The sequence below is a fragment of the Narcine bancroftii genome, chromosome 3 (assembly GCF_036971445.1).
Source record: "Narcine bancroftii isolate sNarBan1 chromosome 3, sNarBan1.hap1, whole genome shotgun sequence".
Classification (NCBI taxonomy): domain Eukaryota; kingdom Metazoa; phylum Chordata; class Chondrichthyes; order Torpediniformes; family Narcinidae; genus Narcine; species Narcine bancroftii.
In genome coordinates, this window is record NC_091471.1 from 71,817,788 (window position 1) to 71,930,134 (window position 112,347).

Here is a 112,347-nt window from a genome sequence, read left to right on the forward strand (position 1 = left end):
ATGTATGACTTGGTACTTCTGTCCAGGGCTAGGAGACCCTTATCTGATCCAGACTACCTCAACTTCCTACATTCTATTGTACCTTACCATTCCTTATCTTAGTCCTATGGTCTTGTCACAAAGACTAGAAGATTCTTATGTTAATCGTGCTGACTCTGCTTTCCTGCATCCTAAGCCCCAAGCTTATCCTGTTTGAACTGGTTACAGCCATTTTACTGATGAACTTTAGTTTCTTCCCTGTTCATAATTTTAGATCAATTTTCCCATCTCTCACACTGTGCATGGATGGCCTCACCCTATTATAATTGTCTACAATGTATCCCATCGGCTACGTATTGGCCCATTCACAAAGCGTGTCTCCATTTGAGAAGGAGATCCTTATCCGTCATCGCCTAGTTTCCTGGAAGAGATCACCCCAACGTTCACGATGGATCCCCATTCAGTACGAGACTGAGCACAAACGACCTCAACCCGAGTCGGCCACCGCCACGCCATTATAACCGGAAGTAGGGTCTGCTTCCGCTGACGAAATCTTTCTCGAAGCTTCTCTGCTGGCGCCCCGTCTCCCATTCCAGCTCATGAGTCACCCGTCACAGCTGCCAGATCGCCCCCTCATTTTCTGTCGGCAGCATTTTTTTTCCTCATCCCCCCCCCCCTCGTGGATGATCGACATCAGCCCTCACCCATCCCCTCCCCGGGTGCGGAGGGCGGCGACACCAGGAAGCGGCCAATCAGCGCGCGGGTGGGCGGGACTGTGCCCTGCTCCGGCCGACAGCGGCAGACTCGAGCGAGAGGGAGGGTGAGGGTGGTTCGTTCCCGCGGAGCGTAGGCAGAGGCACATTCCACGGTAATACTTTGCATCCGAGCACATTTTAAGAACGGTCTCTTCACTTAAAATGGGTTGTTTCCTCTTGCGGACGTTGCTGTCTCGTTTGAGGTCATTGTCAATTTGTGCAAATTGACGTGGGGTTTTTATTTTAATCGTTTCAGCAAAATCGCTCGTGTCCGGTGGCGTCTTTCGAAAATAAAGCCATGGGTAAAGATTATTACACCGTTCTCGGCATCAACCCTGAAGCCACCGACGATGAGATTAAAAAAGCCTACAGGAAAATGGCCTTGAAGTTTCACCCGGATAAAAACAAGGAGCCGAACGCCGAGGAGAAATTCAAAGAGGTGGCCGAGGCGTACGAGGTGCTGAGCGACCCCAAGAAGAGATCCATTTACGATCAATACGGGGAAGAAGGTGAGTGGGGCTGGCCGGGCCGCTTCTCGGGGGAGGGGGCGGGGCTTGTCTGTCACGTGCAACGGCGAGACGAGCTCTCCGTTCCCATCGCACCAGGCGCCACCCTTCCTCGTCTCTTCCTCACTGATGCTGGAGTGTGAGAATTCTTGGAGAGAGGAGGACCGACCTTTCTCGCACGTTGATCCACTGTGAGTGCAGTTGCCTGACTCTTGCTGTCTTCTTCAACGGCCCTCCAGTGGAACCGATATGTGGGAATTGCTCCAAATAACGGGGGGGTGAACGCATCCGGAGTTGCTGCCCATGAATGTGAAAAGAGCAGAGTCTGAGAAGGGCTTTTAGGGTCGACTTCTGGGTAGTCCAAAGAAATGAACTCCAGAAAAGGCATGAATATGCCTCTGAGTGGTGGAACTCGAAGTTGGCAAAATCAGAGATGATTATGGACCTCAGGAGGAAGTCAGGGGAACATGACCCAACGGCTCAGTAGTGGAGAGCTTCAAGGAATTGCAAACCAATTGTGAGATTCAGAGGTCTTATTGGCAGTGGTGTGAGGTGATTGTTAACAGAACACTATCAATGATATTGAGCAAATGAGGTACATGAGGAGTATTTTAAAAAATCAAGAACTATAGAAAACGACAGCACAGAAACAGGTCCCTTGGGTCCTTCTAGTCTCCTTTATATCAATGATAAATAATCGTCAGCTTGAAAACATCTTCAGCAGACGGTTGTTACTGCTACTGTAGCCACCTAATGAAATGGCTACAGAGGAAATATACGATGAGGGTTAACATTTGGGAGAAAATAATGGGTTCAACATTTTGGGCTGTAAATAGTTATTTGGAGTTAAATTAATCATTGCCACACTCTTAATTTATTGATTCTGGATATTCACACCATATAACCACTTACAGCACAGAACAGGCCAGTTCGGCCCTACTAGTCCATGCCATAGCAAATCCCCACCCTCCTAGTCCCACTGACCAGCACCCGGTCCATACCCCTCGAGTCCCCTCCTATCCATGTAACGATCCAGTCTTTTCTTAAATGTAACCAATGTAACACGCACAGATGTGGTGCATTTGGCGATTACAAGTAATTAATTGAAGATTTTAGACCCAGGTAAACTTACTGTCACTGATTTGACAAAACCCAATATACCATTTCATTAGGTGGCTACAGTAGCAGTAACAACCGTCTGCTGAAGATGTTTTCAAGCTGACGATTGCTTTCATTCTTGTAAAATGCAGTTGGACTTAACAGAAATCATATTTGACCAATTTGCCGGTGTTCTTTGAATAAGCAAACGTTTGTTTTGGATAAAGGGTGGATGTATTACACTTAGATTTGTAGAAGGCACTTATACACCCATGATTGTGGGGCCAGGCACAATTCCAATGCTATCTACAAGTTTGCTGATGACACCACAGTTGCCGGCAGAATCCTAAACGACAATAACAAAGCGTGCAGGAGGGAGAACGATCCACTCTTTGAGTGGTGTAACTCTAACAACCTTGCGCTCAATGTTGGGGAAAATCAGAGATGATTATGGACCTCAGGAGGAAGTCAGGGGAACATGACCCAACGGCTCAGTAGTGGAGAGATTCAAGAACTTCAAATTCCTGGGTGTCAACATCTCCGAGGATCTATCCTGGAGCCTCCTTGTTGACGCAATCACAAAGGCTCGCCAGCCGCTCTACTTGGAGATGTTTGAGGATATTTGGTATGTCACCAAAGACTCTCAAACTTCTACAAGTGTACTGTGAAGAGCATTCTGGTTGGTTGCATCACAGTTTGGTATGGAGGCACCAAATCTCAGGACAGGGGGGGGGGGGGGGGAATTCCAGAAGCTTGTTAACTCGGCTTATGGCAGCACGGGCACCAGATTTCACTCTGTCGAGGACATCGAAGTGGGGCAGTGTCTTTTTTTTAAAAAATCAAAAAATAAAATCAGCCTCAAAGACCCCCACCACCCAGGCCATGCCCTCCTCACTCTGCTACCATTGGGAGAAAGCTACAGGAGCCTAAAGATGAGCACTCAGCAGCACAAGGACAGCTTCTTCCCCACTACCATCAGCTCCTGATGAAACAATGAACCAAAGACGCTACCTTACTTTTTGTACAATATAATTTTAATTTTTTTTTCTATTTTAAGATGGTTTATAATATGAATATTTGCTCTATGATCCTGCTGCAAAACACCAAATTTCGTGACTTGTTCATGACAATAAATTCTGGTACTGCATCAAGGACAATTGTAAAAGAATAAAAACATTGTGGCCACTGGAATCACAGTGGACACAACAAAATAACCTCACGGCATTTTATTTAGAGTAAATCAAACAGATTTACTCTGCATCACTCGCACAATGTTTTAAAAGCCAGAATCATGCTCCACATGTGCTGATGTCATAACACACTGTTGTCACATGGCTGATTCAATGCCTCCTGGGAGTTGTAGTGCCACCATAGTGCTGCTAAACACCCCTCCCATCTCCCCCCCCCCCCCCCACCCAAACCACAGAACTGGCAGAAAGGTTTGTCTATCTTTTAGGTTGCTGATTTCTGCAAGTGGGGAAGATGTCCACGTGAGCTGGTTTAAGCCTGTCAATAGTTGAAAAGCTGTGGCTTCTCTCCTCTGTCCAAAATACACGTCAACCCAGTTTATCTGAGTACCCTATAAAGTCCTTCATAGGGTGTCTGTAAAGGTTGACCAACTGTTCCCCTTCGGATGAAGGCACATTCACAATTTTTGAGGTCTTCAGGCACAAAAGAAATATTCTCCATGTGACGATGGGGGTCAATTTTCCTACAGGCTCCCTTAACCTGCTTAACAGTTCCTTAGGATCATTGCTAGAGTTGGAGTGGTAGGGGACAAACTCGCCTGGAACCAGACTGACGAGATGGTAATAACAAGAGGTGTCCAATTTGACTTTGCAAAGGTGAAATTGTGCTTCAGACTGTTGGAACCACACTTCAGGCTCAGCTGTCCAGAAAGGTGGTAGCTTCAAACCAATAGCTGCAGAGTCCATGTTTGTCCAAAAATATATTTTTGGGCTCATCAGGGTCACCAAATATGGCCACTGGAATCACAGTGGATACAACGAAATAACCACACAAGGTGTTTTAGAATGAATTATTCTGCATCACCCGCATAAATTTTAAAAAGTCAGAATCACGTGCTAACGTCATCATGCACTGACATCACATTGGCCAGTTCAATGCCTCCTGGAAGTTGTAGTGCTGCCATAGTGTCACTGCAACACAATGGATCTTTCTTAGTTTGACAAGATATAATGAGTGATTTGTTATAGGGATCAAAGCTGTGGCCTCAGCTTTTAACAGTTTATCTAAATAACTTGTATTCAGAAAAGCAAGAAAACTAAGTTATGAAGAAGGCACTAGGATGCTGCAGAGACAGAAATGGTTTAAGGATGCAAATAATGATATGACAAATGGAGGAAAATGTAGAATTGTCTGTTTTGGTGGGAAATCTTTTTTAAAACTGCAATGTTGAAATGGTGAGAGCTAATGGAATTCTGATACACAGAGGGAACAGCAAGTACTTGGGAATACTAATAGAATCATTTAGCTCAAAAGGAATTGCCTTTAAAATTGGGGAAATTCTGCTTCAGTTACCACATCTAGATACTGTATAAAGTTTTGGTTTCCTTTCTTGAGGAAAGACGTAAAAAGCCTTGAAAGAAATTGAGAAGAGGTTTACTCGACTTGTACCTGCTGGAGTTTAGAATGAGAGGGAATCTGATTGAAACTTTGAGGATTCTGAGGGATCTTGTTCAAGTAGATGTGGAAAAAATTTGTTTCCTATTGGAGAATATAAAAATAGAAATTGTTCTTATTGAAGATATTGGGTGTAATTTTTTTTTTGAAGGTTGTATGCTTTTGGAATCTTTTCTCAAAAAAGCAATGCAGTTAGAGTAGTTTGAAGATATAGGTTGATATATTCTTAATAAATGAGGGGATGAGAAGACATGCTGGATAGCCTGGAGATGAAGTTAAAATCAGTTATGAGCTTTCTAAATGATAGAGCCAATTTGAAGGGAAACGTGACCTCCTATTTTGTATATTTGTGATTTCACAAGTACAGGGACTAGCAGACTCAACCACTTGGTCTGTCTAGTTTTCCTTTTGATGAAGACGGTTTGTGTTTGTTTTAGATGCAGTACATGTGTGGGCTTCACCTAATGTTCTAATCCATATTACACAACATAGTAATCTAAATCCTGGCCATCTTTTCTTCCACCATGATTATATTTATTATTGCATTGGACTTCCCCCTCTGCTTATTTTGAATTAATTGAGCAAACATAAATAAAGAAGAAAACGCGTATCCTTTCTATCCAATCTAATATAGTGAATGTGGCTATGCAATCAGCACACCACAATGAATATTAAACAATTTGAAGTTGGTGTTACAGGTAAGGCAACACCGGGAAAAGTTAAAATTGGATATTATGTTGTAAGCTGTCATTTTGTGGACATAATGGTTTGAACAGATGGGTACAACACCAAAAGCACCAAGGCCTAGTGTCCACATATCTCTTTTCCATCATGTTTAGGAGCAAGCAACAGGGCCAGTAGGTAAAAGGGTGCCCTATTGGTCTCAAGCCTAATTCAGGCGAGAGGCAAAGGAGCAGCGAGGGATGAGCAACAAGGCTGGAAGGTAAAAGGGCTAATTCGGGCAGGAGGTGAAGGAGGAGAAAGCAACAGAGTTAATTGGTAGGGACCAATAAAAGGAGGGGAAGCTCAAGGAGCGGCCAAGCAAGTGAGTGGCACAGAGAAGGAGTAGAGCACTGAGGCTTTGGCGTGGAAAGACTGAGGCACAGGTAAAAGGGTGAGTCTTTTTTTCATTTAATATAATCACGGGTTCATTTCATGGCATGTGAGTTCCAACCTGTATCATACTCCTCCTGTGTCATGTGGGAACTTGGAGACTGACAGTGTTCCTAAGGACTACGTGTGCAAGTGGGTCCAGCTACAGCTCCTAATAGACTGCAGACGGCACTGGGGCTGTGCGTGGACTTACTTTGGAGCATCCAGGATGCTGAGGATGTGGTGGATAGCACATTTAGTGAGTTGGTCACACCGCAGCTTGAGGGAGTAGAGAAAGATAGGGACAGGAAGGTAGTGCAAGAGTCTCCTGCAGTCATCTCCCTCCAAAACTGATATACCACTGTGGATATTTTTGGGGATGATGGCCCATCAGGAGAAGGCAGTAGTGGCCAAGATCATGGCACAGTGAGTAGCTCTGCCATGCAAGAGGGTGGGGGAGAAAGTGGTAGAGCAATAGTTATAGGGATTCCATTGTAAGGGAAACAAACAGGAGCTTCTGTGGCTGCAAACGGGACTCCTGGATGGTGTGTTACCTCCCGGTTGCAAGGGTCAGGGATGTCTTGGAACGGCTGCAGGACATTCTGAGAGGGTGAACAGCCAGCTGTCATGGTCCATATTGACAATAACGATATAGGAAAAAAAAGCAGGATGAGGTCCTACAAGCTGAATTTTGGAAGCAGGACCTCAAAAGTAATAATCTCAGGGTTATTACTGGTGTCACAAGTTTCTCAGAGTAGAACTAGTAGGATAGTTAGAATGAATATGTGGCTGGAACGGAGATGCAGGAGGGAAGGTTTCAGATTCTTGGGGCATTGGAACCAGTTCTGGGGCAGATGGGTCCAGTACAAACCAGAAGTTCTACACCTGGACAGGGTGGGATCAATGTCCTAGGGAGATTGTTTGACAGTGCTGTTGGGGAAGGTTTAAACTAATGGGGCAGGCAGATGGGAACCTACAAAGAAAGAACGAGGAAGGTGGTATAGAGACCAAATCTTATGTTAGGAAAGAGAAAAGGAAAAATAGAGGGCAGGAAAGTCAAAAGCAAAGAATGCTGAGGTCACTAGATTCTAAAAGAACAATGGGCATAACAACACTTTATCTGAACACACGTAGTATTAGAAACAAGGTAATTGAATTTGAGGTGCAAATCAGTACCCAGGCATATGATTTAGTGGCCAGAACAGAAACATGGTTGCAAGTTGGGCTTGATTGGAAATTAAATATTCAAGGGTGTCAGTTAATACAAGAAGATAGACAGGTAAGCAAAAGTGGTGGGGTGGTACTCTTAATTAAGGATGAGATGAGGGCAATAGTGAGAGATGATATAAGATCTAAGGAGCAGAATGTTTAACCCATCAGGGTAGGGATTAAGAATAGTAAAGGGGGGAAAAAATCACTGGTTGGAGCTGTCCATCGCCCACCAAATAACAATATCAGTGGTGCAAGCAATTAACTGAGAATTAGCTGAGGCATGTAAGAACAGGACAGCAGTTGCCATGGGGAACTTTGGCTTCCACTTAGATTGGGAAAATCAATTTGGTTGAGGTAGTCAGGAGGATGACTTCATAGAATGCATCCATGATAACTTTCTTGAGCAGCATGTTAAGGAACCAACAAGGGAGAATGCCTTTTTAGATCTAGTATTGTGCAACAATAGGCAAAATTAACGATCTAGTAGTTAAGAACCCTCTTGAAAGAGTGATCATAGATTGAATTTCTCATACAGATGGAGGGTGCAATAGTTAGATCTAAAAGTAGTGTATTATGCTTGATTGGGGAGACTACAACAGGATGAGGGAGGAATTGGTCAGTGTGGTCTGGGAGCACAGGCTAGTTGGCAGAACAGTGGAATATTTTGAAAGACTTTTAACAGTGCTCAACAAAAATATATTTGTTTTAAAAATGAGGGCAATAAGAGAGGAAAGGCCAGCCATGGTTAACTAAGGAAATAAAGGAAAGTTCCCCACAGGGGGTTAGGAAAAAAGGTGGAGGCATTAGGTATAAATAAGGAGGTAGTGAAATGGATTCAGCAATGGTTGGATGGGAGATGTCAGAGAGTAGTGGTAGAAAATTGTTTGTCGAATTGGAGGCCGGTGACTAGTTGAGCTCCTCAGGGATCGGTCCTGGGTCCACTATTTTGTTATATATATTAACGACCTGGAAGTAGGGGTGGAGAATTGGATAAGCAAGTTTGCGGATGATACAAAGATTGGTGGTGTTGTGGACAGTGAGGAAGATTACCGTAGATTAAAAGGTGATTTAGGAAGGCTGGAGGTGTGGGCTGAGAAATGGCTGATGGAATTTAATACAGATAAGTGTGAGGTGTTAATTTTGGAAAGGCAAATCTAAATAGGTCATATGCATTAAATGGTAGGCTATTGAGATGTGCAGAGCAACAAAGGGATTTAGGAGTGATGGTGTAGTGAAGAAGGCATTTGGAATGTTGGCCTTCATAAATCGGAGTATTGAATTCAAGAGTAGGGAGGTTATGATGAAATTGTACAAGGCATTGGTGAGGCCAAATTTGGAGTACTGTGTACAGTTTTGGTCACCAAATTATAGGAAAGATATAAGCAAAATAGAGAGAGTGGAGAGAAGGTTCACGAGAATGTTGACAGGATTTCAAGGTTTGAGTTACAGGGAAAGGTTGTGCAGACTAGGGCTTTTTTCTCTGGAGCGTAGAAGATTGAGGGTGGACTTGATAGAGGTGTTTAAGATTTTAAAAAGGACAGACAGAGTAAATGTGGATAGACTTTTTCAATTAAGAGTGGGGGAGATTCAAACTAGAGGGCATGGTTTAAGATTGAAGGGGGAAAATTATAAGGGGAACATGAGGGGAAATTTCTTTACGCAAAGAGTGGTAGGGATGTGGAATGAGCTTCCGGCAGACGTAGTTGAGGCAGGATCATTGGTTACATTTAAGGATAGACTGGATAGTTACATGGAGAGGAGAGGACTGAAGGGGTATGGACTGGGTGCTGGTCAGTGGGACTAGGAGGGTGGGAATTTGTTACGGCATGAACTAGTAGGGCAGAACTGGCCTGTTCTGTGCTGTAAGTGGTTATATAAAATTAAAAGCTCATGTGCAAAGTCGCCAAGAGAGGGAGACTGAAGGATTAGAAAAACTTTAAAAGGCATCAAAGGTTCAACTAAACGTTAAATAAGAAAAGGGATGAAGGATTATGAAGGTAAATTAGCACAAAGTATAAACAGATAGCAAAAATTTGTATAAATATATAAAATGGAAGAGGGTGGCGAGAGTCAATATAGGTCCGTTGGAAGATGAGAAAGGGAAATTGATATTGAGTGATGAATAAATGGCCGAGGCATTGAACAAATATTTTATGTCATTCTTCACAGTGGAAGACACGTCCAGAATGCCAAAGAGTGGTGTTAGGGGTGAGAAAGGAGGTGAGGGCCTCGATTTTAAAATAATTGTTACCAAAGAAATGGGACTGAAGACAGACAAATCCCCTGGTCTTGATAGGATGCATCCCAGGGTACTGAAGGAAATGCCAGGAGTTATAGCTGATGTGTCATTTACCAAAATTCTTTGGATTCTGGGCAGGTCCCAGCAGATTGGAAGATAGCAAATGTTATGCCACTTTTTAAAAAGGGATATAGGCAGAAACCAGGTAACTATCAGCCAGTTATCTTAATGTCTGTAGTCGGGAAAATGCTTGAAGTTTTCATTAAGAATGAAATAGCAAGGCAATTAGAACAAAGGGGTTGCATCAGAAAGACACAGCATGGATTCAGAAAGGGCAGGTCTTGTTTGACAAACTTGCTGGAGTTCTTTGAGGATGTAATGGGTGCAGTAGATAGAGGGGAACAGGTTGATGGATTTCCAGAAGGTGTTTGATAAGGTGCTGCACCAGACTTATCAATAAGATAGAGATGAATGGAGTCGTGGAAAGTACATTGGCATAGATTGAGGATTGGTTAACTGACAGAAGGCAGAGAGTCAGAATAAATGGGTGCTTTTCTGATTGGCAGACAATGGTAAGTGGGGGGCCGCAGGGGTCAGTGCTGGGCCCACAGCTCTTCACCCTTTGCATTGATGATTTGGAAGAGGGGACAGAGTGTATTGTAGCCAAGTTTGCGGCTGATACTAAATTGAGCGGAAAAGAAAATTGTACCTAGGATGTGAAGAGACAGCAGAAGGATATAGTTAAGTTAGGTGAGTGGGCAAAGATCTGACAGATGGAGTACCACGTTAGTAAATGCGAGGTCATCCACTTTGGTGGGGAAAAATAGAAGAGCAGATTATATAAATGTTGAAAGACTGCAGCATGCTGTAGTGCAGAAGGACTTGGAAGTGCTTGTGCATGAATTGCAAAAAGTTATTAAGGCAAATGGAATGTTGGCCTTCACTAGAGGGATTGAATTCAAGGGCAGGGAGGTCATGCTACAACTAGTGAGGCTGCACCTGGAGTACTGTGTGCAGTTTTGATCTCCATACTTGAAGAATATACTGGCCTTGGAGGCAGTCCAGAAGAGGTTGATCCCAGAGATGAGTGGGTTTGACCTACGAGGAGAGACTAAATTGGCTGGGATTATACTCAATCAAATTCAGAAGAATGAGAGGCGATGGAGAGAAGAAGACTGGATGGGTATGGACTGGGTGCTGGTCAGTGGGACTAGGAGGGTGGGGATTTGTTACGGCATGGAGTAGTAGGGCTGAACTGGCCTGTTCTGTGCTGTAAGTGGTTATATGGTTATGTGATCTTATTAAAAAACGTGAAATTATGAAAAGGATAGATAAGATAGAGACTGGAAAATTGTTTTCACTGGCAGGTGAGACCAGAACCAAGGGGCACAGCCTCAAGATTCAGAGGAGTAGATTTAAAACAGATGAGGATAAACTGTTTTCCAGAGAGTAGTGAATCTATGGCATTCTCTGATCAGGGGAATTGAGGGATATGAGGAAAAGGCAGGTAGGTGGAGTTGAGTCAATGATCAGATCGGCCATGATCTTATTGAATGGCGGAGCAGGCTCGACAGGTCGGATGGCCGACTCCTGCTCCTATTTCTTAAATTTGACAAATTTTCTTGCCCATGTAGCGCAGAATTCTATCTCAATATGATTTCTGATGCTCTAAATCAAGGTAGCAAATATTACAATATCAGAAATATTGTAAATGAATAGTTGATTCTTCAGTTTGAATAGAAAACATTTTGGCATTGAATAACCATTAATACGAAGTATATGACAGAATTAGGTTCTCTAGTATTCACTTCACCATACAATTGTGGCTTTCAAATAGATGCAACTAAAATTTAACAATAAAATCATCAAGAGAATCTTTTAAATTTTCTTGTTAAAATTCATTAATCACTTTTTTTAATGTTTTGACTGCAGTAGATGTCCTCAAATTGTATCCACATGGATTTATTGTTGAGATTGAATGAGTGTGTATTTACAGTAATAAAATTGTCATGACATGAGTAAAACTGAAAAAGCAACATTTCTGTTTCCATGTCATAAAGTTTCATGTGGAATATGATCCTGTTCTCTGTTTGATTTTCTAGGTCTGAAGGCTGGAGGTGTCTCTGCTGGTGGCCCTGGAAACACATTTCATTACACTTTCCATGGTGATCCACATGCTACCTTTGCTTCCTTTTTTGGTGGGTCAAGTCCTTTCGATATTTTCTTTGGTACTCAAGGCCGCTCCTGTAGAATGGCCAATGGCTTTGGTCATGAAGACATGGATATTGACGATGACGATGATGATGATCATGATCCTTTCAATGAATTTAATCATTTTGGATTTAATGGAATTAATGGATTTAATCGTCGGCATCCAGAATCTCTCCATACTCAAAGGAAGGTGCAGGATCCTCCAGTAATTCATGAACTTAGAGTATCTCTTGAAGAAATCTATCACGGTTGTACCAAAAGAATGAAGATCACGCGTAGACGATTGAACCCAGATGGCCGAACCACAAGGACTGAGGACAAGATTCTGAACGTTGTTATTAAAAGAGGTTGGAAAGAGGGCACAAAAATCACATTTCCTAGGGAGGGTGATGAAACGGCAACCAACATCCCAGCTGATATAGTGTTTATTCTGAAAGATAAACCTCATCTTCATTTCAAGAGAGATGGATCCAACATAGTTTATATAGCCAAGATCACTCTTAGAGAGGTAGGTTAAAAAACAATTTCTTTTTAAACCTCAAAGTTTTGAGGCTATTCTCAACTGCAATTTTTTTTTTAAACATTGCAAACTTCAGGTTAATATAATGCTCCATTTTTTTGTGTGCTATGTTATCCAGTTAGCATTGTTAAAAGACAAATGTGAAATACAAATGGATAAGCTCCCACGTCTATAATACCTACTTCTGTGCATAAGGGGGCTTCTGTGGGAATGAGAATTGGTTGAATCTCCTTAAATAATTTACAAGTCTGCTTTACTAAAGCTGCTTAAATGCTGATGCAATTCTAGGTCCACTCAAAATTATATGTAGTTATTTCTACATGTAATAACTTGCTTCCGGTTGGTATGGTGAAATGCTTAAAGGGAGAACTTGTTCACCCATCGAATGGTGAGACTGAGGACCTAGCTGCCAGCTTAAATAGTGAATGCAGGCTCAATTTCTACATTTAAAATATATGGATAGCTGCATAGATGGGAGGGGTTTGGTCACTGGGGTAATAGATCTGCTCAAATTAGATCTGCCAAAAAGGCTGTTCCTGTTCTGAAATGTTCTATGGTTAAATGGTAATTTTATTTTTCTCAGCTAATGTTTAGTTTTATGGTCAGTGCATTTAGCACTGAAACGTAAATACAATTACACTAGAGCATCTTGGCGCCTCACAGTTTGGCGGGCAGCAACCTCCTTTGAAGAAGACCGCAGAGCCCACCTCACTGACAAAAGGCAAAGGAGGAAAAACCCAACACCCAACCCCAACCAACCAATTTTCCCCTGCAACCGCTGCAACCGTGTCTGCCTGTCCCGCATCGGACTTGTCAGCCACAAACGAGCCTGCAGCTGATGTGGACTTTTTACCCCCTCCATAAATCTTCGTCCGCGAAGCCAAGCCAAAGAAGAAAGATGAGATAAATATAAAATTTATAAAAGTAAACACTGGGAATATTTAAATGAGGGCAGTATATCTGGGAATAAAGAGTTAATGTTTTAAATCAATTGCTTTATCTGCATGCAGTATGAAAGAGTATATTTTCCAAAAGATTAGACAAAAATTATACTGAAGTATAAATCTACCAACACATTGACTTTTGGAAATTGAATTATAAGCCGCTTTCAGGTATATTCTCTGCCAAGAATGCGCCTGCAGAAGCAGATGCAGATCTGTGGAATGGTCACTCAGGTGGCAGCCTGAGGTGCCTTGGAGCGCACTCAGGCTCCTGTCCCTTCGAGGGGCAGGGGCAGTTGGCGTGGGACTTCGGGGCAGGAGCGGCCTGCCCCTGCGCCGTGGGGCACCGGGGAGGGGGGCTGTCAGGCGCTGGGAGTTGGGTCGCCAGCTGATTGTCATCAGCCCACCCCTTAGCAGCCGCTTACAGGCAGCTGCATTCAGGTGCCTACGGGGTCTTCAGTGCTCTGGCGATTTCCCTCTTGAAGGAGGATTGGAAAGCGCCTCAGATGTGCCTCCTGCTCTTTCAGGTGGCCTGACAGCCGCATAGGGATAGAATATGCGGCTTTATATCATGGTATTCTGGCCACCTGAAAGAGCCTATAGTTAGTATTGAATGGCTTAGCTTCCTAGTGAGACAAAAACAACCACCCTATGTTTTTAAATTGAAGATGAGTTGGTGGGGGAACTGGAACACCTAAAAACACAAACATGCACTCTTTCTCCCTCGGTGGGAAGGGGTAAAGTTAGAATGGGTGCGCCATTATAAAAATAGAATTTGGAGTGGAAAATAGTTTGATGTACATCAGTAAAATCATTGAATCAGACACATTGAAAGAACTTTGATACAAATAATTGTAAATTGTCCAGGAGATTTAGAGTTTATTTTAAATTTGGTTAATAGGCTAAATGAAGCTAGATTTTCCTCACCCAATTTTCCTACCCACTCGTATATCCAGAGATGAATACGAGCCGAATGAGCCAACTTCCTCGATAGCAATATCTGTGAGTTAACCCTCAGGCAGCGAACATCTAATACAGGCTTTAATGGGAATTAACCCAAAAATCTTAGGCCAGGTATGGCCAATGTGAGGATCTTTTTAAAAAAAAAAATCTAATAATTTTCAATTGTCTGAGGTTCCATAGATGCAATTTAAATTCCCTTGTGTATATATATATATATATATATATATTTATATATATTTATATATATTTATATTTATATATATATATATATTTATATATATATATATACACACACACACACACACACACACACACACACACACACACACACACACACACACACAACCTCTGCAGCTGCTTAATGCTTTTTTTGAGATTCCTGCTGTATTTCTGTGCAACCTTAATATCATTGACCATGACCAAGTTGACCACCCAGCCTTGACCCAAATTCTCTATTCTGTAACTGAGATCATCTACTTAAAGTTACTTTATACATTTCTGTACAAAAGATCTCTCGTAACAGATCTGCCTGCACAATAATCTTAGACTTTATTCCTATCGTTAGTTTCTCTCTTTAATTGCCTCTATGCACTCCTTCAGAACATCATCTAAATTCTTTTCACTTTTCTCTAAATGTAGGAAATAAGAGCAGGAGAAGGTCATCTGGCATCTGCCTTCCCTGCCAGCTGATAAGATCAGGATGGATTTGGCTGTGTACTCCACTTCATCTCCCTGCCTTTTCCCCATAATCTTTAATTCATCTTCTGTGGAAAAATCTACCAAACTGTCTTAATGAGGCAGCTTCCTTGGGAGAGAGATCAACAAATTCACTCTAGAAAAAGAAGCTACATCTTAAATCTGTTTCCCTGAAACTTGAGGCTATGTCACCTAGTTCTAGCCTCATCTACCAGTGAAAACAATTTCCTGTGTCCATCTTGTCTATCCCTTTCATAATTATACATTTCTATGACATTCCCTCTCATTTGTCTGAATTTCAGAGATCATAGTCCCAAGTGACTTGATCTGTCCTTGTTAGCTTACCCCTTCAAATCCAGAATCTACCTGATAACCTCCTCTGCGCTGTCTCCAAAGCTGAGAAATCCTTTCTCAAGTTGCACACTGTACTCCCAAGTGTGGCCTCACCAGTACCCTGTACAGTTGTAGCAGAACCTCCTTGCTGTTAAATTCAATCCATTTAGCAATGGCCATCATTCCATTACTAGTTTTATTTGCTTCTCTACCACCGATATTAGTCTTCTATTTCTTTTTTAAAATGGCATGTCTGCTATTGAGTTCTTTAAATCATGGATCATCTATTTAAACATTGGATTTGGAGGAAAAAAAGCCATAGTCCTTGCTTCAATCTCTATAGTTTTGTCATAACTTCCATTTTATATTCTCATTCCAACCAGGTCTCAATTTGAGATCAGAATGTTTCCAGATATGGTGCTCTGTTGATACAAGGCTAAGATCGTGATGTCCTATCTTACATATTATTTAAAATAAAATATTCACAGCAACTTTATACCATCATCCTGGCTCAGCCCATCTGCTTACTAAGTCATTTTTATTCACCACATCCAAATATATTCTGATGCTAACAGCTCATATTTCAAGCAATATAATCTCAAGTCCTGCTGGGCACATTCTAACCACTTCCAAATCCAAATTTGTTTCCAAATCCTCTGACGTATTTAATTTGAATTGCAGAGATTGCATTCAGTAGCCTAGACCTTTATGACATGTTCTTATCTCACTAAATAAATTTTGAAATTTAAATTAAAGTAAGTGAATCTGAAATAAAAATGTAATCTCCATGGAATAGACCATCAAGGTGAAAAAACACATCACTGTGGTCCAACAGTTGAATCTATTGTCTCTCATCTTCAGTTGTGACAATGAATGCTGTCTGATTGGAGTTCACATGTTCTTTCTGTGTCTGTGTGGTTTTCTTCCCCTTGGTGATAGAATCATAAAGGCTTGTGTATGTGATGGAGGGAAAATTATACAACAGCATAGCTTCACTTGGAGCCTATATAGACGGTCAATCAGAAACCCATCAGGTTCACCAAAGTTTTATAGGTTGAAATTTTGTGCATTTAGCAATAGTTATTGCTAAAATCTTGTACTCTGTGCATATTTGGCAGCAATTTATTTCTTTAGAGATAAGTTTATAAAAAGCATATCTTGTTTAACTTATAACTGGAATTGTGGATATTACAGCTTTGATGGGCAGAATTGATTCCATACAGTATCACTCTCTAGTGTTAATCCTGTAGCACCTTGATTTTTGTCATCTCACCAATTGTTTATTTTGTACCAAGTCAGATGGGTGTCAGGTGTGGGGGTGGGAATGGAAATATTTTCAGTCTTCAAACGATTGAATGGTGCATTACTTTTTTTAAACTTTATTTAGTATTTTTTCAATAAAAATAAACAGACTTTTACAGAATAAGTAGTCAAATAATAAAACAATAAAACAAACCTATCCCTTCCCCCCTCCCACAACAGATCCCTAAAGGAAAGCACTAAAAATAAAAAAAAAACTTTCAGTAATTTACAATATTACTAAATTCATATTCTTCATATAAGGTGTCCACATCTTAACAAAAAAAATCATAATTGTTATGTAAATTGATATTTTCTCCATATAGATACACGACTTCAACTCATGATGCCATCGAACTACGTTTAACTCCGCTTCATCTTTCCAAGACATAGCAATATATTTTCGAGCAACTGTCAATGTTAGATTAATAAACGCTGTCTGAAACTTATCCAACCCCAAGTCCACAAATGGAGTAAAATAACCTAACAAAAAAATTTTTAGATCTAAAGGAAATTGAATTTTAAACAAACTTTGAAGAAATTCCCTAATTTTAAACCAGAAAAGGATGAACTTTATCACAAAACCAAACAGAATGTAGAAATGTTCCAACACATAATCCACACCTAAAACACAGATCTGAATGACTAAATTCATATTTTTTCAATTTTTCAGGGGTTAAATATAATTGATACAAAAATTATAATTAACCATACTATATCTTACATTAATTAATTCTCTCCATTTTCTACTATCCCCTTATGTCTCTGTCCAGTGCAGTTTTAGTATGCATTCAAATGAGATGTTTTGTACACCAATTTTCATATGGCTTGACTTTGGAGTAAAATTAAATGATTTTTTTTGTGTTCTGGAAGACAATTTGCATGTAATTTCAGTGAAACAGCAATTGGGAAGAGGTGATGTCAGGTTAGCTATTTCTTGTTGAGACCTTGGAAGCAAAATGATATTGACCTGAGTCAGTGAGATTCTGGGAATAGTGGTCTGGTACATTTAAAAAAAACTTGGAAAAACAAAGGTTTTTGTGTTTGATGAACTTGGCCAACTTGTGGGTCGTGAAACTATTGTTCCAAAATTCAACCAAATATCACTGGTTATACATCAAGCATTTAAATAGAAATCACTGCAGTGATTTGACTTTGTAAGTCAAGAGTTTCCCTGAGGCAGTTGAGAAACAGTTTAAAAAGTTGGTACGGAGAGGATGTGCCCCTGTGTAAGGTAAAACATCATGAGATGGGAATGTGTAAGGAGTTACCCTGCCCTGTACAGGGCTGTAACAAGATGTAAATGCATCCTTGTACTTACAAGATAAGAGAGACATTGATGGATTGAGAGGCAGGAAGCTAGCAGGGAAAGGATAGCAACAGTTTTAGTCATTGGACAAGTAATGATATGATGATGTTCTAAGCATGTATCCAAGGGTATAAAAAATCACCATTTTGCTGATAACGGCAGAATGCATTCTCCGACTAACATGTTTAGTCGCAAGTGTTACAATCCGGTAATAAAGAACAAAGAACCCTGATTTCGACTCAGCCTGGTGTTTGTCTCACTCATTCATGAACAAAGCAGACCTAACACCTGTCATGCAATTCCTGATCTAAATACAGCAAGGCTGTCCTTTTTAGAAAAGGGCACCTCAAATTGATCGCCAATACAAGATTTTCTAGAAATGGCTTTGAAGTTCTTTCTAATTACAGATATAACGGATCCCAAAACTCAAACTTCATGAAGGTTAATAACTTAATATTTTGTTGGCAAGTACAAACCCCTAAAAGCCCTCCTTCTCTGGATTTATGGTGTCTCGTGGCGTGAGCGAGCTGCACGGCTCCTCCATATCAATAGCCTGAGGGACCGCGCCCCTTCTGAGTTGATGAACAACATGTTGGCACTGGCAAATGGCCATGGATCTTACTTGCTCTTCGAGCAGCTATTTTTAGAGCATATGCCAGAAGACATCCGCCTCATGTTTGCTGATGAGGATTTTGATAACCCTCAAACAGAGGCCACCCATGCATACTGTTACGAGCCCAGAGGGCACCAAAACCCAGCAGCAATAGAAATTTGCCAAAACAAATGGTTGCTTTTAATTTTCTTTAAACATAGAAACAGGATCAAACTTTAACTTATTAATATTAACTTAACTCCCCTCTAATTGTAAGCGCATGTGCATGTAATGTGTATATGTTCAGCGAAGTTCTTTGATTCACAGTCCAATCTCACTTCTCACTCCTCCAAGTTCACCAGTATCAGGTAATTCTTATACTGTGCACAGAATGTAACATTTATGAATTTTCACCAGGCTTTGGTGCTTAGAGGTAAATGGTACTGATCAGGAAGGTTCTCATTGGTTTCGGAGAGATATTTGTTGCTCGTTGAACACACAAACAAACTAATTTCCTCCAATCATCCATTTCGGTGTCTTGTCGAACAAACTTGCCCCATCATGGGTTTTCCAAATGATAACCTCTTCTTCCATGTCATCACAGAGTTCCTCTTGTTTCTCTTATTTCAGGAGAAACACTCTAGCCAGCCATTTCCTCTTGTAAGGACTACAAGGGTTTTCAACAGGCTGAACTCTGAACTCGCAACCCGTCTTCAAAATGGGGTTTTCATCAAGCCTGCCAGCTTGCCATTTTGCAACCTCCAAAAGCTACTGTCTTTTTTCTCTCTCCAAAGAATCACATTTTTTTTCTCTCTCTGATTGCAAAACCACATGACCCCTCTTAGAACAGCAAACTGCAATCAGACAGACTTCTGGCACCAGAATCAGTTTCTGACTCTGGCCATTTGTTGCTTTAAAGACAATAGTCCATTTATTCCCCATCATCAGTCCAATTAACTCCTACTTCTAAAGTCTCTATATGCATTCTTCAAAGTTTCTCTAAAGTCACTGTGGATATGGTTTAATGCCCATTCATAGCTCTTGCATTTCAAATGAGATGTCTCTTGTGAAATGTTAATGTCTGTTTGTGAAGTGATCTACACTAAACCCCCTCTTTCCCCCCCCCCCGCCCCCACAATCTATCTCTTTTATAACCCGAAACAATACATTCTGTGGCACGTGAACCAGCAAGGTGCAAGACCCACAGAAATTAGTGCTGTGTCATACCCAGGCTCCATGTGTACTGGCAAAAAGGGTGCATGTTTGTCCCCTGGACAAACATGACTCTGTGACAACCACCTGGTGTTTTTACCATCAACGCTGGGATTCTGGAGCTTGCCACTGCCAACTCTTTGTACTTTTCCAGGAAACATCATGGCCCAGTTGTTGCTAATGGCTACAGTGGCTGGCCAACGTAACAGCCTACTCTATGTCTGGAATGAACTCTCCGAGCACAAATTTCTAGTCGACGTGGGTGTGAAGGTTAGTGCCCTTTCTCCTTCGTGCTTTGACCCCTGTACTAGAAGTGCAGGTCCGGCACTCACTGCAATGAATTCAGTTCATGCATATGGCACACAGACTATACCCCTGAAATTCGGTGACAATAAGTTCACATGCAGTTCATTCTTGCTGAGTGCCAATTTTCTCCCAACCCACTCACTGATGGTGGACTTAAAATGACACCAGTTGGTGAACACCACAACATTCCAGACTTACCGCCTTGGAAAAGCCAAACTACCCGCCCCACACCTAAATGCCGTGGAATATTCAAACAACGAATTGGCCAAACTTCTTTCGTAATTTCCAGATATTGTCACTCCCAATTCTCCATTACCACACCCAAACATGGCGTTGCACACCACATCCTCACCCAAGGACCTCCTCGACATACCCGAGCCCAATGCTTGCTGCCCTACAAGCTGCAGCTTGCACGAGTTCCACTAAATGGAAGAACTTGGAATCATACAAAGGTCTAATAGCCCGTGGGCTTGCCCACTACATATGGTGTCCAAAGCCACAGGAGGCTGGAGACCTTGCGGGGATTACAAGAGTCTCAATGACACTACCACTGCAGACCGCTACCCTATGCCCCACGTACATGACTTTACAACTGATCTTCACGAGGCCAGGATATTTTCTAAAATTGACTTGGTGCATGGGTACGACCATATTCCTGTAAACCCAGAGGATATGCCCAAGGCTACCATTATAACACTGTTTGGCCTCTTAGAATTTTTGAGAATGCCTTTTGAGCTCCAAAATGCTGCACCAACATTCCAGTGACTAATGGACGCAGTGGGGCATGGCATAGATGTCCTTTTGGTATACTTGAAAAACATACTTGTCAGCAGCCACTCCCACAAAGAGCACCTGCAGCATCTGCATTTACTCTCACCACCTACAGGAATTTGGGCTAATTGTGAACCCTGCCAAGTGCAAATTCAGACCGGCCTCTATTGAGTTCTTGGGACATCAGATCAGTAGCCAGGGTGTCGTCCATTGTCTAGCAAGATGCAAGCCATCCTGAAATTCCCAAGGCCTGATACCATCAAAGGACTCCAGGAAATTGTGGAATGGTTCATTTCTATCATCGCTTTCTACCCTCTGCAGCTCATAATGACCTCATGCACAGCAATGCCAAAGAACTCAAATGGACAAAGGAGACAATGATAGCATTCCCAGCAGACCAAAGATGCCCTAGTGAAGACAATGGATCCACCAACCTTCTTGACGTGGACATCTTCAACACCTCACTTCAGTGGTCCATCATTCCTGCAGGGTTCAAGACTGCCACCATTATCCTGATACCCAAAAGAGTGACAATAGCAGGTCTCGATAACTATCGTCCTGTGATCATTATGAAATATTTTGAGCGTCTAGTGATGGAATGCATCAAAGCACACCTCCCAGAGATGCTGGATCCATTTTAATTTGCCTATAGATGAAATTATTCCACACATGATGCTATAGCCTTGTCACTTCACTCCATCCTATCCCACCTGGAAAATTACACCTCATAAGCCAGACTGCTATTCATTGATTTCAGCTCAGCATTTAATATGGCTGGTGGAGAAGATGTCCTCACTAGGACTCAACACCCCTCTCTGTTATTAGATCCTGGACTTCTTAATGGAAAGACCACAGTGTATCTGGGTCAGTAGCAGAATATCAAGGACAGTCACACTGAGCCTTGATAGATCTCAAGGCCGTGTGCTCAGCCTGCTCCTGTTCACACTACTGACCCACGACTGCATTGTCAGATACAGCTCCAACAGTTCTGTCAAGTTTGCTGATAACACAACAGTAGTTGGCCTCAATATAAGAAGTAAAGAACTTGGACTCGATTTGGATGGAGCACAAAAAAGATTTATTATGATAGCCTTAGCTGTAGCAAAAAAATGTATTATGTCAACCTGGAAATCAGAAGAGAGCCTGAGAGTACAGCAATGGTACATAGAAATGAATAAATGTATTCCATTGAAAAAAAATAACATATAATTTAAGTAATAACATCACAGTATTCGAACAAATTTGGGAACCGTACATGGAACACAACAGAGAAGTCCTACCGCGGACCTCCACCACCTAAAATGACAATGGGAAGAAGACGAAATGAACTGACCCAGTATGTAAAAAGTAGATGACACAAATTTCTTGTTTATTTTCATACCCATGTTTAATGGGTTTAATGTATTGTATATGTTGAACATTGAGTGGGTGGGGAGGGGGGTAAAGGAGGGAGGGAAGGGAGGGGGAAAAGGGGAGAAAATGACACTGAGTATATTCAAGAGGGAAATGTTTGTGTGTATTTTGGTCATTATGGTTCATAGTGTGAAAAACAAAAAAATTTTAAAAAAACAATGAGTTGCACGATAAAGGGGTGAAAAATCTCATGAAATGGTGTGAGAGGAACAACCTGAGTCTCAATGTGGACAAGATGAAGGAGATGATCATGCACTTCAGGAGGACCAGGAGCAACCACCTCCACTACACATCAACAACTCTAGTAGAGAGAATGGAGAGCACCAGCTTCCTTGGAGTTCACATAACTAGTAACCTAATGTGGACACTCAACATTTCCTCACTTGTCAGGAAGGCGAAACTTCCAAAGTTGCACTTCCAAAGAAGACTGAAGCGAGCAAGGCTATCGTCCACCATTATGTCAATGTTCTATGGGAATTCTTTCAAGAGCGTTCTGGCCAGCTGATCACAATGTGGTATGGTTACTGCGGAGAAATTGATCAGAGATCAAGCCACAGGACCATGGGTGGCTGAGAGGATTACTGGAGCCGTTGTCATGAACAAGTCATGAAATATGTTTAGAGGCAGCATCTTAGTGCAAACATTTGTATAAACTAATTTATAAAATAAATAGTAGTAAAACACAAAGTAGAGGCTATGGGTCTAGTCTGTGCTGAACTTTTTTTTTGCCTAGTCCCACTGACCTGCAGCAAGTGCATACCTCTACCCTCCATGTACCTGTCTAAATTCTGCTTAAATGTTAAAATTGAGCCCTCATTCATCGCCTCAGCTGGCAGCTCATTCTACACTCCAACCACTCTCTGTAAGGAATTTCCCCTCATGATCCCCCTAAACATTTCTCTTTCACTCTTTACCCATGCCCTCTGGTTGTATCTCACCTACCCTCAGTGGAAAAAGCCTATCTACGTTTACTCTGTCTATCCCTTTCATAATTTTAAATACCTCTATCAAATCTCTCCTCATTGTTCTAACCTCCAGGGAATAAAATTCTAACCTGTTTAACCTTTCTCGGTAACTCAGTTCCTGAAGTCCAGGCAACATCCTAGTAAATCTTCTCTGCACTCTTTCAATCTATTGTAACCTTTGATGTAATTAGGAGACCAAAACTGCATACGATACTCCAAATATGGCCTCACCAGTGTCTTGTACAACTTTACCATAACATCCCAACTCCTCTAATCAATACTTTGATTTATGAAGGCCAGTATTCCAAAACCTCTCTATACAACCCTATCCATCTGTAAAGCCACTTTCAGAGAATTGTGTATCTGTACCTGTATTTCCAGATCCCTCTTCTACCACACACTTCAGTGCCCTACAATTTACTGTTTTTGTCCTTTTTTGGTTTTTCCTTCCAAAATGTCACATCTCACACTTGACTGCATTAAATTCCATCTGCCATTTTTCCAGTTTGTCCAGATCCCTCTGCAAGCTTTGAAAACCTTCACTGCCCACAACACCTCCAATCTTAGTGTCATTTGCAAACTCGCTGATCTAATTTACCACATTATCATCCAGTTAATTGATGTCAACTTATCCCAATGCATGCATTCTAGATCTTTTCTCATTTCCTCAAAATTGACCTTTCTCCAATTTAGAATCTCAACCCGAAGCCCAGACCTATCCTTCTCCATGATTAACATGAAACTAATGGCATTATGATTACTGGACCCAAAATGTTTCCCTACACATACTCTAATTTCTGTCACCTGTCCTTTCTCATTCCTTAAAAGGAGTTCCAGTATTGCATTCTCTCTAGTTGATCCCTCTATATGTTAGAAAAGTTCCTGAACACATTTGACAAGCTCTCAGCCACCCAGCCCTTTTACGATATGGGATTTGCAGTCAATATGTGGAAATTCCTTACAAAGTATAACCATTTGTGAGCCTTCTTTGTGATTGCATCAACATGGAGGCACTAGGGCAGATCCTCAGATGTTGACTTCCAGCAATTTGAAGTTGTTGACCCTCTCCACTGCAGACCCTTTGGTGAGAATTGGTTCATGTTCTGATCATCTTCTTGGTTTTGCTAATGTTGAGTGCAAGCTTGTTTTGTGACATCATTCAATGATCTGATCTATCTCCCTCCAGTATGCTTCTTCATTGCTGTCTGTGATTCTGCTGACAGCTGGTGCCATCGGAAATTTTATAGCTAGCATTTGAATTGTGCCTAGCCACACAATCATGGGTGTTGTGTGAGTAAAGCAGTGGTCTAAGCAGGTATCCTTGAGGTGCGCCTGTGTCATTGAGGAGACAACATTTTTTTCCATTTATACTGAATGATCTTTCAATGATGAAGTTAATGACCCAGTTGCAGAAGGGGGTACAGAGGCCCAGGTTTGGACCTTGTGGACCAGTACTGAGGGAATATAGGTATGTGCTGCATAACATCCATTTGGGCAACATCTTACCACATATATGTCTGTCGTCCAATAATTATTCAGTTACCATGAGCAAGTCCTCAACAATTTATGAAAAGCAATTGGTAGCTATAGGATATTGTATTCTGTATACCCAAAATGATCCAACAGTCCTGTGCTCTCCCCACTGCCCTGCTTTCTCCCCACAGCCCTGTGTTGGTCCTCACACTGATCCTTACTTACAAATAAAAAAGTTACAGGTACACTATACAGTATCCCATGTAGCTTTGCTGAGAACAGGTACTCCCTGACTTATGACTGTAATTTGGTGCAAAATATCAGATGCATGTCGGAATTGTGTAAATTTTTAAAAAAATTTTATATATATATATATATGTGTGTGTGTGTGTGTATATATGTGTGTGTGTGTGTGTGTGTGTATATATGTGTGTGTGTGTGTGTGTGTATATATGTGTGTGTGTGTGTGTATATATGTGTGTGTGTGTGTGTATATATGTGTGTGTGTGTATATATGTGTGTGTGTGTATATATGTGTGTGTGTGTGTATATATATGTGTGTGTGTGTGTGTGTATATATGTGTGTGTGTGTATATATATGTGTGTGTATATATATGTGTGTGTGTATATATGTGTGTGTGTATATATATGTGTGTGTGTATATATGTGTGTATATATGTATGTATATATATGTGTGTGTGTGTATATATATATATATACATATATATATATATATATATATATAATATATATGTATATATAATTTACGCAGTTTCTGTTGTATTTTACAAACTATAACAGGGATAAGGGCATGTAAGAGCCAAAATGTGCTTACTTACCTTGTTTGTCAGTATCCATAGGTTGGGTGTGGCTATCTTGATTCCTTGGCACATGCGCGGTGGGTTTCCATATTGGAGTTCGGTTGGTGCATGCGCGAGCATATAAGTGCCCTAACAATATTGAATTCATGCCCTACCTCTCGCACATGCACCAACCAAATACCATTACGCCAAACCGCGCATGTGCCAACCGAAGGCAGGCACACAGGAATCAATACGGGCCCCAGGACACCAACTAACAAGGCAAGTATGCACATTTTGGCTTTTACATGCCTTGTATCCCTGTTATAGTTTGTCAAGCAACGTAAGGCATGTAGATTTTATACTTTAACAAATTTTCAGTCGTATTTGCAGTCGCAAGTTGGGGTGTACCTGTGTATGTTATGGTGTTTTGCACAACGTCCACATTGCATAATGCCCAATTTCACAACGTATCGTGGATAGTAAGTGGCAAATACTGGCAAATACCTGTAATGGTGTTGATGGCTGAGCTATAGTCTAAGTGCAGCCGGATATATATTGATGTGCTTTTTCAGTTAGCAAGATTAGGCAGGATCAGGGAGAGCTGTGAATTCAGTATATAAGAGAATACACAAGATGCCTGGCCAAAAATATTTTTTCCTAATTGGCTGATGTGATGAGCTGGGTCTCTGTTTTAGTTCAGAAGGAAGGAGAGTCGTAATCTGGACATCTTCTGAAAGTAGGTAATGGTTGGTCATTTGATATTTTCAAGATCAAATGCATCTTTTTAGATAAGATTGTTAAATGCATTTTTGTGTGACTGTGGTTCGCAGCTGAACATGTTGGGCAAATTTTACCCAGTAGAAAAGTTTTGAACATTTTTAATCATTACATCATCTTGCAGTTCTTGATTTTTCATCTTCCCTTTATTTGTGTAATTTTTTTCAATTTGAAGCAATACCGGTGTGTATATATACAATATGTATGTGTATTCATTCCAATATTTTGAGTAACAATTTCTGAAACAGTTGTAACAAGTTCCATCCAGAAGTATTTGAAACAAATTTGTCAACTTCACATTAAGAGGTATTGAATTTTGACTTTTTTTGCATCAAAAATGCTACCTAGCTTTTGTAAAACTAGGCCAAGAGCTTCATGGTGGATGAAAACATTGTTGGGTGGGTATTGTTTCTTCAGTCATTTTAGAACAAGCTCTTTGTCATGGCCACAGGAAATGTACATGCACAGGCACAATTCAAGGGCTCTGGCAGAGAGAATTACATTGGCATTTCTAATTTGATTATTAAAATTGTGTTTTTGAATGGCATCTGAATGTGGGCAGATGACTAGGGAAGAACAGAAGTGGCATCTTGTTCATTTTAGCATATTAAGTTTGAAGTTTAATATTCATTCTTTCTGGAATGAATATTAAATGTAGACCACATCTGGTTCAACACATTTGTGTAACTTAACGATTTTTCGTTCAGGTATTTCAGAATCAAAATTTCCAGTGAAAAGTGACGACAACCTATATTCATAATCAGATAATCTATTTTTCCTTAGTGAGAAGCTGAAGGATCTCAATGGTTTGACGTGGTTATCGACATCGGTAGTTAGAAATTACTATTTTTATCCATGGGTAGTTCTTGACCTGTAGAATTACTCTAGCTTCTCATTTTTGTTGCTCAAGATCCCAGCATCTGCAGTTTCATTTTCTTTATCCTTCATTACTGGAAATATTTTAGCATGATTAATTTACTTATTATATTTCATATTATGTTGTTACTTATTACATGTTTATTTTAGTTTTTGCTTAAATTTGTTAAGTGATAGAGTGGATATTGGTTTTCAAACCTATTTCAAATATCAGAAACTATTTTCAAAAACTAATCAGTCAGTTTTAGAAGTAGCACTAGTAATGAACTGAACTAGTGTTTGATAAATATTACTCAAGACATTAGGAGAAAATGGCCCAGCTCTTCAAAATTGCCTTCTAAATTTCACATCTACTTGTTATTATATAATTTAAGATAATACTAACGAGCTCAGACTCCCCTGATAATCATAAGTTTAAGCACTATTGGGTTGGGGATGGGTGGGAAAAGATAGTTAAAATGTTTTTTTTAAGGAAGGAAATCAAAGTATTTTTCAAAGTTATAAAAGTAGAGAGAGGTGCACTGATGAACTTCAGCTCAATTTCTATTCTCTTTCTTTAGTATATTAAATAGATTGATTATAGTTCCTACTTCTAAAAATTCTGCAGGGCTTTAAGAATATGATAAAACTACAAATATGTATTTCATTTATTTGAATGCCAGAAAATTGCCTTTTCACGTTGATATTTGACAGTGACTGGAAATGGCAAATTAACCTCAAATTTGCTTGTACAAATTTAATATGCCCTTTTAAAGATGAAATGCATAGGGAATTACATAGTCCATTTTAAACATCTCACTCCATTTGCCCTTTTACTGTGCCTCCAATCTCTGACATCACATCTGCAAAGATGTCTGGTTCATATACATTGCAGAGGAAATAGTAAATGAAAATTATCACTAAGCACATGATAGCCCAATTGCCAGGAACCATCTTCAATGTTGCAGAAGAACTTCTGCACGATACCAATTACTTATCACTTCAGGTTGAATTAAGTCACCTTTCCCCCACCCCCTGCCTCTTCACAACTGATACAATGCATACAAAGTTGTTACTAATAATGGATGCAGTGGTTTAATAATGAGTGAGAAAATGTCATTCTGGTGAACAGGCAATTCTTTTTATTGAATGTATTTGTCCTATCATAGACTCCATATCATCTATTTAGTCAGAATTTGGATAATGTATAAATTCTCCTTGATCAAAGCTATTAAATCATTATTTTTCCAATATTGTGCTGCAAACTTCCCTTCAAAATGACAAACCTGATGAAATAAATGAATTTCTCTTATTCCTATTTGTATATAATTTATGTTGAGTTTTTCAGATGAAAGTGCTTCTGAATATCTTAGTACAATAAAATATTTGTTTACTTCCATAGGCTTTGTGTGGGTGTACAGTTAATATCCCTACAATTGATGGCAGAGTGATTCCCCTACCTTGCAATGATGTTATCAAGCCTGGGACAGTGAAGAGGCTGAGAGGAGAGGGTTTACCATTTCCTAAGACTCCAAATCAACATGGTGACTATATAGTTGAATTTCATATAAAATTTCCTGACAAAATACCTCCAACAACAAAAGAAATCCTGAAGCAACATCTTCCTATTTCTTAGAACTCAAATAAGAGCAAGATTTGATATTGTGCCAGAAGTTTGAAGAAACAAACGTGGATCATACCTTTTCTAATATCATGCAACATCTTTTGAAAGTTGTAAATTATTTTAAAAAAAGCTTTCTGATCTCTAACATACTAAGCTTCTAAGCATAACAATGGTAAGTGCAAAAAAACACTTGAAGAGTTTATCTCAACATACTGAAATAATTTTTCAATCAGTATTTTGAGGGTGTGAAACAAAACTAAATTTAAATATGTATTTGAAAAGTTGTGTGAAGCTCTATCTCCAAATTTGGTTTGACCAGTGCAGAGCAATTATTGTAGCAATTAAAAGATCTGCACGGTAAACCAGAAATTAATTTGGCAAAATGTTTCCAAAAAAGTGTTTAATAATTATAAATTAATATAGCTGCAGTATTAATGCACAGGCCAACATAGTGCCATAGAATGGTGAGATTTTGTTCAAGCAGTGAAGTATTAAAAATTCACTACCAGGAAAGTTTCAAGTTTTGAAAAGCTATATAAAAATGTAGCAATATTGGTTGTATTTTGTTTACAAAATGATGCACAATTTGAAGGGATAAATTACCAATCATATTTGCATTTAGTCAAATAGGAGTAATCAGTCTTTAATAGCTTTCATGTGAAGCATTTGTTGTTAAGAAACCTTATGCACCTTGAGTACTGTTAATAATACAAAAGTTATTTTTTTATTTAGTTACTATTGCTGGTAATATACAAACTAAATTCAATATCTTAAACTTTGTATATAAAATCCAAGCACCACCTTGTAAAGTTATTTCTGAGCAACAGAGCAAGTCATTTTGGAAGCTGAGGTACCCCAATGTTCAACATTGAAGCTGGGGGAACATGCACGTTTGGGGAAATATAAAATTCTGAAAATACTTTTCTTTGTTCATCACTTGTCAAATATCTCAATTGGTTTTGTGCGAAATCTGAAATGAGATTATGCTTTTTCAATTTTATGCTAAGTTGCTGCTTTTTTTAAACTTGTTAAGCCTTTTGTTTAACAAACTTGTTTTTGGTTTATCTGTCTTGGTGTAATATTCTGACTACATTCACCTTTACCACACAAATTCTGAAATTAGGCTTTATATTTTCCCCTTTATGGTTACTGACAGTAATTACTATTTGATAATATCATTATTCCCTCCACCTTTAACAAGTCACTGGCGGTATTGCAGTGTACTACTTCATTGTGTTTAGAAATTTAGTTGTGTGTTTTAGTCATTTATGCCATGGCTTAAGTTGATACATTCAAGACATGAGAAGTAGTTTGAAAACCTTGCAGAGCTGAGAGATGATGCAAGCAAGGGAAAAGTTTATTCTGGGAATTTTTTTCTTTGGATGTCAACAACTATTATAGGAAAAAGTTTCCTTTTAGCATTGTAACTTGGGGAAGTTCTGTTTTGTACTAGCATCAATGAGGATTTCTATTCAAAAATAATGTAATAAATTTGTCCTTTATGGGGATTGAGCATTGTTCTACCAAAACAGTTATTACATAATGCTTTTGTTAATGGATTTCTTTCCCTCAAATTAGGAAAAGTGCTTTTTTTAAACTTGTCCCTGCATAATATTTGGGACATAGACACTTTTTTCCCCCCCTTTATTTGTCCCTGTGCTCTGCAGTTTTAAATATGTGATCAAACAATTCACATGTAATTAAAGTGCACATTCCAAATTTTATTCAAGGTTATTTGTATACATTTTGGTTTTTTCTTCTTTTTCTTTCTTTGGCTTGGCTTCGCGGACGAAGATTTATGGAGGGGGTAAAAGTCCACGTCAGCTGCAGGCTCGATTGTGGCTGACAAGTCCGATGCGGGACAGGCAGACACGGTTGCAGCGGTTGCAGGCGAAAATTGGTGGGTTGGGGTTGGGTGTTGGGTTTTTCCTCCTTTGTCTTTTGTCAGTGAGGTGGGCTCTGTGGTCTTCAAAGGAGGTTGCTGCCCGCCGAACTGTGAGGCGCCAAGATAAAGCACTTTTTGTACATCGTCCCCTCATTTCAGAGTGCCGTACATCTGGGACATTTGGCTTCACAGGTGTTCATAAATACTCAGTTATGTTTAATTGCTTTGTTGGTGCAGGTATAAGAGAGCTAGGCTTGCTTCTATGCTTTTAATCACCTTTGGAGTCTGTAGTTGCCTTTTTTCAACCCGAGGACCAGAGTTGTGCCAATGAAAGTCAAAGAAGCCATTATGAAACTGAAAATCAAGAATGAAACAGTAAGAAATATCGCCTAGGATTCGCAAAATGAACATCATTAAGAAGAAAGAATAAACTGGTGAACTCTGTAATCACAAAGGAACAGGTCTTCCAAGGAAGACCTCCTCTGCTGATAACAGAAGAATTCTCATCATAATGAAGAAAAGTCTTCAAATGTATGTCTAACAGATCAAAAATACTCTTCAGGAGGCAGGTATAGATGTGTCAATGAGTACTGTCTGCAGCAGACTTCATGAAAATAAATACGGAGACTACACTGTAAGATGCAAACCATGGCAAAGGTAGTATGCTTTATATTTTGGGCAGTTCCTTTATGCCTCCACACTTTGCTCTTGCCTTTACTCTGATACAGGTTAATCTTGGTCTCATCTAACCACAAGTCCTTTTTCCAAAGTTCTGCAAGCTTTTTTTAAATACTTGTTGACAAACTGTATTTCTGTGGCTACCTAGTGGTTTGCATCTTGCGGTGTAGCCTCTGTATTTCTGTTCATGAAGTCTTCTGTGGATTGTCTTCATTGGTACACCTACACGTCTCCTGAAGTGTGTTTCTGATCTGTCGGATAGGCGTTTGGTGATATTTCTTCATTATGTTTGGACATCTCATCTTCCTCCACACCTTGATAAAGGGCTCAAGCCCGAAATGTTGGTGATGTATCTTTACCTTTGGGACATAAAGGCACTGTTTGACCTGCTGTGTTTCTCCAGCATTTGTGTGTTTTTTCTTCATTATGATGGGAATTCTTCTCTCATCAGCAGTGGAGTCTTCCTTGGCCTACCAGTCCCTTTTCAATTACTGAGATCACCAGTACCCTCTTTATTCTTGATGATATTCCCAACAGTTGATTTTGGTAATCCTACTGTTTGGATGATGTCTCTTACTGTTTTATTCTTTTTTTTTCAGCCTCATAATGGCTTCTTTGACTTGCATTGGCTCAACTCTGGTCCTTGTGTTTAAAAAGAAAAAAATGGCAACTATAGACTCCAAAGGTGATCAAAAATTCAGAAGCAAGCCTAGCTCTCTTATACCCACACCAATGAAGCAATTAAGTTCTCACAAACACTTGTGAAGCCAAATGTCCTGAACATTGTTTCCCTGCAATGAGGGGAATATGTTTTTTTTTAAATTTCTACATTTCCTACATGGTCAACCAAAATGTATACAGATAAGAATGAATCAAATCTGCAATCTACACTTTAATTACATGCAAATTGTTTAATTACATGATTGGTGTAGCAGTAAGTGCAATGCCTTTACAGCACCAGCGATTGGGACAGGACCGGTGTTTGAATCCTGCGCTGTCTGTAAGGAGTTTTTACTTTCTCTCCATGTACTTTAATTCTTAAAAATAAACTGAATTTTGACTGAAATTTTCTCTCTGCTTTTTTGGTGATTATTTTTTGCACAACAGTTTAAATTATTTTAATTTTTTTAAAAGAATATGTTCATCTATTGCACATTGGTCAACTTTATCATTTTAACAGTTGATCATTAGAAAAATAGCCTTGTACTTTGAACCACAGCAACATTTGCTCAAAAGGCCCCAGTTGTCCACATTCCTGAATTATTACTGATTCTTGCAAAAAAGTTTACGAAGTAAAGGGCAAAGCTCACTTCTCTGGTTTTCAGCTAAATCTTGTAATTTTGTGTAATGTACTCTCACTAAATATAGAAAGTTAAATAACTTAAATTTGTAAAATACTAATGAATTAGATTTGCTTTTGCAGTACAGTATTCAACTTTTTTCACCCTCGTGTTCTTCAGTTTCTTCCCTCTACATACTCAGGCCTTATGAGGATCTCAACCTGAAATGGTGACTGTCACTTCCTTTTTAAAAAGAAACCCTTGGAAAGAATGAATTTATATCAAATCAAGGAAATCTAGATTGAATTAATTTTCATTAGGTATATTTTGGCTGAAGGAGCAATAATTGGTATACCACAAGTAAAACAATTCTTTTAAATCATAATCTGATTTTAATGTACCTTTAAAGTCCAAAATAGATTTTTTTGATTTACGAACTTTGTTAGTGAGGAACCAAATTCATTTGCTCCTTAATGACAACAAAGAATAAATCGATGACAGCTTGATTTTACTGAGAATGTGTTTGCACATTCTGAATTATCTTGTACAGTATTTCAATATATAACGCCTCAAACCGTGCATCTTGGCGCCTCACAGTTTGGCGGGCAGCAACCTCCTTTGAAGAAGACCGCAGAGCCCACCTCACTGACAAAAGGCAAAGGAGGAAAAACCCAACACCCAACCCCAACCCACCAATTTTCCCCTGCAACCGCTGCAATCGTGTCTGCCTGTCCCGCGTCGGACTTGTCAGCCACAAACGAGCCTGCAGCTGACGTGGACTTTTTACCCCCTCCATAAATCTTTGTCCGCGAAGCCAAGCCAAAGAAGAATTCAACATATTGGTACTAAAAATTGATTCCATAGAATGAATGTTTCTTTGCTACATCTCACAGCAATTTCTCAAGTGGATCCACTACCATTGGCAATAGTCTTATTCAAAAAAAGCACTAATTCTCCATCATACTTGGAATCTTTTGAATCCTCTAAATGATATTTTTAAACTGCTGCAACTGTACAAAAATAACTGGAAAGTTATTAATGTAATCCTTGGTATGTCAAAAGTAATCTGCCCTTGATCTGTCTGTTTTTGCCTGGTTCCATTCTTGCCATGAATGCAGCATACAGGTATGGATTGCTGTTAAATAGCCTGTTGGCATTATTAAAAAACAATATGCCAAAACTAGAGAATCACCAACAATGCTTTCTTTTCTTCCACCTGCATGATTACTGTTAGTGACCCCCACCCCAAGGCCCTTCCTATTTTATGAACAGTTTCTCATCAGCATCGTACACTGAATTTCACATTAGTATTAACAGTATGTGGCTTTATCTTGCACTCTCTCTCTCCTCTCTCTCTGTGATTGTCCATTTTCCCCTACTTATCAACTCCTTCTTCTGAGACTGATCTAGGGCTGTCCTAGTTTTTGCTTCTGACCACTTAAGACTGCATATTTCCACCTCTATTACATTACTAAATTCTGCCCCACATTAAATTATTTACTGCTGAATCATTCCAAGGAAGGCTGGAATTTGTTCAACTTGACAGACTTGAAATCATAATCTTTCTGCAGTCTGTAGCATAACTCGCACCAAGTGCAGTTTATCATCTTTGAATCTCTTGTCAAAGATTTGGATATTTTCTTAGATGGCTCAATGTCAATTTGTGGGATATTTTGCTAATTTAAAAATATTGTACATGGGCCCATTAATCTTGTAACATGCTATCAATTAACTCTTAAAGATCTCTTCTTGTAGCATTTGAACAATAATTGAGTTTCCTTTTGACAATGAAAATGTATGTTGACATTTGAAAAATTTATAAAATAGAGAAAGCATTGTTAGTTTTAGCTTTAATTTTGGTACTGTTAATTTAAAGTTGTTTTTTAATATTTACAACCAACAAGGTTATGAATTGTGTATTTTCATTGTAGTTCTGATACTTAAAAGGCTGCAGAACCTGAAAATCTGAAATAAAAAAAACAGAAATACTCAGATAATGTGTATTTATGAATGGAAGAACAGTTAACATTTCAGAGTGATGGCCAAAATCGCATTTGTTTGTTCTATATTTTGGAAAACTGCACTGTATAGAATTGTGACTTCTTTACATATTGAACAAAAATGAAATACAGTATGTAGAACTTCTATTGTTTTATTTCTGGTTGTTAAATGTAAAATTATGCAATCATCAATTTGGACTCCAATCTGTTCAATGTAATATTATTATGGTACTTTTGAAAACCAACTGAGTCAACAGCACAGATTGGCTCAGTTTGTCAATACCAACCAAGTCATGTTTGCCGACCCTGAGCCATAGCCTCTCGCTCTCTAAATGTCTTTTCAGTGTCATAACTCTTATCTGCCTCAACCATTTCCTCTGTCTTACGCACTACCAACTGTGTGGAAAAAGTTGCTCCCTGGGTACTCTTTAAGTCTTTCTCCCCTCAGCTTAAACTTGTATTCTTTCCTGAGGGTACAATAATCTATCTATTCATCTTCTTTATTATTCCTTAAGATTTTGTATACTTCTGTAAGATCACCCTTCACCCTCTATGCTCAAAGAAAAAAGTCCAAGCCTATTCAATCTATCCTAGTAACTCAGTCTTTCCGTTATGTTCAAAGTGTGTGCTTTGATATTGTAGTGAATTGTTTTTTAATGATGCCAACAGGCTATTTAACAGCAATCCATACCTGTATGCTGCATTTATGGAAAAATAAGTTAATACTGCTTTAATCCAACTGTCAGCATTGATACTTAACATGAAATTTAGGAGACTTTCTGAGCAAGGTTTTTTTTATTGCCAGGATTTCATGGTTTTTCATTTTTAGCCAATTATATACATTATCAGGTCTAACAAAAGTATCAATGAGCTAATGTGTTTTTGATCATTATTTGCCACAATGAAAAGAGTCTTAACAAATTAGTTAACATAACTTTTCAAATGTGGATAAAATTGAAACATTGTTGGGAGGGAGAGGACAGAGGGAGAGGACAGGGGGAGGGGGAGGGGAGCGGGGGAGGGGAGCGGGGGAGGGGAGCGGGGGAGGGGAGCGGGGGAGGGGAGCGTGGAGGGGAGCGGGGGTGGGGGAGGGGAGGGGGGCGGGGGGGAGGGAGGGAGGGAGAGAGGGGAGGGAGAGAGGGGAGGGGGGGAGGGAGGGAGGGGAGCGAGGGAGTATCCTGATAAATCTCAGCAGGTCAGGTATCATCTGTAGAAAGAGAAACACTTAACATCTCAGGTCTGAGGTCCTTACTCAGAAAAGAGCAAGAGAAGAAAAATGTTAATTATGGAAGAGGGCAATGGATGGAACAATGATTTTTCTTTGATACTGCTAAATAAGATAGCTGTTAAAAGGGCAGTTATGCTCTTTTGTTTACGTCTATCCATTTCCACTGATTGCCCTTCCCTTCTGCCTGGACTAGGTTCTGATTATTTGAATTTCATATTGTCACGAGTACCCAGATACTGTGGCAAATCAGATACTGCAATAATAAGAATATATTAGCACAATGCTATTCCAGTACCAGTGACCCGGGTTCAAATCCACCACTCTCTGTAATTAGTTTGTATGTTCTCCCCATGTCTGTGTGGATTTTCAGTTTCCTCCCACCCTCCAAATTAATTGGGGTATTTGGGTAGCACAGTTTGGTGTGCCAAAAAGGCCTTTATGTCTAATTTTAAAAAAAATAATTTTGCAATAAAACAAAAGTGAAAAAGTGCTGAGTATAATATTGCACAAGACAAATGTGCAGGGTGTAGTGTGAAAGAAAAATAGTTTCAAAAATGTAAGAGATACATTTTTTGAAAACAAACTGCCTGACTAGAGATCAAAAAGGTAGTTAACAGTAGAAAAGCATACTATCTTTTCCCTTCATTTGGCAGAAATTAAAATTTATTTTTTCTACACTTGCATATCACTCCCTACTTCAAACAAAACCATATTTGAATGTGTATTCAATTCTCCATAATTATTTTGTGTGGCATTTAATCAGGAATCAATGAAGACAGTAAATTCCTTCTTCCAACCCCCCAAACCACCCCCAATCCCTTGTTGGCATTGAAAGTCAAAGGAAAGAAAAAAGAAAATTAAAGGCATTTGTAGAAGGAAAACCAGAAATAGGCAGGGTCTGAAGTTGTAGTGCAATAACAAAAGTCCTGGAGAAGCAGTTATCATAGCAGTTAGTGCAGCACAGTATTAGCGCTAGTGACCTGTATTCTAATCTAGCACTGCCTGTAAAGAGTTTGTATGTTATCCCTGTGTCTGTGTGGGTTACTTCTGGGTGCTCCGGTTTCCTCTAAATTAAATTTTTTTTAAAATTAGAGACTCGTAAGGTCCCATATCAAAATATATATAAGAAATTGAATATGATGTGCACATAATCAGAATTTGTTGTCAAGAACATGTCACAAAATTCATAAACCACATTACAAATAAATAAAAATAGTGCAAGAAAGACAAAGTAAGGTAGTGCCTGTTGTTCATTCGGAAATCTGATGGCAGTGTGCCATTGAGTGCTCCTCTTCAGACGTACCTTTTTTACCAATGGTAGTAGAGTGAAGAGGGCATGGCCTAGGTGGTGGGGGTCCTTGACGATAGAGGCTGCTTTCTTAAGACACACTGCCTCTTGTAGATCTCCTCAATGGAGGGAAGACCAGTATCCTTTATGTCACAGGCTGAGTTAACAACCCTCTGGAGTTTTTCCTTATCCTGAGCATTGGCACCTCCATACCAGACAGACAATCACCCAAAATGCTCTAAAAACCTGTAGCTTTTTGAAAGTCTTCAGTGACATACAGAATCTCCTCAAACTCCTCACAGGAGGAGTCACGTGATGGAGTAGTGGCCGGTCAGGGAATTCCAGCCCTCTCCATAAAAGTTGAAAAAAAACGCACAAAACGCAAAGGTACAAGAATAAAAATTAAAACAAAGTAAAGGTGAGAAGAAAATGGCAGCGAAGAGAGAAAAGTCGAAAACAACGGGAAGAAGAGAAGATGAAAGAACGTCGGAAGAAGAAGGTGAAGGCCTTACCTGTCCGAGGAGGCCCGCCGCGGAGAGAGAAGCCTGCTCCCTAAGGTCTGTGGAAGTCCCGGGCTCGGGACTACAAAAATGGCTCGCGGAGCCGAGTAAAAGTGCGCAACCGCGCATGAAAAAAAACACACTGACGGGAGGGGGGAACAGCTGCGGAGTCGATCTCCACAGCTGAGAGTGACAGCTGCAACACAGCAACAGGAGCAGAACATAGAAAATAACGACAACAAGAAAGAAGAGAGCAAAAAGAAAACAAGGAAACAACAGATGGCCAACCCAGAGGAAGAAGAAGAACATAGAGAAATGGAAGAAGAAGAGAAAGGCAGGACAATGGATATATCTTTTTTTAAAGAATATATGGAATTAGTGAAAGAATGGCAATTACAAGAATTTAATGAGATAAAAAGAAGAATTAAGAGTGCAGAAGAAAAAATGAATAAAATAGAAATGGTCATATCAGAGATAGGAAAAAGAGTGGATAATGTGGAACGAGAAATAATTGTAGAAATGGAAGTAGAGGACTTAAAAGAGAAATTAGAAGAATCTAATAAAAAAGTTAGAGGCACATGAGCTGTTAGCTCAGAAGATAGATATAATGGAAAATTATAATAGAAGAAATAATATAAAGATAATGGGCCTTAAGGAAGATGAAGAAGGCAAGAATATGAGAGAATTTATCAAAGATTGGATCCCCAGGGTCCTAGGAAGACCAGAATTACAGGAAGAAATGGAAATAGAGAGGGCACATAGAACATTAGCCCCAAAACCACAACCGCAGCAAAAACCAAGATCCATTTTAGTAAAATTCTTAAGATATAAAACAAGAGAAAATATATTGGAGAAAGCAATGAAGAAAATAAGAAAAGCCACTGGAATACAAAGGTCAAAAAAAATTTTTCTATCCAGAAATAAGTTTTGAACTCCTGAAGAAGAGGAAGGAGTTCAATACAGCAAAAACTATCCTATGGAAAAAAGGATATAAATTTATGTTAAAGTACCCAGCGGTACTTAAAATAGTTATTCCAGGCCAACAAAACAGACTATTCTCGGATCCGGAGGAAGCACGAAAATTTGCAGAACTACAAAACAAGCAGAGAGATGAAGACATGTAATGAGAGTAAAAATGACCACGAACTATATGTATGTGTGTATATGGGTGTATATATATATAGATGTGTATGTATATATGTGTATACATGAGTGTATCTGTATTTAGAGGAAAATATATAGAGTATAGATAAGAATTAATAAGGGAATGAAAGGGAATAGAGGGAATAAGGAGGGAATTAAAAGAGTGACCTTTGTTATATATGAAAATTGAAATCTTTTCCGGGGGGTGGGGGGGCTGGGTGGGGAGGAGTTACGGTCAAAATCAGTTGATGCTTGCGAGTGAATTCGCAAATCCAAATGGAGAGGGGAGATGTGGTTGCCCGACAAGGGATAAAGGGCAACTCAGGAGGGGGAGGGGAGAATGGGGTTAAAGAAGTTTTAAATAGGAGAATAAGGAAAATGTTTGATGTTTTAGAAATGTTGTCTTATAAAGTGTTCAAAACAAGAAAGCAGAAATGGATAAGAAGGAAAGGTGATGATGAGGAAACGGAAAGGGAAGATAAACAAAGTATGAAATGGCTACGTTGAACTATATGACTTTAAATATTAACAGAATACATAACCAAATCAAAAGGAAGAAACTGCTAAATTTACTGAAAAAAGAAAAAATTGATATATGTAATGATAAAATGTCAGATATATTCGGAGTTTTGGAATCTACTCAATGTATATTCTCACCTAACGAAGAAGATCAAAAGTTTATGCAAGATATTTTTTTGAAGATAGTAGATACGCAAGGGAACATATTAATAGGAGGGGATTTCAACCTTAATTTGGATTCAAATATGGATAAAACTGGGAAAAAAATTAACAGAAAGAACAAAGTAACCAAATTTATAATTAAATCGATGCAAGAAATGCAACTTTTGGATATACGGAGGAAACAACACTCAAAGGAAAAGGAATATTCATATTATTCGGGTAGACATAAAACATACTCAAGAATAGACCTATTCCTGTTATCAGCTCGTATGCAAGATAGAGTAAGAAAAACAGAATATAAAGCTAGAATATTATCGGACCATTCACCCTTGATATTGACAATAGAGTTAGAGGACATCCCTCCAAGAATGTATAGATGGAGATTAAACTCCATGCTACTTAAAAGGCAGGATTTTAGAGAATTAATTGAAAGACAAATTAAAATGTACTTTGAAATAAATACGTAATCAGTGAAAGATAAGTTTATACTATGGGATGCAATGAAAGTGTTCATCAGAGGGCAAATAATAAGTTATGTAACCAAGATGAAGAAGGACTACAATCAGGAAACAGAGCAGTTGGAAAGGGAAATAGTAAATATAGAAAAAGGATTAGCAATGAAGGAAGACACAACTAAAAGAAGAGAATTGGCAGATAAAAAAAAATATGAAACACTACAAACATATAAGGTGGAGAAGAACATAATGAAGACAAAACAGAAATATTATGAACTAGGTGAAAAAACGCATAAAATTCTAGCATGGCAGCTTAAGACAGAACAAACTAAGAAAATGGTATTGGCATCAAGGAATAAAGATAAACAAATCACATATAATTCAACGGAGATTAATGAAAACTTTAGAGAATTCTATGAACAATTATACCAAACTGAAAACGAAGGGAAAGAAGGCAAAATAGATGAATTTTTAACTAAAATTGAACTACCAAAATTACAAATAGAGGAACAAAATAAATTAACAGAACCATTTGAAATAGTAGAAATACAAGAGATAATAAAAAAAACTACCAAATAATAAAACACCAGGAGAGGATGGATTCCGAATAGAATTCTATAAAACATTTAAAGATTTATTAATTCCTCCCCTCCTGGAAGTAATCAACCAGATTGACAAAACACAAAGCTTCCCAGATTCATGTAAAACAGCAATAATTACAGTAATACCAAAGCAAGGGAAAGATCCACTCGCACCAGCGTCATATAGACCAATATCATTACTTAACACAGATTATAAGATAATAGCTAAACTATTAGCAAACAGATTAGCAGATTATGTACCTAAAATGGTAAATCTAGACCAAACTGGATTTATTAAAAAAAGACGCACAACAGACAATATTTGTAAATTTATTAACTTAATTCATGCAGTAGAAGGGAGTAAAGCGCCAGCAGTAGCAGTTTCTTTAGACGCAGAGAGGCCTTTGACAGAGTAGAATGGAATTATTTATTCAAAGTATTGCAAAAATTCAGTTTACCAGAGAAGTATATTAATTGGATTAAAGCATTATATAAGGGGCCATTGGCGAAAGTGACAGTAAATGGATATATATCAAAGCAATTTATATTAAGCAGATCAACAAGGCAGGGATGCCCACTATCACCCTTATTGTTCGCGTTAGCTATAGAACCACTAGCAGAATTGATAAGAACAGAAAATAATATAAAAGGGATAAAAATAAAAGACAAAGAATATAAAATCAGTTTATTTGCGGATGATATTACAGTATACTTAACAGAACCAGAACTATCAATAAAAGAATTATATAAGAAATTGAAGGAATATGGAGAAGTGTCGGGTTACAAGATTAACATAAATAAAAGTGAAGCAATGCCAATGAATAATGCGGAGTTCTCAAAATTTAAGAAGGAATCACCATTCAGATGGCAAATGCAAGCAATAAGATACCTAGGTATACAAATAAATAAAAATCTCGGCCATCTATATAAACTCAATTATTATCCACTAATGAAAAAATTACAGGGTGATTTAGAGCATTGGAAAGATTTACCACTAACACTAATAGGATGGATAAACTGTATTAAAATGAACATTTTCCCAAGAATATTATACTTATTTCAGGCATTGCCAATACACTTGACAGAGAAATTCTTCAAGGAGTTAAAGAAAATAAGAAGGAAATTTTTATGGAAAGGGGGGAAACCGAGGATAGCACTAGATAAATTAACAGAATGGTATAAACAAGGAGGCTTACAACTGCCAAACTTTAAAAATTATTATAGAGCCGCACAATTAAGATACCTATCAGGTTTTTATCAAACAAGGGAAAAGCCAGATTGGACTAGATTAGAACTAGATAAAATAGGGGAAAAGATACCTGAACACATATTATATAAATGGGATGAAATATTGGTACAACGTAGGAGTTCTCCAGTATTACATCATCTGCTCAATATTTCGAAGAAGATTCATGTAGAAAGGAATAAAACAAATTACCAATTACCAAAACTAATAATGACGCAAAATCAGTTACTCCCTTTTACAATAGATAACCTTTCCTTTAGAGAATGGGATAAAAAAGGTATCAAAAGAATAGAAAATTGTTTTTCAGGAAATAGATTATTATCCTTTGAACAAATGAAGGATAAATATAATATAACTCAAGATACAGTGTTGGTATATTACCAACTGAGATCCTACTTGAAGGACAAATTAGGAAGCAGTCTGAAGTTACCAGAGGGAAGTAACTTTGAATATGTGATTACAGATACAATGATAATCAAAAAATTTATAACAAATATGTATATTAAACTACAAGAAAAGGAGAATGAGGAAACAAATGGTAAAACTAAACAAAAATGGGAACAAGATTTAAATATAAAGATAAAGAAGGAAACATGGGAGAAGTTATGCTCTGGAACTATGAGAAATACAATAAATACGAGGTTACGTATGATACAATATAACTGGATACACTGGCTATACATTACACCTCAAAAGTTAAATAAACGGGACCCAACAGTATCTGACAGATGTTTTTGTTGTAAAAACGAAATGGGAACAACAATTCATGCAATCTGGACATGTGAGAAAGTAGAAAAATTTTGGGAAGATCTAAACCAGATATTAAATAAAATTATAGAAAACAAATCCCCAAAAACCCAGAGATCTTCCTCCTAAGTAACATAAAAAACAAAGAATTTGGACTTGATTTGGATGGTGCACAAAAAAGATTTGTTAAGATAGCTCTAGCCGTAGCAAAAAAATGTATTATGTCAACCTGGAAATTAGAAGATAATTTGAGAATACAACAATGGTATATAGAAATGAATAAATGTATTCCATTAGAAAAAATAACATATAATTTAAGAAATAATATTGAAATATTTGAACAAATATGGGAGCCATACATGAAACACAATAGAGAAAACCTACAGGGGACATCTACCACCTAAAATAACGAAAGGAGAAGGAAATGAAAAGAATTGACTCAATGGAATTTCTTGTTTATTTTTGTTGAATGACAGCATTGTTTGACTGGTTTAATGTGTCTTAGATTTTGTGCTTTGGGTGAATGGGGGGGAGGTGGGGAGGGTGGGATGGGAGGAGGGGGGGGAGAAAATGACACTGTGTATATTTGAAAGGGAAGATGTGTGTATCTTGGTCAGTGTGGTTTATGGTGTGAAGAATAAAAAATTTTAAAAAAACAAAATAGAGAGAGTACAGAGAAGATTTACAAGAATGTTGCCTGGGTTTCAGGGTTTGAGTTACAGGTTAAGGTTAAACAGGCTACGACTTTACTCCCTGGAGTGAATAAGATTGAAGGGAATTTGATAGAAGAATTTAAAGTTATGAGGGGACAGATAGAGTAAATGTGGATAGGCTTTTTTTCCATTGAGAGTGGAAGAGATTCAAACAAGAGGATATGGACTGAGACTAAAGGGGGAAAAGTATAGGGGAAACATGAGGGGGAATTTCTTCACTCAGAATGTGGAATGAGCTTCTGGCCAAAGTGGTAGCTGCGGGCTTGAGGCTGTGTGCAGGTCAATGGGATTATGTGGGAGAAGGTGTTTGGCATAGACTAGAAGGATCGAACTGGCCTGTTTCTGTGCTGTAATTGTTATATGATTATATAAATTGTCTGAGCCTCACAACTCTTCTGTCAACTAAACTGCTCTCACTATTGGTTGATCAGTATGTCAAACATCATGATATCAAGCCTTCCCTTAACCAATCAGAAAGCCAATCAGGTCTGTTAATTGAATAGTCAGGTCTGACTACCCCTTATTCACAGATACCCAGGTACTTTTGCAGTGAGTTACAAAAGCATTTAATAAACAATTAAATGAAAAAAAAACTCACAAGGTATAGCTGCTGGTGATCTGCCTTCATGTTGGTATCTATGTGGAGGCTCCAGGGCAAATCCTCCGATGTTGACACCCAGCAATTTGAAGTTCTTGACCTTCTCCACTGTTGACCCTTCAATGAGGACTGGGTCATGTTCTCCTGATTTCCTCCTGAAGTCCATAATTATCTTCTTGGTTTTGCTCACGTTGAGTGTAAGGTGGTTGTGACACCAATCATCTATCTGATCTATCTCCCTCCTGTACTCTTCATTGCCATTTATGATTCTACTGACAATTGTGGTGCTATCAGCAAATTTGTAGATAGCATTTGAATTGTCTAGCCACACAATCATGGGTGTGGAGGGAAGTGCACCTTGTTGATGGTCAGTGAGGAGGAGTGTTTCCAATTCATACTGACTGTGGTCTTCTGATGTGGAAGTCAAGAATCCAGTTGCAAAGGGGGGTGCATAGACCCAGGGTTTGGAGCTTGTTGACCAGCACTGAGGGAATAATAATGTTGAAGGCTAAGATGTAGTCGATGAAGAGCAGCTGTATGTATATGTTGCTATTATCCAGGTGATCCAGAGCTGAGTGAAGACCCAGTGATATTGCATCTGCTGTGGATGGATTGTGACAGTAGGTGAATTGCAGTGGATCCTGTCCTACACATGGGTATGTGCTAATTCTGGCCATAACCAATCTCTCAAAGCATATAATCACAGTAGATGTGAGAGCTACTGGGTGATAGTCGTTGAGGCAGCTCCCTGCTCTTCTTGGGCAATGGGATGATTGATGCCCTTTTGAACCAGGGTGAACCTTCGACTACAGCAATGCAAGGGTTCACCCTCTTGATTGATGTTTTGACATAGGCCTCAGAGACAGATATCACAGGATCCTCAACCTTTGTAGGGATTCTTGTAAGCACTGTTGAGTTCTCCTTCTCAAAGAGGACATACAAGGTATTCAGCTCATTGGGTAGTGAAGCATTGCAGCCATTTATGGTGATCTACCTTGCTTTATAGGATGTAATGGCTTGCAATCTCTGCCATAGCTGGCGAGTCTCTGTCTCTAGCTTCCTCCAGAATTGCTTCTTTGTTGCTGAGATGGCCTTCCTTAGACTCCTTGTAGAGATCTGTATCACAGGTTTTGATGATGTCAGTGACACATATATTCATTCAGGTCAAAGGATGAGTACTTGAATATGGTCCAGTCCACGGATTCAAATCAATCCTAAAGGCACTTCTCTGCCTCACTCAACTATATTTTCACCATCTTCTCCACTAGTGCTGTTGTCCTCAGTCTCTGCTTGTACGCCAGGTGAAGAAGGTATCCTGCCTTCCTTCAAAAACCAGAATTTTCTAAGTTTATTAGAGATTAGATGGTTATCCTGTGAGATAAACTGTCCCTTTGCTTCATTTAGTTTTATTTTATGGGAAATGTTAAAAAATATTAAGAAAAACTATACATGAAAGGCATAGAAGGACTGGAATCAGAAATTTCTGAAATTGGAAAAGGAGTTCCAACAGTCTGGCTCCAAGGAAGTATATAAAGTGCTTGTCAAAACACTCAAGTATAATACACTATGCACATATAAAATTGAAAAAAAAACATTTTAAGAACTAAACAAAGATACAAATTGGAGTGAAAGCATATAAAATCTTGTCCTGGCAAATTAAAGCAGAGGAAAGTTCAAGAACAATTAATTCCATTCAGACTGAAATGAACTCAGTCTCATATAATCCAGCAGAAATCAATGACTCGTTTAAAAAGTTCTATGCAAACTTATATAAATCAGAATTGCCAGAAGACCTGACTAAGATTGACTTGTTGCTGTTTGCCTGCCCAAATTTGATCAAGAAGATCAAGCAAATTTGGACCTCCCCTTTACCCCAAAAGAAATTGAAAAAGTCCAATAAATCACCAGGGTAGGATGGTTTCCTGCCAGAATTTGAGAGAGAATTTAAGGATTTAGTTATACCCCTCATTGTGGATGTAATTGATTTAGCATCTAAAACCCAAACTCTCCCTGAATCATTTTCTATTGCCATAATTACAATGATTCATTTTCTTTTAAAAACCATTAAAATGCTCTTCATTTTGGCCCATTTCATTACTAAACTCCGATTATAAATTGATTTCTAAGGACCTAGCTAACAGGCTTGGCCAATACTTGCCAAAATTAATAAATCCAGATCAGAGTAACTTTATTTTGAAACACTGGTCAGCCAACAACCTGTTTAAGATCTTTAATTTTATCCACTATGTAAAGTCTAAGGCCTTACAAAGTCTGTGGCTCCAGATGCTGAGAAAGCATTTGACAGGCTGGAATGGCCATGATTATTTGGAGTCTTGGCCAAATTTGGATTTGGGCAACTGTCTATTAACTGAGTTAAAACTCAAGCCCCAAATCCAGAGTCACCACTAAAGGACAGATCTTGGCAATGTTCCCTCTGACCATGTCTAGTCGACAGGACTTTTTGTCTTGGCTACTGAGCCCTTAACAGCCACTTTGCTGCTAACTTTCATCCTGACCTTAAATTCACTTGGTTCATTTCTGGCAATACTTTCCTCTTTCTCGATCTCTATGTCTCCATCTTGGGAGACAAACTCCCTACGTGCATTTTCTACAAACCCACCAACTCCCACATTTTCCTTGACGACTCCCCCTCACACCCTGTTCCCTGTGAGGATTTTGTTCTTTACTCTCAGTTCCTTTATCGCTGTTGCATTTGCTCCCAAGATGAGGTCTTTCATTCGCTATCATCCAAAATGTCCTCCTTGGGAAAAAATAACATGGTTTCCTCTCTACTGCCATTAGTGGTTGATTGACTGAGTAAGCTTAAGTCTAGAGGTTCGGAAGGGAGGGGGTCCCGCAAGCAAAAAAAAAAGGTTTAATTGAGTGTACACATGAGTATTTTGGATGATATTTCAATACTTTTACATTTTTTTTCATATCTAGAATATTACAAATGCTATTTTGTTTTCCAAATTAGGCTCCAAAACACACAAACATTTAGAAGTAATGTTTTTAGGACTTCGTACTTGCAGCCGCAAGATTGTGTTTACCATGACGACATTATTACAGCACAAGTTGACGTTAACGTGCATGTATACTGGTTAAAGGCAGGGAGCGAAGCCTGTTGGAACATGAATGCCAGTATTGTGAAATGTATAAAATATGACAGTAAACAGAAACGTTACTTCAGTAAGTCCATGTTTTACCACTTCCTTACAAATGGCGAGGAAATCAGGAGAAGTTGGTTGTGCTATTACAGGTAAGGCCTTCTGTTTTTAACTGCAGACTGTTTTCAAGTGAAGACCAGGCTTGATTACTCAACAATACCAGTCAGAACGGGATTATATGAAAGCACTTCTGGAAAGGGTTGTTGCTACAATGAAATTTCTTGCTTGTACACGTAGTACATTGTACATAGTACAAAGATACAAGTTATTTAACGTAACAATGTAACTTTTTTCAATGAAGGGTGGGGTAGGTGGCAAGGTCAGGGGGAGCCTTACTAAAGCTCAGCCCCGAAACACAAGGATAGGATTCCCATTGTCCTCACCTGCCAACCTTCCATCCTCCGCATGCAACATATCCTCCATATTTTCTGCCACCTACAACCAGTGCTCCTGTTGTGGCCTCCTCTACATCAAAGAGACTGGACGCAGACTGGGAAATAATTTTGTTGAGCACCTTTGCTCTGTTCACTAACAACCGGGAACTCTGGCCAATCATTTCAATTCCACACCCCATTCCCTCACCAATGTATCTGTTCATGGCCTCATTCACTGCAAAACTTGAGGCCACGCTCAAATTGGAGGAACAGCTAATATTCTGTTTGGGCACTCTCCAACCAGATGGCATTCACATCATCATCTCCACTTTCCACTAGATCTCTCTCCCTCTCCTTCTCGCCTCATCCAGAGAGCTTCCCCATCATCTCAGCTTTTTCTTTAATCTCTGCTGTGCTCCCACCCATATCCACCTATTGGCCTGTGCTCCTCCCCCTACACATTCTCCCCCCCCATCTTTTTATTAAGGCACCTGTCTTTTCATACTATGACAAAGGGCTCAGACCCAAAATGTTAGTTATATAGTGCTTCCTGTGGATGCTGCATGCCCTGCTGAGTTTCTCCAGCACTTTTGTGTATTGAAAGACACCATGTTGTTATGGTTAAAAGATGAAGTGACCAGTTAGAAGGGAATATTTTTTTAATTCAGCATTATGACTGTTTGCCATTCAATACTTCTGTAGACTAAGAATATGCAGTGCACTGGATATTCGCGTTGATATTTTGTTGGGGCACAGAGTTATATTTAATGCTGGAAAGCAAAGTTGAAGTGGTTACGTTATGATTCTGGTAAACACCAGGGCCACACAACCTATCAAATCAGCAATATCATCTGTTGGATTTTAATTTATTGATTGATTTTATATAAATAGTTTCTCAATTTTTTCTGTTATTAAAATAATGAAACGGTTAATGTCCATTTTCAGGGTTCTTCAGTGTTTGTTGTTTCAGGGTGAAATTTAATTGACTGTTTTTGCTGAAGTTGTAGAATTTGTGATTTATACCCATTTCCTTACTTTTGTGATCATATATCATGAAACAAAATATCTAGGCAGGTAAATAGGCAGAAAAAGATTGACCTTGTGCTGATTACTTGCATAGTCTGATGGGGTCCCATAAGGATGCTGTTGAAAGTCATAATTTGGCAAGTACTGTCAGGCATTATCAAGCCTTTGGATCCAGAAACATAAACATTTTCAATGATATAATAGCAAGAGGGCGGGGGGGGGGGGGCAGGGGAAGGGACTTTGTCAATGTCTGGAAACCTTCCTCAGGATTGATTCATCAGCATGGTTTGTAGAAGACTTGTTGATTCACACTCAATTCTGTTCAGTATCAAGTACTTAAAAAGAAATCTAAGACTAAAGTTTGAAGGTGGCTTTTTAATGAAAGGTGTAAAATAACTCATACCCAAAGACATAATGCTAATACATTTCTTCATTCAGTGTCCATAGGTCACCCTCAAATTGGAGGTCTTCAAAACTGGTGGCAACTATCACAATTGGTAAACTATGGCCACAACTGGATGTAAAAGCAAAGCACCAAGTTAGAGGCCATATTATTCCAGAGCCCACCCAGTGTTTTCTCACAACTAAACACCTTCATCTTTGGCAAATCCCAATTATCATTTATTATCAGGGATACATGGACATGCTTGTATTCTCTGGAATTTAGAAGACTGAGTGGGGATCTTATAGAAACATATAAAATTCATAAGGAATTAGACAGACTAAGATGCAGGAAGGTTGTTTCCAATGCTGGGAAAAGCTAAAACTAGAACAGTTTAAGGGGAAAGTTTTTAGGACTGAGATTAAAAATTTCTTTTCTCAGAGAGTGGTAGATTTGTGGAATTATTTGCCACAGGAAATAGTTGAGGCCGGTTCCTTGTCAATATTCAAGAGTAGGTTAGATTTGGTTCTTGTGGCTAAAGGGATCAGGGGTATGGGGAGAAGGCAGGAACTGGGTGCTGATCAGCAATGATCATGTTGAATGGCGGTGTAGGCTTGAAGGGCCAATTGGCCTACTCCTGCATCTATTTTTCTGTTTATAAAAGCCTGTTATTGTGCTGCGTCTAATTTAATTTCAATTCCATCTGCCACTGCTCGTTTTAATTTTCCAGCTTATCAGTGTCCCCTTGTAACCTTAGGTAACATTCTATCCAGAACATTATCTAAGACTCCATCAGCAAATTCAATATTCAGCCCACCAACATCCTGCTCCATATTCTTTAGTTGTATGTTAAACGAACACTTCGGAAAGTGAAGAGAATAAACATTGTTTACGTTTTTAAGTTGTAATTTTATTTATTTTTGTGATCATAAAACACTTGGCTTATGAGAAGATTCTGTGGAATTCTCTTGAATCAGATGGCAAGATAGAGAAATCGGAATGAAATTATGTAGCCAACTTACCTAAGCTAACCTTAACTGGATCAAAGGCATGGAAAAGGGCAGGGAAACTTTAGTGTCTCTCACTTTAGTGAAAAACCTACAAACATTTTAAACACTCAGGTGAGTAGAGAAAATGCAATGCAATGAGTCATCATACAGGAGGGAGATTGAAAATTTATCTGAATGGTGTACCAACAACAACCTCGCACTCAATGTCACGAAAGCCAAGGAGTTTATTGTGATCTTCCGGAAAGGAAGACCAGAGATGTACGATCCACTGATCATTGGGGGATTAGAGGTGGAGAGGGTGATCAAATTTACATTCCTGGGAATATCAGTGTGAAGAAAGCTTGTCAGCACCTCTGCTTCCTCAGGAGTTTGTGGAGGTTTGCTTTGATGTTGAAAACCTTGGCAAACTTCTACAGATGTGCAGTGGAAAGTGTGCTGACTGGCTGCATCGCAGCTGGTATGGGAGCACTAATGGCTCTGAGCAGAAAGCCCTGCAAAAAGTAGTGGACACAGCCAAGTACATCACAGGCAAAACTCTCCTCACCATCGAGAAAATCTATATTGAACACTGCCGTGAGAGGCCAGCAGCAATCACCATAGATCCACGCCACCCAGGACATGCTCTGTTCTCACTGATGCCATGAGGAAATAGGTGCCACAAGATTTGTACCATCAGGTTTAGGAACAGTTGCTACCCCTCCACCATCAGACCACTAAACAAACTCAATCTGAGATTCATTTAAGACTCTTATCTTACTATGCACATTAGTTATTACTGTATATTTATTTTTCTTCTGTATTGCACAGTTTGTTTACAGTTACCACAGAATGCTACAGCACAGAAAACAGCCCATTTGGCCCTTCTTGTCTATGCTGACCACTTTTCTGCTAATCCTACTGACCCGCTCCCACTCCATAATCCTCCAGACCTCACCCATCCATGTATCTATCCAATCTATGAAAATATTCTCTGCTGTCCACAACGCCTCCTATCTTTGTGTCATCAGCAAACTTGTTGATCAAATTTTCCACATTATCATCCAGATCATTGATATAAACAACAAACAACAATGGTTCAAACATAGATCCCTGAGGCACATCACTAATCACAGGCTTCCAGACTGAAAAGCAACCATTCATTACCACTCTGTTTTCTTCCGCAGCCAATTTTGAATCCAGTTTACAACCTCTACATGGACACCTAGTGTCTTAACTTTTTGAACAAACCTATCAAAGGCTTTTCTAAAGTTCATGTAGACTACATCCACATCCTTTCCTTCATCTACCTTCTGGTCTTTCTTTGGCTTGGCTTCGCGGACGAAGATTTATGGAGGGGTATGTCCACGTCTGCTGCAGGCTCGTTGGTGACTGACAAGTCCAATGCGGGACAGGCAGGCACGGTTGCAGCGGTTGCAAGGGAAAATTGGTTGGTTGGGGTTGGGTGTTGGGTTTTTCCTCCTTTGTCTTTTGTCAGTGAGGTGGGCTCTGTGGTCTTCTTCAAAGGAGGTTGCTGCCCGCCGAACTGTGAGGCGCCAAGATGCACGGTTGGAGATGATATCTGCCCACTGGCGGTGGTCAATGTGGCAGGCACCAAGAGATTTCTTTAAGCAGTCCTTGTACCTCTTCTTTGGTGCATCTCTGTCTCGGTGGCCAGTGGAGAGCTTGCCATATAACACGATCTTGGGAAGGTGATGGTCCTCCATTCTGGAGACGTGACCCACTCAGCGCAGTTGGGTCTTCAGCAGCGTGGATTCGATGCTTGTGAATTCTGTCAGCTCGAGTACTTCGACGTTGGTGATGAAGTCATTCCAATGAATGTTGAGGATGGAGCGGAGACAGAGCTGATGGAAGCGTTCTAGGAGCCGTAGGTGATGCCGGTAGAGGACCCATGATTCAGAGCTGAACAGGAGCGTGGGTATGACAACGGCTCTGTACGCGCTGATCTTTGTGTGTTTCTTCAGATGGTTGTTTTTCCAGATTCTTTTGTGTAGTCTTCCAAAGGCACTATTTGCCTTGGCGAGTCTGTTGTCTATCTCTTTGTCGATCCTTGCATCAGATGAAATGGTAATCTCCTTGAAAGACTCTATAAGATTTGTTAACATGACCTAACATGCACAAAGCCATGCTGATTGTCCTTAATCAACCCATGGCTGTCCAAATACCTATATATCCTATTTTTCAGAACTCTTTCCAATAATTTTACTTACTACCGATGGCAGGCTCATTGGCCTATAATCACCTGGTTTATTTTTGGAGCCTTTTTTAAACAACAGGACAGCATGAGCTTCCCTCCCATTCTCCAGCACCTCACCTCTGCCAGGGCCCTACACTAATTTCCCTCAAGGCCTGAGGGAATATCATATCCAGCCCAGGGGAATTTAATCTACCTTTATTCACTGAAAGGCAGAAGTACTCCCACCTCCTTAATCTCCATATGTTCCATGACACTTCTATTTGTTTCCCTTCCTTATGCACTAATGACAATTTCCTGCGTAAATACTGATGTAAAAAATCTGTTTTAAGATCTCCCCCATTACTTGAGGCTCCACACATAGATGACCACTCTGATTCTTTTTTTGTTTACGTATCTCTTGTTGAGTACAGTTTTTTATACTAGTGATAAGTAGAAATTCTACCTGACCTACGGGAAAAAGAATTTCAGGGTTGTATGTGGAGTCATGGATATATTCCGACAATAAATTTGAGCTTTGTGCTAAAAGACTCTTTTTAACACATAGAGTGATCTGGACTTGCTGAGGCTACAACCTTATCTGTGGTGAAATGCATTACTCATCATGACAAGCTTCTTCCAGTAAATAAATGATTGGCGTGTCTAAAATGAATTGAGTTCCAGTCCTCCACAGGCAGCAATGCTTTAATTCCATCATTCACTCTAAGCCCATTGTTTCCTTTGTTCTGTATTCAATAGAGGAATTGTAAGAGCAGAAAGTATAGCCATGCAAAGTAATATGCACCAGATCTCTGATGTTGAGTTTTATTCTCACAAAACATATCAAGATGATACAAGATGAAGGAAGCAGTGTGTTAATTTTTTTTTAGTCTACAGTAGTTAAAACAAAGAATGCTGACTGTAATGATGAAAGTTCTTTAAAGGTCTATCTCTGTACTATTCTGCCCATCCTGAGTATTTCTAGCACTTTCTGTTTTGATTAGATTTTGAGCTCGTGCAGTTTTTTTTTTCCTTTTCAATGGCAATGCTGTTCCTTTTATCTAGCATTTTTAAGTTTAATGTTGAGAGTATTTTTACAGCTTCAAAACATTTTCTGGTATTCTCAAGTTGTCTTCTAATTTCCAGGTTGACATAATACATTTTTTTGCTACAGCTAGGGCTATCATAATAAGTCTTTTTTGTGCTCCATCTAAATCGAGTCCAAATTCTTTATTTCTTATATTACTTAGAAGGAAGATCTCTGGGTCTTTTGGTATATTGCTTTTTGTGATTTTATTTAATATCTGAGAATACAACAATGGTACAAGGAAATGAATAAATGTATTCCATTAGAAAAAAATAACATATAATTTAAGAAATAACATGACAATATTCGAACAAATATGGGAATCATACATGAAATACAAGAGAGAAATCCTACCACGGACCTCCACCACCTAAAATGACAGAAGGAGAAGACACCGAAATGAACTGACTCAGTATATAAAAGATAAAGACAAAAATTTCTTGTTTATTTTTATTAAGTGACGACATTGTTTAACGGGTTTAATGTATCTTATAGATTGAACTTTGAATAAAGGGGAAGGGGGGAGAGGGAGGGAGGGAAGGGAGGGGGAAAAAAGGGGAGAAAATGACACTATATATTCAAGAGAAAAATATCTATGTATTTTGGTCAGTATGGTTTATAGTGTGAGAAATAAAAAATTATATTAAAAAAAACATTTTCTGGGACTGCAACACGTGGTAAACAGTATGTTTCTCAGTTTGAATAGTTGAATGATGTTCATAAATGTTATTGTCTAATCAGTCTGCAGAGTGCCTCAGTAAATACTACAAAAATAGCCTCATCATAGGATAGGAGGCAAAAATAATACGCGTCATACTCCCATTAATATTACTATGGGAATTTAAAAAGTGCTGTGGCTTTTTTTTTTAAGTTCTTACAAATATCTTCCTGACTCCATTATGCAATTCCTGGGAGATGTACCATGATTTAAAACCTCTTCTTCGCACTCATCTCTCAATATTCTTTGATAATTCTTACCTGTTGTACATAAGAATTAGAAGCAAATGAAGGTCCTACAGCTCCTTGTATCTGTCACCACTCATAAAGCTCAAGGGTGATTTAGTGTCCCCGCTCTATTTTGCCCAGATACTCTGTTAATTCCTTGTGTCCAAAATCCATCAACAGCACCACTTCGAGAATATACAACTCGATTTCCACTATATCCACATTTCTCCTCACCTCAATCTAGATGGCTATTTTAGTCTGAGACTCCACCCCTAATTTTAAAATCTTAACCAGAGAAAACACTCTCTCTGTATTTGCACAGATTCCTTCTGAAATAGTGGATGTCTCAATGAAATCAATCCAATAGAGGCTTGTCCATTGAATTTATCCTTTATAAATTATAAAGTACAGCAGAAGACAATTTGACCTTCTGATTAGAGATGTGTCCGTTCCATTCCCCTGGTTTTCACATTGCCTTGCAAATTATTTTCTCTCAAGTGCCTATTCAGTTTCCTTCTGTGGGCACTTATTGATTCTGTTTCTACTCTTGGCATTCAAGATTTCAATGACTATTTAAGTAAAAATTTTACTCAACTTTTCTGGTATTGCTTTTAGTCTCAATAAAGCATCCAGGACATACAACCCTGAGATTTGTTTTGTGGGCCAGGCAGAATTTCTACTTATCGGTAGTGCAAAAAATTGTACTCAACAAAAGATACATAAACAAAAGAAAAACATAAGCAAAAAGGAATGTAAAAAGAACTGTAAACAAACTGAATACAGATGAAAAAATAAATATTCATTAATAAATAATGTTCAAAGTAAGAATCCTTAAATGAGTCTCAAATTGAGTTTGTGGTTGAGGCAGAATTAGCACTTATTGGTAGTGCTTAAAAAAACCTGACTCAACGAACCCATGTAAACAAATAAATATAAACAATGTGCATTACAGAGAGAAAAAAATTCAAATGCATAAGTAAGAGTCCTTAAATAAGTCCCCAATTGAGTTTGTTCTTGACAAGTCTCATGGTGGAGGGGTAGTAACTGTTCCAGAACCAGGTGGTACAAGTCTTGTGGCACCTATTCCTCTTTCCTGATGCAGCAGAAAGAAGAGAGCATGTCCTGGGTGGTGTGGATCCTGCTGACGGCAGTATTCCATGTATTGCCTGTGATGTCCTGGGCTATGTCCACTGCATTTTGTGAGGCTTTCCTCTGAGAGGTATGGGTGCCCACATACCAGGCCGTGATGCAGCCAGTGAACACATTTTCCACGACACACTTGTAGAAGTTTGCCAAGGTTTCTGGTGAGTTTTTCCTTCTTGACGTCAACAATCAGCTCCTTAGTTTTGGAGACATTGAATGTGTAGTTGCTGTGGGTGCACCATTCAGCCAGGTTTTGAATCTCACTCCTGTATGCTGATTCATTGCCCTTTTTTTATACAACCCACTACCATGCTGTCGTACCAAGCCACACAGTTGTAGGTGTAAAATGAATAGAGCAGGGGGCTAAGGACACAGCTCTGTGGTGCTCTGGTACTGATGGAGATTGTGGAGATGTTCTTACCAATCCTCATTGATTGAGGTCTGGAGGTGAGGCAATCCATAATCCAGTTACACAGTGGGGTATTGAGTCCCAGATCTTGGGATTTGCTGATCAATTTTAAATGCCAAACTGTAGTCAATAAAAAGCATCCTGATGTATGCACCTTTACTGTCCAGGTGCTCCAGGGCTTAGTGTAGGGCCAGTGAGATGGCATCTGCTGTAGACCTGTTATTATGATAGACAAATTGGAATGTATCCATGTCACTGCACAGACAGGAGCTGATCTGCTTCCACACCAGCCTTTCAAAACAATTCACCACTGTTGATTTGAGTGTCACTGGTCGATAGTCATTTAAGCAGGTTACCACACTTTTCTTGGGCGCTGGTTCAATAGACATCTGTTTGAAACAGGTGGGCACAGAGTGAGACATTGAAGATATTCATGAATACATCAGCAAGTTGGTCAGCACAGATTTTTAATACTCAGCTAAGTACTCCATCCAAACCAGATGCTTTCTTCGGATTCACTCTCCTGAAGGCCGCCTGCACGTCTTCCTGGGTTACGGAGAGGAGAAGATCATCAGTGGATGTGGGAGTGCGCAGTAGTGGTTCTTCCTTGTTCTTATGGTTCTTATGCAGGTATGGACGAAATTGATAGGTTTAAAGTTTAACCTTTTAACTAACTGTTACTTTCCAAATTAACAGGTCAAATTAATGGTTAACAATTATGTACCAAAGGATAAAACCTTTGAGCTGAGTCTGGTAATCAGCACAGAGCCACTGACAATTGCAGATACCAGAAAGTCCATATAACCGACACCCTCAACGTCTTCTCAACAAGTAGGTACTTATCTGTAAAATGCTTAAAGCAGATTGATTATAAAAATTATTGTTAGATTAGAAATGCGTTATTTCTGGTATAAAAGTATAAAGGACTGGTTGTTAAAAGGTGCTTTCTACCTAGTAAAATTATTAAATTATTTGGTCAGGAATTTGTCATAAGCAAAGGTAAGGTTTGAAACAATAAATCCATTCTTGACCGATCCTTTAAAGTTATCATGTTATGAATTGTCTACCATATTGTGAACATCTTGCATGTTAAGGGCTTTGTTAAAGATTGTTGATGTCATGAGTATTGCACGAATTTAATGGACCAAGGCTCTTTTCACTGAGAGTGAAGAGGCATTGGTTTGTCTGACTTTATCATGTGCTGATCAAAGAGCAGTGTTTTATTTTTGTTCTGCATTCTTAAAGTCTCCAGAATATGATTTATCGTTCATCACCGTTGTTCAAATGCAACCAGGAAAATATGGCTAAGTGTGAATATTTCCATGGATTTTGCAATATTTAAGAATCTCTCTCAATAATACAAATTAATGGAAATGGTTATTATTTCAATACTTTATTTCAACGATAACTTACACAGTTTAAAACATAGTTCTAATCTATTTCTGATTGTATGCTGCTTGAACAAAATGCATTGGGATATTTTCTGCACACAGCAATTCTTTATTCACTGTCTCTATCCAGATGGAAAACATAGAATGCTACAGCACAGTACAGGCCCTTCAGCCCTCAATGTTTTCCTGACATATAAACGACATCAATCTAACCCTTCCCTCCATCACACTCCATATCCGCACTCCATCCATAACGGCAATGCTGCCACTGATGTGGACCCGTGGAGAGGGGAGACACAGCGCTCCTGCAGTGTTCAACCACCCAGTCCAATTGCCGTTAGTGATTTTATTTAAAATACCTCAACCGTGGGGTCTGCGCTTAGACGCTGCCGTCTTATGATCGGCCTTTAGCTGTTGCAGACTCCAGGGAAGCAGAGGACTAGCACAGTTCACCAGAAAATGGGGAGACCACCCCACCTGAGAAAGAGAAGCAGAAGAGATGGTAACCATGGCAAAAGACTAGTGGGAGCTCGGCAGCTGAAGGAGCCCATGCAGGCCGTAGAGTGCTGGAGACTGGCTCAAAACTGGCTGAAGGGGTACCAGGTATTGGAACCAGGATGCGAGCGGGTACCAAGGATGCTGAAGGGTTCCTAATTGTATCGGAGATTCAGATCTGGAGCTTGGATTGCTGATGGTTTGAACTGGACTCTGTGGGGCTGCAGGAGCACTGGAGGTGAACCCATGGACACTTGGTGATGCTGGGGGCGATCTCTCTTTTGCTTCTCTTTTTCTGACTGTAAGAGGCACTTCAGGCAATTTCTGCCAATGGCAAATCTGTCTACAGCATGCAAAAGGCAACTTTGTGCAATATGACATTTTTTATTCCTGTCAATAAATTGGATCTTGAATATCCCTCCATTTTTGTACATCCATGTGCCTATCTAAGAGTCTTTTAAATGTCTCTGTCATCCTCAACTACCTCCACAGCAATGCATTCTAGGCACCACAATTCTCAGTGAGAAAAAAATCTACCTCTAATGTCCCCCTAAATTTTCATCCTTTCACCTTACCAGATGCCTTCTGGTATTGGCAATGCTATCTATGCCTCTCATAATCCTATACACCACTATTAAGTTACCTCTCATCCTCTGTCACTCCAAAGAGAAATGCCTGAGCTTGCTCAACCTTTCTTCAAAAGACATGTTCTATAATCTAGACAGTAACCAGATAAATCTCCTGTGCACCCTTTCTAGAGTTCCCACATTCTTCCTATAATGAGCCGACCAGAACTGAACACAGTTCTCTAATTATAGAACAATGAGAGTTTTATAGAGTTGCAACCTAATTTTATGGCTCTTGAACTCAGACCCTCAACTAATGAAGGCCAATGCACCATATGCCTTCTTAACCATCCTATCAACTTTTTTTGAATATTTTATTTAAATTTTCCATACATGTATTCATATCAAAATACAAAATATAATGTAATCATATCAAATGATGGTTTCATAAACCCCCAAAAAGAAAATAATAAAAAAATAAAAATAAATCCCTCTCACCCCTTCCCTCCAAATAATAATTCCGATAGGGAGAGAAAAGAGAGAAGGAAAAAGAATACAATTAGTAAAGAAAGAAAATAGTTGTAGACCTGGTTGTCTTTCATTCGATTCTAACCTTTTTTTCAATTTTATTTGTTTATTTATTTCAAGGAGTTAACGAGGTTTAGGGAAAGCCTACAATTTGTAAATATAGGCACCAAATTTTCAAAAGAGTATCATGTTTATTTCTCAAGTCATATGTAATCTTTTCAAGAGGTACACAACTATGAATTTCCACATGCCATCTTTCCAAACCTAAATGAAATTCCGACTTCCATGTCCACTGCTAAACATTTTCTTGCAATTGCTAATGCAATTTTTACAAATTCAGTTTCAATTTCGGCCTTATCCCTGAAATATTACCCAGTAAAAATTTCCTGTGGAAATTTAACTCCTTGTTGCCTGCTCCAAAAAAGTTCCTAATTCTATCAAGAATGGTCTCCATTTTGGACATGACCATGTAGATTGTAAAAAAGTACCAATCTCATGGCTACATCTAAATCATTGATCTGAAAGATTTGACTTCAATCTGTTTAATTTTTGTGAGGTAAGATATAGTTGATGTAAAAAAATATATTGAACCAATCTATTTCTAACAGTATTTGTCATGGTATCTAACCATCCTATCAACTTGAGAAATCTATGGACTTGGACCATAAGATTCCTCTGTTCTGTTAAGAATCCTGCCATCAACTTTGATTTACAAAGTGTATCACTTCACTCTTTTCAGGATTGAACTCCATCTGCCACTTTGCCAAAGTCTGCATCCTGTCTATACTCTGTGGCCATCTAAGACAACTTTCTACATTATTCACAACACCTCAAACTGAAAATTTCAGGCCCACACTTCTGCTTCTTCATCGAAGTTATTTATAAAAATCACAAAGACAAGGCGTCCAAGAATAGATCTCTGCAGAATGCCACTTGTCACCCACCTCCAGATAGAATACATTCCATTGACTACCACCCTCTGACTTCTCCGGGCAATCCATTTCCAAATCCACGCAGCCAAGCTTCCTTGTGTCACGTGCCTCATGACTTTTTCGATGTGCCCACCATAGTAAACCTTGACAAAATCCATATATGTCATATCCATAGCCCTACCTTCGTCAATATTTTGTTACCTCCTCATTAAGGCTCTTGAAGCATGACTTGCTTCTTACAACCATGCTGACTATCCCTAATAAAATGGTAAATCTCCAAATGCTTGAAAATCCTATCCCAAAGAATCTTTTTCCAATAGTTTTCCATCACTCAGGACTGTAATTCTCATGATTCTCCCTATTACCTTTCTACAATCCTCCGGTTCCAGTCCTGTGGCCAAGGAAGACGCAAAGGTCATTGTCAACGCCCCAGCAATTTCTTCCTTTGCTTTTCATAATAATGTGGGGTATATAATAATAGAGTGCTACCACCAAAAGGAGTTGGAGATGGAGAGTGTGGCATCTGGGAAATGTTGCATCTTGGGAATGCTGTTGCACCTTGAGTAGATTCAAGATGGATGCCTCCACATGAGGACCTGACTGTGTATGTTCTGTTCTTAGTGTTATTTCCTTAGTTAATAAATTAGTTGAATAAAAAGAACCCAAGTTTCTTTATTGCAAAAAAAGAAACATCATGTGATACCAGGAGTGGAAGAAACACTAGAAGTGTGCTGCTGTGTACAGGAGTGAAAGAAACACTACAGTATGCATATTGAGTAACAGTCGATATTAGCAGAGAAAATATGGAGTGTTTAAAAACTCCTGACACTGTAAAATGGACTGGAAATGTCAACCATGAGTGGAAGCTGTTTAAACAAAGATTTATGCTGTACCTGCAAGCAACTGGAATTGATAGCAAACTGGATACACGGAATATTGTAATTCTACTTACCATGGTGGGACCTAAAGCTCTGGAGGTTTTCAACACATTTATTTTTGCTGAAGCAGAAGACCAGAGCAAGTTCGACAAGATCATCAAGATATTTGATGAACACCAAAGAAAAATGAAACCTTCAAGAGGTATGTGTTTTGCTTGTGCACACAGCTGCAGGGAGAGAGCTTTGATACTTTTTTAACAGACTTAAAATTAAAAGCAAGAACATGCAATTTTGGATCGCTGCAAGATTCAATGATCAGTGATCAAATTGTGTTTGAAATTAATGATAACCAAATGAGAGAGAGGTTGGTGCGAGAGACAGAGCTTACCTTAGCTGGAGCTGTGAAGAAATGCCATGCCAGTGAAGTAGCTCTACAGCAAATGGAAAAGTTCTGTGGGAGTATAAAAGCCAGTGAAAATGAAGGCATAGTCATAGCTACAGTGTCTGGGTGCACACACAAACAAAATATGAGATACAGGAAACAACAAAAAGATGGAGAGACATTCAATTGTAAATGATATGGCACTAAACATGCACCAAATCAATGCCCAGCTTATGGGAAAGTCTGTAATAAGTGCAAAGGGCAGAATCACTGTGCAATGTTTTTCCAAAGGAAAACAAGACAGAAGCAAAAGTATTCACACTATAGAAGAAACTGCTCTCAATGATACACTTTTCATAGGCATGGTAGTACCCAAAGTGAACAGAGTCAAGCAGGATAAATGGACTGTGTCATTGCATACAAATGGAACAAATATTCCTTTCAAGGTGGGTCAATTTGATCTATGAGCATGATATCAGGGCAATGAAGATAAAGCCATACCTCCATGCAAATCTTGAACTGCTCAAAGCCTACAATGGACAGAGCATTGACACAAAAGGTAAATGTAAACTTAATGTGAAAGTTAAAGATAAAGAGCACCAGCTCAGGTTCCAACAGTCGTCACTGCTTGGTGAAAACTTTAGCCTATCAAAAAAGGGTGTACCACATTAACAATGATAATCCACAGAGCAGCATAGAGAAAATACTGAATCAATTTCCAGACATCTTCAAGGGGTTTGGAGTTTTACCATTCACCTATAAGATACGATTAAAGGAGAATGCACAACCAGTGGTGCATGCCCTGAGGTGGGTCCCAGCACCTCTAAAAGAAAGCTCAAGCAAGAACTTGCTTGAGGGTCATAAAGAAAGTGTGAGGACAATAAGGGTCATAAAGAAAGTATGAGTCAAAAATGAACAGTGACCACTGCTTGTGCATGGACTCAAAAGACTTGAATGCTAATACAGTACAACTCCAATTATCTGAAATCAGATTCTCTGAAATTTTCAGTTATTCAAAATATTTAAAAAATTTCAGATGAACGAGAATATCTGAAATCTTCATTTATCTGAAATTTGTTCAGAGCCAAACTGACCGGGGCAGTGGATCTCGGGCTCCCGGCAACAGCAGACCTTGGGCTTCCGGCAGCAGCGGAGACCTCAAGCTCCCAGATAGGAGTGGGACCCTAGGGCTCCCGGCACGAGCGGGACTCGGTGAGAAGGTGTCCGTAATTGGTGGTGACCAGCATATTTTTTAGTGAGAATTAAACATTATTTTAATGCTTAAAAAGTCCCTTGTTGTTCGTTGTTATTTAAACATAATTAAAAGTAAAACACAGGAATCTGTTGACCCTTGGTTGTGAAAAAACACAAATGCTGGAGAAGCTCAGCAGTCAAACAGTCTCCTTTATTTAGCAAAGGTAAAGATACATCACCAAAGTTTCGGTGATGAAGGCACTGTTTAACCTGCTGCGTTTCTCCAGCATTTGTGTGTTTAAACACTGTTACAAGTGATTTGCTGTTGCTACTGGGCTGCTTTTAAAAAATTACTGGTTCTCCAAAAAAATGTCTATCCAAAATGGGCCCAGTCCCAACCATTTTAGATAATCGGAGTTGAACGGTATAAATTATCAGATTCTAACCAAGGATGAAATTACAAGTGAGATGTCTGGTGCAGCGTTTTTCACTAAACTGAATGCATCTCAGGGTTATTGGCAACTAAAACTGTATGATGATAAGTCAAAACACTGTACATTTGGCTGATACTCATGTCTGAGGATGCCTTTTGGAATTTCCTCAGATCGGAAGTGTTCCATATGTCAGAATAGTATTCGGAAATTAATTAATGCTAGACTAGCGATGATTAATTATAATTTTATTCATCAGCTATATTTAACGCCGGAGAAATTTAAAAAATTTGTTCTTAGTAAGTTGGATTCTTGTTTTCGATGTGATCAGACGGCCAATACTTTTTTGCATACTGTTTGGCTTTGTGATCGATTGCAACAGTTTTGGAAAGGTATTCAATCTATTCTTAACAGTTTATATAATATCCATCTTGTATTAGATCCCGATATATTTTTATTAGGGAACATGCAATCATTAATTGATTTAAGTTTAGAGGATTATCAGATTTCATTTATCTATTTAGCTTTAGTCGTGGCTAAGAAATGTATAGCACTTACTTGGAAAGATAGAAATATACTAACTTTAGATAAGTGTTTGGCCTGGAAGTCAGCCTGAAGAAAACTGAGGTCCTCCATCAGCCAGCTCCCCACCAAGACTACCAGCCCCCCCACATCTCCATCGGGCACACAAAACTCAAAACGGTCAACCAGTTTACTTATCTCGGCTGCACCATTTCATCAGATGCAAGGATCGATAATGAGATAGACAACAGACTCGCCAAGGCAAATAGCGCCTTTGGAAGACTACACAAAAGAGTCTGGAAAAACAACCAACTGAAAAACCTCACAAAGATAAGCGTATACAGAGCCGTTGTCATACCCACACTCCTGTTCGGCTCCGAATCATGGGTCCTCTACCGGCACCACCTACGGCTCCTAGAACGCTTCCACCAGCGTTGTCTCCGCTCCATCCTCAACATCCATTGGAGCACTTTCATCCCTAACGTCGAAGTACTCGAGATGGCAGAGGTCGACAGCATCGAGTCCACGCTGCTGAAGATCCAGCTGCGCTGGATGGGTCACGTCTCCAGAATGGAGGACCATCGCCTTCCCAAGATCGTGTTATATGGCGAGCTCTCCACTGGCCACCGTGACAGAGGTGCACCAAAGAAAAGGTACAAGGACTGCCTAAAGAAATCTCTTGGTGCCTGCCACATTGACCACCGCCAGTGGGCTGATAACGCCTCAAACCGTGCATCTTGGCGCCTCACAGTTTGGCGGGCAGCAACCTCCTTTGAAGAAGACCGCAGAGCCCACCTCACTGACAAAAGGCAAAGGAGGAAAAACCCAACACCCAACCCCAACCAACCAATTTTCCCCTGCAACCGCTGCAACCGTGTCTGCCTGTCCCGCATCGGACTTGTCAGCCACAAACGAGCCTGCAGCTGACGTGGACTTTTTACCCCCTCCATAAATCTTCGTCCGCGAAGCCAAGCCAAAGAAAAAGAGATAAGTGGTATTTGGAAATGAAATTTTGTTTGACTATGGAAAGGATATCTTTTTCAATTCAGGATAAGATGTCTTTTTATAAGTTAAAGTGGACTCAGTTTGCTAATTATATGCATTTAAGTTTGATTTAAATTTATGTTGAAGCGTGATATTTTAGTATTGTTAATTTTATTAACTCTTCACTCTTTATTTTGGGTGGGGGAGGGTTGGACTAATTTTAAGTTAGACTATTAATATTGTGTTACAATTAATGGGGGGGGTATTTTGTGTAGTTTTCTGATGTAATATTGTAATCATACTATTTTAATTTTTTAAAATTTTTCTTTAAATGTAATTCTTTATTGTATTCATGTTATAAAATTTTAAATAAAGTCTTCAAAAAAAAAGGAAGTGTTCCATATGACAATGGAGCACATCATAGATGGGTTGCATGTGTACATGGATGACATGATCCTATGGCAATCCACACAAGAACACATGAGAGGCTCATCAAAGTGCTACAACACTTCCAGAAGTTAAAGTTAAATGGAGAAAAATGTCAGTTTGGTGTGAAGGAAATTTGGGAGATAAGCTGTCAGAAGCAAGTGTGGAGTCAGACAAGAGCAAGGTAAAAGCAATTTTAGAGCTGTCCAGACCCACTGACAAAAAAGGGTGTATTGATAATGCTGGGAATGATCTATTTAATTGGTAAATTCATACGAAACCTGTCTTCCAAAACAATGTGCCTAAAGAAGTTGTTACAGAACAAATGTGAATTCAAGAGGACAGACAACCATGAGGAAGAATGGGGATGACTGAAGACCATTCTAACTACAGAACCATTGCTTTTGACATTCTTTGACACATCCAGAAGGATGAAAAAATCTACAGATACTTCAAAAGATGGAATAAGTGCCGTGTGGGAGAAGATTGGAGGCCAGTAGCATACACATCAAGCATGATAACAACATCTCAATGTTGATATGCAGTGATCAAGAAAGAGTGTCTAGGTCTGGTTATGGAGGTGAATTTTCATTCTTGTCATTTCATTTTATTTAGGCACAAGAGTTTGATTCAGGCTTGGCAGGTGAGCTCAGACCTGTGTCCTGCTCCTCCTGTGCTAAGTGGGAACTCAGGGATACTGAGAGTGTCCCCAAGGACTACATGTGCATGAAGTGTGTCCAGCTGCAGCTCCTGATTGACCGCATGATGGCACTGGAGCTGCGCGTGGACTCACTTTGGAGTATCTGGGATGCTGAGATGGTGGTGGATACCACCTTTAGTAAGTTGGTCACACTGCAGTTTCAGAGGGTAGAGAAAGATAGGGACTGGGTGACCAACAGTAAGAGAAGTGGTAGTGCAGGAGTCTCCTGCAGTCATCACCCTCCAAAACAGATATGCCGCTTTGGATATTGTTGGGGGAGATGGCCCATCAGGAGAAGGCAGTAGTAGCCAGGATCATGGCACCAAGAGTGGCTCTGTTGTGCAAGAGGGAGGGAAAAAAAGTGGTGGGGCAATAGTAATAGGGGATTCTATAGTAAGGGGAACAGACAGGAGCCTCTGTGGCTGCAAACAGGACTCCCAGATGGTGTGTTGCCTCCCTGGTGCAAGGGTCAGGGATGTTTGAGCGGTTGCAGGACATTCTGGAAGTGGAGGGTGAACAGCCAGCACTCATTGGTCCATATTGGTACCAACAATATAGGAACAAAATGGAATGAGGTCCTACAAGATGGATTTAGGTAGCTAGCAAAAAATTAAGGAGTAGGATCTTGAGGGTAATAATCTCTGGACTATTACCAGTGCCACGAGCTAGCCAGAGTACAAATAGTAGGATAGTTAGAATGAATCTGTGGCCTGGTGAAAGAGCAAAGGTTTCAGATTCTTGGGACATTTGAATCGGTTCTGGGACAGATGGGACCACTACAAACAGGGCAGGACTGGGCAGGACTGGGACTGGGAGTTTGTTTACTAGCGCTGTTGGGGAAGGTTTAAACTAATGTGCCATGGGGATGGGAGCAAGTGCAGAGAGACAGAAGGGTGTAATATGAGGGTAGATGCAAAAGGTAGCAAGGTGCAAAGCAAAAGTGGCAGGCAGGTAAACCTGGAGCAAAAACCAAAAAGGGTCACTTTCAACATAATGGTAAAAGGGATAAGAATATGGCAAAAGAAAGCCTGAAGACTTCTTGTCTCAATGCAAGGTGCTTTTGTAGTAAGGTGGATGAATTGAGGAGCTCAACATCGAGGGATATTTGATATTCAAGAGGGATAGACAGAAAGGAAAAAGAGGTGGGGAAGAGGAGGTAAACACAATAAAAAAGAAGGACCTTAGCTTGGAGGATGTGGAATCGATATGGGTAGAGCTGTGAAACACCAAAGTGTAGAAGGCCATCTAACAGTAGCAGTGAGGTTAGGGATGGCATTAAACAGGAAATTGGAAATGCGTGCATCAAAGGTAGAGTAGTTATAATGGGTGACTTTAATCTACATGTAGATTGGATGAACTAAATTGGTAAGGGTAATGAGGAAGAGAATTTCTTAGAATGTATGCAGTATTGTTTTCTAAACCAGCATGTTGAAGAACCAACAAGGGAACAGGCCATTCTAGACTGGGTAAGGAGTAATGGAGAAGGGTTAGTTAGCGATCTTGTTGTGCAAAGCCCTTTGGGCAAGAGTGACCACAATATGGTGAAATTCTTCATTAAGGTGGAGAGTGACAGAGTTAATTCAAATACAAAGGTTCTGAACTTTAAGAAGGGTAATGTTGATGGTATAAGACGTGAATTGGCTAAGATAGATTGGCAAATTGTACTTAAAGGGCTAATGGTGCAAATGCAATGGCAATCATTTAAAGATAGCTTGGATGAAATACAATTGTACATCCCAGTTTGGAAAAAGAATAAATCAAGGAAGGAAATGCATCCGGGGCTACAAGGGAAATCAGCAAGAGTATCAAATCCAAAGAAGCAGCATATAAACTAGCCAGAAAAAAACATTATTCTTGAGAAATTCTGAGTTCAGTTGAGGAGGACAAATGGATTAATTAGGAAAGGTAAAAGTGATTATGAGAGAAAGCTGACACGGAACATAAAAAATTACTGTAAAAGTTTTTATAGATATGTAAAGAGAAAGAGATTAGTTAAGACAAATGTGGGTCCATTACAGTCAGAAACAGGTGAATTGATCATGGGGAACAAGGACATGGCAAACCAATTGAATAACTACTTTAGTTCTGTCTTCACTAAGGAAAACATAAATAATCTTCAGGAAATAGTATGGGACCGAGGATCTAATGTGAGGGAAAGACTGAACGAAATAAATGCAAGTCAAGAGGTTGTATTAGGTAAATTGAAGGGATTAAAGGAAGATAAATCCCCAGGGCAGGATAGTCTGCATCCCAGAGTATTTAAGAAAGTAGCCCAAGAAATAGTGGATGCATTAGTGATAATTTTTCAAAACTCTTTAGATTCTGGATTAGTTCCTGAGGATTTGAGGGTGGCAAACGTAACCACACTTTTTAAGAAGGGAGGGAGAGAGAAAATGGGAAATTATAGACCAGTTAGCCTAACATCAGTAGTGGGGAAAATGCTAGAGTCAGTTATTAAAGATGTGATTGCAGCACTTTTGAAAAGTATTAATATCATCGGAAAGAGGATATTTGAGTTTGTAACTAGTAGAGTGGATAGGGGAGAACCAGTGGATGTGGTATATCTGGACTTTCAGAAGGCCTTTGATAGGATCCCGCACAGGAGATTAGTGTACAAACGAAGCATGCGGTTTAGGAAGTATGGTATTGAAATGGATAGAGAATTGGTTGACAGACAGGAAGCAAAGAATAGGAATAAATGGATTATTTTCAGAATGGCAGGAAGTGACTAGTGGGGTACTGCAAGGCTCAGTGCTGAGACCAAAGTTATTTACAATATATATCAATGACTTAGATGAAGGAATAGAAAGCAGCAAATCTCCAAGTTTGCAGACAACATGAAGCTGGGTGGCAGGGTTAGCTGTGTAGAGGATGCTAAGAGGATGCAGGATGACTTGGACAAGTTAGGTGAGTGGGCCAAGGCATGGCAGATGCAATGTAATGAGGATAAATGTGAAGTTATCCACTTTGGAGGAAAGAATTGGAGAGAAGATTATTACCTAAATGGTGATCCAATTAGGAAAAGGATGTCCCAGGGTGTCCCTGTGCACCAATCATTGAAAGTGGGCATGCAGGTACAGCAGGCAGTGAGGAAAATGAATGGTATGTTGGCATTCGTAGCAAGAGGATTCGAGTACAGGAGCAGAAAGGTTCTACTGCAGCTGTACAGGGCCTTGGTGAGACCACATCTGGAATATTGTGTACAGTTTTGGTCTCCTTATTTGAGGAAAGATATCCTTGCCATAGAGGGAGTGCAAAGAAAGTTCACTAGATTGATACCAGGGATGGCAGGACTTGCATATGAAGAAAAGTTGGATGGACTAGGCTTATACTTACTGGAATTTAGAAGATTGAAGGGGGAATCTTATAGAAATGTATAAAATTCTTAAGGGATTGGACAGATTTGATGCAGGAAGGTTGTTCCCGATGTTGGATAAAACCAAAAATGGGAGGTGGGGGAAGGGTCACAGTTTAAGGATAAGGGGAAGTATTTTAGGACTGCCATGAGGAAAAAGAATTCTCAGAGAGTGGTGAATATGTGGAATTCTTTCCCACAGGAAGTAGTTGAAGCCGGTTCCTTATCTGTATTTAAAAGGGAGTTAGATTTGGCCCTTATGGCTAAGGGAATCAGGGGGAATGGGGAGAAGGCAGGTACTGGGTACTGAGTAGACGATCAGCCATGATCAAAATGAATGGTGGCGTAGGCTTGAAGGGCCAAATGACCTACTCCTGCACCTATTTTCTATGTTTCTTGGGACTCGAGAAATTTCACAGTTATGTATTTGATCTACCAACATTCGTGACAGAGACAGACCACAAGTCATTAATAGCGATAATCACAGTGAAATGTAGTCGCAAATCCAAAAACTGATGATGAAGCTACAACGTTATGACTTTGAATTGGTGTACACACCAGGGAAACCTATTGTGTTAGCTGATGCGTTATAAAGAACTACACACTTAAAAGCTTGTGTTGCGGTTGTTCGTGTTACATTTGATTTAAACTTTGAAAGACTACTGTATTAATGCATCATGTTAGATTAAACACCTCAAGGAAAGGGGATGTAGTGATAGAATGCTACCACCAGGAAGAGTCAGAGACAGAGTGTGTGGTATCTGGGGAATGTTACATCTTGGGTTGATTCAAGATGGATGCTTCCACGTGAGGACCTGTTTTTGTGTGTTCTGTGTTTAGTACCGTTTGCTTAGTTAATAAATCTAGTTGTTTAAAAAGAACCCAAGAACATCACAAGGTATATCCCATCCAACTGCTGGGACTTATTAACATTTAACTTATCATCTTCACTGACTGGAGGTAACAACATAAAAATGAACATCCATACTAATACGGACAACCATCACAGTCGCAATTGCTGGAGAAATTAAAAAGTCAACAATAAATTAAAGGATAACAAAAACCTAAATGCTGGAAATTTGAAACAAATGCAGAGGACACTTGAAAAACTCAGCAAGTCAGTGTGTATCTGTGGAAAGAAACACTTAGTATTTTGGGTCTTCAAATTCTGGATAAGTTCTGTTGAAGTATTGTTGGCCCGAATGTTGACTATTTCTCTTTCCATAAGCACTGCCTGGTACCTTTTCCCAGCATTTCCTGGTTATGTTGCAAAGTCAGCGTTTAGCATGTACCAGCTCTAATTTATTGTTTTTTATTGGAGAGCCACTAACTTTTGTAGCTCCATCTTTGCTATAGAAATCTGGATTTATACATCTTTACTCTGGAGTAATGTTGTACTCTGAATCTTTGATCAATGTATCTCTCATTTCATGAACAACCTGATTATTACACAAGGTATGGCTCAGTGGTTGAACAGGCGTCATGAATGCTTGAATCAAGCTGTACATATCCCAAACTTGTGGGGAAACAAATCTACACTTCTTTAATTGGACCCATGAACTAGCTCATGACCTTAACTGGCATTTAGCCAACAGCATCATAAAAAGATTTCCAGCAGCTGTGATATATATAGGAAACTTTAAACCTTGGAGCCTTTTCAACATTGAACAACTGTTTCATCACATATGCCATTACATTTTCCAAGTACCTTTACGTCATCAGAAACATTTCCAACAATAGAATCCCTCACTTTCCAACCTTCTATTTGTAAAGTTTGTGAAAGTCATTGAAAAAACAGATCAAAGACAAACCAAGGAAACTAAATTACATCAAAAGGGAAAAAGTGAAATGATTAACTTTTGTTTGATGTATGAATTTAATGATACAGCATGCTGACATGACCTTCCAGCATGTTGACATGACTTTCCAGCCCACGCTGCCCAAATACACCCCTGTGACCAATTAACCTACTTAACCCTGTATAAGATTGGAATATGGGAGGAAACTGGACCACCCAGAGGAAACCCATGCAGTCTGAGTCTGAAGTCCGCAATCATCTCCTTGGTTTTGCTCAACATTAGTAAAACCAAGGAGATGATTGTGGACTTCAGAATGAAGTTAGGGGAACATGACCCAGTCCTCATTGAGGGCTCAGTAGTGGAGAGGGTCAAGAACGTCAAATTCCTGGATGTCAACATCTCCAAGGATCTGTCCTGGAGCCTCCATGTTGATGCAATCACAAAGATCCAATGCCAGCACTATACTTTGTGAGGCGCCAAAAACTCTTGAAACTCTGGCTGGTTACATCACTACCTGATATGGAGGCGCCCACTCTCAGGACAAGAATAAACTCCAGAGCATTGTTAATTCGGCCTGTGACACAAGGGTACCAGTCTTCCCTCCATCGAGGACATCTACAAGAGGCAGTGTCTTAAGGAAGCAGCCTCAATCCTCAAAAACCCCCACCACCCAGGCCACACCCTCCTTACTCTGCTGTCATTGGGACAAAGGACAGCTTCTTCCCCGCTGCCATCAGATTCCTGAATAATTAATGAACCAAAGACATTGCCTTACTTTTCGTGCACTATTTTTAAAAATTTATAGCAATGGTGTAATATGGTTCATAATATGAATGTTTACACTAGGACGCTGCCACAAAACACTGAATTTCATGACTTGTTCATGACAATAAATTCTGATCCTGATTCAGTCACAGGGATAACGTACAAACTCCTTACAGACAGTGGTGGATGGCTCTCTAATATTGTTACAGTAACCACTGCACTAACTGTACATTTTGTATTTTCTCTCTATTACTTCTGCCAGTATCATATCTCTGTTGTCCCCACTACCCACTTCTCAGTCAGTCCAGTCTCCTGGCAGCAGTAGAAAATAAGCTTTTTATGCTTTGTTATCTGTATGAGAAACAATCAAAACTGGCATCATAATTAAGCAAACTGTGTCCGCATGCACGCACGCACACACGCAATAGATAGATATAAATATTAGTGTTTCTAACTTGAGGGTTTACTAAATAAAGGCTGACTCTTGAATGCAGTATGCAAAATGTGTCATTAAAGGTATTGTGCATCCTAAAGGATATCATTGTTAAGCTACCAGCTCCTGCAAACACCCAGTAATGCAGTTGTGGCACGATTTGATAAAGAGCAGAATGTCCTGGATGTTAGCCAACTTTCTTTACTCTGCCATAACTATCTAAAATAGTTTAGCTGGTTAGTCATGTCCCTGTGTTTTAGAGAATCTTGTGGAAAATGATTCAGTTTAACCTACTTAAAATTCTCAAGCTGGTTTTCAAATCCATTCAAAGCCTTGTCCCTAACATCTCTATAGCAACTATATAGCAATTTCAACTATGGTCTTTTGTGCCATCGTATTTTCCATGCCTTCATCTGCTTAGTCCTTCTGGGATTCCATCCAAAAACTTTTATCACTTCCTCATCCTTCAAAATTCTTCTCTTTTAGACATACAGTACTTTTGGTGATTACTTGGTGTGATATGCTGTCAAATTACATTGCACAATCAATTCTGTGAAATGTCTTGGGCTTGTTATGTTATGGGATTAATTAAAATAATTCCAGGGATGAGCAATTTTAACCTCATGGCTACTGGAAAATGTGGGGTTGTTTTCCTGGAACATCAAAGGTTGTGATTAGTTTTGATAAGAAGAGAACAAAACTGATTTAGTTAAAAGTAATAGAGAAAACCTGTTCCCATTAAACATTTGGGGCAGAAGGATCTGAGGGGAAAATATTTTTAAAATTGTGTGTAGTAATAATCTGGGATTCACAGGGCTAATGGAAGCAGAATTGATTCAAAGAGAGGTAATTTCAAAAATGTGAGGATAAAGCAAAAGAGGATGGCTTTACTTGGAATCAGGGCAGACCCGATGGGCTGAGTGTTTTTATGTTTCTTTGTGAATGCTGTTTGTTGTTGGAGTAATTTTTTTTTTCTTTTTCAATCTTTTTATTGATTTTATTATAATAATAAAACATGTAAACACAGTACAGAAATTAACACTTTATAATCAGTACCCATATCACTAATCACTTTTAAACACTGAATTAAAGAATGATATGAAATATTTTATTATAATATATAATAGTCATCCCCACTACCTAGACTGGAGTTGTATGGCGAAAAGATTAGTACTCTACTTCAGAAAAAGAGAGTGCGATTTTAAAAAAAATCATAAAATTATCTTCAAAATGGTTATTGTTACTAGAAATTCTGAAAATAGTTCACTAATTGTCCCCACATATTTTGAATATTCATAACAGTGTTACAGAGCATCTGATTTTCTCCAAATTAAGACAAAACATAATTTCACATGAGCATTGAGCATGAGTTGGCGAAGCAGCATCCTTCCACCTAAGTAGTATTACACGTTTAGTTGGCATTAAAGTCATGCCATTCTCTCATTTTGTACCAAAAAGAGCAACTGAAGTATTAGGCTCTAAGTTTAAGTCAAGAATTGTTGATAAAGTCTGAAAAATCTCCATCCAGTATTTTCTAAGTCTCGAACAAATCAAAAACATATGGATTAATGCAGCATCCTGTGATGTAATATTTGGGAATGTTTTTAGGAGATAAACTGGTAAAATTACATATCTACACATACTTTAAAACAGATCTTATTTGAAATACTGAAGAATTCATATTCAGTGACTACAGAAACTATGGAGAATGCTATGCACATTTCACAAGTATGTGCTAATTGAAATGATGTCATGAAATGAATGGACTGGAGACAGGTCATCTGTGTTGAACATTTCTGACCTCTCTGCAAAGTGTTCCTCAAAGAACAATGAGAGGTTTGTTTACCTAAAACAACAGATGGGAGCAGAAGACTAACTCCTTTTGTTTGCTGGAGAAGGAGAGGGTTTTGCAAGTGTAATGGATAAATATTGGGAGGAATTTTGTAAAATTAGAGTAAGTTACATACATACACACATTTTAAAACAGATCTTATTTGAAAGACTGAAGAATTCATATTCAGTAACATTGCAGGATCTTTGGAGACTTTTATGCACATTTCACAAGTAGGTGCTAATTGAAATTATATCATGAAATGAATCAATTGCATACACATTGTTTGGAATTGGAGACAGGCTGGATGGTTGGATAACTACAAGGCTTCTGACCTTTCTGCAAAGTGCTTACAGAAGGGTCACTCCTGGGTTTTGTTTACCTAAGACAACAACTTGACCAAGAGAAGGATAACTCCTGTTTTTTGCTGAAGAAGGTGGGGGAGGGGGGTGGGGTTTAACAAGTGAGAGAGTCATATGGGCTTTCTGGCAGTCTCAGTTGGAGAGAGAGAGAGAGAGAAGTTCAATAAGCTCTCTCAAGCAGTGTGTGACACTGAAAGCAGCTGAACAGTGCAAGCCAGGAAGCTGGTTTGAAACAGAAAGCTCCAGAGCAGTGGATGACTGGAAGTGCTATCTGTCTATTGTATCTCTTGTAATAAGTAGAACAGAAAGGAACTCTGTGTTAGCCTGAAAGAAAGAGGTTACCATCTGGAGAACCCTGATGGGCAAGTTTCATCAGTGAGACACTGAGGTGACTAATGGTGGTACCTCAGTTGTGGAAATCCTGGAACAACAAATCTCTCTCTGCAAACCCTACAAGAACCTTCCTGAGTGGTAAACATTTACCTTTCGAGCACCAAACCCTGGTGAACTTTATACATGTTAAATTCTGTGCACAGTATAAGAATTACTTGCATCCAGAGAACTTGGAAGAAGGAGAAGTGAGATTGAACTGTGAACTAAAGAACTTTTCTTAAATTTACACACACATTGCATACACATGTGCTTGGAATTAGAAGGGGGTTAATTTGGGTTAGTTAAGTATAGAGATGGGTTGAAGTTTTATTCTGTTTTCATGTTTAAAGATAATTATAAATAACTTCTGTTTAAGTAGCTACTTGTCATGGTGAATATCTATTGCTGCTGGGTTTTGGGGTCCTTTGGGCTTGAAACATTCCCCATTGTTACGTCTGTCATAACAAGGACTCGTATTTGGGTAGTGTAAGGTAAAACATCATGAGATGGGAATGTGTAGGGAGTTACCCTGTACAGGGCAGTAACAAGAAGGGGAGGTGTCCTTGTACTCCTGTTAGGTAAAACATCATGAGATGGGAATGTACAGGGCTGTAACAAGATGTGAATGCATCCTTGTACTTACAAGATAAGAGAGACATTGATGGATTGAGAGGCAGGAAGCTAGCAGGGAAAGGATAGCAACAGTTTTAGTCATTGGACAAGTAATGATATGATGATGTTCTAAGCACATATCCAAGGGTATAAAAAATCACCATTTTGCTGATAACGGCAGAATGCATTCTCCGACTAACATCGTTAGTCGCAAGTGTTACAATCCGGTAATAAAGAACAAAGAACCCTGATTTCGACTCAGTCTGGTGTTTGTCTCACTCATTCATGAACAAAGCAGACCTAACAGTAGACACAAGAAAGTTTAACTTTCTATGAACTACTTTAGTTCTCTAAGAGAGGATGATGAGGTATTAACCAATTTAAAGATCAAATCCCAACTCTCATCAGATATTGAAAAATGGAAGTCCTGTTCCCATGCATTTTTAATTTTATCTAAAGGACTTGATGCAATTTCATCAAAATATCATCAATAGTTGATATTAAACCTTTCTGTGAAGGTTGTAAATTTAAAATTACATCTGTTGTTGGAATAATTATTAATAATTTCTTCATCTTGAACAATGAATGAGTGTGGTTTGCTTACCATGGGTTTTAGTCCTCTGATCAACCATTACAAATAATGTCACTCTACACTGCATCTTTGAGGGAAAGATACCTGCTATCCTCATTCTGCCTTGACCTCTCAAACAAGCCATTCATCTGAAATTTTTTTGCCATCCGCTTGTGCATTTATATTTGCATTTTTCCCCACTTTCTTCCCTGTTCTTTTTTTTATTTTTTATTTCTCTCTACCCCTGCCATTGGTCAGGTTGATGATGATCTTACACTATGTTCATAAATAGCATTGTATACACAGCAGTTAACACACAAATTCTTTTGGTTAAGTGGCTTATGCTCTAGCTAACAGGAAACAGGCAGTAGGCATGAATGGGCCTTAATCTGGTTGGCAAGATGTAAAGAGGAGCATGTCACAGGAAGTAATGTGGGGACTTCAACATTTTATAATTTACATAAATTACTTGCATTGTGGCACAGAATACATGATTGCTAAATTTGCTGAAGACGTAGATGGGAAAGAGGATAGAAGAGCCAAAGAGATATAGTCAGGATAACCGAGTGAGCAAAATCAGGCATAATGGGGAGTTGCCTTTTTTGGTGGCATAATAATTAAAATAAATATATTATCTCAATATGGAAAAATTGCAAGGCTATGGGTTGCAGAGGGATCTGGGTGTCCAAGTGCATGATTTACAAAAGGCTCATGTACAAGAACAGCAAGCCAAAATTGAGAAGTTATGCTTCAGTAATGTGGAGCATTGGTGAGACCACATCAGTTGTACTGTTCAGGAGCTGGGTTTTGAACACACACGTGACATGGACGGCCCAACCAAAATGACTGAGTATGATTTGTGCCTCAGTGCTGGGATGTTGACATTGGATAAGACACTGCTGCTGGATGCAAAACAGTCAAATAAAGAAAGTAGTTGAGAAGTAGACTGCAGATCGTAACTCTGTCTCCAATCTACTGAATTTATCCTTCATTATCAAGAACATCTGAAAAATACAATTTAATTAGAATACTAATATATACAAAAGGGCAAAACTGTAGATAATAGAAATCAAAAGTGAAACATAATGTCCTGGAAGTGTTCAGCAAGTCAGAGAAAATGTTCCAGGTCAGTGGGACTGATTTGCACCAATGTTAACAAAAATACCCATTTTGATATCGTCATTAGAAAGAATGGCTCAATGGCAAAATACTTGGCCTTTGATGGAAGACTGGGGCTTGTTGTGATAAAACTCTGCTTTCATATGATTTAAAATTATAGCTGATCAATATTTAGATGCTGTTCAGCATTTAGAAGTATGTGTGTATTTTGTATATTTGTAACTCTATACAGGTTGTAATTCTTTATTAATTTCATTATTCGACAAGGTGCATCAAACATGAAACTCAGCTTTGTAACACTTGCAACAGGCCAGAAAATGCCATTGGTTGGATTGGGAACATGGAAGAGTCCACCTGGGCAGGTAAAAATCCAAATGTTTTAGTACTCTTAATGGTGTGTTCTTTTAATAATTTGAATGATTACATTCCATGATTAGTTGTTTAGATTTATTTATATTTATTAAGTTGAAAGATACCAATTGAGACCAACATAGCAGTGAACTCCCCAAAAAAAATAATTTCAGATTCTGAATAAAGTTCATCTTGCTTTGAATTAATTTGTGTTCCAATCCTAATCATCAGTACAGGAATGATTACACTTTCATTTGACTACAACTTCAGTTCTTATGCGAAATTAATGCTGATTTCTGGATTTTGAAGATTTCTGCTTGCGTTAATACTGGTAAGGATTCCCAAGCTAATGTAATTTGGAACCCCATGGTCAACATAGAAGAACTTCTTCCTCATGATTTGTCTGCAGAAAAATCCTAATTCTTTCGGAAGTAAACACAAAAATATGTAGTCACCGTGGTTGAAGTAAAAACACAAAGCTGGAGAAACTTAGCAGGTCAAACAATGTCCTTTATATAGCAAAGGTGAAAATACATAACTGACATTTTGGGCTTGAGTCCTTCATCAAAGTAGAGTAGGGGGGAAGGTGTGGTCACAAAGGAAAGAGGTAATAAGTGCAGAGGGAGGGAGGGGACAGCAGCGAGGAAGGGGAGGAGGGATGGCTAGGTGAATAGAGAGGGAAGGGGGAGGGGGAGGTCAGCATATATTGAAAAACACGATGTTAATGCCTTCTGGCTGGAGAGTGCCCGGATGGAAAATCAGATGTTGTTCCTCCAATTTGCAGGTGATAATTGTGGGATAGTATATAAGGCCATGGACAGACATTTGAGTATGGGTATGTGGCACAGAATTGAAATGGTTGGCTACTGGGAGGTCTATGTCACTGTTGTGGATAGAGTGAAGGTGCTCACCGAAGTGATCTCCCAATCTGCGATCAGTCTCTCCAATGTAGAGAAGCCCACAAAGGGAGCACTGGATGCAGTGAATCAATCCTATGAATAAACACGTCAAGTGCTGCTTCACATGAAAGGCCTATTTGGAGCCCAAGAATGTGGTGAGGGAGGAGGTTTGGATGCAAGTGTGGCACCTTCTGTGGCCACAGGGAAAGATGTCAGGGGGCGCAATTGGTGGGAGTGCATGAGGGACTCACAGAGGGAGGAGTGTCTACATACGGCTGAGAGGAGAGAGGAGGATGTGTCTGGTAGTGGTATCCTGTTGCAAGTACTGGAAATTTTAGAGAATAATGTGTTGGGTGCAGAGACTGGTGGGGTGGTAAGTGAGGATAAGGGGGATTCTACGTTTGTTGTGTCTGGGGGCAGAGGGGGCCAGGGCAGGTGAGCGGGAAATGGAGGAGATGCAGGTGACGGCTGAGTTGATGGTGGTGGAGGGGAAGCCACATTTATGGAAGAAGGCAGACATTTAAGAAGATCTAGACTGGAAGACCTCATCTTGGGAACAGATGCGGTGGAGACGGAGAAATTGAGAGAAGGGAATAGAATCCTTGCAGGGGACAGGGTGAGGGCAAGTATAGTTCAGGTAGTTGTGAGAGTTAGTGGGTTTGTAATATATGTCAGTGGAAACTTGTTCTCTGAGATGGTGATTGAGAGATCCAGGAAGGGGAGAGTGTTGTCGGAGATTGACCACTTGAGTTTGAGATCAGGGTGAAAGTTGGCCACTAAGTGAATGAAGTTGACAAACTCATCATGGGTGCATGAGGCAGCCCCAATGTAGTCATCAATATAGTGAAGGAACAGTTGATGGGTCTTGCTTGTGTAAGCTTGCAGCATGGATTTCTCCACAAAGCCCACAAGCAGGCAGGTGCAGTTGGGACCCATGAGGGTACCCATGGCTACTCCTTTGATTTGGAGGAAGTGAGATGAGTTAAAGGAGAAGTTGTTTAGAGTGAGGACAAGTTCTGCCAGATGGAGGAGGTTGTGGTTGAGGGTGTCTGGTCAGGACTCTGGTCCAGAAAGAAGCGAAGTGCTTTAAGACCTTCTGTATGGGGGATGGAGGTATAAAGGGATTGGACATCCATCGTGAAGATGAGGCGGTCCGGTTCAGGGAATCTGAAATCATTGAAGAGATGGAGGGCAGATGAGGTATTGTGGTTCATGGGGAGAGATTGGACCAGGGGAGAAAATATAGAGTCAAGGTAAGATGAAAGTAGTTCGGTGGGACAAGAAGAACCAGAATCAATGAGTCTACACAGATCGATGGATTTGTGTATCTTGGGTAGAAACGAGCAGTATGGGAATGGGAGTCAATGAGGTTGGCAGCCATGGTAGGGAGGTGACCAGAGGTGATGAGGTGGAGATGGTGTTGGAGACAGTGGCTTGATGAGGTCTGGGGTGAGGGGTTGGGGAGGAGGGGAGGAGGAGATGGGGTGGTGTAGGGAGAGGTGTAGGGGTATAAGGAGGGTAAGTAGTAGTAAGAGGGATGAGTAAACTGATATATGGTAAACTGTTATATGGTTATAGGGTTAAATGGGATCTAGCAGCAAGATTGGAATGACAGTAGGAGTCTATATTGGGAGCCACATGGTGAGAGTCAGAGGCATCAGCGTCGGGATCTACTGCAGGTAGGCAGATTGGGTCAATGGTGGAGTCGATGGTCAAAGCATCAGGAGCTCCATTGAGTAGGTGGCTGGGGCCAGGTGTTTTCACAGAGGTTGGGTGAGACAAGAACTAGACTTCATGGGTTAAGGATGAAAGATGAAATGTTTAAGGGAAACATTAGGGGTAACCTCTTCACCGAGACGGTGCTGAAAATGTAGAATGAGCTGCCAATCGAAGTTGTGAATGTGGGCTCAATTTTAACATTTAAGAGAAATTTGGATTGGTGCATGGATGGGAGGGGTATGGATGCCTATGGTTCAGGTACAGGTCAATGGGACTAGGTGGAAAAATAGTTTGGCATAGACTGGATGGACTGAAAGGCCTGATTCTGTGTTGTAGTATTCTATGGTTCATCATGAGATGGAATAGTTTACAGTGAAATGAGTGGATGAATGAGACTGTAGGGATGGATATGAGTTCCAGCAGATTCAGTGGTCAAATGTCCTCTTTAACAACTGCAAGGAAATAAGAAAATGTGAACAATCCAAAACTTACATTTTCAATGGTGTTTCTTTGCTTTCTGCAGGTCAAAACAGCAGTTAGCTCTGCCCTTGAACTGGGATATCAGTACATAGACTGTGCATCTGCTTATGGCAATGAGCGTGAAATTGGAGAAGTTCTCTATGAAAAATTACAAACTAATAAAGTATGTTGCAATTTTTGTAGTTTTAGTGGAAGTACTGTCAAAGTGTGAGTAATTTGGACCTTTGGGTCATTAGTTAAAAATGAAATATGTTTTAAATTGTGAATGTGGCCTTTAACCATGACATTTATTCAGCTGCAATCAGCAGTGGCTTTTATACATCTGATCAAATCACTAAGAATGTCATCTGACTAGAAAAAGAACTTTTGATTTAGTGGAGAAGTATTCAAAAAGTGTTATTTAGACTTGGTAGATTTAGGAATGGAAAAATCAGCCTAGATTTTCTCTCCAAAATATCTGCTCTGGTGGAGTGTCAGCTGAGGACAGAATTGGCCTCTGTGATAAAAGAGTAAGTCTCAACATTTTATATTTGGCTCTTAGGTTACAGCTATTTTCAGGCAGCCAGAAGAGGAAATTGTTAAAGGGAAAACAAACACTTAATCTTTAACCATGTTATATCACATTTAATTTGGATTGTAATTAATAGCCACCATCTATAAATTTGATTTAAATTGTTGTGGTTAATCCCCATATGAACATTCATAACAGGCCCAGGTTTGCACCATGATTATCACATTTGGAAAGGATTGAATTTCAAGATTAAAGCTTTCACAGTGCCTGCTGATTTTTAAAATATGATTTTGAACCCCACTGTCAAGTTTGATGATACTTTGTATTTAAAGGTTTTTCATTCAATACAACGTAGAGACAAATATTTCAGTTCCACCGTCACATGGTGACACTACAGTGAAATTATAACTAATTGGTGCTTCAATATGATTAGTACATTGTTATTGTATCCTTTGGATTGTATGTTTCAAGAACTAATGGTATGGGGCATGCCACGTGATGACGTGGGGTGAGGCTTGAATTCTCTACTCTCTCTGAATAAGTTTTTAAAAAGAGTCAAAAAGCCTGAACTGATTGAAAGAAAATAGAAGACAAAGGCCTACAGAATAATATACAATGCCACCTTAGAAAGATAAAATGACTATTACTTTTCAAGAACTCGAATAAGAAAAATAAGCCGTTAAAGAAGAGAGGCCTACCTTGAAGAAGGATCCTGGAGCTCTCTGAAGGGTGGGTGCCCGTAGGGATAAGCCTGGAGCTGGGGAGACCTTGGATATTGCTGTCCAAGGTCTCACCATGCCATGGGTGACGAAGTGACTCTGCTCATGCACGACTCCTTGTACCTGCAGAGAGCACAGATAAAAAGGAGGCAAATTTTAAAAAGGCTCAAGAAGCCTTCAGCTCCAGCGATCAAGGAGAGGAGCAGGAAGAAGGAGGAATGTATGTTGAACAGAGAGTTTTGGTCAAAAGACAGGAGAAAATAAAAGAGTCTTATATATGCACAACAGAAATGAAGAAATATATGGATACTTCCCAGCAATATTTGCTGCAGTTAACCATGGAAGTTAAAAAATGTAATGAGAGTATAATTGAAAGTAAGAGTTTTACAAAGAAGGTGGAGAGAATGCTGTTGCAAATGGAACAAAAATTTGAAGTGATGGATTCAAAAATTAAAGGTAATGAATTTGAAATTCAAAATGTTAAAAGAACAAATTAAGAAAGTTCAAGCTGAAGCGGCCGCAACTAAAGATCAATTAACTCAAGAAATTGATAGGCTAGAAAATTTCAGTAGAAGAAATAATATAAAAATTGTTGGACTTAAAGAAGGTGATGAAGGGCAAGATATGAAGAGACTTTAACAACGTTGGATTCCGCAAACTTTAGGGGTAACTGAATTTCAAGGAGATATTGAGATTGAAAGAGCTCATCGAGCATTATGACCTAAACCGCAGCCAGATCAAATGCCACGTTCGATACTGGTTGCTTCGTTATGAAGTGAGGGAGAAGATCTTGGAGCTGGCTGTGAAGCAAGCGAAAGAGAGACAATCACCATTGAGTTATAATGATAATAAGATTTTCTTTTACCCTGATAAATGTTTTGAATTGTTGGAAAAAAAGAAAATAATTCACTGCTGTTAAAAATGTGCGATGGAAAAAAAGTTACACTTTTGTTTTAAGGTATCCAGCAGTGTTAAAGGTTTTCATTCCTGAGGTCAAAAACAGATTTTTACGGAATGCAATGAAGCGAAAGTGTTTGCAGATTCGCTGCCTGAGAAAATGAGATGAGAACTGGGAGATGTCTGAAGAGAGAAAGGAAGCAGAAAGACTGCAGTTGGGGATATATAATGAAATTATACAAGTTTTGAAGGAGAGAGAATATTAGGGAGGAAAGTTTTTACCTGATAGATCTGTGTAAAAAACTGTGAGGTAATTGTGAGATTGAATAGATTTGAGGCATAAGAGACAGTATAATATTTTGGAAGAGTTAAGAGGGAGTATGAGCCTGGTCTCTACCGAATCTAGTGAGCAGGTGTGATCTTACAGATCAGGGGTGTGAAGATGTATTGTTAACAATGTATCCCTTGGTGGGGGGGTAGGGTTTCTGCCTTTTCTCTTGTTTTTTTTCTTCTTTCTCTTTACTACACCAGAATTTAGCAATTATGTTATGAAATATTTAGTTTGTATTTTGAATATAAGAGGAATGGGGGTGGAAAGTTGGATGGTTGGTGGATTTTATGGCTGATAAATTGAATTTTATTAATATTAATGGGATTCAGAGTCAAATAAAGCAGAAAAAATTATTAGTTTATATGAAAAAAAATTAAAACAGACATAGCTTTTTTACAGGAAACACATTTGACAGAAAAGGAACATCAAAAATTAAAAAGAGACTGGGTAGGGACAGAAATAGCATCATCTTTTAATTCTAAGACTCGAGGTACAGTAATAGTCTAAATGTTGTATTATTTGACAATAATGGAACCTTTACCTTTTACCATTGATGATTGTATTTTTGGATTTGAAGCAGATATTTATTCTAAAGTACCTTTTAAGCCACGACATAATTAATTTTCATTAAAGTACTATTTACATTAAAGATGTAATTTTTGTCCAAACTTTTTAAGTGGGTGATATTTTTCACCTCTTTTTTCCCCTCAGGTACCACCCTCTCCCCTCTTGACCACTTAACAGAACTTGAAAGAAGTTCGAAAAAGATTTTCCATGTTGTGGTATTTTCCTTCTTCTTGAAAGGTGCATTCTGAACTTCCTGTCTTGCACAGAGAACTGTAGAATCACAGAATGGTGACAACACATGATGAAGCCATTCAGCCCTTGTCCTACTATGCAAGAGCAATCCAGCTTGTCCTACTACCCCTCTCTCTCTCCCCAAGAGCCCTGAAAGTTCTAATTACGATTAAGATCCACTCTCAAAATGTTGGCAGTGCACTCCAGATCTATTATTCTTTTGTCAGTGCAGCCCAGACATTAACTACTCACTGTTTCAAAAGTAAAATACCCCCATCAGCTTTTTTTTAATACCCTTCATTGGCTACCAATTCTCTTTAGTTGCACTGTCTAAATCCTTGATGATCCCTTTTCCTAGCTCCTGTTTCTACATATTAATACTGATACAATCCACAACTCCTGACTGACTGTTCAGCTTCTCTCTTCATAATGCCCTTGACCATGTGTCTTGGGTAAACTTATACCTCTCATTTTGTTCGTTTTAGATTGGACACAGTGTTTGAGCTACTGAAAGAAAATAGACAAACACACACAGTTCAGTTTATACAAATGTTTATTACAAATTCAAAAGCTGATTTCACACTACAATATGCAAGCCCTTCCCAACTATACTTATCAACGCTTGGACTGGTCCCAACTGCCGAAGTGAGGCAACGACTGCACACTTGTAGTAAGTTGTCAGCTGCCGGTAGCAGCTTCTCCACCTCCCCTGACCGGGACGTTGGCTGGACTCTAGAAGTTCTTCTTCTTCTTGCTGAGAGATGTTGCTACCTCTCAGAGAGTCTCAAACTTCAGCAGCGGGACCATGGCTTTTATTACCCAAAAACTGCTTACCCAAGCACCTATTCCCAGCACAGCAAGAAAGATAAGCGAGCAAGCTAGCATGCTAGGCTTCTATCGAATAACATAATTTTCAGCTTATCACTTTGAATACAATGGTTTATTTTGCATCAAGGCTAGGCCTCTGACAGTCTGTGACCAAAACAAGCAGGAAGATTAAATGTTCTTGGTACACAGATGTCCTTTCTTCAGATAACAGCATCTCTGGCCCCTCAGTGGAATTTAGCTTATGTCTGCTGATTCTAAAAACAAGCAGGTTCTCAGCCTTGCAGAAGCAAAAGCTGCAAAGTAAAAAAAACCCACAGAATCTTCCATTACACCATGGGACCAGGGAAAAGATGTATCCTCCTGGAATCATCTGCTCTTCCAACTATAAAATCTTCTGCTTCATTCACCTCGCCTCTCTCACCCTTGCCAATGTATGCCTTGGGGGGAGGGGGGTGTGGCTTGGACTTGGTTCTGGCTGTTGTCCCTAAGGAAATTTCTTACCTCATTAGTATTCAGACCTGAAGTGAAGTAACCCTTAGATGTTTCCTGATCCTTTTAGCCTACTTACTTGACATCTGGGTGACCATTTTCTGAAAACTGCTAAGGACTGATGGTCTGAGGGACGGACCAAAGTTAAGTCATTTGTTGCTCAAACTCCAAACCCCAGAATGGAAGCTCACCCAATTCATAGTTCCTGCCCAGGACATCCTAGCTTGATTTATATTCAATGTCTAAAATACCCTGGCTTCCCTTATTTAATTAACTCAGATAAAACCAAAAAGCTACTTAAAATACTGCCATTTTTTAAAATCTTTCCCCTTTTCCTCTCTAGGTCTATGTCCATGTTCCTTTCTGTGGTGAATCTCTGCTAAGCTGCCTGTCTCCCCTCTGTCGACCCTTGCTGTCCTAACATTGGCTGTGCATTATCTCCATCGTTAAAGACACTCCCCTTGGGTATAACTGTATATGTACCCATTGTCTTTCATAAGTTTCTGCTAATAAAAGCCATGAATATTGTTTGACCACTTTGTCTTGTCTACTTCATCAACTGGGACCTCACTTTCACTGCACATGTTGGATTAAATTGAACTCGTGTCGCATGGCACTTGCTGAATATATCCAGTGTTATTTTGATAATGTATAATTTTGTTCAGAATCACAATGGGATAACAAATGAGAGAATAAAAAACCTTACAAGGTAAAATTTCCAGAAGAGAAAAGAAGCCTTTTCCACTTAATCATCATTTTAAAAATCTTGTCTACTTCCATAGTCTATCAAACGGGAAGATGTTTTCATTGCATCCAAACTTTGGAACACAAAGCATCACCCAGATGATGTGGAACCAGCATGTCGTAAAACACTGGCAGACTTGCAGCTTGATTACCTCGATTTGTATTTGATGCACTGGCCAATGGGATTTGAGTAAGTATTGGTGCTTATATAATTTTATTCCTGTTTTATTTCCAAATCTCAAGGATAATTCAGATAACAATTTTTTCCATCCAAAGATAGCAGAGCATGAATAAAACAAGCTAAATGGTAAATATTTTGGATTTACACATGATGCAGTAACATTGAATTCACATCCAGGACTGTAATCAGAGAGGAATGGATTACCGATCTCAATACTACATCGACAGCTAGGGAATTAAATGAAAATTCAATAAGATAAAATCATTAATTATGATCGTGGAACAACACTAAAATCCTTCATGGAAGGAAATCTGACATCCTCACTTTGTCTGTTCCATGCGTGATGTCAGATCCAAAGCAATGTGGTTATCTCTTAAACTGAGCTCTGAAATGGCAGTCAGAGGAAGCGATAAACAGTGATCTTACAATACCATGTGCATTCCACAAGAGAAAAACTAAAATAAAGATGTCATCAATAATTCAAGATATTGACAGCTTCCTGGAAGCAGTAGCAATAGGATGGCAAACATTTAATCCCTGCTTTTTGACTCACTTCCATTTGAAAACTTTTTTATATTTTAAAATATGATTTCAATTTATCAGCCCCTAGCATGTCCTAATGATCATATTTATGTTGGTTGTACTTTAAAGTGAGCTCGAAGATCATGGGACTTTCAGCACAGAGAGAGAGTATCAACAAAAAAATTCTCCTTCTAAATGAGTATTCCACTTCCTATTTCCTTTTCAAAAGGGCCTTCTGCTCTCCTCCCTCTCCTCTCCAATCTCCATGCTTTGCATCCACCAAGTCCTTTCCACAGTTTTTCTTGCCCCCCTATAGCCTCTTTCACACTTGCGTCCCACTAAATCGGCCGTTCAGTGTCCCGGATGGAATGATGCTTTGGCTTTTCACACTTGACCACTCCTAACTGGGACACTGAATGCTTTCACATTTGCAAGGAGCCATCCCTGGGGTTAGGACTGTTCTACCTTCTACCGGTGATGTCATGATGCATCGATAGATGGTGGACCTGCCCTAAATCCTGATCAATGCATTATGATCTTATATTTCTAACATAATTAAGCTTTATGTGCAGCACAGAAGGATCCCTTCAGCCCTTGTTGTGCCAATCTAAATAAACCTTTATAAGGGACCGTGCAAAAGTGCTAGCAATAAATAGCAACAGTGGACTATTTTTAAACCGTGTGGGAAAGTTGGTAGTGTTATAGCAACAATTTATACAGCATGGGAAAGTTGGTAGCACTATCACGTACAATTTATAAATACCATGGGAAAAAGCAATGGTGGACCTGCCCTCCCAGAATTTCGTATGGCAGAGAAAGGGCTGTGTGTATGGCTACATGCACGGAGCACTCATGGAGGGGTTTCTCTGCACAGCATTCTGGGAAGTCAGGTCTACCATCGCTTTTTCCTACGATTTTGCACTATAGCACTACCAACTTTCCCATGCTGTTTAAAAAATGTCTGCTATTGCTATTTATTTCCTCTCTCTCTTTCTCTCTCTCTCTCCCCCCACCCCCGGCTGTGATTTTCCACGGTAAAATTTATACTTTCATTTTAACCTTTTCTTCCTTCACATTCCTGCACATGCAAACACTTGGGTTATTTCAATCCCACAATGCAGTTGCCCATTCTACACTTGCCTGATTGCAACACTGGCATCTTTAGACACCGGGGTAGAGGCCGTCAATCTCCGGCATGAGAAGACATAATCTGACACCGACGTCGAGAAGATTTTCCTTTCACACTGGGCCCTTAAAAAACCAATTGGCCATTAATTCCTAGGATCACTTGCAAGTGTGAAGGCTAATGTGTCAACCCACTTTTAGGATTTGGTCAGCACAGTCAGTCTGAAGCAAAGCTTGGAGACTGGACTCACAGCTAATTTTAATGTTAAAAACGTTGACTCTTCGATTGGCAATAAATGAAACGAGATATCCTATAATGTGCAATCAATATTATTTTGAGCTGTTGTAAAAGCTAGTAAGTGGAGTAAGTTATTTATGTGTAAGAGTTATGGAAAGATCTGACATTCTCAAGTTTCTGGATCAATGGGACACAAAACAGTAGAATGTTATATGAACTCACTAATTTCCTACATAAAGCATGGTGGACCCTTTGGAAACACTTCATTTATACAACTGCATCATTTAATCCATGCCTTTTGACCAAAATGCTAACAGTTATTCTTGAACAATTATTAACTCTGCATTCACAAATCCCAGTTATTTCTTCCTCTTCAAACCTAACTCCCCACACCCCCTCCCCCATCTTCCTTACCCCTGTTCACTTTCTGATTGCCTTTGTCCTTCTATTTCCCATTGTTTTGTTCCAGGCCCAATTTTTCCTCTTTCTCCTACCTCTGTTCACCAGGATTCCCATCCAAATGCTAAGGGTATAAAATGGTTGGTCTGAAAGAGGAGGAACAATTGAACTAAAAAAGAAAAAGCAAATTACAAACAAATTGGGAGGCTTCCTCCTTTGTGGTCTGATCTAATTAATTCATAGATAAACTGAAATGTAAGTTTGAATTGAGAATCAGAGCTCTTGAGTTTCTGTGTGGAGATGAAATTAATCCAGCAGGCAATAATATAATCCTCTGTCTCTACAGACGTGGTGACGTTATGATTCCAAAGAATGAGGATGGAACAGTACGTTATGCTGATACAGATTACAAAGATACCTGGAAGGCCATGGAAAAGCTACTGGAAATGGGTTTGGTCAAGGCACTTGGCTTATCCAACTTCAATGCAAGACAAATTGATGATATATTATCAATTGCAATTTACCGACCAGTTATTAATCAGGTTAATGTCAACATCAATATGTTTGAGGTTTTTTTCCTTTTTTTTATTGTGAAACTGACTTGCACAGAAGATCATAAATTGCCATACAACATCTGCATTACAGTAACAAGGAAATAAAGTAAACCATTGGACTATCAAAAATATATAACTTTCAGCAGATATCTATTTCTGAGTTCCCTAATATACCAGAAATCTGCATCTGATAATTGGATACTACAATAGTCTGGAGTTCACAATCATTATCTGTCACATTTAATTAAGCAAAGCAAACTTGATTCAACCTCACTATGTAAGAAATAGATGTACAAGTAGGCCATTTGGCCCCCTGTCAACAACTACAAATATTCTTTATTTTCTGGGTGAAGAAATTTATATTCATTTCTAATCTGAATATCTTATTTTGAGGGTGGCTCCCGACATAAGAACACAAGAAAAAGGAGTATGAGTAGATCATCTGGCCCATCGAGCCTGGTCCACCATTCAATAAGATCTCCACCTCCCTGACTTTTCCCCATATCTCTCAATTCACCTACTATGTAAAAATCTCCAACCTTGTTTTAAATATATTTACTGAGGTAGCCTCCAATGCTCCAATGGGAATTTCATAGATTCACCACTCTCTTGGAAAAGCAGTTCCTCCTCATCTCTGTCCTAAATCTACTAGCCTGAATCTTTAGGCTAGGTCCCCTTATTCTAGTCTCACCTACCAGTGGAAACAACTTATCTACCTCTATCTTATCTATTCCTTTCATAATGCTATATGTTTCTACAAGATTCCCCTCTCATTCTTCTAAATTTCAGCAAGTACAGTCCCAGATGACTCAAGCTCTCCTCATATGCTAACCCCTTCATCTCTGGAATCAACCTGATATCAACCCTGTGTCCATAACTCCCTCACTGGAAATGTCATTTGCTAAACAGAATTCAAATTTTGATTCAGGAAGCAGGCTCCTTACACTTTGAATTAAGCTTCTGGATGACATGGCAGCCTTGAATAGGGTTTAAAAATGCAATGCTGAGATTCACTCATTGTGAACCAAATATGTTTACATTTTATTGCAGATAGAAAGACACCCATATTTGATCCAAACTCAGCTTGTGGACCACTGCAGATGTCGAAAGATTGTGGTTACAGCATACAGTCCTCTTGGATCACCTGACCGTCCCTGGGCCAGACCTGATGACCCAAAACTGTTGGAAGACCCAAGAATACAGGAAATAGCAAAAAAATATGGAAAGTCTCCAGCCCAAATCATCATACGGTGAAGTAGCATTGAAAGCAATTACATTTCACAGACAAATTGCCTTTTTTCCTTTGTCGCTTCTATATAGATACAGGGATATTATTTCAATAACTAATTTAGTTATTCCATATGTTAACTAGGTGGACAGACAGCCTTCAGCTTTCGACAGGGTTCTATTCCCTGGAACTGTTTGTAACCCAATCCACTTCTAAGTCAGGAAAAAACTGTCAGAGTGGATCACAGAAACAGCTGTTACAGGAGAGCAAATGAAGATCACCTACCAGCCCAGCCTCACTGACTCAGTGAGAGAGCAAGTCTGCTCAGTGCTTCAAGCTCAGCTTGATGTGACTCACCCTAATTGTTGCGATTCAGGTTGGGGCTCAGAGGGATAGAGAGATGCAAGTCGGAATGTCCTCTTTCTTCTCCCCTCCCCAGTAGAAGATACCTGCAACCCAGCAGCAGCAGACGTATCCTTCCCTATCCATCCTGCCCATTTGGTTAATGCTTGTTTGTATGTAGAAACAGAGTGAGAGGAAAGGAGACGTAGGGAAATATGGGGGTGAGGGTGCAGCTGAGATGCAGTCTGCGTCCAGTCCCTCCGATGTAGAGGTGACCACAATTGGAATACCAGATACAAAAAATAACCCCTGCAGATTCACAAGTGAAATGTTGCTTCACTTGGAAGGATTGTTTGGGGCCCTGAATGGTGCTGAGGGAGGAAGTGTGGGTGCAGGTAGAACATCTCCTGCAGTCACAGGGGTAGACGACAAATGCTGATTGGTGGGAAGGGAGGAGTGGACAAGGGAGCCACAGAGGGAGAAGTTCCTGAGGAAGGCGAAGAGGGAAAGATGTGTCTGGTGGTGGGATCACATAATAGCTGGTGAAAATGGCAGAGGATGATATGTTAAATGCGAAAGCTAGTTGGGTGATAGGTGAGGACAAATGGAATCTTGTCCTTGTTGTGCATGGGGGCGGAGGGGGCCAGAACAAATGTGCAGGTAATGGAAGATGTGCAGTTGAGTGCTGAGTTGATGTCAGTAGAAGGGAAGCCACACTGTTTGAAGGAAGAGGACATCTCTGATGATCTGGCATGGAAGACCTCATCCTGGGAGCAGATGCAACAGACACAGTGGTATTGAGAGAACAGAATAGAATCCATATAGGGGATGGGGTGTGAAGGTGTATTCGAGGTAGCTGTGGGAGTTCGTGGGATGAGGACTTCTTCTACATCAAACAGACTGGATGTGGACTAGATGATTGGTTTGTTGAGCATTTTGATTCTATCTGCTGAATTAGTGTGGATCCCCCAATGGCCACCCATTTCAAACCCCTGCCCCATTCCTTTGACAACATGTCTGTCCATGATCTCGTGCACTGTGGAAATGAAACCACTTGCAAATTGGAGGAACAGCACCTCATATTCTGTCTGGGTGCCCTCCAACTAGATGGAATTAACATTGACTTCTAATTAACAATGCCTCCCAACCCCACCTTTCCCTGTGGTTCCTTTCCTCTCGATCTTTCTCTCTTTCCTTTTCTGTCTGTCTCCTTTTTCTGAATCAAAAATATACCTCCCTCCACCAATCAATTCTATTTCCTCTCTCCTTATCATATCCAATTAACATCTTTTGTCTGTTGGTCTCCATGCCTCCCTTTCCCATTCTTTCCTTTTCACCAAACTTTTAATGAACATCTGCCTCCTTTTTGCTCACACCTTGAGGAAGTGCTAAGGCCCAAAGCTTCAGTAAATTTTAAAAAATCTCCTATGAATGTTGCAAGAGCGGCTGATTTCCTCCAATCACAGCGTCTGCAGACTTTCGTGTTTCCCTGTATGTACAATATGTCCATTAGTCCGGTGTCCATAACCTGGAGAGGACCTGTTTTATTCAAAAACTACCTTTACTATCCTCCAATAGGACAATCCCTAAAAACGAGGACTGGTAAATTAACAGAGACCTGGACCAAAATGTGTTTTCATTCCCTGAACTTCCTTTATTCAAGTAACTTGACATAATAATTAAACCATGTTGATATCGCCTGCAAGGGAAATCTGTTGAAGGTAGGATGAGAATATTCTTATCCTCAGAGTTGTGATTTGGAATAAACTGCTGTAAATGTGGTAGAAGTTGATCAATTATAAATTCTACAAAGGATATGAGATATACACACATCTCTGGTAAGTGCTGGAGGTTGGAACTATTTATATACTTATTCCAAAAGCCAGGGTTCTTGCACCACTTGCTGCATGACATTTGATCCTAAATACTTTTAAAGCACGAGTCAGATGATGAAAATTCAAAACTCACATTTATCACTGCTACTGGTGCGGATCCCCAGGGTGCGAGGTGCGGAGGGGTGCAACTACCCCAGTCAACTGCCATCAGCTCCGCACAGGCTTTGAATGACCCGTGAAAGTTTTATTTAAAATCCTGCAACTGCGGGGTCTGCTTCGAAGATGGCAGCGCCTATGACTGGGAGCAGCCATGAGGGGTTGCAGACTCCAGGGGAGTGGAGGACTGGTGCAGGGCACCAGAAAGTGGGGAGACCACCCCCATTCTGAGAAGAAGCAGAAGCAGAAGGGACAACCCATAGGACATTGACCATGGCAGTGAGGGGGTTCTGCGGCTGAAAGACCCACACACGCAGCGGGCTGCTGGCGACTTGGAGAAACCCACAGAGGCTGAGGGTGCTGGAGACTGCTACTGGGAGATTTGTGCCAGGCTGCAGACTGCTGGAGACTGGCTCAAAACTGGCTAAAGGGGTACCAGGTATCGGAACCTGGATGCAAGGGGGTGCTGAAGATGCTGAGAGGTTCCTGACCATGTCAGAGGTTTGGATCTGGAGCTCGGGTTGCCAATGGTTTGGACTGGATTCTGTGTGACTGCAGAGGCTGTGGAAACACTGGAGGCAAATCTTGGGGACTCTGAGGGGAACTCTCTTTTGCTTCTCTTTCTCTGACTGTAAGAGGCACTTCAGGCAATTTATGCCGATGGCAAATCTGTCTGCCATATAGCAGGCAAGGTCAATTTCATTATTACAATTGTAGCTACTGCAGAGTGTTGAAAGATGGCACACACATGAGGAGTCGAAGTCAAAGACTGATTTATTACACTGGCAGCTTGCTTATATTTTCAAAATCCTCATTGTTCCAAAGGACTCCACATCCCTCCCATGATTATTTTGCAAGTTTGTTTTGATATGTGTAACTATTTGGATGGATCAAATGTTGATTGTGGTAATTAAGACTAGCATAACTTGACATTACTTTTAGTTATCAGATAACCAATATTGTTAGATTTTTCTGTTTCCACTATTCATTCAGTTGGAGAATGTAAAAAAAGTCCTGCAGAGCAAGCATTATTTATTTTTTTTTTAAATTTTTTATTTTTCACATTAACCATGATACACACTTTTTCCTTTTCACACATATACAGTCAGAGCAAGCATTATTTGAAGTTGTTGCATGCATTAGTTGAATTTTCAAACTTTCTACACCGTATTACACTTTAAAGCAAAGAATTCTTGATCATAACCTTGAAATAATTATATCCTATCGAATAGGCCCAGATTCAAAATTATATTGTACTGAATGGGCCTAATTTTTATTTGCTGTCTTTGACGCAATCCCATTTTAAGGGGTCCTTGCTAGGCTGTTAATTCTGACAGTACAAATAGTGTCATTTGAAAGATTTTATTTGTTAATCCTTAGGTGGCAGTTGCAAAGAGAAATAGTGTGCATTCCCAAGAGCAGCACACCTTCCCGGATTAAAGAAAATATTGAGGTAACATTTAGTTTTGTTCCGAGAGATAACACAAAAATCAAATTGTTGACTTTATTATGCCAAATTAAAGATGGTTGTAAGGATCTGAGTATTACTAAAGTCAAGAATACAACAGGATAAATAGGCAAAGAACATGCCTGATGTAACATCAAGGCACAATATAATGTAGATATATAGAATTACTTCCCAAGAGAGATAATCAAAAATGAAACAACATTTGAAAGATGATAACTGAAACTTGGTCAGAGCGAGAGTAGTGAAGTGGAGAGATGAAATGAAGTTCAAAGAAAAGATTCCAGAGCATGATGCCAATATGGGTGATGGGGTGAGGCTGAGCAGATTTTTGGTTTGAGAGAGAAAATTTCCAAGTTCAAAAGAGAGAGGTCACAATTGAAATGACTTAAATTCCAGCAAACTGTTTATGAAAACCAAATGTATTCTATAATTGTCAATAGAAAAATGTCTATAAATAGAGTGATAATTTTAATTTATCAAGTTATACAAGATGTTCGAGTTGTGGTTTAAGGTTGAAGTTGAGAATAAGTACCCCTAAAACTTGGAGCTGGAATTATAAAGTGAAAATAATAATGTCGGAATTGGAAGCTAGAGATATGAAGATTTTCTGGTGTTACATCAAGGCTTTTTTTTTTAAATTTAGGCATACGGAACAGTAACAGGCCCTTCCAGGTTGTGATGCCCAAATGCCCCAATTGACCGACAACGTGCAGATGTGGGGAGAACATACAAATTCCTTACAGACAGCCTTGGATTCAAACCCAGTTGCTGTCGCTGTAATAGTGTTGCACTGACCGCTAAGCTATCCAGACAACCCAACCTTTTGATGCAACAATAAAACAAACTTTTTGGTGCACCAAATTTAACCTGGGATCTCCCATGTCTTTGCCAGCTGATGTAGATTTATTTTTCAAAATGGCCACTGATTATCAATAGTTTATATTTTGGTACCTGCTCTTTTGTTTGACAGTAACAAGTGTACTACAGAACAAAAGCCTATGAAACATTATCTATCTTGTGTGCATGACAGTAGAATATATTAACAGAAATACTGCTGAACATGAGATTTATATAATGGGAACATGATAAGGTGTATCTTTTAAAACAGGTGTTTGATTTTGTCTTGTGTCAAGAAGATATGGAACAAATTGATTCATTTGACTGCAATGGAAGATTGATCGTCCCAGCAATTGAAGTAAGTCTAAAAACAATCCAGGATTTGAATTGTGGGCCTGCATGCAGGAAGTGAAACATAATCAAGCAGTTTTAATCTTGATGCTTTCTGGATGAGGATCATGTAAAGCATACTGATGTGCTGGGAGAGATCAAGAAAGAGATGGTGTTGGAAATAAGACCCCAGGACCTGATGGAGTTGAGCCCAGGTTATTGAAAGTGGCAAGTGAAGAGATTACTGGGGCATTGACCATCATCTTTGCATTGTCATTAGTCAAGTGAGGCAAAGATATACAACCAACGTTTCAGACCTAAGCCCTTCACCAAGGTAGACAAAGGCCTCAGGTCCAAAATGTTAGTTATACAGTAAAACCCCCAGTAGCCACACCTACAGGGATTCTGTATATACAAATTTTCTGGTTGCCTAAGACTCATTCTTACACCTACATTAAGAATAAAGTTTCTAACAAAAAAACAAAATTAAATTTATATATTTTATAAATTTTTATAAATATTTTATAAAATTACACATACAGGCCCTTTTGGCCAGGAGCTATGCTGCCCAATTATACCCAATTGACCTACAACCCCTGTACATTTTGAACAGTGGGAGGAAACCAGAGCCCCTGGAGAAACTCACGGAGACGTGTGGAGAACGTACAAACTCCTTATAGACAGCACAAGATTTGAACCCCAGTCCAGATCATTGGTGCTGTAACAGCATTGTGCTAATTGTAAAGTCATTTGAAAAAGATCAGTATTGTAGTCCTTAATCATGTGAACATAGAACACTTCAGCAGAGTCCAGGCCCTTTGGCCCTCGATGTTGTGGTGACCCATATAATCCTTAAAAAAGTACTAAACCCACCCTACCACATAACCCTCTATTTTTCTTTCATACATGTGCCTGTCTAAGAGTCTCTTAAATGCCCATAATGTTTCAGCCTCCACCACCATCCCTGGCAAGGCATTCCAGGCACCCACAACTCTCTGCATAAAAAACTTACCCCTGATGTCTCCCCTAAACTTCCCTCCCTTTACTTTGTACTTGTGTCCTCTGGCATTTGCTGATCCTGCCCTGGGATCTATTTGGATGGATCAAATGTTGATTGTGGTAATTAATTTGGATGGATCAAATGTTGATTGTGGTAATTAAGACACCAGGTGTCCACCCTATTTCTGCCTCTCATAATCTTGTAGACCTCTATCAAGTCTCCTCTCATCCTTCTACACTCCAAAGTGAAAAGTCCCGGTTCTACTAACCTTGCTTCATATGTTTTCCAATCCAGGCAACATCCTGGTAAATTTCCTCTACATCCTCTCCATAGCTCCACATCCTTCCCATAATGAGGTGACCAGATCTGAACATAATGTTCTCAGTGTGGTCTTTCCAGAGATTTATAGAGTTACCACATGTCCTCTCTACTCATGAACTCAATCCCCCTGTTAATGAAGCCCAGCATCTGATAGGCCTTCTTAACTATCCTATCAACCTATGCGGTGATTTTGCAGGATGTATGGATTTGAACCCCAAGGTTGGCGCACAGGTTCACTTTAATCAGGTAATTCCCATAACTTACAAAATTTAAATTCAAACCCCGGTAGCTGGTACTGTAACATAGTTTTGTTAACTGTGCCATCATCAAAATTAATCCCCCTCCACCAAGTTTACAGATAAAGTCTTACTAATCAAGGTAAAGACTCTGACTAGGCTGGGATAGGAAGACACTTTTGGAGAGTTGCCCAGCATGAGCAGCTTCATCCTGGGCAATGCCATTTTATTCAAATACAACTTTATTCAAACATTTTTCAAACAGCTGATGTGGGCAGGCACAGTCGGGGAGGCTCCGCTGGCTGAATGGTTGTGTGTTGCTTCGTAGAATATTTACTTCTAGTTTTTTTTTTAAATTTATTTTTATTCTTATTTATTTCCTCAATTTCTTTTCCCCCCGGTTGCTTGAATTTCGGATACCAGGGATTTTACTGTACATTTTTGCCTCCTATTGGGGACTGTGGGATCTGCTGAGTTTATCCACCACTTTTGTGTATTTACTGCAAATCACAGTGTCTGCAGACATTCTTGTTTGACTCCACAAGGCGAGGTTCCGGATACATTTCAATGAGGGAGAGTGAGATTTTAGGAGGAAGAAGGGCATGATCAGAAACCTATGAGACACCCCTACCCATTCACATCTTTCTTGCTACCCCAAAGGTTCTTTAAATAACAGAGTTTTGATCAGAAATAAAATGATTGCTTATCATCGTGGTAAGTAATTCTCCATGTGAACTGTGTGTACCATAATACTGCAAACAGTTCAAAACATTCCATGCGTTACATAATGCTCAAGTCCTGTTCAATGCTGTTACATACAATACTGACTACTACTATACACCAAGTGACAGTGTACTTTGGAATACATTACAACTCGCACTGGAGAGGTTAAAACTAGAGCATATTCTCTGGATAAGAGAAAAGCAGTCCAGTCAAGGAAAAATCTGAATTGATTATTTTCCTACCCTAGAAAATTGCCAAATTTTCTCAGATTTTTACCTTTTGAGTACAAGGATCATTAAGTGGAAGTGATGCTAAGATCAAACGTGACCTGCTCTGACCTATGTTTTAGAGCTGTGTTTCATTTTATTCTTCAACATCCTATTTACCATAATGTTAGTGTCTGTGCAATTCCTGTACATAATCAGCTTTCAGAGTCCATGAACTACTGACCTACATTTAAAAATGTTTATCTGGAGGAGTTCTATTTTGGTCGGGTGTTTACGTCAAACACTTCACTTTCCAACCCTCTCCTCCAACAACTAAACTACTGGTTGCCGATAGAAATTCCTCCTGGTTGATGTCAGAACTGCCACCAAGGTTCCCTCCAATTCACAATACCACTGTGACATGGAAATGCATTTCTCTTCCCTCATTGACCCTGGGTTTAAATTTTAAATCAGCTCATTCTGTGGAAGTACCTTCACCATCACTGCTCAAGGACAAATATTGATGGGTAATAAATACTGGCCTTGCTCATGCACACGGTAAACTTTTTTTTCTACTTAGAACCTCCTGCGGTATCTTTGTTGGAAAATAAAGCAAAAACGTTGGAAAACTAGAACTCTATGAAAGCCAATACATTGATTGTTGTTTGTAGGGAGAACAATAAATTATTAAATTGGATGCTAATTGTTTAATTTATACTCCTGTTTTGGTTTTTTTTGCAAACCTCCTGTACGACTCTAAGTATGATACAAACATGTCTAAGTATCATCAAATAAGGACAAGATTGATTTTTACTTTCTTTTCTTCCTCCCCAGAGAGATGGAGTCAGAGTTTGGAGAGATTCAAATCATCCATATTTCCCTTTTAATGATCCTTATTGAAAGTCAATCTGCAATTTCAAAATCATTCTTGGCATGTTGTGAAGATATCAGTTCTTTCAAAAATCACTTTTCATTTTCTCCCCTCAAATTAATGGTAAAAATGAACAATTACTCTAATTCAAATGTTGAGGATAAAAGCATTTTCAATACATGCACAGTCTGTGATAATAAAATAGAAATGGACAAATTATTTTAAAGATGACAATATCATTTAATGTGATTGAATAATAACGTTAATCTATTGTATACTAAACAATCTGAAATTACGGAACCTGCATACAAAATGGATCAAGCAACATCTGAGGGGAGAGAAAAATCAAGATGACATTACAGCTCAATGGCCTTTCTTCAGAAATATACAAACATGAATAAATGTTCAATGTGTTTGTGGTCATATACACAAGCAAAATGCACAGATGCACTGAAATTTATTGATTCTTGCTTCTCCAATACACCAGCTTTATAGCACAGAAAACAAGCTATTTGACCCTTCTAGTCTATGCCAAAACATCATTCCGCTAGCCCCACTGACCTGCACCCATTCCATAACCCGCCAGACCGCTCCCATCCAAATGGTAAAAATTTAAAGTGCCACAAACACAAGACAGAAAAAGAGAAATATCAAAGGATAGATAAATATTCACAGTTGCAGGGAAAAAAATGTCATTTTAGTAGAGCAGATAGATCTTTTGGTGGTACTGGGGTAGTTAATGGTTAGGGTTAGAGTAGTACAGGAGGTTCAAGAGCCTGATAGCTGTTGAATAAAAACAGTCCTTGAACCTGCAGGTGCTGAACTTCAGGCTTTTGTCCCTTCTGCCTGGAGCAGCAAGAGGTAGCGATCAGGTTGATGAAAATCCTCCATTATGTTGGCTGGCTTCTTGAGGCAGCACATCAGAGAGGATCAGGATGGACTTGACTAGGTTTGTCACTTTTTGTCACTTTCTACAGCCTTCTACACTCCTGGGCACTCACATTTCCAAACCAGACCAATGTGCAACTGATAGAGAATTTAAAGACATACCAAAACTCCCACACTTCTTAGAAAGTGGAGGCATCAGTGTGCCCTCTTAATGGTTGCCTTGATGTACTGGATCGAGCAGAGGTTCTCCAATAATACCGATGATGCCCAGAAACTTAAAGGTACTAATCCTCTTCACCTCCATCTTATCAATGTGAACAGGTGTATTGTCCCTCAGCCTCCCCTTTGTAAAGTCCACAATAAACTCCTTGGTCTTGCTGATGTTGAGAACATGATTGTTGTCTCACCATCCAACCAGATTTTCCATCTCCTATATTCCAGTCATCACTTCCCATTATCTGATCAATAATGATGGTGTCATCAGAGAATGTATAGATTGCAATAGAACTGAATTTAGCTATGCAATTGTGAATGTAGAGGGAAGAGCATGGGACTAAGCACACAGCCTTGAGGTGCCCCTTGTTGATGGTCAGTGAGGAGGAGGAGGAGGTGATGTTGCCAATCAGCACTGATTAAGGTCTGCCAATGAGAAAATTTCAGATCCAGTTACAGGGAAGTGAACAGAGTGCCTAGATCCCTTAATTTGATTATAAATGCGATGACATTAAATGCTGGCCTGTAGTCAATAGTAAGGTTTTTGTAGTCCAGGTGATCTAATGCAGAGTGGAAGGCCAGCAAGATGGCACCTGTGGTGACAATAGACTAATTGAAGTGGGTTCTTGCCGAGACAGGGGTTAATTTGCACCTTAGCCAACTTCTCAAAGCAGTTCATCACAGTAGAGGTAAGTGGCATCAGATAATATTCATTGAGGCAGATCACCTGGCTCTCCTTGTGCACCAGTATAATGGGTGTCTTTTTGAAGCAGATGGGGACATCACACGAAGTGAAGTTGAAAATGTCCACAAAGACCAGCCAGTTGGCTCAAATGAGTTTTAAAGTTACAGCAGGTGCAGTCTGGTTCAGACCATTTCTGAGGATGCACCCGCCTGAAGGTTATTTTCACGTTAGTCACAGAAACTAGGAGTACAGAGTTTTAAAGTTCAGATTTATTGCCAGAGTACATACATGGCATCTCATACAACCTTGAGATTCTTTCTTCTTGCAGGCCAGACAGAATTTCTACTCATCAGTAGTGCAAAACAACTGTACTCAAGAAAGGGTACATATCCAAAAAAATGTAAACAAAGAAATGTAAACGGACTGTGCAATAAAGAGAAAAAAAAACAGCAATATATAATGTGGAAAATAAGAGACCTTAAATGAGTCTCTCTCCAAAATTGTTGTTGAGTCTGATGGCGAAGGGTTAGCAATGGTTGCTGGTGGTGTGAGTCTTGAGGCTCCTATACCTCTTTTCTGATGGCAGCAGTGAAGATACAGTGTGTGCTGGATGGTGTGGATCCTTGATAATTGCTTCAATTCCATGCAGATTTTCTTGATGGTGGAGAGAGTTTTGGTTGTCACGTATTGGTCGAGTCCATTACTTTTTGCAGGGCTTTCCGCTCAGAGGTATTGGTGCCCCATACCAGACCGTGACACAGCTGGTTGGCATACTTTCCACAACACACCTGCAAAGGTTTGCTAACGTTTTCAAAATCATACCAAAGCTCCACAATCTCCTGAGGAAATAAAGGCGCCGATAGGTTTTCTTCACGATGACATTCATGTGTTGGGTCCAGGAAAGGTCCTCCTAGATAATGACTCCCAGGAATTTAAATTTGCTCACCGTCTCATCCCCAATGATTCCTGGATTGTACACCTCTGGTTTTCCCTTCCCAAAGTTTACAATCAGTTCCTTTTAGTGACATTCAGTGCAAAGTTGTTTTTAGTACACTGTTCATTCTCCCTCCTGCATGCTTATTCATCGCCCTTTTATACAACCCACTGATCGTCACCAGTGGTCAACTCTCCCCTCTGATCACGTGGCCTGGCAACGCACCATTCACCAGTCTGTCTCCTCCTTTGAGAACGCAGGCAGGACTGGCCTTAAGGACAAAAGGAGATGGAGGAAGAACCATGACTCTGCAGCACCAAACCCAGAACAGAGTTTCCCTTGAAGTTGCTGCGGCCGGACATGTCTGTCCTGCATTAGCCTTGTCAGCCATCAGCGAGCCTGCAGCAGACGTGGACAGACACTTTTCAAAATTTTCATTCGGAAGCCATGAATGAAACTACCATGGTATCGTCAGCAAATTTGTAGATGGTAGTGTTGTCATACTGAGCCACACTGTCATAACTGTAAAATGAGTAGAGCAATGTGGGTCATCAAGCGCGGGCTTCTAATCCCGGTGCCGAGGTCGGGAGGAAACCCCCGATGGCGCCATTTTGGCCATCTGCCCCGCTGCTTGCGTGACAAGCGGGGCCGGTTCGCCTGCCTAATGGTGTACTACCACACAGGCCACCACCCCCCCGCCCTCCAGAACTGGCACCAATGTCCTTTTTTGCCTGGTGGCCCTCACTTCTTGGTTTGGGCCACAACGACTGGCTCGGTGGGGTCGAGGTGGGCTAGCTTTAACCTGTCCACTGTAAACAATTCCCTTTTACCACCGATGTCCAGTGTGAAAGTGGATCCTGAATGCTGGTTGACTTTGTACGGCCCTTCGTATGGTCTTTGCAGAGGTGCTGTGGATGGGCCCTGCCTGATAAAAACGTACTCTGCGGAATTCAGCTCGCTGGGGATGTAAGAGGCCTGTGTGCCGTGTCTGGGCGGTGGTAGGGTGTGAAGGAGTCAAACTGGGCCTGGAGGCGGGGAAGTAGACCATGCGGTGACTGCTGGGGATTGTGAGGTGCGTTGACGAACTCACCGGGTAGGGCCAGCGGTGCACCGTAGACCAACTCGGCTGATGATGCCTGTAGGTCCACCCAGGAGCACCCAAGGCAGCTCGTCCACCCAGTCGGGGCTGGTGAGGCGGGCCATCAGTGTCGACTTAAGGTGGCAGTGCAATTGCTCGACTAGCCCATTGGCCTATAGGTGATAGGCCACGGTGTGATGTAGCTCGATCCCCAGCCCATTGGCGAGCTGTGCCCAGAATGCAGGGTGAACTGGGCATCCCGATCACTGGTGAGGTGGTTCAGGATGCCGAAACGGGCAACCCAATAGTTCAAAAGAGCTCAGGAGCAGGAGTCCATGGAGGCATCTGGCATCGGGATTGCCTTGGGCCACCGAGTAGTGCAGTCTACCACTTTGAAAAAGTAACGGTTACCTCGGGAAACGGGCAAAGGTCCGAATATGTGGCTGAACCATTCCCGGATGTGTTTGAAATCTTGCACGGGTGCTCTGGTGTGCCTGTGTACCTTGGAAAGCTGGCAATGGATGCAGATTCTGGCCCAGTCCACAATTTGCTTCCAAAGCGCATGCCAGATGAAACATTCTGCCACCATAAGGAATGTGGACCTGATGGGAAGCGTGGGAAAGGTCATGGATATGGTGGAAGACTTGCCTGCACCACTGCTCGGGAACCACTGGATGCGGGATGCCCATAGTGACATCACACAGGATGGTGCCTTCACCGTGAGGAGTCAGGAAGTACTGGAACCACAGGCCCGTGATGGCAGTTCCGAAGGCCCGTGTCTCCTCATTGGACTTCTGGTCCTGGGCGAGCAGGTCGAAGTTGAGGCCGGGTGTCAGCGTGCAAATGGCCGGTCATGAGAGTGCATCAGCGACCACATCATCTTTCCCCACCTTGTGCCGAATGTCGGTGGTGAACTTTGACACAAAGGAGTGGTGACGCTGTTGGCAGGCCGACAAGGGATCTCTTGCCATAGCAAGCAACTGAGTAAGGGGTTTGTGGTCGGTAAAAATGGTGAAAGGCCTCCCCTCCAAGAAATAGCGGAAGTGATGCACTGCCAGGTACATGCCCAGCAACTCATGATCGAAAGAGCTATACTTGCGCTTTGGCGGGCAAAGGAGTCGGCTAAAGAATGCCAGTGGTTTCCACTGTCCGTTCACCTGCTGCTCCAGATGGCGCCAATGGCCGTGGCAGAGGCATTGACGTTGAGCACCATATGCAGGTTGGTGTGTGGGTGGACGAGCAGGGTAGCCTTTCATGGCTTTGAATGCCCTGCTGGTCTCTGGAGTCCAGGTGAGTGTCGTCTTTGGCTGCGATGAGGGTGAAGAGCAGTTGCATGATGCGTGCAGCACCTGGAATGAAGCGGTTATAGAAATTGACCATACCCGTGTACTCCTGTAGCCCCTTGAGGTTGTCCGGGCGTGAGAACTACCTGACTGTAGCAACATTTGTAACAGAAGGTGTAGCTCCTTCGGCCGTGATGGTATGACCCAGGAATTGCATGGACTCTTTCCCAAACTGGCATTTGGCTGGATTGATCGTTAGGCCAAAGTCGGCCAGTCAGGAGAAGAGGGTGCACAGATGAGACTTCTGTTGTGCCCGGTCTCTGCTGATGACAAGGATGTCATCCAGGTAAATGAATACGAAATTCAAATCCCTGCCCACTGTGTCCATGAGGTGCTGGAAGGTCTGGGCAGCATTCTTGAGCCCAAACAGCATGCGTAGGTACTCGAACAAGCCAAAGGGGGTGATGATGGCCGTTTTGGGTACGTCCTCGGGGTGCACCAGGATTTGGCGATACCCGCGGACCAGGTCGACCTTGGAGAATACCCTTGCACCATGCAGGTTGGCCATAAAGTCCTGGATGTGAGGGATCGGGTAATGGTCAGGTACTGTCGTGTCGTTAAGCCATCGATAATATCCACAGGGGCGGCTTTCGGGACCAGGTGGAGTGGTGAGGCTGAAAGACTATCGGAACGTTGAATGATCCCCAGCTCCTGCAGATGCAAGAACTCTTCCTTTGCTATCTGGAGCTTATCCGACAGGAGCCACTGTGCCTTGGCATGGACCACCGGGCCTTGGGTGGGGATGTAATGAAACACCAGTGGTGTGGTGTGGCGGCGGAGAAATGCGGCTTGATATGCTGAATATGCTGGAACTCGTCCTTGGGCGTGCTGACTGTGGCCATCTGCGGCTGCTCTGTGCGGGAGGCGTTGAGGTGAACAGATTAGAAGGTGTGGGCATCTAACAGTCGCCTACCTTGAATGTGGACCAGGAGTCTGTGGGCGAGGAGGAAGTCCAAACCCAGGTTGGCAGTTGGGAGGAACGAAACGGTGAATCTCCATGAGAACTTCCGCTGGCCGATCTGGAAGTGGACGGTCTTGTCTCCATACGTTTGGATCTCTGTTGAATTGGCTGCATGGAGGGGAGGTCCTTGAGGCTGGTTCCAGGACTCAATGGCTGTGGCCGGGATGACGCTGATCTGGGCCCCAGTGTCATCGGCCACTGACTGAATCCTGCAGGTAGAGAAGGCTGTGTTCTTGGCCAGCCACCGCAGCCATCAACAGCAGCTGGCCTGCTTGTTTCCCTGGAACGAGCAGGGCTGATGACACTTCCGAGCCTTGGCTCCCCAGCGCTGGTGGAAGAAGCAGAGGCCTGAAGTGGATGGCTTGCTTCTGCCTATGCTCTTTGAGGTCCTTGCAGGGGCCGGGTGTTCCACCGCAGCGCTAGTGGAAGGCTTGGTGTGGTCATCCCCGTGACCCGTAACCTGCTGGATTGCTAAGCCCTCCGGGAATTGTTTGAGCCATAGCTCCTGAGCCTTTTGAGTGACCTTCCTAGGGTCGATGAAGCTCTCCTGGGACAGTAACGGCCGAATGTCTTCAGGCAGATGGTCGAGGAAGATGCGCTCAAAGAGTGGGCATTTGGTGTGATCGGCCATAAGGGCGAGCATCTTGTCCATCAACTCGATTGGGGTTCTATCCCCCAAGGCGTCAAGGCACAGCATCCAAGCGGCACGCTGGCGCCTGGAGAGGCCAAGGGAGCCAGTGAGCACCCGTTTGATGGTCCCATACTTTTCTTCCGCAGGTGGGTGCTGAATGGGGTGCAGTACTCGTTTGGCAGAGGCCTGGTCCAGGGTGGCAACCACATGGTAAAACTTGGTTGAATCTGATGAAATCTGGCGGAGGTGAAACTGAGCCTCTACGTGGCTGAACCAGGTCTCCAACTCCTGGACCCAGAAGTCAGGAAGCTTGATGACAATAGCATTCATGCTATTCATGTTCAAAGACGTTTGAACCTGTTGGTGTCACCAATTGTAGCGGCAGCTACGCTGCTAACTGAAGGATCACACAACCAGATGGGTTGAGTTCAGTGAGCAAAACTGATTTATTGCAGGCTGCCTGGCTGGTCTTATACTCCCAGCCCGGACCTGGCTGAGAACTGCGCTGGGGATCCCCGACATCACTGGGGCATCACGTGAGTCACTAAGCGCGGGCTTCTGAGCCCGGTGTTGAGGTTGGGAGGAAACCCCCGATGATACCATTTTGGCCGGCTGTCCCTCCACGTGCGTGACAAGCGGGGCTGGTTCGCCTGCCTAATGGCGTACCGCCACAATGTGACTGAAACAAGGAGTGTGCCCAGTACAAAATAATATCTTCCTTTCACTTTCATTGTCCTTAACAAGGCACAAACAAAATTTACTGTCATTTTTTAATCCCATAGCTGGTACTTTAGAGAAGGTGAGCATGTGCAAATGAAAACACCACTTCAAGAGCCCTAAAGGAAGATGTAAAGCCAACCAGAATCAGAATTCATTTTCATGAACAGGTGACCAACTTCGCAGTTTTGCAGCATAATTGTCCATTTATATAAACCGGAGTACAAAACAAATAAATAAATATAGTGCAAGATAGTTCATTGTTCATTCAGAAATTGATATTAGAGGGGAAGAAGCTGTCCTTGTGCTGCTGAGCACTTGTCTTCAAGCTCCTGTACCTTTCTCCCCAACGGTAGCCAAGTAAAGAAGGCATGGACTGGATGGTGGGGGTCCTTGAGGTCAGAGGGTGCTTTAAGACACTGCCTCTTTTAGATGTCATCGATGGAGTGAAGACTGGTACCTGTGATGTTTCAGGCCAAATTAACAAACCTCTGGAGTTTTTTCTTGTCACCTCCATACCAGACAGTGGTGCAACCAGCCAGAATACCTGTAAATGTTTGAGAGTCTTTGCTAATATACAGAATCTCCTCAAACTTTTAGATTGCATGCCTTTTTAGTGCAATGAATTGATGCTACGTTTTGTTCCAGGACCATTGGCCTAGTTTTCACTTAAGTATCAAATTTTGCCAACACAGCCTAAATTTGGGTACCTAAAAACTGGGTTACATTTGTAGCTGTTTTCGTAAGTTCATGCATGTCCACAAGGCGTTACAATTTGAATGATAATGGTTAATTTGCAGATGAAAACACAATTAGTGAAGTTGGGACATGCACAAGAGGAACAGTTTGTTTGCATTGTAATCAAGAACAGTAGCAAACTTGAGATTTTCAATTAAATATTTTTGATGCACCAAGTTCAACATCAAAATGACTTTCTTTGTAATTTTTTTTTAAATTGCAAAATGGGATAAAACATGCAACAGTGTCTCAAACACTGGCATCACTTCAAAAGATGCAGGGGTGAGTTTCCCTAACTGTACTTCAGTGCTTTCTTTCCAGTCACCTTACACTTATTACCTGTAAAAATCATCAGGTTCAACCCATTTTAACATTAAATGTTACTTTTTTTTATTGAAAAAAAGCACTTATTATAAGCCACATCACTTTGGATGGATGATTAGTTCAGTGAAAATTGGAGCTACTTTGTGAAGTGTCCAATGACAAAAGATAAAATTATCAAATAAAAACAGAATCAGAGCAGAGTTTGGTCATTTATCAGAGACTGTTCTGGAAAAAGTCACTATTTAAGCCAAACTCCAATTTACATTACCGCGGGCTGAATTTTGCTCAGAATAAACAGATCTCCGTCACTACCTACATACTTAATGCATGGGAAACATTCGACAAATTAATATAGAGCAGCCTCTTGCCTGTGAGGCCTGTACTCCTCCCTCCTCCATCTTTTTATTCAGGCAGCAGCCTGCTTTCTTCTCATTCTTTGATGAAGGGCTCAGGCCCAAAACATTGGTTATACTTCTTTGCCTCCAATGGAGGCACCAGATTCTGCTGTTTAATATAGAATATCACACCACAGGACTTTTTGCCCACGATGTTGTGCCAACCTATATATGCCAACCGAAAAATGAAACCCTCCCTACCTCATAATCCTCTATTTTTCTTTCATCCATGAGCCTGTCTCTTCAATGGCCCTATTGTTCCAGCCTCCACCACCACCCCTGGCAAGACATTCCAGGCATCCACAACTCTGTGTGCAAAAAAAACCCAGAAGGTTGAGAGGGGATTTGATAGAAGTATTTAAGATTATAAAAGGGATAGACAGAATGGATGTGGATAGACTATTTCCGTTAAGAGGAGGAAAGATTAAAACAAGAGGACATGAGTTAAGAATTAAGGGGCAGAGGTTTAGAGGTAACATGAGGGGGAACTTCTTTACTCAGAGAGTGGTAGCCGTGTGGAATGATCTTCCGGGAGAAATAGTGGCAGCGGAGTCAATTGTATTATTTAAGAAAGGGTTGGACAGGTATATGGATGAGAAGAAGATGGAAGGTTATGGGCATTGTGCAGGGAGGTGGGACTAGAAAGGGGTGTTTGGTTCGGTGCAGACTAGAAGGGCCTAATGGCCTGTTTCCATGCTGTAATTGTTATATATGTTATATATATATATGTTATAATGTCCTCTAGCGTTTGTTACTCTGGCCCTGGGAAAAAGGTGCAGGCTGACTTATGTTATTCATGCCTCTCATAAACCTGTCATCGCTCATCCTTCTTCACTTCTACAAGAAAATTCCTCGTCTGCTAAACTTGCCTCATAGAAATATTCCAATCCAGACAACATCCTGATAAATCTCTTCTGCACCCATTCCATAGCTTCCACACCTTTCCTGTAATAAATTACCAGAACCATAGAATATTACAGCACAGAAACAGGCCACTCCTGCCTTTCTGGTCTGTGCGAAACCATTTTTCTGCCAATTCCCACCAACCTGCACAGAGTCCATTGCCCTCCATACCTCTCCCATCTATGTACCTGTCCAAATTCTTAAATGTTAAAATTGAGCTGGAAGGTTGTTCCATACTCCCACCACTCTCTGTGTGAAGTTCCCCCTAAACCTTTCCCCTTTCACTCTTAATCCATGTCCTCTGGTTGCCTACCCTCAGTGGAAAACTCTACAATTACTCTGTCTAGCCCCCTCAAATTTAAATAGCTCTATCAAATCTCCCCTCATTTTTCCACACTCCAGGGAATAAAGTCCAACCTGCTTAACCTTCCCCTTTAACTCAGTTCCTGGACTCCCAGAAATATTCTAGTAAATTTCTGCACTCTTTCTATCTTGACATTTTTCCTTAGACAAGTGACTAAAATTGCACAGTACTTCAAATTTGGCCTCACCAATGTCTTTACCACATTCCAGCTCCTATACTCAATACTTTGATTTATGAAGGCTAATATGCCAACAGCTCTCTTTACAACCCTATCTACCTATGAATTTCCCGATCCCTCTGTTCTATTTCACTCCTTAGTGCCCTACCATTTACAGTGTATGTAATTTCTTCATTTGTCCTTCCAAAACGCAACACCTCGCACTTGTTTACATTAAATGCCATCCGCTAATTTTCAGCCAATTTTTCTAGATGGTCCCGATTTGAAGCTTTGAAAATCTACTTCCCTGCCCACAATGCCACCAATCTTAGTATCATCTGCAAGCTTGTTGATCCAATTTACCACACATTAATGATCTGGATGATGAACAACAATGGTCCCAGCACTGATCCGAAGTACACCACTAATCAAAGAACTGAACACAATATTCTAAGTGTGGTCTCGCCAGAGATTTATAGAGCTGCAATATTTCCTCACAACTCCTGAACTCAATCCGACTAATGAAGCCCAGCATACCATGGGCCTTCTCAACTATCCAGCACTTGTGTGTATTAATATGGAACACATCCAGAAAGCCTGTTTTAACTTTACAAGTGGTTGAATTTCACCTAGAAATTATCACTAATCCAATTTAAAAAAAAAGTTAACAGCAGTATACATTGGAATCTTTAGGCTCATGCCTACCAGATTCCAAATTTATGGTCACATACAACCCTGAGATTCTTTTCTGCAGGCGAGGCGTGCAAAAACACTCTGCACAACATAGACGTGTAACAAACTGACTCTGCAATAGAGAGAGAGAGAAAAAATGAGTGCAAGAGCCCCTGATTAGGTTTGTTGTTGAAGAGTCTGATGGTGGAGGGGGGAATAGCTGCAGCTGTTCCTGAACCTGGTGGTGAGTCTTGTGGCACCTTGAGCTCTTTCTTGATGATAGCACTGAGAACAAAACATGTGCTGGGTGGTGTGGATCCTTGATGATTGCTCCTGCTTTCTGACGGCAGCGCACCCTGTGGTTGTTCTCAATGGTGGGGAGGGTTTTGCCCATGATGTCCTGGGCTGTGTCCTCTACCTTTTGCTTTACACTCAAGGGTATTGGTATTAACACTACAAGGACTGGATTAAAAAAAAGTCAATATTGCTTTTATTATAAATATCAAAGAAAATTTAGATTTGATTTGCGTCCATAACCTTAATGAGAACATGTGCAGGATAAAGAACTATCTATGCTTTGTGCACCTCCTGGTGGCTGGTTTTATAGTAATTGAGGAGACCTGGTGACCAAATTGCCTGCTTGTTCTGTCTCCTATGATTAGGCATGAAATGGAAAATGCTGATACAATCTATGCCCAAGTAGAGAATTTATCAATTGTTTTTTTTCTTCAATAGGATACAAACGTGCAGCTTCTGAGGTTGTCAGTGGGGAGTATATTCCAATTGGTAAGGGGCGGGGTTTTGGGGAGGGGGAAAAGAAACGACAAAACAGGCAAAGTGAAAAATAATACAAATTCAGACAAAGGCTGCAAGTGTACCAACTCAATTGTTCCTAACTAAAAGCTGAACATCCTCCATATTGCATATAGCAGCTCGTTTCTGCGAGGAGAAATATCACATTCCAAACATTTTTAGTTTAAAAACACTCTCAATTTGCCTGCTTACTTCCTTTGGGATGTGGCAGGGGAGAGAGAATACCAAGTGAATATAAACCTTAAAACTATCAAACAATGCTACAAAATATCAAAACACACTACCTGCATATAGCCCAGCTGATGAATCTTCCATTTCTTGGCACCATGTCATCAATGTACAAAATTAGGTCATATTGCTAAATGTTAAGTCCACCTCTAGAGGAAAAAATAAATCACAAACAGTAAAACGGCTGTAAATATATATGCCCTTCTAGTCCGCACCGAACCAAACACCCTTCTCTAGTCCCACCTCCCTGCACAATGCCCATAACCCTTCATCTTCTTCTCATCCATATACCTGTCCAACCTTTTCTTAAATAATACAATTGACTCCGCCGCCACTATTTCTCCCGGAAGCTCATTCCACACGGCTACCACTCTCTGAGTAAAGAAGTTCCCCCTCATGTTACCTCTAAACCTCTGCCCCTTAATTCTTAACTCATGTCCTCTTGTTTTAATCTTTCCTCCTCTTAACAGAAATAGTCTATCCACATCCACTCTGTCTATCCCTTTCATAATCTTAAATACTTCTATCAAATCCCCTCTCAACCTTCTATGCTCCAAAGAATAAAGACCTAATCTGTCCAATCTCTCCCTATACTCTAGATGCTTAAACCCAGGTAACATTTTGGTAAACCTTCTCTGCATTCTCTCCACTCTGTTTATATCCTTCCTATAATTAGGCGACAAGAACTCCAAATTAGGGGTGTTTGGTTCGGTGCGGACTAGAAGGGCCTAATGGCCTGTTTCCGTGCTGTAAATTGTTATGTTATGTTAATGTAAGAACCTTCACAGCAGTTTCTGTCAGCTGAATGTGCGACAGCATTTTGGGTACAATTTTTTGCCTTCAATAAATATACCAACATAGGGATGAAAGACAGATACCAGAGGACTCTGAACACTCTTCTTCCATCATCAGCAAAAATGGCTCCAATCTAAAATACATCATGAACAAATCCGTTAAGCCTTAAAATAGCTTCTTCCAAACAGTGCCAAGGTCGGAAAAGGGCAATAGATGCCCGGTCACACCATCACCTGCAAGCTCCAATTTAAATTTACTTTTCCCCACTGAAAATAAGTATTGCCCCCTTCACTGTCAAAATGTAAGAACTTGCTACTTAGCAACTGTTGGAGTACTTTTACAAGATGAACTCTCATCATAGCTTATCTTTCAACATGGCACTTTCATACTGATATCCCCAATTCTATCTTTCTTATTTTACTTTATTTAAAAAACCACTTAGCAAATATATTACAATATTTCAAACTTAATCCAAATACATGTGGTATTTTATAAGAGTAAAGAAATACAAAAGAAAGAAAAACCTATTAATTCCACCCCCATCCCCCTAAACTAAAAAAAAAGGGACAAGAAAACCACAGCAGGAAGCTTCACTTTCCAATACTTTTAAACAAAAGTACGGATTTGAACCATCTTAACTGAAAAAAAATCGCAAGTCGGACCATCGTAAGTAGGGGAGCATCTGTAATCATTTCCTGAATTATTGGAAGCAAACGGTCTCAAAAAGTTATAAACCTTTGTCACTCATATACATGTACTAAGCTAAATATTCTATTTATATAGAGACCTATAAGAGAAAGGGTATGTTCGAGATGCATTTAAATTTTAATACCAACAGTTTGTAAATATGGGCTCCATATTTTAGAAAATGGATGGTATTTATCTCTTAAATTGTAAGTAATTTTCTCAAGTGGAATACAACTCTGAACTTCTGCATGCCATCAATCCTTTCCCAAATCAATATCCGACAACCAAGTTATCGCAATACATTTTCTAGCTATTGCCAAAGCAATATGAACAAATTTTACTTGATACATATTCAGTTTTAGGTTTAATCCCTCTAGTATCTCCCATTCAAAATAACATTGGAACCTGTGTGAATCTTACTCCAGTTATTTGTTCTGATAAATTACCCATTTCACACCAAAAGAGTCCCAATTCTAACCTTGAATATATTCACCGGCTCACCTTCTACAGCTCTCATGTAAACAACTCCATATATTTAATAACTTGAAAGGTGAAGAAACTGCTCATCTCTGTCCTCATAAGCCCATCACACATTGAGAGTTTTCTTAATTCAAGATATCTTAGCGAAGGGAAATATTTTTCCCACATTTACTGCAAGTTTCATCAAGATTTTGAACATGAGATGTCAGATATAGTCTGCCTCAACTCATCTCACAACAAATCCCCCATCCCAGGAATCAAATTGGCAAAACATTTTTGATAGCAAATCCCTTTTTAGGAAAGGAGGTCAAATTTTGATACAATATTCCAGGTGCAGAATCTCCAGGGCCTGATGTTAATAAAGTAAAATGGGTCTTGTACAATTGTAGATATACCAATTTGGGATGCATGATACCCTCATCCTATAAAGAAATCTAATAAATTTTAAACCAGAACAACAAATTTAAATATTTTGACACTTCTTGTATCTAAAATTCTTCAGCACTTAACAGCTGTACCAATATGCATAGAACTACATAAATAGGACACTACAGAATCAACCAAATTAAAATTAAGGGCAAATTATAAACTATTTAAAAACAATACAAAAATCACTAGCCAAAACAAGTTTAAGTGCAATATTGTGGTCAACAATTATTTGAGTGCATTTGTAAGCAATTTTAAAAAATGGCAAACTGCGAAAGCTGCTGTAACAGCAGCACTAAAGGGTTCAATTACCTGTCCTAATGCCTGTTGCTCCTTAGAGGTTAAGCAACCTTATAGAGGAGCCAACAGTGTTTTAAAACTAAAATCCTGCAATTGCAGATCTGTGCCCAAGATGGTGGTGCCTGTGCTTACAGCAGCCACAAGGACTGGCATAGAGAACCAGAAATGGGAAAAACACCCCGTTGATAAAGAGGAGATAACTCTGCAGATCAATGAACATGGCAGCTGCTGAGGGATCCAGACAGGCTATGGGTGGCTTGCAGTCAGGAGATCTGCATGGGCTGCTGAGACTGGCTCATCGGAGCA

At 40.1% G+C, this 112,347-nt stretch overlaps 2 protein-coding genes across 9 annotated transcripts; both read left to right on the top strand.

The window, feature by feature from the left end:
• Positions 1-758: 758 nt before the first annotated feature.
• On the top strand, positions 759-32,216 carry dnajb5 (DnaJ heat shock protein family (Hsp40) member B5). 4 transcript variants are annotated; one of them, XR_011353457.1, is made up of 6 exons: positions 759-847; positions 991-1,243; positions 9,455-9,505; positions 11,627-12,243; positions 28,366-28,759; positions 31,750-32,216. XR_011353457.1 is itself a non-coding variant. In XM_069924253.1 (6 exons), exons 2-6 carry the CDS (start codon positions 1,033-1,035, stop codon positions 31,755-31,757), a joined length of 1,029 nt encoding a protein of 342 aa, XP_069780354.1. In that variant the 5' UTR covers positions 759-847; positions 991-1,032; the 3' UTR covers positions 31,758-32,216. The 4 variants fall into 4 exon arrangements, 3 of the variants coding, with proteins under 3 accessions (XP_069780354.1, XP_069780351.1, XP_069780353.1); XM_069924253.1 differs by having other exon boundaries at positions 28,366-28,507; XM_069924250.1 differs by having other exon boundaries at positions 28,366-32,216.
• A 14,481-nt stretch (positions 32,217-46,697) lies between these two features.
• Positions 46,698-97,751, top strand: akr1a1a (aldo-keto reductase family 1, member A1a (aldehyde reductase)). 5 transcript variants are annotated; one of them, XM_069924256.1, is made up of 10 exons: positions 46,700-46,869; positions 56,020-56,158; positions 76,239-76,333; positions 79,464-79,583; positions 84,776-84,927; positions 87,549-87,744; positions 88,807-89,006; positions 92,698-92,770; positions 93,894-93,980; positions 97,273-97,751. In XM_069924256.1, the coding sequence occupies exons 3-10, from the start codon at positions 76,250-76,252 to the stop codon at positions 97,336-97,338; spliced, it is 978 nt and encodes a 325-aa protein (XP_069780357.1). In that variant the 5' UTR covers positions 46,700-46,869; positions 56,020-56,158; positions 76,239-76,249; the 3' UTR covers positions 97,339-97,751. The 5 variants fall into 5 exon arrangements, with proteins under 5 accessions (XP_069780359.1, XP_069780355.1, XP_069780358.1 ...); XM_069924255.1 differs by having other exon boundaries at positions 56,020-56,154; XM_069924254.1 differs by lacking the exon at positions 56,020-56,158 and having other exon boundaries at positions 46,699-46,869.
• The last annotated feature ends 14,596 nt before the right edge of the window (positions 97,752-112,347 follow it).

Bases quoted from the DNA above. Each gene is read 5' to 3' on its own strand.
- dnajb5 (XM_069924250.1), top strand. From the start codon at position 1,033: ATGGGTAAAGATTATTACACCGTTCTCGGCATCAACCCTGAAGCCACC. The intron at 9,506-11,626 runs GTGAGGGCCTCG...TTGATTTTCTAG, and splicing joins TGTTAGGGGTGAGAAAGGAG to GTCTGAAGGCTGGAGGTGTC. The intron at 12,244-28,365 runs GTAGGTTAAAAA...TTACTTCCATAG, and splicing joins CCAAGATCACTCTTAGAGAG to GCTTTGTGTGGGTGTACAGT.
- akr1a1a (XM_069924254.1), top strand. From the start codon at position 46,773: ATGACAGTAAACAGAAACGTTACTTCAGTAAGTCCATGTTTTACCACT. The intron at 89,007-92,697 runs GTGAAGTAGCAT...GTTAATCCTTAG, and splicing joins CCAGCCCAAATCATCATACG to GTGGCAGTTGCAAAGAGAAA. The intron at 93,981-97,272 runs GTAAGTCTAAAA...CTTCCTCCCCAG, and splicing joins TGATCGTCCCAGCAATTGAA to AGAGATGGAGTCAGAGTTTG.